We start from the raw sequence: 144,179 nt of genomic DNA, 5'->3' as shown, positions 1-144,179 counted from the left end.
TTAATTCATGACCCCAAGGCTGTCACAATCCAGACTAAGAAGTGCCCTGAGAGCCTGGTGGGATCATCTTGGTGCACAGACCAAGATCCCACACACACAGATCCTGCACAGATCCAGGGGATCTGAGTGGCCAAGGAGCGCCCAGAACTCCTGCCTCCCATAAGTGCAAGGCTGAGCATAGCAAAGTATGAAGAGGGCAGGGTCTTCTAACACTGAAGTACATAGGAGCAGCCTTTTCAGTAAGAAGAAAAGTCCCAGAAATTCAGATTAGATTATACACAAATTATAAAGCGATAAGCTGGCTGAAACAATAATATTCAAATTAGTTCAATTCAGCAAGTACATATGAGTGCTTCTGTGTGCCCATCCTGGGCTAGTCTACTTGAGGGAATGGACACAGGAGAAATGAACAGGGTTTAAAGGGGAGGTATTTCTTCAGGCACAAAGCTCTGCAGATGGCTGCCTCTCCACTGGGGACCCCATGACAATTCACACAAGATCTCTCCCAAGACCTCTCAAAGCAATTCTTTTAAGACCCCAGTCCCTGCCCCCAAGCATCCAGGAGTCTGTTTCACTGGTATCAGATCAAGCAGACCCTTCCTGAAGCTTTTGTAGAGAAATGGAAGTGATTTGGTTAAAACAGGGAATTTCGGCTGGGTGCAGTGGCTCACACCTGTAATCCTAGCACTTTGGGAGACCCAGGCGGGCAGATTGTCTGGGCTCAGGAGTTTGAGACCAGCCTGGGCAACATAGCGAAACTCTGTCTGTACTAAAAATACAACAACAACAACAAAAAATTAGCCAAGCTTGGTAGCATGTGCCTGTAATCCCAGCTACTTGGGTGGCTGAGACATGGGAATCACTTGTACCTGGGAGACGGAAGTTGCAGTGAGCCGAGATCATGTCACTGCACTCCAGCCTGGGCGATGGAGCGAGACTGTCTCCAAAAAACAAAACAAACAAACAAACAAACGAAACAGGGAATTTCAAAGATGAAAGCAAGAGCAAAGATGGAGAATGGGTTGGAAGTGGAAGAAACACAGAAGTAAGAAGTAAAGGCTAGTGAGGAGAGTATGAATACTTTAGGCTCTCTGAGTTGATGGCAGCAAGTAGAGCCAAGGGGCAGGGAGAATGGAGACATAGTCTCTACTGATTGGATGTAGAAGAAATGAAAAAGAAGAGTCTAAGATGACCTTCAGTAGGAGTGGTAGAAGGGTGAATGAGGAAAGTCAGTAGCTCAGAAGAGAAGCATTTGAAGAAGGAAGATAACAAGTTCAGTAATTCAAGACTCTATCTTTTCTTTCCTGAACTCTTCCTATAGTATCCCTCTTGGGTCCCCCTCTCCAGGATTTGTTCTCCAGTCTACCCTTTGCACTGGGTTTCTAAAAGGCAATCTTTACTGGATCATTCTCTGCATCCAGCCTCACAGTGGTTGCCACCACCTTGAGGTGAAAGGCCAAGGTCTAGAGCATGGCATACAAGCTCTTGGAGCTCTGCCTTACCTATATCTTAGCCTTATATCCTGCCATTCTGCTTCTTGGGCTCAACATTCCTGCCATCCTGAAATATTTACATTGAAAAAGAAAGCCAGTTTCATGTGTCAGTGCTTTTGTACTTGTTAACCTCACCCTGAAAATGTTTTCCTACCTTTCCTGGTTGAACTTCTCACCATCCTGTACCAGGTGGCTAAAAACCCTGCAAAGCACTCCCTAATGGTCCTCTCCACTCTCCCAAGGAAGGTTTGTTCCAGAAATGCAAGGTCTGGTTCAATATATGAAAATTATTCAATGTAATCTACCATATTAATGGCTAAAGGAGAAAAATCATGTGGTCTGGTCAACTGATACAGAAAAAGCATTTTAAAAAATCTAACATGTATTCATGTAAAAACTCTTAGAAAAAATGGATTAGAGGGAAACTTCCTCAACTTGATAAAGAGTGTCTACCAAAAGGCTCTAGCTAATATTATTTTTAGTGGTGAAGGACTGAATGCTTTCTCCATAAGATCAAGAACAAGGCAACAATGTCTGCTCTCACCACTCTTATTCAACATAGTACAGGTAGTTCTGGCCAATTTCAAAAGGTACAAAAAGAAAAAAAAGCATGCAGATGAGAAAGGAAAAAATAAAACTGTCCCTATCTGCAGATGAAATGATTGTCTAGGTAGAAAATTCCATGAAATCTGCAAAACAACAACCTCCTAAAACTCATAAGTGAGTTCCTCAAGGTTGCAAGATGTAATACAAACATACAAAAGTCAATTTTATTTTGGCATCCATAACAGATGGAAGTTATAGTACTTGATACAGGAATTTGGAATCTTAGAAAATGGACCTTAGACCACCACAAGAGGGATCTCCTAATTCTCTCTCATCCCATCAGTCTGTCCTGAGAAGTCTAGCTATGCTGGAATACTACCAGCTGGGAAGGTAGTATATGGTGTCCATAACAGACACCAAAATAAAAAATAAATGCCGTTTACAGTTGCTAAAAAAACCAAGTATAAATCTAACAAAACATGTACAGGACTTCAATTGTACATGTTTTGTGGCAGAAAACTACAAAACGTTGATGAAATAAACCAAAGAAGATCTAAATAAATGGAAAAACATAGTGTGTTTGTGGATTAGAAGATTCAATATAATAAAGAAGTCAATTCTTTGCCAATTTACATAGAAGTTTAATGCAATTCCTATCAGAATCCCAGCAAGATTTTTGTAGATATAGACACGATTATTCTAAAATTTATATGAAAATGCAAAGGAACCAGAATAGCTAAAATAACTTTGTAAAGGAATAATAAAGTGGGAGGAATCAATCTACCTGATTTCAAGATTTATTATAGCGCTGTCGTATTTACAGAGTGATAGACACATAGATCAATGAAACAAATAGAGAACCTAGAAACAGACTCACAAAAATATGCCCAACCAAAAGGTACAAAAGCAATTCAGTGGAGGAAGGATAGCCTTTTCAATGAAGCTCAACTTAAATCTCATATATTTAAAGAATTAACTCAAAAATAGATCACAGGCTTAAATGTAAAACCATAAAACTTTTAGAAAACAAAACACAGGAGAAAATCATAGGTATCTAGGGCTAGGCAAAAAGTTCTTAGATTTGCCATCAAAAGTCTGACCCATAAAAGAAAATATTAATGGTTAGATTTCATCAAAATTTAAAACTCTTGCTATGTAAAATGGCCCATTATGAGAGTGAAAAGACAAGCTTCAGAGAGCAAGAAAATATTTACAAACCACATATCTGACAAAGGGCTAGTAGCTAGATACATAAAGATCTCTCAAAACCTAACACTAAAAAATAAAACAAAAGCAATACAATCAGAAAATGTGAAAATGACATGAAGAAAGACTTTACTGAAGAGGATATATGGATGGCAAATACGCATTTGAAAATATGTTCAACATCATTGGTCATTAGGAAATGTGAATTAAAATCACAATGAAATATCACTATGCAACAGAATGGCTAAAATAAGAAATAGTGACAACACCAAATGCCAGTGTCGATGTGGATAAACTGTATCTCTCCTATAACTGTATCTCTTCTGTATCTCTCCTATATTTTTGTTTAAACATGTTTCCATTTCTCTGGATAAATACTCCTAGGTGTTTATCACACAAGTGTTCACGGCTGTTTTTCTGGTAGTAGCCCAAAAACTGTAAACAACCCAGATGTCCTTCAATAGGTGATAGCTAAACACACTATGGTACATCCATGTGGTAAAAAATATCAGCAATAAAAAGAAACGAACTTCTGATGTGTACAGCAAATTGGATGAAGCTTCAGGGAATTATGCAGAGTGAAAAAAGCCAATTCCAAAATGTTACATACTTGATTACAGCATTTATATAACATTCTTGAAATGACAAAATTATAGACATGGAGAATGGAGGAGGGGTTGCCAGGGGCTGAGACGGGTGTTGGAAGGAGGAGATGCAGTCGATAAGGTGGTGTGGCTATAAAAGGGTAATAGCAGGGATATTTGTGGTGATGATATTGTTCTGTATCTTGTCAATATCCTGGTCTGACATCATACTATAGTTTTTCAAGATGTTGCCGTTGGTCGAAAATGGGTAAAGGGTACACTGGATTTCTCTGTATTGTTTCTTACAACTGCATGTGCATCTACAGTGATCTCAAAATTAATAGTTGAATTTAAAAAATAAAGCACAAACCACACTCATGTATTATCTCATAGTCAGAGGCCCAGGCCCAGCATAACTGGGTCCTCTATTCAGGTCCCACCTGTCTGAGACCAAGGTGTCTGCCAGGGCTGTCGTCTCATCTGAGGTTTGGGGTCCTCTTTCGTGCTTAATCAGGCCGTTGGTGGAATTCAGTTCCTTGTGGCTGTAGGACTGGATTCCCCATTTTCTCACTGTCCACCACAGACCATTCTAGAGACCAGCAGCTGCTTCTTGCCATGTGGCTCTTCAATATCCCTTCTCATGCTTTGGGTCTCACTTTCTAGGAGGGCCCAGGCCCATTTATGAAGTTGCCTGATTAGGTAAGTCCCACTGGGATAATCTCCCTTTTGATTAACAAGTCAACAGATTAGTAACCTAACCATGGGCACTGATACTCCACCATATTCACAGGTTCAGGAATTATGTGACGTGTGTATACCAGAGGGTGAGAATTCTTGGGACTGCCTTAGAATTCTGCCTCCCACAGACCATCTTAGCCCCAGCATTCTCTGTGGGATAGGCAGAAGTCTTTGATGGGACTACACCACAGTGCAGTTCTTCTCTCTGCCCATTCATATTGTTACCAAACAATCAATCAGCTCATTTCCCAATGCACATAAAAGCCAATACCATGCACTGGATTTTGAGAAAAGAAAGGCTTTATTTCTAGCTAATTGTCAAGGAGACAGGAGGAAATGCTCCAATCTGTCTTCCTGAACTGGGGACTGGGTCAGACTTTATAGGCATATGGTAATGAGCCATGATCTGATTGAGTCTTCCAATGAAGTGCTGCCAGGGACGCATGATCTGACTAGATCCTGCCATGAGGTGACACCAGGGCTCCATCTGATTGGATTCTGTATCTTGCCATTCAGGGTCTGCTTCTTCATTCAGTCCCTGCTCCCCAGTTTGAGACCTTAGGTTCCACCCATGGTTGAATCCTTGGTTCATCTGGGCATGCTCAGGTTATGTGACCTTCAATCTGGAGGTTCCTGGCAACTGAAAAACAACTCACAACTTTGTTACATAAAACTTGAACCAGATTGGTCTGGTGCAGTTACACCATTTTCTTTGTTCCCTACTGTTGTTGATCCCTAGAGCAATTGCCCATAAACTTTCTGCACATAAATCTTGCCCTGTGAGTCTGTTTCCCAAGGAACTGGGAGTGTTACTGTTGTACCACTGAGCTAGAGGGCATGGAAGACTGACTGGTAACATTTTATTTATTTTTATTTTTATTTATTTATTTATTTTTGAGACAGAGTTTCACTCTTGTTGACCAGGCTGGAGTGCAATGGCACCATTTCGGCTTGCTTCAACCTCTGCCTCCTGGGTTCAAGTGATTCTCCTGCCTCAGCCTCCTGAGTAGCTGGGATTACAGGCATCCACCACCACGCCCTGATAATTTTTTGTATTTTTAGTAGAGATTGGGTTTCACCATGTTGGCCAGGCTGGTCTCAAACTCCTGACCTCAGGTGATCTACCCACCTTGGCCTCCCAAAGTGCTGGGGTTACTGGCATGAGCTACTGCACCTGGCCCCAACCAGTAACATTTAAAAAATCTGGGCACAAGTTATACTTGGGACCCTACTTAAAAAAAGATGTTGATAGAGCTGTGGGGTGGCGGGGGGCGGGGGGGTAATCCCTAGGGCATCAAGTCAGGAGTACTACGTGGATGTTCATTGGCAACCAGGTCACTCAATGATCTTCCTCTAGATTCTATTTTCTGTAAAACTTGAACCTTCTTTATCACCACCATCACTGCCATCATTATCACCATGACATCATAGTTACCTTACATTGAAAGCTCACTGTGTTCCAAAGAGTGTGCGAAACATCTTATCTACCATCTGATGAGTCATTACAGCAGAGTAGTTAAGGGTACCAGGAGTTAGACTACCTTGTGTTGAATACCAGCTTCTCCATTTAATAGCAACATGGCTTCAGTTGGGTAAACTTTCTGAGCCTCATCTTCCTCACCTATAAAATAGGGATGGTATTTGTTTGATAAAATAACCCTTCATGTATAACTCTTAATACAGTGCTTGGTACAGAGCAAGCATTCCATAAATGTTAGCAATTTTGTAGTCTCATTTAATTCTTATGACAGCCCTGCAAGAGGATTTATAGCTGAGTAAGCTGAGGTTCAGAGAGGTTAAGCAACTTCCCAGAATCTAACAAACAACTAAAGAGTGCCAGAGGTAAGATTTCAACCAAGTTCCTTCTGAGCACGAAGTGTTAGCCCTTAACCATTATTCTGTCTTGTTTCACAATTGTGGGGATCCACAGGGGTGACAATGCTGCCTTAAGCAGAACGCAGAAAGAAAAACTGAAAACATACACACAGAGTCAGAAAATCTCTGAAAAGGAAATGCTCGTGAGAGAGATTCCTACTGTTTCACCTGCAGGGTGTCAGGCTTCTGTGCCCAAACCTGTGTGCTGGTTTGTGGCTTCCTAAGTGGGGTAGTGGAAGTCAAAGTCTTTCTTCTTAAAAAAGATAAGCTGGGCAATAGCCCCTCAGGAAAATGTGATTACAGGTCCATGATCCCCCATCCAGAAGTTCTGAAATTCAGACAGCTCTGGAAACCAAAAGTTTTTTCATAATTCATTTGGTGGCAAAACCTGACTTGGCCTGAATTAATGCAAGCTCATCATCGTCTTGTTGCCTTTCTTGGGATGAATTGTCATACATTGCTGCAGAAATGCTCAAGTGATGATTTGCTGGGGGGCTGGCCCAGACTCCACTGAGCTGTCAGCAACTATGTTACCTTTCTAAACTCTGAAAAATTCTGAGTTCTAGAACACATCTGGCCCTCCAGATATTTCAGATGAGGGCTTGAGGATCTTTTTCTATTCTTTTTTTTTTTTTGAGATGGGGTCTCGCTCTGCCATCCAGGCTGGAGTATGAGCCATGCAGTGGCACTATCACAGCTCACTGAAGCCTCGAACTCCTGGTCTCAAGTGATCCTCCCACCTCAGCCTCCTGAGTAGCTGGAACTACAGGCCATCATGTCCAGTTAATTCTTTTATTTTTTTGTGGAGACAAGTCCTTTCTATGTTGCCCAGGCTGGTCTGGAACTTCTTGGCCTCAAGGGCTCCTTCTGCATTTGCTTCCCGAAGTGCTGGGATTACAGGCATGAACCACCACACCTGGCCGTTTATTATTATTTTTGACCATTTTTACTAAGTACCAGAGCCAAGTGTACAAACCCACCAGATTTTATTCAAGAGTGACCTTCATTTAAATAACCTTTATCTGAGAGCTTTTCAGAAGCTCCCTTGTTCACTGAGAAGGAAGAATAGCAAGCCCCAGGCCATCCATACCCATCCAGCTCTAACTGAAGGCAGGCTCAGGGGTTCTTGGTGGCCACTGCCCAATCCTTTTCCTGGAATTGTGGTTTTTTTGACCCTGTGTTTTAGAACATTCCTGCCTTGTGCTCATGCCCCAGAATGCTGAGCCATGTGTCTCTGTGTTATGGTAGCATGTAGGACTAAGAGTGTTGGGATGAGAATAGGAGAGGACGTTGGGGCTGTGGCTAAAAGAGCAGAAGAGAGACAGGAATGAGGCTCTTCCAGTTCCTTTCCTGAAACCTCTGAAAACAGCAATATTTTTTGCTCACAGTATTTTCAACACAATGCAAAAGCATAAACTTTATATATTTTAAATGCATAAATTCCACATTGTCTTCTCTTCCTTCTTCCCTAGTTAAGTGAAATAAAATGCTCAATGAGATACAGACCTGGTCATATTTAAATCTACAAGTTCAGAGTTGCAAAGGAACAGCATCTCTGAATAACTGACCTGTCTCTCAATATTTCTGCAGAGTCTATTCTAACATTGAAAACCCTGTTTAGCCACTTTGATGTGGAGCCGAATAGGTGAGCATCATTTTACCACCGTTTGTTTAGCTGTACCTTGGCAAATGTCAAGTTTGAGTCTGGATATTTGGACTGTGGTGGGCAAAATGAGGTCAGCAGCCTCCCGATGGGCTTTCTGTCTGGCTGACAGCACCTTACCGACCTTCACTCAGCTCATAGAGAAGGTCGATGCATGACTCTTAGAGAAACATCAGATGAATAAGTCTTCTGGCTGCTTTCTTTTCAGGATAAATATCAGAGCTCAGCTGATGCAGAAGATCCTTGTCACAACTCCAGCTCCAGAGCTTACCCTAAGAGCAAACTCAGTGAACACTTGGAGCATTTAAAGTGAAAACAGGCCAGGCATGGTGACACACACTTGTAACCCCAGAGCTTTGGGAGGCCAAGGCAGGTGGATCATTTGAGCCTGGGAGTATGAGTCCAGCCTGGCTAATTACAAAAATTAGCCAGGCATGGTGGTGTGTGCCTGTAGTCCCAGCTACTTGGGAGGCTGAGGCACGGGGATTGCCTGAGCCCAGGAGGCGAGGGTTGCATTGAGCTGAGACTGTGCCACTGCACTCCAGCCTGGGTGACAGAGGGGGACCCTGTCTCAAAAAATAAAATAAAATAAATAAATAAATAAAGTGCAAACAAGTAAAAATATTTCTATATTTGACCCTTTCCAAATTATTCTCATCCATTCCCTCTCATCGATTATAATCTTTGGGCAAGCACACAGTTGGGCGATCCCGCTTCTGATACATTGGTGAGAACCAGGGAGAAAGGAAAACAACATCAGTTTCTTTTGAATTTAATTCAATTTTACAAACAAATTGAGTACCTCTTTGGCTTGGTACTAGGGATACAAGGACTAGGAATTACAGTCAAGTCAAAGGAAGAGACTGCTCACTCTCAAAACTAAGAAGTAGCACAAGATGTTACAAGAGCACATGGGAGAGACACTCAACTTAGCCTTGTTGGAGTGAGGATCAGGGAAGGCTTCCTGGAGGAGACGACAGCCTATACTTAGTCCTGAAGACTGAATAGGAGTTTTTCAGGCAAAGAGGATGAGAAGAGGATGAAGATAGTGTATGCAGAGAACAGCTTATGCAAAAGTTCCGAGGAAAGTGCGTGGTTTGAATGATACAGCACGTAATTTATTTTTAAATACTTCAGCGTCACCTGAGAGATGTGTGTTCATTTTAATCAACACCTTAGGAGTGATTCGCTAACATGTGAAGTACTCTGATCAGGGATACATACTCCGGAGTGTTTCATTAGCTTTGAAAGGCTCTAATTGGAAGTCCACACTCTAGAGGTAGCTTCTGCAAGAGCTTCAGCAATCTTTATTTTCCTTCAGCACCAGAGCGTTTATTCATTTGTATAATGGGTTTAGAAATAGTTTTTCATTAATGAAATGAGTTGTTCACAAGATATATGGATGGCTAAAAATGTGGTAAGGGCCCTCCATGCTTGTGTGCACAGAGTGTAAGAAGTTTTCAAGCTCAACAGCTTACACCCTTCATAATGTCCCACCAAGCCTAAGACTCCATCTGGTCTTTTGCCACAGACACTTAACAGATGATTCTACGCTGTCTGGCTTGAATCTGACTAGTAGCCCACATGAATTCTGCCACTAGAATATTTTCTCATCATGCAAGATGTGTGTCATACAGAGAGCAAAGATCTCATCAAGCTTAGAAAAATACTTATGTGTTATTATAGTGCTTGCTTATTAGTACATGTTTATATATATAACAGAATTTGGTCTGGGTCTTGCTTTCAGTGCAACATACACATACCCCTTGGATGGGTAGCCATAGTAGAGGGGATCTCTAATCCTCATCTTGCTTTAACTAAGGTAGGCCATAGATATCTTTCAAAAAGAACCTAAGCCAAATGAGCAGCCAAATTGGCTGCAGTCTGTTTTCCACAGCAGGTCTCCTTGGTTTTTTTTTTTTTTTTTTTTTTTTTAGCAGTGCTAGCCATCCTTTCCCGCCACTCCAGGGAGGAAGTTATCCAAGGTGGGTCAATTCAACTGGGCAGCAGGAAGGAGCAGAATCCCATGGAAAGGTGCCCAAGTTCTACCAGGAAGACAATACCAGTCCTGACAAATCTGCTGGATAATGCAAGGACAAAAATAAGAAGACTGCTTGGTGACTGGGAGAGCTAAGAGAAGGATGGAAAGGGGTGTGAGACCCTGGTCAGGATGAGTGGGTCAGGACTGAGGCTGTGACTAGCAGGTGACTGCCACAGCACACCTTCGTCATGATGCCAGAACACAGCATGCTGGCTTCAAGGAGCCACTCCCAGCTGGACACCAGCCAGCTACCCACGGCCAAGCTTATTACCTATTGCTCCTCCAGCACCTCCCGAGATCTGCTCTGCCTCCTGTGTTTTCCGTTCAGCTAATGGCATCACCCTCCACGTGGGAATCACCCTGAGAACCTCCAATGTCATCTCCCCAATTTTAATCAATCACCAAGTCTAAAAACTTCTATCAACAAAATATCTCTTGACTCCATTATAACTGGCCCACAACCAACTGCCTTGGTTCCGGCCCTATCATCTTTCCTGTGGGCCATTGCCACAGGCCACACTACAAAAGCCTCCTTGCTGGTCTTCATACCCTCTATCCCATGTCTCAGCTGCCTTTCTGAAGTATAGGTTAAAACCCTGTAGAGACTCCACCATTGTCCCCAGTACATCAAATTCTAGAGCATAGATTGTTAGAACTGTTTTGATTGCAATGGAGTTAGAAACCTAACTAGGACTAGCTTGAGTGAAAAGGGGAAGTTGGTTGGTTCACTTAACTGAATTACAGGAAACACAAGTGTTGTGCCTCAGGGACTGGAATCAAGGACTCAAATATCGCTGGAATACTTCCTCTGTGTGTTGTCAATGTTGTCTTCTCCATGCACCTGGATCATAACCTGTGGCAACTTGGGCCTCACAAATGCTCAGTTGCACTCATCTTTTTAAGTTCCAATATGAAAAATCCCAGGGAGGGCCTCCTATTGGTCTGGTTGGTATAATGGACCTCTGGTCTAAGGAATATGCCTGGGATGGGGTCACCATGAATGACTCTAGATGCCCCTGGACAAGGGCCAGAGCATGATACATCATTAATATTGATGACAATGGGGGTACTTAGATAACCCACGTAAGTTCTCCTGGTCAACTAATCCCTAGCAATATGACACAGGAGTTAAGCCCTTAGGCTCTGGAGTTAGAAGTGTGTGGGTTCAAATCCCAGCTCTCCCAATTATTAGTTGTGTGACCTTGGACAGTGTGCATAGCCCCAATGAGCCTCAGTTTCCTGATCTGTAAAATGGGGAGGGAAGTATAATGATACTGTGTGAAAATTTAAGGAGGCAGGGCATTGAGAGCACTTAGAACACAGCCTGGCTCTCGGTGTGCACTTGTCAGCTCTTCCTGCTCCCAGCAGCCTTGGCATGAGTGGACAGCCTTCAGAAGGCAGCAGGGCCTCAGGCTACTGCCTGCTGCCAGCAGAATGAGATCAGGGTTAATCAGAGGAACAGACTGACCTGATTCCCAGCACTCCAGTGAAGTGACCCATCTGACACCTTGGAGAAGACAGTGCCAGGAAGAGGAGTTGCTTGGCACATGACATTCTCCATAAGGAAAGGCTGAGGGGTCCTTTCAGAGTACCTTTGTCTCCCTGCCAGAGGAGAACAACATCTGGGAGGAAGTATTTCTTCAGCTTCATGGTTATAATGCCGCCAGCCTTGCGGGTCATAGCCTGGAATCATCTCTTTATTAAATAATAATTAAGAGGCGCCTGTAAAGGGAATCTGGGTCTAATTACCTGAGTCATTAAGCTACCCCATTGAAACTGGGAGGCTGTTTTGCTCCTGTGGCCCCACTCTAAAACAATTTTCACATTTCTGGAAGCAGCAAGTGGAGTCTCACTTTTGTGGGGGGCTCAGACTCAAGGTCCTGTGTTTAAGTATACACGTCATTCAAGAAGGCTCCCACCAAGCATCCAACTCAAAGGGTGAGTCCTCCCCTTTCCCATACTGCAAGATCTAAATTGGTCTTGGAACGGAGAACACAAGGAAGGGCCGAGGGACCAGCTGGGCAAGGAATCAGCTCATTAGTAGCCTCTATGGAGGTGTTGAAATTGAGCAAGTTAAAAGCATATTAGTTTAAATGAGACTTTTCACAAATGAGGGGAAGTGTTTAGGTAGGAAGCAGATGTAATCATTTTGTGATGGGGCATAATTTGATAATTAATGGAGAAGTTGTCAGTATAATCTTGAGGGAGCCCCAGGAAATGAAAAAATCTGTCTTTATTAAGGGAAACTCAGGAGAAAAAGTTATTGGAAATGCAAGTGATTCACCAGCAAGGTCCTGGTGGCAAGTCGTTATTAGATGTGCATGTCGGGACCGTCTTTCTGCCACATCTGTGTGTTTTGTCTTGATTCACCAGGCCCACTACCTCTCCTAATGGGAATGCAGAGAATAGAGAACATTGAAGGCGGTTGTGAAGCAAACCCAGGCTTCTTTCTTCCGTGCAGACGGGCTGGCCAGCGTCTGCTATGCTCAGCAGGAAAGCAGGGAGAGACAAGCCTAACTGGCTCCCTGGGGGCCAGCCAGATTTTTGACTCCCTAAAGCCTGTGCAGCCAGGGTTCAGTTTCCCAGGGAGATGCTAGGAGTGTGCTTCCATGGAATGTGTGAGCCCATGGAAGAGCAAGCCCAGGGAAGCACACTCCTAGTATCCCACTGGGAAAAGAGGCTGGGTGGACTCCCACTTGGCCAGAACAGGAGTCCAGGAGAAAAGCCCCACAAGGGTGCCTATGCACAGTGATTAAGGCACGGGCTCTGAAGCCAGAATGCCTAGGCTCAGCTCTCCACTTGGCCACAATTTCTCTTGACATTAAGTGTGCTATTCAAGGTCTCTGTGCTTCAATTTCCTGGTGCCTATCTGATAGGGCCAAGGATGGGAAGAGTAATTCTATGTAAAGGACCCACAGCAGTGCCTGGTGCTGAAGGTCTGCTCAACAAGTATAGTTAGCATTTGCCGTTAACTACTAGCCATGTATGGCATTTGAGCACTGGAAATGCAGCCAGTCTTGGTTGATATGTGCTGTAGGTGTAAAATGGACATAGAATTCAGACTTTGTGCAAGAAAGAGACTATAAAATATCTCATTGATAATTTTTATATTGATTGCATATTGAAATGATAGTATTTTGAATATATTGAGTTAAATAAATACATGTTATGAAAATTAGTATTGCCCGCTCTTCTTAATTTTCTTATTATAGTAAAAAACACTAACATAAAATTTACCCTCTTAACCACTTTTAAGTGTACAGTTCAGTAATGTTAAGTATGTTCACATTGTGGTGAAACAGATCTCCAGAACTTCTTCATCCTGCAACTCTGAAACTCTATACCCATTAAAAAACTCCCCATATGCCTCTCTCTTCAGCTCTGGCAACCAACATTCCACTTCTTGTTTCTATGAATTTAGATATTTTAGCTACCTCATATAAGTGGAATCATACAGTATTTGTCTTTTTGTGACTGACTTCTTTCACTTACCATAATGTCCGCAAGCTTCAGCCATGTCATATCATGTGATAGGATTTACTTTCTTTTTAAGGCTGAGTAATATTCCATCCTTTTTTTTTTAGGGTGACTATTAGAAAATGTAAAATGTATTTGTGGTTCCTATTATATTTCTACTGGATAGTGCTAGTTTAGAACTAGCGGTTCTCAACCTCATCAGTTCCAACCCCTCCTTACCACAATGAATTTGTAACACTCTCTTCACTCTCCTGAAATAAACTGTATAGATAAAATAACTCATATGCACACATAATTTTTAAAAAAGAACAATATAATAACCTAACTGTAAGTATATAGAATAAGTGAAAGGAATCTATAGAGAAAAAATATATTTTAATTTACTGTTAGACATGACCACTTAATACAAAATAATCAGATGCTTCAATGAATATGTAAAATCACCACTAATGAGATAGGTATCAATGCAGAGTAGTAACTCAAATTTTAGGAGTGATGTTGCCAGCAGAAACGTGATTTCCTGAAATGAAACAGCTCAGTAAAATTCCAACAAAACAAAGTACAATTTTCTCTCTATTTATATGGTTACATTCCTACAAAAATGCATGTAAATTTAAATGAAGCAAAATATATAGGTATATATGGAAACTGTAATTAGGTTCTGGGCTAAGAAACTTCAAAATAGATTTTTCACCTAAATGAAAGCCCAATGAGATATTTACAAATCAAGAGGACCCCAGAGAAATTTTTCATTTTGCAGAGCTGCCCTGTGCATTGCAGAACATCTTGTTTCCCTGTGTCACTGTATATCTATCGAAGGCCTATACCATCCTTCAACCACTGGGACAATCAAAAGCATCCCCTCTATTTTCCAGTGCTCTCGCATGGAGGCAGCAGAGCCTCCACTGAGAAGCAGCGATACTGAATTGTGAGAAACACAGTGTGGTGATCCCAAAGGTTCACTGTTCAGGAGCTGCTCGGCTTTTCTGCCTGGTGGTCTCATCCATCCGCAGTTCCCACCATGGCTTTCAGTAACTCAACGTGAGGGGAGTCCTCTGGTCCAGCACTAACCACTCTCCAGCACAGACCAGAAGCCTAGATGCTGAAGTTTCTCCAGAACTTCAAATACAACAGACTCAGCCCTTTTCCCTGTAAACCCATGCCTTTCCTTGACATCTTAGTTTCACTGTCACCAGTGTTTTCTCCAACCCCACCCCTGACCCTTACATAAGGCAGAATCACCAAAGCCTCTTCTCTCTTTGCTCATGACCTCCCATTTCCCCTGCTTCCAGCTTCCCTGACTCTCCCTTGGATCTGCAGGTTTCTCAGTGGCCCCTCATTGCTCTTCCTCACTCTAGTCTGCCACCGCCACTCCACCCTGTTCATCACAGCCCATGAAAACTGGGAAGCATGGGGTCAGCATTCAGTTCTTTGCAGTCAGGCCCAATTTTCCTTTACAGTCCTCCAGAAGTCTCCACCAAGAACTCTTCCCTTTCATCTGAGTGAGAGGCAGCATAGCCTAGTGGACAAACTCAGGCTAGGATCAGCAAGAGCTATCCTGTATTGACCTAGCCCTGCACAGTCATGAGCTGCTGAATGATGGGATATGTTCTGAGAAATGTGTCTTCAGGCGATTTTGCCATTGTGCGAAACATCATAGAGTGAATGTACACAAACTTAGGTGGTATAGCCTACTACACACCCAGGCCATGTGGAATAGCCTATGGCTCCTACGCTAAAAGCCTGTACAGCATGTTATCATACTGAATGCTACAGACAAGTACAACACAATGGTAAGTGTTTGTGTATCTAAGCACACCTACACATAGAAAAGGTGCAGTAAAAATATGGGATAAAAATGTTTTAATGGTACATCTGTATAGGGCAGCTCCATTATAATCTTATGGGACCACCATTGTATATGTGGTCTGTCACGGACTGAAATATGGGTTTCTTTTTTTCTTTTTCTTTTTTTAGAGACAGCGTCTCGCCCTGTCACCCAGGCTGGAGTGGAGTGGTATGATCACAGCTCACTGTAGCCTTGAACTCCTGGGCTCAAGCCATCTTCCCACCACAGCCTCCCCAGGTAGCTGGGACTATTAGGCATGAGCCACCATGCCCGGCTAATTTTTTTTTCTGTAGCGATGAGGTCTTGCTATATTACCCAGGCTGGTCTCAGACTCCTCGGGCCTCAAGTGATCCTCCTGCCTCCGCCTCCCAAAGCTCTGTGGTTACAGGCGTGAGCCAGTGCGCCCGCCCTGAAACATGAGTTCCTATCCAAACTTCACTCCTTATTAGCTGCCTCTGGGTAAATGAGTTAGCCTCTATGCACCTCCTTCTTCCTCTATAAAATAGGCTTCACCATATGTGCTTTGTGGTGCTGTTATAGATAATTAAGAATGTGCTTGTAAGACACCAAGGACTAGGCTGGCTTGTAGGAGAAACAGCCACTGCTGGGTCCCTAGACCATGTTTTCTCTTCTTCAGCATTGTTCCTTCTCTCTACACATTGAGCCAAATATTTGCACAAATTTCCTGTCGTCTCAGTCAGACAGTTATCCCATAACAGACCATAAGGGGAGCTAAGACCTCATTTCACTAGACATGGACTAAGACAAAAAAATATGTATTTACTAGAAAACAAAAACAGCACTTTTGGTGGACTGTAAAGTTCCCGAGGGCCATGAGAAGTAATAACTGATGGGCACTGAGCCGGCAGGTAACTGACTGTACAGCTCTGGTTTTGCGGGTGGGGTGGATGTGTTTGGGAACTGCAGAGGCCATAGAGACTGTCCGCCCTGGCCCCTCAGTCGTGCATGCCCTCTGCACTCAGCCTCAGTCTCTCTAGCAGGTGAAATTCAAGCAAAGATTTTTAACACATCAATTTGAAGGAGTGTCCGATGCATGCCAGCCCTGGGTGCCTAGTGTCTTCTCCTGGATATGGCTGCATCAATGCTCAGGCTGTCATTCACAACTCCAGGGCCCACCTGGTCTGGGAAGCTTTTCCCATTTTGTCACTCCCTGGCCATCCTTCCCTTCTTGGAAGTCCCGAACACTCACCAAGAGCACATCTGATGATCTTCTCAGTTGGGTTTTTTGTATCTCAGTGAAATAAATGATGAACCTCTCAGGGACAAGAACAGCATCTTGCACCTCTTCCCATCCCCTATAGCCCCAGGTCACTGCTATACTAGGAGACAGGCAATGAAATGTGACATGAGTGAAGGATAGAGACAAATGTTCACAAATTCAGCAAGAAATCTCAGAGTGTGGGGGATGAAAGAAGTTAATTATTGGCTCACTTTCTCTGAGCTGGCTTGGGTGTGGTCTTCTTAGAGGACAGGTGAGGTGGCCCAGCCGATGGTTTCATGGCACTTCTCTCATCAGTGGGCTCTGTTCTTTCCAACACACATGCTGGACTCTTAGAAGGATGCATCTCCCTCTGTGCAGATTTTGCCATGAATTACCAGATAGAGATCAATATTAAGTGTGGTCTCTGCTGACTAAAAGTTGAAGACTGTCTCAGAGTGCCTTGAGGAGATGGACTTGATTCCCTAATAGTGCCTACCATCCATTGAAGGGGGAATTCTTTTGGATAAAAAATTCAAGCATCCAAGTGGAGGCCCCTTCCCCTCCCCTACCAAAAAAGAAAAAAACTTGAAAAACAGCTCATTCCCAAAGTTGTTTCTTCAGAATATAGAACCTACTTGAAACAAAGTTTAACCTTTCTGGGGTTCAAGTTCATTTATTCTTTGCATATACAACTTCAGCAGCTTCTTTATTTCTAAGAACAAAGGCTTGTTAAAAGGAAAAAAGTCTCTATAGTGTCCTTGGACGTCAAATAGTTCTTCAGAGGAAACGCTTTGATGAGCTAAGTGTAAATGAGTAAGAAACATACGGATTAGATTTCTCATATAATACACATGGATTTAAGAATTAAAAAGGAAAATCTTTTTGGAAAATGTGGTTTGGATTTGGATTCTGCCTACTCCACAGACGTTGATTAAGTTAAAAATATGGATTTTCCTTGTGTCTCGCTCCCCATCTTCAGCCTCAGGAACTAGCACTCATTCTTTCTCAAGAGTGATGTTGGATAACCAAAGGCCAAGGAGGACTTCTAAATAAGGCACACACAGATTACTAATGTTCAAAAACCACATAGGTTTTTGCAACAGACTCTCTTCCCAGTAGATTGGGTTTTAAAGCACATCTTAGAAATGCCTCTCTGTTGGCTACTGTGGCTCACTAACCATGAGTAAGCCCCAGCCCTGTGTTTTGGTGAGGTAAATACACCACCCTCTGGTAACCAGATTCTGTGGCTGGTAATCCCATTGCAGGAGGCCTCTTGCTACCCTTGGGTAGATGATTTTACCAGCTGTGGCCTTGATATGACATTATGCATGTGCCACAAGTTGAACCCAATTGAGAATGTTTTCTTTGAGTCAGCACATGCTTTCATACAGTGTCGAGCAGAGATTAAATGGGGTTAGAGAGGTGAAAGGAGTTGACACAGTACATGGCACATGGAAGGTGCTCACTGCATGGTGGTTCTGTCTAAAAAACATAGAAAACTGACTTTTGTTACCTCTGAGGGTCAGAACTGCTCCTCTGCACAGTAAAAATCCTGCACAGTTTTACTAACGGGGGTGCTGGCTGCAAGAACCAGGCAGCCCTGCTTCCTGGCACTGACCACGCTGGGTAAACACGTCTCTGTCCAGGAAATTGGAAATCAGGTGAGAGATTCTACTTAATGGCCACTGCAGCTGGCTGGAATGTAGAGTAAGCCACTTTTCTCCTTGGGTAGAGAGAGGGCCAGTAGAGAAAGCCCGGCTCAGACAGGAAGAAGGATGAAGCAGAAGCACAGAGAAAACAGAAACGAGAGGCCGAATCCTCCTCCTCCAAATCAGCACCAGGTCCCCTCAGTGCTGCTCCCACGTGTGGGTCTTCTTCAAAAACCAGCTTTATCAAGACATAATTCATGTACTATGCAATTTACCCATGTAAAGTGCACAATTCCACACCATATGCAAAAATCAACTCACAGTGGATTAAAGACTTAAATGTAAAACCGGAAACCATAAAACTCTTAGAGGAAAACAGGGAAAGAACTTCCAGCCATTGGACTTGGCGATGATTTCTTGGATATGACACAAAAACACAGGTAACAAAAACAAAAAGAGAAAAATGGGATTATATCACACTAAAAAGCTTCTATGTAACAGAGGAAACAACCAACAGAGTGAAAAAGCAAACTACAGAATGGAAGGAAGTATTGGCAAATCATTTATCTGATAAGAAGTTAATATACAAAATATATAAAGAACTCACACAACTCAATAGCCAAAAAAAAAAAAAAGAAACAAATAACCCTATTTAAAAATGGGTAAAGGACTTGAATAGATATTTCATGAGAGAAGACATACAAATGAACAACAGGTATATGAAAAGGTGTTCAACATCACTAATCATCAGGGAAATGCAAATCAAAGTCATGAGCTAGCACCTCACATCTGTTAGAATGGCTACTATCAAAAAACTCCGAAAGATATCAGTCTGAGTGTAAAGGTGAGGGTGTGAAGAAAAGGGAACCTTTGTACACTGTTGGTGGAAATGTAAATTGGTGCAAACACTATGGAAAACAGTATGGAATTTCCTTGAAAAGTTAACAATGGAGTTACTGTATGATCCAGCAATCTCACTTCTGAGTATACATCCAAAGGAGTTGAAGTCAGGATTCTGAAGAGATATCTGTACTCTCATAATCACTGCAACATTACTCACAATAGCCAAGATATGGAATCAACCTAAGTGTCCATTAATGGATGAATGGATTAAAAATGTGGTACATACATACAGTAGGATATTAGTCAGACTTTAAAAAAGAGGGAAGTTCTCTCATTTGCAACAACATAGACCTGGAGGAAGTTATGCTAAATGAAATGAAAGACAAAAAGACAGATACAGAAAGACAAAGGGTGCACAATCCCACTTTTATGACAACTCTATAATAGTCAAACTCATAGAATCAGAGTAGTATAGTGGTTATCAGGGGCTGGGTGGGGGAGAATGGGGGGGTATTGTTCAAAGGGTACAAAGTTTCTGATATGCAAGATGCATAAATCTGGAGATCTACTGTACAACATAGAGCCGACAGTTACAATACTGTATTGTATACTTAAAAATTTCCCGAGAAGGTAGATATTATGTTAAGTACTCTTGACACAAAAGAAAAAAATTTAATTAAAATAAATAAATACATAAAGGAGGCAGAAGGCAACTTTTGGAGGTGATGGATAAGTTTATGGCTTTGATTGTGATGATGGTTTCTTGAGTGTATTCTTATGCCCATTAAATACATACAACTTTTCGTATATCAGTCATACTTCAATACAGTGGTTTAAAAAATAAGGTATATGATTCAGTGGTTTTTAGTATATTCACAGATATGTGTAACCATTACCACAGTCAATTTTAGAACATTTTTATCAGTTTGGAAAGGAACTCTTGTACTTTTTAGCTATCACTCCACTTCCACTGCCCCCTCTCTGTAGTCCTAGGCAACCACTAATCTACTTTTTTTTTTTTTTTTTTTTTTTTGAGATAGGGTCTTGCTCTGTCACCCAGGCAGGAGTGCAGGAGGACAATCATGACTCACTGCAACCTCAATCTCCTAGGCTCAAGCCATTCTCCTGCCTCAGTCTCCCCAGTGGCTGAGACCTCAGGTGCATGCCACTATGCCGGGCTAATATTTTTGGTGTTAATTTTTTTTTTTGTAGAGACGGGGTCTTGCTATGTTGCCCAGGCTGGTAGTGAACTTCTGAGCTCAAGCAATCTTCCTGCCTCAGTCTCCCATTAGTGCTGCCCACCACTAATCCACTTACTGTCTCTACAGGTTTTCCTGTTCTGCAGTTTCATATGAATGTCATCGTATAACATGTGGCCTTTTGTGACTGACTTCTTTCATGTGGCATAGTGTTTTTAAGGTTCATCCACATTGTGGCATGTCAGTACCTTATTCCTTTTTATGGACAAACAATATTTCATTGTATGGATGTACTACAATTTGTTTATATTTGTTTACCTATTCATTAACTGATGGACACTTGGGTTGCTTCCACCTTTTGGCTGTTGTGAATAATACCGCTGAGGTTAATAATAATGAGCCTTGAGGATGTTTCGATGAGAAAAATAAGTTAGTCACACAAAAAAGATAAAGTGTGATTCTACTCATACAAGGTATCTAAAGTGGTTAAATTCATAGAAACAGAAAATAGAATGACAGTTGCTGGGAACGAGGAGGGGTGGCAAGTGGGGAGTTGTTTAATGGGTAAGAGTTTAGTTTCACAATTTTTTTTTTTTTTTTTGGAGATGGAGTCTCACTCTGTTGCCAAGGCTGAGGTGCAATGGCACCGTGTCAGCTCACTGCAACCTCCGTATCCTGAGTTCAAGCAATTCTCCTGCCTCAGCCTCCTGAGTAGCTGGGATTACAGGCGCCCACCACCACCCCTGGCTAGTTTTTAAAAATATTTTTAGTAGAGACGGGGTTTCACCATGTTGGTCAGGCTGGTCTCGAACTCCTGACCTCAGGTGATCCGCCCACCTCGGCCTCCCAAAGTGCTGGGATTACAGGTGTTAGCCACCACACCCAGGCTAGTTTCACAAGTTTTACATGATGAATGAGTTCTGAAGCTCTGTTGTACAACAATATGAATATATTTAACACTACTGAACTGTATACATAAAAATGATTAAGACAGCAAAATTTATGTTATGTGTTTTTTACCATAATTACAAACTTTACAAAGCATCTGTGCTTTATTCTCCCTTACTTTCTTGTCGACTATCTTGCAGTTCAGGCCATGGTCCATGCTGGGCTAGGCCTAACCAAGGTCAGGACCTATCCGGAGGGGCTCACAGGGCCCCTGAGGGAATGCTCATTTGGACAATTCCCCTGATCTGCAGAGCACAACAAGAGGGTGAGGGCAGGGCCAATTCTCCAGTGGCCACAGCTGGAGGCCCCCTCGGTAGCCAGCAGGGGCAGACTGCACAGCAGGTACTCCCCATGAGGATGCCTCAGACCCGCTTGGGCCTTGGCATAGATTTTCCGGCTTGGCTAAAGTCATGCCCACTTCAGTCTCTCCATTTTTGCTCATTTCCAATTGGTTCCTCTTTGTGCCAATCATATATGCTGCTAGGAATGGGAGAATAGACTTAAGAAGGCTTTGGGGTATAACCAAGAACACTGTTTAGGAGAAAATGTTTTGAAACAAGTAGGTGCAGGAAGAACCCATTTGTTCCTAAGCCTCTTACTGTGTAGTCAGAAAACCCCTACATAAATATTAAATAGATTTACATTCACTCCGGTAGCAACAACAAAAATAACTCTATCTGCCATCTACTGTATACTTACTATTTTTCCAAGGACTTAAAACAATCCTATTTCATTTCATCTGATAAAGCTAATATTACTATCTCCATTTCATAGATGAGGACATAGAGGCCCAGAGAGAAACTTGCCCAAGAAGTAGAGCCAAGATTTGAATACATGCCTGTATGAGTCCAAAGGAGTCCTGTATGAGTTCAAATATATGCCTGTATGAGTCATTATGAGTAATGACTCATAGTCATCACTCTACAAAGACCTCTCTTATTAGTCTATTAACATTTATTAAGTGCCTACTTTGGACAAGCTCCTGAACGAGGCTGTAATGTGAACACTAATAGAGGAGAGAGAAAAACCCATACATGGGGAATGGCCAAGGAATAACTTTAAGTAAGTACATATAAGTATCACTGTACTATACATGAATAGGGAGGGTGAATATATGAGTTGACTACATACAGAAGAGAACAATAAATGGTCTGGCTGTATCTCTGAATCACAGGATTTTAGAGTTGAAAGGGATCTGGGGGGTCATCTAATCCCACCTCCCACCCCAAACAGAGAGCTCTTCTACAAGTATCTGTGGAAGTTCCAGTGTCAACTTAAAGGCAGTGAGCCAGTTCTTTTGTTTTCCAGGTTTTTGGTTATTATAAAGTTCCTGCTTTTCATCACCAAATCTGTCTCCCTTTGGGGAATTCTCCTATTGGTCCCAATTTTCCCCACAAATCTATAGCAAATAGTCACCCTTCTCGTTGCCGTGACTGCCATTCTTCACATGGATAGAGGGAAGACATGCATGTGTTGACCACTTACTCTGCTCCAAACACATTCCAATAGTCCCACTCAACAGGGATGATGGTTTCTCATCTAAGGACTCTGAAGAGTCATTACAGACATTAAGAGTCATTAGAGATATTAAGAAATTTGTCTAAGTTACACAGTTGGAAGTACTGGAGCAGAGATTTGAACACAAACTCACCTCTTTTCTACTACACTACACTGCCTCTCAAAGCCGGTTGTCATCACCATGCTCCTCATCTTCTCTTATAGACCATCTAAATATCCCTGGTTTCTACAGACTTTCCTTCTCAGGGTACAAGTTCTCTAGACCTCTCCTGATGTTGGTTATTCTCTGAACAGGCTCCATTTTGTCAATGTCCCTCTTGAAATGCACCAGAAGACCAGAATTCAATACCCAGTGTGGCCAGACCATCCTGCCTAGCTTGCTTGCCCTGCACGCCACTTGCATGCCCAGGATGGCTTCACTGACTTAAGAAGCATAGTAGACCTGTCACACATTTGGCTTGTGCTGATCTTGATGTAGCTGCAACCTGGGTCTTTTTCATATGAGCTGGTTTCAAGTCACATTTCATCCATCCCTTACTTATACCATTGCTTCTAATAAGTCTCAATGGGATCCTGTTGGATTCATTTATTGGTTTTGAGAGAGTATTTCAATTTGTTAAACAGCATATTAGCTGCTTCTCTGGCTTTAGGCTATCTGAACATTTTAAAAGTAAGTCTTCAATGTTGTGATACAAGTCACTGATAAGAACGTTGAACATGCCAGGACCAAGAGCAGAGCCTTGAGACATCCACTGGACACCTCCAACAGGGTGGCAATTCATCGATTAATTAATGCTCTTTCAGTACAGTTGTCTACCCAGCTGTGATTCCAGTGAGTTATTTTTAACTCCACATTTCATTTCTGTACCTCCTCACAGTTTATGTAATAAAAAGCTTTGCAAAACACCTGCTGGAATTTATCCAAAACATCCTTTTTTTTTCCAAGTGTGTTCTGTAGAATGCTTGATCAGTGGGATGGTATTAAATAGGTTTTTTGGTGCAGGACTTCTCAGAACCTTTAATGTGCTAATGTGTCCTGTGAATCTTCAAGAGAAACTATAATAGCACACTGTGTTTCTCAAAGTTGAGGTAGGTCCTTTATTTTATTTTATTTTTGCTTAGGTGGGATTTGTACTCTGCTATTTGCTCATTTGTAGTATTCCCTTGATCTACCAATCTGATAACTACGTGTAAAAGCAATACAACATTAGCTCTGCATGGCTTGTTCTTAGTGAACCTCTGCTAATGCCCAGTGATCAATGCTTGCTTCTATAAAGATGGTCACAGACCACCCTTTAATAATCTGCTCTAGAATTTTACTGTGGATTAAGACCACGCTTGTTGACGTGCAGTTTTCAAAATCTATTTTTTCTCTTCTCTCTCCTGATACAATACATTCTTGTTTCTCAGGGTTTAACCCACCGCAACTATGAACTTCAGCACCATGATATTTACTGCAACAGAAGCATGATATTTACTGCACCTGACACAGTCAGCTGCTACTGTGGGCTTCAGTTCTCTTCTATTGATGTGTGCACTGCCTTTTCTAGTTTGAATGGGATCCTCTTGATGGAGAACATATAAACGAAATCTAAACAACTCAGATTCATGGTCAAGGCAGATTCCTGACTCATGCTCCCTCAGATTTTCATGTTACTCACAAAAGGAGGTAGATGCCATGGGGGTAACGAGCTAGCCTGCATGTCTTGCTACAGAACTGTTCTGATTGAGAATTAAAGGGTGAAGATGAGCTTCCTAGTGGTAGGGTAGGGGAAAGGGTGTGATGAAAAAGACCCTGATGAATATTCAAGCAATGGAAACAGTCCAGAATGGCTGGGGACAGAGATGAGGGGAGAAAGGGACCAGGGACATGAGGGAGGGCCAGAGCATGGCTTATGAGCCCTGATGAAGAGAAAAGAGAAATCACAGAAGGAACTGCAGCAGTGAGAGAGAAACAGTCAGATTGAACTCTATTCCCAAGGAATGAACACCCATTCTTTTGTCTCCTACTCTTGTTCTATATGTGGAGTTTGTAAGCTGTGCCCATTTCCTTTTAAATAATAGTCGTTTGCTTTTTCTAAACACCTCAAATCACCCCACGGTTGGCCACTCCTGATACTCTCCTTTTGCGGGTTTTTTTTGCCACTTTTGATAAGCATCCTTGGCTGGGTGCATTCTGTTTTTGTATATACATGCCCTTTAAAGTTCTGAACTGTTAGTCAGTGACAGAAGGCTTCAGAGAGTGGAGCAGGCTTCTGAAGATGAGAAATGTGGTGTCAGGGAAGAGAAAAAGAAGTTTGGTAGAAAGGACACATTCCCTAAGTGTATGAAGCCCCAAGGCTGCACAAGCAACGTGTGGTTCATATTTAGTGGCTCATGGGTGGACATGGTGTATAGGGGCAAGAAGCCAAGAGTAGGAATCTGAAGGTGGCCTGAACCCTGGCTCTGCTATCACCAGCTCTGTGGCCCTGGCCAAGTCATTGCACTACTCTGGGCCTCAGTGTCTTGACCTTTGCAATGTAAGGGATTCAACCAAGGCTTGACCCTGAGCCCCCTCCTTCAAACTTCTTCGTTGCTCCTTGTCTCCCCTGTCTGCATGTGCATGTGTTTGCATGTGACAGCTATCTCATACAGGGTGTTCTGCCATCCAGGCCACAGCCTCCTTCTTGAACTGTTTGCAAGTCAGAAGCTGCACTGCAGATACAGCATCTGGGAGCAACTCTCCTTGGATCGGAAAGAAGGTGAAAATGTGCTATTCTGTTTTATTTCCCCAGTCATCTTTTAATGCAGCCCAGACTCTGGCTTCCATCAGCAGAAGAGATCAGGAGGCGGATTATGGGATTGTAATCTTACAGAACGACGAGTCCACCTCTCTCTGTGGCCAAGTGAATGATTCACGTTTGGCTCAGTTAACACTAGGGAGAAGTCAGATTAACACAGTTACTTGCTTGGAAATGGAGGTTGTTGCACATGGGGCTGGCTTTCTTGAGAGAACACATTTTCAAAAAACACTAATGTGTTTTGTTCAGGGATAAAATGTTCTCAGTGGTCCATCATTGCCTGTCTGGAAAGCTTGCAGTAAGCGGATGCAGGAGGGATGATCATTTAATAGTTCCCCAACCTAAACTCACCATGACAGGATAGAGTTAGGAGGATGAAAGATAATTAGTTCAGTTTGGGGAGAACCGCCAACGGAAGTGCCTTTTCTTTAGACTCTTTTTTGATCAGAGCAGTAACTAAGCCTCAGAAGACACAGAAGGAAGAACATCTTCCCTAGATGCAGAGCAGATGCAGCCCCCGGCAGCCTAGACCCTGGGGCTCAGCAAAGCTCCGGAAAACCCCCGACAAACATTGCAGTCCCATCTGAAAACCAGAGGGGCGGTGGATTCCATCAGGAAGGAAGCAGCTCTGGTATGGAACTGTCAGATGCATTGAAGTGGATCCAGCCAGCTCCTTATGGGCAAAGAGCCATAAAAGTGGAACTCGGGGACCTGCTGCAGCAGAACTTTTTGTTTTGCTTTTGTGGCCCAGCGAAGCACCCACTTGCAATACTCTCCATTAGCAAGTGTTCCAGGGAAGTGACAAATCTCCAGAGGCCAACGGTTCCACCTCTTTCCTTTTGAGGTAGCCCTTATGGGGATCTCCTGGATGGATTAGGTTGATTCTGGGTGGATACCAAGGCCACAAAGGAAGATTGCTCATGAGTCAAGGGGGTGCCTAGCTGAAAAACTGGGCTCCTCGTGGGGCAAGGGCTGGGTCCGGAGTAGACTGCGTTTGAGGCTTGAACTTCCAACCTCCCTGGCACTGTCTTGTGCTTTGGGAGTGACTTCCAGGCATAGTGCCACCCAGCCACCCAGGCTAAAACACTATCACAGTGGGGTGGAAATGGAAAACAGTATCATGCCAGAGAGGACAACCGTTCACTGCCCTGGGTTGAGCCTGTGGAGCAGAGTGCTTACCTCATAGTGCCCCCAGGTTGGTGGGACCACCCAGTTCTCCAACCCCGGTGGGTGGAATAAATCCCTAGTGTTAAGAGAATTTGGGCCGGGCGTGGTGGCTTGCACCTGTAATCCCAGCACTTTGGGAGGCTGAGGCGGGTGGATCACGAGGTCAGCAGTTCGAGACCAACCTGATCAACATGGTGAAACCCCATCTCTACTAAAAATACCAAAATTAGCCAGACGTGGTGGTGCATGCCTGTAATCCCAGCTACTCAGGAGGCTGAGGCAGGAGAATTGCTTGAACCCGGAAGGCGGAGGTTGCAGTGAGCCGAGATCGCACCATTGCACTCTAGCCTGGGCGACAGAGTGAGACTCTGTCTTGAAAAAAAAAGAGAGAATTTGGGTGTGGTGGAAGGCTTCAGCAGGGATATGCTGCACTTCCGGCTGGTAATGGCATCTCGGGATTTGAGCAGTTAATTGGAAAAATATGAGATGTGGCTTACTTGAACTCCAAGCAGGCAAAGCGAGTTATCCTGGTTATATTAGAGGTGGATTCACTGTGAAGTTAATGAAGCTCTGCTCTTGAGTCCCCTCCCTTCCTTTGCATGTGCATCTTCCAAGACCCCGGGAATTAGTCTAGCAATGGAGCCACATGGCATTCATTTTTGTGAAATTTCAAGAATAAGAGCTTTTGGATATTATTTTTATTAAAGAACCTCTAGAATTGTGAACCCCAAATGGAGAGCCCCACAAAACCTGAAGTTTGAGTTATAACCATGAACTGGTATCCAAGGGAGAAAATCACAGCCTTCTTTGGGATCTGGCAAGATCAAAGCAGGTACTGGTGGAGGAGAGTGGATGCCTTGGCACCTGTCCCAGCTCAAGTACTAATGATCAGAAATTGATCCTCAGTCATTACCCCAAAGAAGGAAGGTTTAAGAAAATTGGAAAGAAGGTATTTTCTGATTAGCATGCCAAAGCAGGGGCTATCAATTTCTACAGTTGGTGGAGGTCTTACAAGAAAAAAGTAAGCAATACCAGGTGTGGGCCCTCGGACACAGCTGAATGTGCCAGCTAAAGAAGTGGAGGTGGCAGGACCCAACCACCACATGCAGGCTGAGGGGCGCATGGGCCAGAGGACACTTACAACATTTCTACATAATCAGAGGGAACCCGAACAACCCACACCGGAAGTGTCACATCCAGGGAGGGTTAGTCTGTGCCCTCTGTCCTGCAATCTCACTCTGAGAGCATTTACTGAACACCTGCTGTGTAGGTGCTGGGGATGAACACCCAAGGAGCCTGGAGTGTAGTTGAGATCTGCAACAGCACCAGTATGAAAGAGGTGAATAACAGGACAGGAGAGCACTTCCAAGTGCATAGGGGATGAGGGGAGTTTCACAGAAATAGAGTGTAGAGTATTTGCACTGAGACTTGAGGGACAAGTGGAACTTGCCAGGCAGAATGCCCGGGGCAGGCATTCCAGGCAGGAGCCTGGGAGTGTGGTGCACTTGGTGGGCTGTGCGGAGGCCCAGTGGTTCCACAGTGCTAAGTATAAGGGAGAAGCGTGGAGATGTAGGGATCAGCAGGAGCTCATGCTGGACACACAGCTGGGTGGGATCCTGGTGCTCCCTTGAGATGCCAAGGAGTATGGGCTTTATCCTGAATCCCTCTCATGGGGCATCAAGCCCCACTGCTTCTCTCTGTAAGGTCTCTCTGGTTTGTTTCTTCCTCTCCATCCAAAGGCTGCCATAGTTCAGGTCCTCACCAGCTCCTGCTTAGTTTATCACAATTGCCTCTTAATGTTTCCCTGCCTCCAAAGAGGCAGTCAGTGTAACCGTGATAACAGCACATATTTATTGAACACTCATGACAGGCTGGACACTGTTATATGTGCTTGTAAAAGATGCATTTGGGATTTCTTCTTAACAACCCTATGAGGTGGGTATTATCATTCCTGGTTCTCAGAGGATGAAACTGAGGCACAGCGATGAAATAAGTTGCCCAAAGTTAAACAGTTTGTTAGTGGTAGGGGCAGGATCTGAACCAGAAAAATTTGGTGTGTGAGCTAGAGTTCTTACACTATCACATCTCAGGTAGAGGATCAAGATCTGCATTCTAGATTACCTGAGTCACTTAACTTCTTCAAACCTCTCGTTTCTCCATCTGTAAAATGGGGCAACATCAGTGAAGATCTTGTGAGGAATAAATCAGAAAATCCATGAAAAGCACAAAGTAAGGTGCATGGCACACAGCCTAAGGAAGCATTAGCTTTGATAGAAATTATTTTGCCAAGGAGAGTAAAAACATCACGTGCCAGTCACATTAGCAACTCAACAGCACAAAGGTGATGTCAACATGTTAAATATTAAACAATTTATTTGGAAAATCTCAATATTCCTTTTCCCTCTCCCAGTCGGAGCAGCTGGACAATAAAGAATTTTTTTAAACAAGATACAACCGTTTGCAATATTTAAAAATCAAGGGCTAAAACAGTACAAATGAGAAAGGTTGACGCAGTGGATCTCACACAAGATGTAGACCCTTGTTTCTGTCCTTGGGCCAACTCTGTCATACCCATTTTGGGTGAGATTTCATGAAGCTGGCCAGCTCTGAAACAGAGCGCCAGAAGTTGTGTTTACACCATTGTTCCAAACCTAAAAGGCAATTCTGCTGCTCGCAGCAATGTCGCCTGAAAAACCCGTGACAATACAAGATAATTTACAGGCCAACAATCACATTTTGGAGCATCCATTACTCCAGAACTCTGATTCTGTCATTTCCCTTTGTAATATTTACTTACAAAACTTACTTCAAATACAAGGCTGATGCCTCCATTTTTTTTATCATTTCCATTTCATAATCTATTAACATAATAGTCAATCACTTGAAAGTGAAAACTGATCACAATACAGTGGAGGCTTCCTGTTGACTGATGTGAGTGCTCATTCAGAAGGTGTTTGGTGATTCTTTCATCTGCCCTGCTCTTTCCACATTCCAGTGTGTCATCGAGTGACCTCCAGCTGATGAGCATTCATTTAACAACACTATTTACACAAGAGGGCACCATCTGGACCAAAGGGAAGCCGCTGTTGCTTTTATTTATTTATTTATTATTTTTGAGATGGAGTCTTGCTGTGTCACCCGGGTTAAAGTGCGGTGGCGTGATCTCTGCTCCTGGGTTCAAGCAATTCTCCTGTCTCAGTCACTCGAGTAGCTGGGATTACGGGCACACGCCACCACACCCAGCTATTTTTTTTTTTTTTTGTACTTTTAGTGGACACGGGGTTTTACCACATTGGTCAGGCTGGTCTCGAACTCCTGACCTCAGGTGATCCACCTGCCTTGACCTCCCAAAGTGCTGGGATTACAGGCATGAGCCACCATGCCTGGCTGCCACTGTTGCTTTTAAGCCAACTTTTTATTATTAATTTTTAAAAAATTTGTGTATTTAGGGGGTACAAGTACAGACTTCATACATGCATGTATGAAGGAGTGGTGAAGCCTGGGCTTTCAGTGCACCCATCACCCAAAGTGACACTGTGCCCAACAGGCAATTTTTCAACCCTCTCCGACAACCTTCTGTCGTCTCCAGCATCTATTATTTCACTCTGTATGTCCATGTATACCCATTGCTTAGTGGGTATTTATTTATTTATTTATTTATTTGAGACGGAGTCACTCTGTCACCCAGGCTGGAGTGCAGTGGTGCGATCTTGGCTCACTGCAACCTCCGCCTCCCAGGTTCAAGCAATTCTCCTGCCTCAGCCTCCCGAGTAGCTGGGGTTACAGGCACCTGCCACCATGCCCGGCTAATGTTTTGCATTTTTAGTAGAGATGGGGTTTCACCATGTTGGCCAGGATGGTCTTGAACTCCTGACCTCAAGTGATTCACCTGCCTCGGCTTCCCAAAGTGCAGGGATTACAGGCGTGAGCCACCGTGCCTGGACAAGGGTACTTATAAGTGAGAACAAGATGTGTACTTTTTTTTTTTTAAATGGATAATGGTGTTGGGCTTATCTCCTTTCTGTTGAAATTTCTTAGATGTACATAAACAAAAACTCTTTGGCAGATACATAATATTGATGAATGGACCTGCAGCTGAGGTGATCTGGGTGGCCAAAGCATACAAACATACGTGGATGTTACCGAGAACCATAACGGCCTCTCCTTCACGCCCTATGTGTGGTCTGGCTAGCCTTGCACTCAAGCTGAGCCTGGCATTTTGTGACTCAAATGCAGTCCAGAGAAAGCGACGGGAAGACACAAAGGGTGAGTATGTGAGTGAATAGGTATCTGTGAGATTATGCGTTTCTGTAGGTGGATACATTTGTGATTGCACTCAAGCTGAGCCTGGGATTTTGTGACTCAAATGTGGTCCAGAGAAAGCGGCAGGAAGACACAAAGGGTGAGTGTTGAGTGAATAGGTGTTTGTGAGATTATGTGTTTCTGTGGGTGGATATGTTTGCGATTTCAGGCATCCTATTCTCATGCACACTCCTCCACCGTCAGCATACTTAACTGACCACACCAAGAAAAACACAGCTCCGTTCACTTTGTCATAGATGCTCCGGCAGGCGTGGGCTGTTGAAACAGGAGTTTGGGAACTTTGGGCCCTGGGTGTTTTTTCAGCTTTCACCCATCATTTTGAACTGGGATGAGCGAGGGTTTAAGGGGAAAAATGCTGAACACCAGCACAGCAATACCACACATTGGCTTCTGTGGTCTGAGAACAGCAGCAGGAATTCACCCCGTGATTGGTGGCTCTTTCCCACCTCAGCAAAGCGCCGGGCTGCTGCTGCCCAGCGTGTGAAATCTAAGCCAGGCGCTGACCCACCGCTGGAATGAAAACTCAAACCTGCACAGCCTCTTGGCTTTGTGGCTGTCTTTCCTGCTCATGGTGGCAATCAGAAGTCTGTTCCCAGTTAGGGAGCAGAACCTTGACTGATAAGAGAGATGGGAAGAGAATTTCAAAAATCTCATAGGAAAACCTCCTCCTAGAAAGTTAAAGTGGGGTGGCGGGAGGTGGCTAAGTGAGAACATTGGGGGTTATTTTGGGGTGGACAGACACCAGATCACCAGGGTGGTGAGTATGGAAATGTCACTGTCACCTACCATCCCATCCCCCTCCATGAACAGTGGCATTTCAAAATATTTGGCCAGTGAGTCATCAGAAAAATGCTATTTTTTCATTTTGGAAAAACACCGTATCACAGCAGGACATTTTGCTGTTATCTGTTCTCCCAAGAAATACAGTGGTGGGGGAGGACCCAACCCCTTCGAAATTAAAGCCATATGCATACCATATTAAAAAAAATAACCCACCCAGGCCATTCCATTATTGCTGACCATAGGAATTCAGTATTTATAATTTACATTCTTTCCCATACTTTGCTGTTTTTCAGACGTGAAAAGTAGAGGTTTATGGCCTCATCAGATTGTAAATCACATTCCTGAGGGCAGAGGGAGCTGCTACAGGGGAGAGAAATTGCCTTCCAACAGTTTGCAGAATGCGTCAAAACATTGGGAAAAGAATCCACGTGGAGTATGGGGACCCTGTTCAAGAGCTGGCATCTCGACTGATTTCGGGCCACAGAAACACAGGGATGTCGAGGCCGGAGTCTGCCTACTCACAGGACACAAAAGACAACGAAGGCCAACACCAGTTATTCTGTCCACAGAGCACGCAACCAGCCAACCACCCCTGGAGCCACCTGAAGAGTGGCTTGGAGGTGTGGCCATCTCTAATCAAGCAAGCACCTGAGATCTGAGTCTCCTTCCAAGGAGGAGGAGGAGGAGGAGCAAAGGTGTGGTGGTCACCAGGGAACCAACTCCTTGCCATCCACTTGCCAGCTCTGAGGCCAGTGAGGATCTATGGGGCTGTGGTCTGCTGATAGGAGTAAGACATGTGCACAAGAATCCAGGGGAGGAGCCTGGCACAGAGTCTCAGGCTGTGTTGCTCCGGCGGCCCCCCGGCACCTCCTGGCCTCGTGCTCTATGTGCAAGCTTGTGTTACTGTGGCTGCTGGGAGGATTCAGGGACGAGAGGGAAGGGGTGCAGAGAGCCCCACACGGGGGTGTTTTGAAGGCTCCAATCCTCTGAATGCCACTGTCTGGAAGTCATGTTAGCAGTGGCCCTAGTGAACTCTTATTCCCCTGCTCCTGGTCTGGATTTCATCCACTCTAAGAGAGGTGGAGGATCCCTAACATTTTGAAAGCTGAAGATCTTTCTTAAGCCTTTCCCACGCTGCACTCATAAAATACCTAATCAGTCCATGACGTATGCAGTTGGAGAGATGAGAATGAGCCCAAACAGCCCTTTGTCGGGCGGCTGGGAACAGTCAGGCTTACAGCCCGGATTTCCAGTATGGATTGTTACATAAACCTTGCCTGCAATTTGACTCTGTAATGAAAGCTATTGTGTGTATACTTCAGACACGAAAATGAAGTATTTTGGTTTTTTTAGTCTCAAATGTTAGAAAACCAATTTTCTTTTAAAGGCAGACAAACTTCATTTCCTGTGGTTTGTAAAACCACAAGAGTCTCCTTTACTCAGCATCCAGAAAGGGGCCACACCCTACACTGGAACACCAGGCTCTGACGCCCCGGGATGACTGCTCCGAGGGGCAGGAGGTCACAGCTCTGAGCAAATCTTCCTGCCACCGCAGGGCACTGTCGGTGCCCACAGTTTGCAGACCCTGGCCAGGGTGATGTCTTGAGCATTCCAGTAACAAAGAAAAACCAGCAATTAACTCCCGGGCACAAGTACAAACGTGAGCCCAGATCACTTAAAGAGGCTGGGTGGTTGGTTGCATCAGCTGTGAAAGCAAAACCCTTGGGTAAATTCTATGTTCTGAATGATGTTACTGTCCTCACTGGGGTTACGAGAGGGGAAGGGATCTGCCAACACCCTTCTCCTCTCTGCTCCAAGAGGACAACAATGCTGGGGCTTAGGAGTCCCTTTTGCTAGAAATGCAGGCAGGAAGCTTGCTGTCACCCACCTCCCAGCCGGGTGTACTGAATATGGAGGTAGAGACCAGGCTTCAACCAGAGTATTATGAGTATCAGAGTATCATGAGGGATAAATTCAGCTTAGCCCTGTGAGGCCTGGGAGGTACTTGGACATGTTGCAAACCCTTGAACACTGTTAGACTGTGACAACAAATATCTCTTTGCAGGACAAGCAACTTCAAAATTCCACCTAACAAGCTGCAAGAAAGGGAATATCGGAGTAGACCAAGTCACAGATGAACTTTCTGAAATGGACTGAAGGCATTTTTTAGTGAACATGGAAGAAAAGGAAGATTTTTACAATGTAGCATTCCTACAAACTAAAAAAATTTCACATCCAACTGTTTTTTTCTCTTCTTTGGTAGACATCAATGAAATAATTCCTTTAAATTCACAGAAGATAGCAAAATTAAAAAGCCATATTTATTTAATGCATCAAATACCAAAGTTCAATTAAGGAAACTATTGCAATCTTCACCTGAGATAGGCCCATCATCAGGTTAGAATAAAGTGTGATAAGGGGAAATGTTGTAAAAACCTGTTACAGCATAGCAACATGACTGCAGCCCACCAGTCTCAGCCATTACTGATACTGACCCTTGCAAAGAATCAAATCTCTAATATAATCCTGAGAATGTGCACACACATGTGAAGGAAAGAGGTGTATTATGTAATGGAACACTGACAGACAGACGTCTTAGCTCTCCTTACAGTTTTTTTTTTTTTTTTTGAGATAGTCTCGCTCTGTCGCCCAGGTTGGAGAGTGCGGTGGCGTGATCTCGGCTCACTGGAACCTCCACCTCCTGGGTTCAAGCATTTCTTCTGTCTCTGTCTCCCGAGTAGCTGGGACTACAGGTGCCTGCCACCATGCCCGGCTAATTTAAGTATTTTCAGCAGAGACAGGGTTTCACCATATTGGTCAGGCTGGCCTCAAACTCCTGACCTCAGGCGATCCACCCACCTCAGCCTCCCAAACTGCTGGGATTACAGGCCTGAGCCCTGCGCCCGGCCAGCTCTCCTTACATCTTGATTTCAATCCTATAAATGGGAAATGGTATGGAGCACTGTCTAGTCTACTGTGGGATTTCTAGTTGTCATAACAATAAGAACCATATAAACAACGCCCACCTGGTAAACATTAGGGTGGGCCCAGGAACTCTGCAGCAGTCACTGAGCACATTCCAAGGAGCGGATGTTAACCCCCCAACCCCGTATTTAAAGGGCTAGCTTCAGTCTGGCTGCCAATGGTTACATTTTTTCTTCCCCACCTTGTGTTTAGCCTCCCCTTCTGTGTCCAACCTCCTCCACTTCTCAATGACCCCAAGGGCCTCTGTAAGTGCAGGATTCTACCCAAAACCCTCCCATTTCCAAAGGGTGGGCCTTGGCATAAAGAGGCATCATTCCAGGGTGCTACATGGTGGCTTCTGAGGGAAGACCAAGAAGGCTGAACCTGTTGTATTTGGTAATGAATTTTGTTTTCTCCTGGGTTGGGTGAGCACCTTAGGAGCTTACTGTGGAAGCAGAGTCCTAGCGAAAATAAGACTGGCATTGATAGGATGTCTTGTATCATCAAAATGCTTAACAGGTCCATGAAACATCCTAGCATTGCTGTGAAAGTGGTTCCAAGGTTTCTATGAATGGTGGAAACAGACACAAACGAAATGTGGGAAGAAGCTTTGGGAAGACCAAGAATGAAAAAAAGGGAAAAGAACCTAACACTCAATGCAATGCTACTTAAGGAGAAAAATACATAAACCGTTCTTCAAGCTTTAGGTCCAAAACAATGTTCTCTCTTAAGAGGGCGGTTTGCAAACAGGGACCATGAGATAATTTACAATCAAATCATTTCAGATATTGAATGATGATTCTGAAACACGCATTCTATTTCCATCAATGTGAGGTCTATTTCCATAGAAACGGTGAAAAAAGTAGGCCAAACCCAGCAGTATGGCTTCTAAAAGGAATGGCAGCTGTGGTTCTGGCCAGCCATGGAAAGCACTGGTTTTGTAACTACTATAGTAAAGAGCTCTGACTGAAGGGAAATAGAAAGTTTCAACTCAAAGAAAGGGCATGGAAAGTATCTGAGGACTTTCCTGGCTGTTTCTTACAAAGCCATGGAGAAAAAATCATCTCCTGTGCACCCTGCTCTTCACAATGCCACAGTAAAGTCGAATTCACCACCTGCGAAACAGCTGCCTCCTGTAGGCTGGCCTCGGAGGAAGCACACATGCTCCATCAGTTGCAACAAGGCCACAGTCAGAAGAGTGTGAAAGTGTCAGGCCCAGCGCTCCCGGAAAATGAACCCGGAAACACTCAGTGAGGCACCACAGGCGTGAGAAAGAAGAGACAGGTGTCTTCTCCAATGGGCACAAGTATGTCATGCTTAGAAAAGCAGAACACAGGATGAAACAAAACATATTTATTTGCAAAGAAAGATCATGTTTAAATTGTACCTGTGTTTAAAAATGGCCTCTTTGATGGGTTATAAAAGTGCAGGCAGGTTTTATAAAACACGCACTTTGCCTCTCTTCCATCCTTTTGTGGGAAGCAGGCAGATGCTGGCTGGAGGACATTTGAGAGCTCGGAGCTGAGGCTCATCACAGCCAAACCCCTCACTCGCCAAGTGAGCGGAGCTGCCAATGACGCTTCTCCACTCCTGCAGAATCTACTATTGAGCGCTGGGCCCCCTGAGGACAGGATGTGACCCTGGCTGGCATGATTCATTCAACCCCTTCATCTTGGAATTCTTTTGGAGAAAAAAAAAAAGTGACACTTCTATGGCTAAAGATTTCCTTAAAGAAGAAGAGACATCGGAACGAACCTTTGTGCTCTGTGAAATGAGGGAACAAAAGATTACTTTCAGTGAGTTGATATCTGTAAGCTAATCAACTGGGTACTGGCCTGTTGTTAGAGGAAAAAAAAGTCCAACTTGGAAACCATTACCACAGGAAAAACCAATGACTACGTTGTTCATTTCCTGTTGGTCACTTGGGTAGTGTAAGAAGTAGGACATATATGTCTGCAAGCCCTTTAAAATACACATCTTTTCTTTTTTCTTCTCACTATGTAAAACGCATATATATTATCCTAAAGTCACTTGAAAAACACAGACTGCTTACAATCAATAGAAGATACCAGTAAGATGCAAGAAAATGAGCATTTTACAGACAGACCTTTGATAGGCTTTAAAGTGAATCGTTTTTATTTAAAACAGGGATCCATCAGAGGTGGTGAACTATCAAGGTCAAGGTTCTAGAGCACGGCACGGATGAAAGATAATACTCACCAGCACCCCACATGGGACTCAGTGACAATGTCAGCAACACACCATGGAAGGAGAACAAACCCGATGTAAAAGGCACCTGGCTGGGGAGAAGCTGTGGTGTTCACTGCCTCTCTAGCAGGTTTGCTTTTGTGCACTGTGGGTAAGTCTGGATGAATAACATTGGGAAGGGAATAGTCGGAAGCGAGGCTCCTATGCAGGTAGCTACCCTCTCCTGATTGGTGTATACTCGCCATGTGGTAGGAGGTCTTACAGGAGACTGAGGTTACCAAACAGGAATGCAACACCTCTCTCCCTTTTCTGCTCTAGAAGGAAGGGGAACCCTTCCCCCAGTGTCAATTTCAGCAGCGGCTTCTAAAGGCTGTTAAAAAGCATCCTAACTTAAAAACAAATACAACAGTAACCAAATAAAAGACAGAAAAGTGGCCTGAACTTAAATCAATCAATGGAAAGGTAGATTCATAAAAATAAAATAAAAACTGGTGACCAGTCCATTAACCATGGGGTTAATGCCTTGTCTGAAGGAAGATGTTTACGCTGCATCCACGATCCAGCAGGCGCGGAGCTGCTCTTGGCAACTGTGAATGAATAGCTACCGTTTCCCTTCAATACACCGCGCTGCCACCGGTGACCGCATGCCAAGTGCTGAAGTTAGAAGAGACCTCACGTTGGCAAAGGCCCCCCAGGCGATGATCTGCCTGACGCGGCCAGGTCTGTGGGAAACAAGACTTACGATCTCAAATAATGACCCCCAAGTGCCCTCGCCTCTTCCTGCTTGCCCTGTGCGCCTCGACCTCCTCACGGGGAGTTCCAAATGAGTTCCATTTCCCTCTCAGTTCTAGGCACTCTGGAACATCTTTGATTAACCAGGGTTTTTCATTTCTTTCCAACGCCATTGGTGACTTTTGACTTGGAATGCCGATTCCTTCTCCTGGAAGAATGGCTTTCGTTGTTGCCTGCATGCTTGGGTGGGCTGTCTTCAGAACCTGGCCAAAGGAATCAGAGCACACCGTCACCCTGGGCTCTGGAGATTGGTGGCTGTCCCTTTCCAGACCGCCCTAGGCTTGCCGGGGAACAGGTTCTTCCCTGATACGTGCACGCCCCCTAGTGGCCTCATTCATAAATGAAGGCGAGGCTCTCAAACACAGAACTAGCACTGAAGGAGCACACGCGGTGGCGCGGGGTTCAACGCAATAGCCCCCCAAAGTCTGGGTGATTCCTGAAGCGTGTGTACATCTGTCGTGTGTATGATGGACATGGTCATGATGGTGAGGACCAGAAGTGAGAGCACAAGTGAAACCGAAGCCCAAACGAGGGGCAATTAAAACACACACCATGCCGTGCCCATCCTGCCCTGCAACCAAGGGTTTCCACCCCTTCACCTGCTCCACACCACCTTCTAAACCCGACATCGGGAAAGACTCTTGACACTATAAAATCAGAGCTATTTCACACCCTCTACCATTTGATCTGGAGAACATCTTTACAATTCAGGCCCCTGCTGCCCACGATGGAGGGCACTGGGCAGCCTCTGCCCTCCGGCTGAGCCTGTGTTCAGCCCCTGCCCGGCCTAGCGGCCAAGCCAAAGGGTTCTCTGCCCCAGGGCTCTGATCCAGCCCCATAGGAAATCTCCACCTGAGGCTGCCAACAAAAAAAAAGTTACCAGAGTTACAGTCTCCACTGTAAGGAGCATTTGACTTAGACTAAGAGATTCTTTCCCCACTCAGAAGACTTCTGTTTTTGTTATTTTTCTTTTTTTATTATTCCATCAAGTAAATACATCTCTACTACTGCTTAATTCTCTTCAGTGGAGAACCTGTAAGTGCCAATGTTGTTTGTAAGGGCATGGTTCTAAATAAGATAGCTGGGGAGCCCCTCTGTCCATCTCTATCAGATTTCACAATGGGCCGCTCACTGATCAATTCCGTGGTTCAGGAGAAACTTTCCCCAAAAGGGCGGCCAGCAGCTCAGCAGAATGTATGTTAGTGTCTCCCCTGGGAGATCTTTAACGAGCCTGATGCCAAAAGAACTTAGGAGAATGACTGCAACAGGGCGCTTTCTTCTCCATTGGCCCACCGTTTCTCTGAGCAATTTTGTGAGCTAAAATTCAGCCTTTAGTATTCGTAATTTTCTTTCCTCAGCCAAGCTTCCCAAGCAGCTTATAAGGACTGACGAGGAATTACTGTCCAATGAAATCACCTCAATGTCATTATTCTACAAGTCTAATTCTTTGAAATAACCAGGTGGCCCCAAATATTCCCAAAGTGATCCTTAGAGGCCAGTGGAGGTTCCCTAACTACACGACCAAAATCTCTTACACTGCCCTGCCTCTTCAATAAATGCCATTAAAATGATCCCCCTCTTTTGGAAGGCTTTTCCTCCTGATACAGTTCTTTTTTTTTTTTTTTTTTTTTTTTTTTAAGAGGCAGGGACTTGTTCTGTCTTCCACATGGGAGTGATCCTGGGCTCAAGTGACCCTCCTATCTCCGACTCCTGACTAGCTGTAACTACAGGCATGTGCCACCACATCTGGCTAATTTTTTAAGCTTTTTTTAGAGACAGGGTCTTGCTCTGTTGCCCATGCTGGTCTCAAATACCTGGCCTCAAATGATCCTGCCATGGCCTCCCAAAGTGCTGGGGTTACAGGCTTGAGCCACTGTGCCTGGCCGGATATACAGTTCTTCCTGTTCACTCATGATGGAAGCCATGAGGAAGAACGTTCCCATCAGGGTGCTTGAAATGGTGTGGGGCCCTCACGAAGGGCAGAGCTACATGGAGCCTCTTCTTACAAACCAAGTTTTTCACTCAGATCCTGTGAGCATTTTGCATGTTTCTTTTTCTTTTCTTTTCTTTTTTTTTTTTTTTTTTTGAGACAGAGTCTCACTCTGCTGCCGAGACTGGAGTGCAGTGGTTTGGAGACAGAGTCTTACTCTGCTGCCCAGGCTGGAGTGCAGTGGTACGATCTTGGCTCATGGCAACCTCCGCCTTCCAGGTTCATGCAATTCTCCTGGCTCAGCGTCCTGAGTAGCTGGGACTACAGGGGCCCGCCACCACACCTGGCTAATTTCTGTATTTTTTGTAGAGATGGGGGTGTCACAATGTTGGCCAAGCTGGTCTCGAACTCCTGATCTCATGTGATCCACCCACCTCAGCCTCCCAAAGTGTTAGGATTATAGGCGTGAGCCACCGTGCCTAGCCATTGCATGTTTCTTAATAAGTGACAGGAGACATTCAATGGGTAGGCCTGAGACCCTTCAAGGCTTATATCATCTCCACTCAAAGAATAGGTAATAATTCCACATCTCAAGGACCCAGTAAAATTTTAAACAACGAACAAGAACAAGATACCTTTTGTCCCTTTCCTGTGATGCCAGGAGATCTCTGGACTGTAGGTGCCATCTTCACACTCTGAGTAGGTCTAGGGAGAGACACAGGCTTAGTGCAGGAATTTTAGGAACTCCCTGGGAGAAGTGGCAGGGCAAAAAGGCAAGCATGCTTCATCCCTGCCTCTCCCAGGCTGGGATCATCACTGGCAAGTGACAGAACCTCCCTGTGCTTATATTTCTCTGCTATAAAAACAAGGTTCTTTCCTCTCGCAGGTGATACAGAATCAATCTTCCACAACGTGCCTTAAGTTCTTTAGACTGAAGATGTAAATAAAGGATGAAAGTGTTATTTTTACTGAAAAAAATATTACCATCTACCAGACTGCCATCGTGTCTTAAAGCCATTCATGTCTATTTTCTATTGTATCCTCATATCTACTAAATGAAGATCAGGGCAAGCGTTTGCCCAGAAGAGCCACAGGCCGGAACACAGGAAGAGGCCTCCACACAGTTCAAGAGCTGGGGAGAAAACCCAGCTTCCAAAAGCCAGTCCACGGCTTTCCTATCACTTTTCTTTTTTTCTCCAAACAAACATAACTTTTTTTATCTAACAAAAGTTAGACAAAAATATTGGTCTACTGAACAGGGCCGTCACAAGCAGGGCCAGCAATGGCTAGGGAATGAGTTGTGACATGCAGTTTCTGCAGTGGCAGGACTGGAGGCCCCGACCTCAGTGTTTACCTCGCCATATCCTTACAGGCACGTGCTCTGAGCTAACCTGCCGAGCCCGGGGTGATTATTTTAAACAATGGCCATGCCTGTCTCTCCTTCCATACCTTTTCTCGGTGACCATAGTGTTCTGCATACCAAATCATGCCGTACAGACAGAGGAAAGTGGTAAAAGCCTGGAAGAGAAAAACAAATGATGCTGCACAAAAAAGTTCAATTTCCCAGAACTTCAGGGTTTCAGTGGGAATCAATGCAGGACCGTTCAATGCATTTCTGCCGTCTGGACGCCGGTTACAAAACGGCTGGACGTGGCAGAGATCAGACCTCAAGGGGAGGGTGCACACCCAAAGCTTCTGACAACAAAGGTTATGATGAGACCACAGTTACTACCTGTGACTCTACTATCAGAAAGCAAAAAAGACAATTTTCAGATGTGGAATATGGTGGGATGCATTTTCCTGATAGCTTTGCGGGTTCTGTTGAAGAAGATATAGAGGACTGTATGTTCTAGTTCTGATTTTCAGGGCCCATTCTCTCCCGGCTTCCCCATCACAGGAGAGCGCTAAGAGGACTCAGTGTGTCAGCTTCTAGGGGGAAGAGGTCACAGCGGCACCTGAGGGCCCAAGGACAAACACTCCCAGGGTAGAGGGTGGGGAGCTCAGCTGGACAAGGCTGCCCTTGCTTTTCCAGGCTTTTGAGTGTCAGTGACCCTACTCTGACCCCAGTTTTTATTGCTTTTGTTTTTCTTGGTTATATGGATAGGAAAACAAAGAGAAAATAAAGATGCTCTGTAAGGCCCTGAGTGGAATGAGGAGGGTGTGGCCTGTGGGTGCCCAGAGGCAGGGACAACCTCTACTCCACACTTGCCCCACCCACTGGGCCTGCCCCCACACCCTAAATTATACCCTAATTTAAGGAAAGAAAAGCACAGACAAGAATCCAAAGTTTCAAAACATGTCAAAAAATCAAAGCTTAGGAAAAGTCTCCAGCTGCCTGGACTGCATACCAAAGGCAGGAGGGAGGGAGGGTGAGCAGTAGAGCAGGGCCATGAATCTCCCCGGCCACACCTTCCCCACTGCAAGCAAAGCAACCAGAACAAAACAAGGCAACTGCCTGCTCCTTCCAAATTCCTCGCTCTAGAAACCCATTCACATCAAGCCATCCTGGCTGTTGAGCCTCCATCTCTCCCCCTGCATTTCCTGTGGACACCTGGGCACCTGTCATTTTCCTGGACCCCTATCATCTTGCACCAACTGTGGGGACAGCTGTGAGAGCATGGAGGGACCTTCTCAAGGAAATAATTTTAGTTCTAAGAATCATAACTTTAGATCCAAAAGGTCACCTCAGAGACCATTAATTTCATTGCCCCTCATTTTCCAGAAGAAGAATGAAAGCTCAGAGAGGTGAACATTGGAGCCGGAACTCAGGTCTCTTGAAACCCCCGGATCTGGGTTTAAGGGATGGCTACTGATACAAATATTGGCTTTATGTCTATATAGCTTTATTTCTCCATCCATGTATCCATCCCTGAGAACGAAAAGCATCATGGGAACGGTGAACAGCAGCAGCTTCTCCTCTGCACAGCCACAGTCTGGTGGTAGGGCGGGAAGGCAGGGGCTGTGAATTCTCATCACGGCAGCTTGCAGTCTAGCTTTGGCCCAGTTCCTTTATCAGCGACATTTCCTGGTAGCTGCTGGATACACAGTGCCATCTTAGTTCCAAAAAAGAAAGGAGAGCAACACTCTGGCTAGCCGTCCTCTTCCGTGCCAGTTACGTGGAAGCAGGGACAGTGGCAGCATGGAGAGAGTGTGAGAAGCACAAGCAGCGCCACTGGTTCATTTCCTACTAAACCCACGTGCAAATTGGCATATACCTACAGGTTAGGGATTTATTAAAAAGCTCATATCCATCAAAAAATTAGGCCACGAATGAATACATTAAAACTACAAAGTGAAAATGACTTCCAACCTTTAACATACTCTAATGTTTGCCCAGATTTCTTAGATATACCAACGTTAAGTGTGCCATTTTCATCGCATGGAAAGAGTGGGAAGGACTAGAAATGATTTGCAGAGTGTAAGCCTGTGTATGCATTAGGCCCCTTACAAAGAGCAAAACAGGACATTCTGGGTTTCACACAGCGGACTGGGGGGTTAAGTTCCACCTCCCCAAACGAGAGGGCTGTGGGGAGGCGGGTCCCTCCACTAGACTGTCATTGCAAACTCTGACCACCAGAGGGCAGGCACGCGGGGCTCTTCCCTTCCCCAGCTCCAGGCCCAATATGACAGGCGCTCCCTCCAGCGGCAAACAGCAGGCACGTGGAGAACGACAGGTGCTTATCATCACAATCGTCACACAAAGGGTCTGTTGTGATTGCCAAATCTACTTCACCTGCGTACAAAGAGGCCCATTTTACACTTGTCCCAGCAAACGGACGCCGGTAATTTACAGGTTTGCAATCACACCTGTGGAAATCTAGGCACGTACCCACTGAAAATGTCAAGGCTCAGATTTAAAATAGCAATTGCACACTTCGTTTAAAGAAAGGGCGGGGGGGGGGCGGTGGCGAGAAGAAATTACGTGGGATGAGAGCCAGGCTGTCCAGGACCACGGGGCTAGCGGCAACGAGGGCCCAGGACCCCAGCTTGGCTTCTACATTATGGTAATGAGCATTCAAATTAATGACGGCCGAGCAGACAACCACGCTCCTGGAAAAGCTTATTAACCAGCACCCGGGATCTTTGCTTCTGCATTAATCTCAAGCTCCGTGTGCGCTCTCTTACCAGGCCAGGGCAGTAATTAGGGGCTTTGCTTCTCTGAGTGGGGCAGAAGGCACGGTGTAACTCTCTTATTGAATAATGTTCGCCTCTACTCCTGAGTCTGAGATCAATCTTGCTCTTTATAATAAAGGTCAGGAATATTTTAAAAAGTGCCAGGACCTTGTTTCTGTTCTTCTTTAAAGGGAGGCAGTGGAGACCCCTAATCATCCTGTCTCAGGGCCTCTTTTCAGGCCACGTCCCTCTCTCATGTCTCATCCTGTAAGTCTAATCAGAGATTCTGCCTGTCTTCAAAATCCTGCTCATCATCCCCGGCCTGACCTCTTATTAAGGAATCCCAGCCTCAGTCAGCTCCTCTCCCAGAGGCATGTTTCCTGAGCTCTTAACCTAATCCCAGGACTCCAACCGCACCCTCCACATGGGCTCCTCCCAAGTATTTTATTTCCACCAACGACCAAATCCTTCCAGTGTTACTGACTGATTAGAGTTTCCCATAAAACAGGACACTTCCACCTGTAAATTCTAAAGGTTCCTCAAACCCAAATCCCCTGAACCAAATTCACCTCCTTCTTTCAATGGGCTTCTCCTATATCCCCCAATCTGTCGCTAGCACTGGTGGCCACCCAGTGGCACCAGTTAGAACCTTTGGAGTGGCACTCAAGTCCCCTCCCAGCTATCACAAGAGGAATGGCATCCTGTTGAGCAGATTCCTTAAACAACTCTCAGATCCAGCCCTTCCTCTGCATCTTCAATGCCTCTGCCGTGGTTCAGCTTCAGTTACTTATCAAGTAGGCCTGGCAGCACCTCTGACTGTACTTCTTCCCCCCAGCCCATCTTCCCTCTAGACTCTCCCAGCCTCCATGGTGTTTCCCCATGAGACACAGATCAGACCACATTGTTTCCCCGCTTGAAAATCGCTGGGGCTCCAACTACAGCCGCACAAAGCCCTTCCTAAGCAGGGGACCCTGTCCTACTCTTCATCCAACTCTTCACTGTCACTCCTCAAACAAGTCACCACCTTCCTGAGCCACTGGGCACTCTCACAGCTTCCTGTCTTTGTATGTTTGCCCCCCAGCCACCTGCATGTCGCAAGTTTTTGTCTCTTGAACTCACTCCTTTATTCTCCACAAAGCTGCCGAGTGCTTCCTATGCACCAGGCACGGTGCTTGAGACAGTGGGGCCAAAAGGATGACTTCAACTTATTCTCTCTGAGCAAGGAGTGCAGTGTGGAGGAGACAGATAGAAAAAAAACAAATTCCACTGCACTGGGGTTAGAACTGAGAGTTACGTACAAAGCACTACTGGTCCCAAGGAGGGAGCTATCTACTTGCCTTGGAGGTCAGAGCATATTTCATGGGGGGCATATGTTTAAGTTGGTTTTGGGGTATCAGTTTCATCATGTAGATAAGGCAGGGAAAGTCTTTCAGATCAGGCAGAGAAAACAGCATGGGAAGGGCAAAAGAAGTCTGGAAAGATGACTTGTTTAGGTAACTACCAGCAGACAAGTGCAGCCTGAGAATAGAGTACACGTGGGCAGATGTGATGGAATGCTCCCACTATGAAGGTCCTGAACACACGAGCAGATTTCATAATTCATCTGGGAGGTTTCATGGTGGGGAGCCTTCTTCCTTCTTGAAGTTTCTTCTTGTGTGGAGGAAGCTTCACTGCTTCCCTCCACCCCTCACTCCTTCCCTAGGGAGAAGTCACACCTTGAATGGTGACTAAGGAAGCCGGCATTTCCTGAAAAAGGTGAATTCTCACTAATGAAGATGCTACTCTGATCCCCATATCTTTCCTCTATCTTGCTTATCTCTTACTTATTTTTTAACTCAGGTGGGGAAAAAGATTGTGTTATTGTGCCCTCTCAAGCCCCCAACCAGAGAGAATGATTCTTAGCAGGGGAAAGAGATTGAGTTCTGAATTTTGGAAGATCATTTTGACAGCAGCATGGAGAATGGATTTGGAGGGCAGAATGGCAAGAAAATGGGTGTCCTGACAGCCGCAGAGGCAGTGGGAATGGAGAGGAGATGGAGTTGAGCTGCATTGACAAATTAACAGATCTTAGTGACTGGCTGATTCGAAGAGTGATGGAGGACAGGAAGCAGCCTCCAGGTTTTTAGCTGGGGCCTGGGGGGCTGGGGGAAAGCCAGCGGTTCACTGCAACCCTTAAAAATCCTGCTCACATATCACCAGGGAGCCTTCACCAACCCCCAGCATGTCTGTTGCTCTAAGTATCCTTTAGCCTTATGCACACAATCTTTTACAGTATTTATCACATATTAACATAATTAGTTTGCATGTCTAATTGCCATCTGAACTCAGAGATCCTTGGAGGGCAGTGATGAAGAACAGTTCCCTAGAGAGAATGTCTGGGTTTGAGTCCTGGTTCTGCCACTTAACTACCTATGTGACCTTGGGCAAGTTAGTGAACTTCTTTGTGCCTTTGTTTCCTTATCTGTAAAAGAGGGATAATAAAATACCTTCCCTCAAAGTGTGAAGATCAAATGTGGAATTCATGACAGTGCTTAGAATGGTCTCTGGCACATAGTAGGCATCAGTAAATCTTATCACCGTCATCTATCTGTGTGGCTAGAGCCCCAGGCACAGCACGGAAGAGCACTCAGCAACTGTCTGTGAATGAAGCCCGGACTAAGAGGTCTGTGCCAAGTGAAGCAGAGGTCAATGGGAGCATAAGAAATGGTGCATGTCCTCAATAAGTTACAATCACACAGATACAAAGGCTAACCCACAAAAGGAGATATATTCTAAGTGTCAAATAAGTAACAGAAAGTCTCTAAAACTTAAAGAGAAATTAGAGGGGTCCCTACAGTCTGAGTGACTGCTATGGTTTGAATGTCCTTGCCAAAACTCTCCTCGAAACTTAACTGCCAACTTAACAGTATTAGGAGGTGGGGCCTTTAAGAGGTGATAGGTCATGAGGGCAAAGCCCTCATGAATGGATTCAGGCTGTTATCTTGGGAGTGGGTTCCTGATAAAAAGGATGAGTTTGGCACTTCCCTCTCTGTCTGGTGCACTTGTTTCTGCCTTCTGCCCTTCCACCATGGGATGACCTCACTGGATGCCAGTGCCATACTTTTGGACTTCCCAACCTCCAAAACTGTGAGCAGAATAAACTTCTTTTCTTTTGAAATTGCCCAGTCTGCAGTATTCTGTTATAGCAACAGAAAATGGACTAAGACAGAAAATCGGTACCAAAAAGTGGGGTGGTTACTATAACAAATACTTGAAAATATGGAAGCAGCTTTTGAACTGGCTAATGGGTAGAGGCTGAAAGAATTTGGAGGAGCAGGCTAGAAAAAGCCTGTATTGCTGTAAAGGGAGCATTAAGGGTGATCCTGGTGAGGGCTCAGAAGAAAAGAGGGAAAGCCTCAGTCTTCTTAGAGATTACTTAAGCATTCCCAACCAGAATGCTGGTAGCAATATGAACAGTCAAGGCCATTCTGATGAGGTCTCAAATGGAAATGAGGAGCAAGGATTGGAAAGTGGAGTAAAGGGCATCCTTGTCACACAGTAGCAAAGACCTTGGCTGAATTGTGTCCAAGCCTGAAGGCTTTCTAGAGTGTGCAGCCTAAGGGCAATGAACTAGGATATCTGGTAGAAGACAGGCAAGCAGCAAAGCATTCGGGCTACTGTGTGGCTACTTCTGACTGCATACAATGAGATTCCAGAGGAAGGAAATGACTTAAAGACAATTTATAATTAAAAGGGAAGCAGAATGGAATAATCTGGAAAATTCAAAGCCTGGCCATGTAAACAGTGAAAAAGCATATTCCAAACACTAACGGTGGGGCCACGTGGCTGTTAAAGAGATTACCATGGAAAGAAAGAAACCAGGTGCTATTCATCAAGAAAATGTGAGGAAGACCCCTGAAAGCAAAAGCATTTCAGAGATCTTCAAGGCTGCCCCTCCCATCACAGACCCAGAGCTCTAAGAGGGCAGAATGGTTTTCGGTTACAGGCCTGGGGAGCCCTCCACGGGCTCACTGACCAGGGCTACCTAGGGACTCTACTCCCACATTCTAGCAGAGTGCTCCTTGGCTGCCTTAGCTGTGGCTCTAGTGGGCCTTGGTGTGGCTTGGGCTACCACTCTGGGAGGGATAAGCTATAACCCATGGTGGTGTCCATGTGGTGTTAATTCTGCAGGTATGCAAAACGCAAGAGCTGTGGAGGCCATGGCTTCCTCCACCTAGATTTCAAAGGATGCGGTGAACTGCCTAGAAGGCCAGGCAAAAGCCTGCCACAGGGGCAGTGCCACTGCAGAGAGCCAATACTAGGGCAATGCCAAGGAGAAATGTGGGGTTGGAGCCACCAGAGAGGAGCAGTGGCAGCAGGGTCATCCCCAACACCACAGAACTGTAGGGTTGCCAGTGTGCAACTCCCGCCTGGAAGAACTGAAGCACTGGCCGAACCCGGCACAGCCACAGGGGTGGAGCTGCCAGGCCTGGGGGCCCAACTCCTGCCCCAGGCCAGGACACAGAACATGAAGTCAAAGGAGATTATTCTCCAGCTTTAAGATGTAATGTTTCCCTGTTGGGTTCTGGACTTACTTGGGACTGCTTATCCCTTTTTCTTGCCCATTTCTCCCTTTCAGATTTGCAATGTCTATCCTATGCCTGTCCCATTATTGTATTGTGGAAGTACATGACCTGTTTGATTTCACAGGCTCACAGCTGGCATAGTTCTTCTTGGCTGTGGCTCAAGTGGACCTTGGTGTGGCTTGAGCTACCACTCTGGAAGGTATAGGCCAGAAACTGCGGTGGTGTCCAAGTGGGGTTAATTCACCTCAGGATGAATTGTGCCTTGACTGTCACTCATATCTGATTTAGATGAGACTCTGAACTTTGGAGTTGATGCTGGGCCAAGTGAAGACTTTTGGGACTACTGGCATGAAATGAATGTATTTTGTATGTGAGAGGCGGGGGTCAGGGGTGGAATGCTAAGGCTTGAATGTCCCTGCCAAAACTCACGTTGAAACTTAGCTGTCAATGTAATGATATTGGGAGGTGGGGCCTTTAAGACATGATTAGGTCATGAGGAGTGCACCCCATAAATGGACTGATGCTATTATTGCAGGAGTGGGATTGTTATCACAGGAGCGTGTTAGTGATCATGGGAGTGGGTTCCTGATAAGAAGGGTAAGTCCGGCCCACCTCCTGCTGTCTTACATGCTCACTTCCCCCTTCCGCCCTTCCATCATGGGGTGACCCTTGCCAGATACTGGTACCACGCTCTTGGACTTCCCAGCTGTCAGAACCATGAGCCAAATAAAGTACTGTGATTTAATTTCTCTGTAAATTACCAAGCCCATGGTATTCTGTTATAGCAACAGAAAATGGACTAAGACAGGGACCAGAGAGGGCTGCCTGGGTAGGTGGCCTGAGAAGACCTTTCTGGCCACTGCTGCCCGGGGGGCAGTGGTGGGGAGGCAGCTGGGAGGCCTGTATTTGCTGTGGTGAGGAGGGCTGTCTGTCTTGTCCTGGGAGTCCTGCCTGTCTCACCCTCCCTGTGGGCGGATGGTTCTCTGGTACCCGGTGAAGAGGGCACCCACCTCTGCCCCCTGCAGTCATGTCCTATTACAATTCAGACTTGAGGTGCACAGGCCAGAGACATATCTGAGAAGAGCATAGTGAAAATCTCTGGGCATGTCTGACACATTTCCCTAACCGATTCCTTACATCTGGTCTCACTGACATGGAAAAATATACTTGGGCATTAATTCTGTAGTTTAAATACAAAGGAGATGATTATTCCCTTTTATTGTTCAAGATGAAACAGGACAGAACAGGCTCACTGTGCCTTGGCACAGTTAGGATTTCTAACAAGTAACCCTAAAAATAGATCCCGTTAAAGGCGATAAAAGACACGTTAAAAATACAAAGGCTAGTCTTGCCAAAAAAGAGAAAAGAAAAGAAAAAACTAGACCCAAATGTGATTAAGCCTCTAGATCCAATTACCGACTTACAGAAAATACGGAGGACAAAGAAATATGTTAAATTACAAGACAGAATAAAATCAGTAAAATCCAGACTGTGGGAAAATCTATAGGACAAAAGTGCTGCTTTCTTCAACCGATAAATTACGAGGGAAAGAGGGTTAGTGATAGAGGAAAACCTATGGATTCAGAGACTTAAAAGGCATGCCAACCAATCACGATGGGTGAATGTGGATTCAAATATATTGTTAAACAAATACAAGCTTTAAGAAAAGGTTAGTAATTTGAACACTGATTAGGTATTTGATGATATTAAGGAATTACTGTTCATTCTTTTTTAGATATGATAATGGTAGGGTGGTTGCATTAAACCAAAAAAGCATCCTGAGCTTCTTTTAGTGAACCATCCTGAAATATTAAAGGTGGATCTGTTTCAAAATAAGTTAGGGTCGGGGCAGTGAGTACAACATAAGAGGAAACACAATTGGCCCTGAGTTGATAACCGATGATGGGTTCATGAGGGGCCATCTATCCTCTCTATTTGCACATGTCTGAAATTTTCTATGATTATTTAAAAAGCCCAATACATTTTCTAGACTACGTGAAAAATCTTAAGCTTAAATATAAAATAAGAACTTTTCTTCAAAATAATAACTTCAAATATTTAAATGAAGAATGGCAGTCACAAAATGTGTAAGTGGGTACTATCTTACTTCATTTGAAAGGTGAGGGAAGAGCCCCAGGGCAAAAGAACCAAGGCTTAGGCCGGTGTCCCTACAGGCTCTTCCCTTCAGAGCGGAAGGTGATATCCAGGCTTGGGTTATAACGTGGACCTGGAGGGCAGAAATTGCAGGATCGAATTATCTTCCAAGACATATTTTATTGCCTATGAATGACCATATGTCCTTTTATATATAAATCCATGTGCAATGATATGTACGTTAAGATGTAAGCAGCATGATGATGAGAAAGCAAAGTGCACTGTGATCTTTCTTGTCCTTTCATGGCGGTCCCTTAATGCATAGCACGTGCAGACAAATTCTCGTGAGTCAAGGAAATGCACGTGGGGTGTACCTGTCGAGGGCATTTGACTGGAATCTGCTGAGGTGACCTATTTCAGATACTGTGTAGTTGTGTCTTACTCTTGAAATTAGGCTGGTGGCCAGTCTCAGACAATTAAAGTAGAACATCTTTTTATGAATTTTTAAGGAACTTTGATACACAAGAGGGTTTCTTTTCCCCCCTCCGTTTAAAGTGATACTATGAGAGTTTAGCTAATGCCTTTGGGTAAAATGCAATGACTTACCACGCAAAGAAGCCAAAGCACAACATAGAGTATTTGGGTCTTAGAGAAGAGATCTTGTCCAAATTTTATGCAAACAATGGCCTCCAGGAAACCAATGACCCTAATTAGACAGAGAACAGAGGTTAAGTATTAATCCATCTTACCAGAGCATACACTTTATCCAAAATATGCATGATTGAATCAAAAAGTTCAACTCATCACGTGATTTCTGCCTCAAACACTGGTAGCAGGTACCCCACAAAATAACACTGTTCAAGCCAACTGCATTTACTTCGGAAATAATAAAGTATTTTTCACCTCTTCCTTCTTCCCAGACCAAAATCGTGACTCATAAATTTTAATAGCTAGGGGCACTGGCATCACCTAACTCAGCACCTCCACTGCCATAAAGGTGGGTGATCACGCCGCCTCTGCTGGAACCCTCTCAGGCACGGGGAACCTACTACCTTTGCAAGGTGGCTTATTTTTCTGGTCAAACGCTTCAGCAGTTAGAAAGTTTTTCCTTGTCACAGGCTGGTATCTGCCTCCTATACCTCCTACCCTGGGTCCTAACATTACCCTAGCATGTCACAGGTGAGAAAGCATCATTTCAGTGGAGGAACCTAGAAGGCTTTTTCACTGTACTTCTGAAGTCTAGACTGTGATTAAGAAGCTAGGTGGCTGCCACACAGGGTGAGTTTGACCCTTCCAAGGGAGTCTTTCAATAATTTGAAGGCATTAATCACATTCCTTCCCAGCCTTCTAAGAATTTCCAGATGAAATAACCCCCGTTTTTGGTGACAATATAAACCCTTTACCTTCTCTTGATCTGTAAAAGACTGTGCTAAATACAAATTTTTTGTTTTTTTTTTAAGAAATGCCACACACTTATTTCCCCTTTAAAACATTAAAAAAAGTCACTCTTGTGTTCTGTATCTTCATTTATGACTATAAAAATCAGGCCTTTCTAAAGGTTCAGGACTTGGAGGTAAGAATGGATGAGGTGAGGTTGACATAGTTGGCCATGAGATCCCAGGCAGCATATGAATACTGATTTTAGACAAGTCCATTTTATGCATTCCTTGCTCAAGATGAGATCTGTACACTCCAGGAATGGTGTACTCACACAGATGTTTTCTAAAAAGGCAAGAAGGGGCAGGGCATGGTGGCTAATGTCTGTAATCTCGGCACTTTGGGAGGCTGAGGCGAGCGGATCACTTGAACTCAGGAGTTGAAGACCAGCCTGACCAAGATGGTAAAACCCCATCTCTGCCAATAATACAAAAATTAGCCAGGCGTGGTGGCACACACCTGTAGTCCCAGCTACTTGGGAGGCTGAGGCAGGAGAATCGCTTGAGCCTGGGAAGTGGAGGTTGTGGTAAGCCAAGATGGCACCACTGCACTCCAGCCTGGGCGACAGAGTGAGGCTCTGCCTCAAAAAAAAAAAAAGGCAAGAAAGGGCCAAGAAGGCCCTTGGTACCCCTGCTTACTGGCAGACACAGTGGTCACTGCCATCATCAAAAGTGTGGATGGCTCTAAACAACTGAAGGCCTGAATGCCTGGAGTTAGAACCACTTCAGCAAAGCAGAAAAATCAACAGAAATTCTCTTCAATTTGTCTTTAGAGAGTCTGGGGCTGTCTTTTCCCCTAGCCCGAACCAAACAAGGTTTAAGAGTGGTTGGCTTGAATCTTTAAAGCGCTGCTCCACAAAGCATGTCACATGTGAGAAAGTATCATTTCAGTGGAGGAACCCAGAAGGTTTTCTCACTGTACTTCTAAAGTCTAGACTGTGATTAAGACGCTAGGTGGCAGTTACATGTTTGGTATTCCAGCCTATGCAGTGAGGAGACATAAAAAGGATGATTTCATCTTTGGCTCAGACTTCGTGAATAACTCCTATGATGGGAGTGTTGAGCCCAGGACATAAGTGTGATTATCTACCCATAAGCCAGACAGAACACCCTGAGTTTATTATGAAAGATTTCTGAATATTCAACTAGACTTGAGGCCCTCTATCTTTTTTTTTTTTTTTTTTTTTAAATAGAGTCTAGCTCTGTCACCCAGGCTGGAGTGCAGTGGTGCAATCGCGGCTCACTGCAACCTCCGCCTCCCGGTTCAAGCAATTCTACTGCCTCAGCCTCCCGAGTAGCTGGGACTACAGGCGCCTGCCACCACACCCGGCTAATTTTTGTATTTTTAGTAGAGACGGGGTTTCACCATGTTGGCCAGGCTGGTCACCAACTCCTCATCTCAGATGATCCACCCACCTCAGCCTCCCAAAGTGCTGGGATTACAGGCGTGAGCCAGCCTGAGGCCCATTTTAAAAGCATGCTGATTGGCCGACTAAAGCTGTGTTTCTCAAACTTTTGTGATCTAAGACCCATTAAGAACCATAGCAAGAAACACAATTTTCACTGTGATCCAGTATACACATGCGTGTACACACACACACACACACACACACACACACACTGAAACAAAAGCTTCATAAGACAATTTGCATCTTTATTCTGATATTTTTCTATTCTGTTTCATTTTAAGAAAATACTGGCCAGAACCCAAGCACTGGTTTCATAATGACCTAAAGTTTTTTTTGTTTTTTTGTTTTAATTTTTTGAGACCGGCCCTGACTCCATTGCCCAGGCTGGAATGCAGTGGCACAATCTTGGCTCATGGCAACCTCCACTTCCCAGGCTCAAGCAATTCTTCTACCTCAGCCTGCCGAGTAGCCGGGACTACAGGCTCATGGCACTACGCCCAGCTAATTTTTGTATTTTTTGTAGAGACAGGGTTTTGCTGTGTTACCCTGATTGGTCTCGAACTCCTGAGCTCAAGTGATCCACCCACCTCAGCTTCCCAAAGTGCTAGGATTACAGGTATGAGCCACTGCACCTGGTCAACCTGAAGTTTTTCTGAAGACCAGTGCTTTTGAGTTAGTAACTTAAGGATATGATTTGTTCCAATGTGCTGAGGAGTCCTAGCTAAGCCATTGTCCGTGTGTGTGGGCACATCTCATGAGAAGGTGGCTAGGAGGAGGTGAGGGGGCCGGCTATGGGATTATATAAGTGTGGAGAGTCCCAGACTGAGGCCTGGGCGTGGGAAAGGCACAAGGAAGGGCCAGGAATCAGGGGAAAGGGCTGAATTGAGATCAGGGTAACATGGACCTGGAAGGCCACCCGTAGGCTTGGCTTTTAGTCTGAGGGGATCCTAGAGGGTCTAGAGCAGAGGGTTTAATACAGTCTTCTCTCTGTCTCTCTCTTTCCATATATATATATATATATTTTTTTTTTTTTTTTTTAGACGGAGTCTCACTCTGTCACCCAGGCTAGAGTGCAGTGGTGCAATCTCAGCTCACTGCAACCTCTACCTCCTGGGTTCAAGTGATTCTCCTGCCTCAGCCTACTGAGTAGCTGGAACTACAGGCGTGTGCCACCACACCTGGCTAATTTTTGTATTTTTAGTAGAGATGGAGTTTCACCATGTTGGCCAGGATGGTCTCGACCTCCTGACCTTGTGATCCGCCCACCTTGGCCTCCCAAAGTGCTTGGGATTACAGGAGTGAGCCACTTCGCCTGGCCAGTTTGCTTAATACTTTTTAAAAATTTTTTCAGCTTTTATTTTACATACAGGGGGTACATGTGCAGGAATGCTACATGGGTATATTGGACCCAGGTAGTGAGCGTAGCACCCAGCAGGTAGTTTTCCCACCCATGTCCCGCTTCCTCCCTCCCTAGTAGTCAGCAGTGTCTATTACTCTGATGTTTATGTCCATGTGTACTCAATGTTTAGCTCCCACTTTTAAATGAGCGTATGCGGTTTTTGGTTTTCTTTTCCTGCTTAGGATTATGGCCTCCAGCTGCACCCATGTTGCTACAAAGGACATGATCCCGTTCTTTTTTATGGCTGTCTATTATTCCATGGTATCTATGTACCACATTTGCTTTATCCAGTCCACCACTGATGGGCACCTAGGTGGATTCCATGTCTTTGCTATTGTGAACAGCGTGGTGATGAACATTCGAGAACCTTCTGCTGGCTGAACAGAACTGTGTGAGAAGACAAGAGCAGAAGCAGGGAGGCTACTGTACTCATCCAGACATGGGTACCTGGGTCAGGGCTGTGGAGATGGTGAGAAGTGGTGGGAACCCAACGATCACATGGGCTCCTTTAACCACCAGCCATTGCCCCCACCATTACCTCTGGCCCACTAGAGGGAGTCCTAATCAACAGCACCCTTCCAGAAGGCTGACATTACTTTTCTACCAAGACTCAAAGAGTGGCTAGTTTAGGGCTGAGGCTGGAGGCTTCAGCACAGTGGGAGACTGTATTAAGCCTGCCAGTGTGAGAACACATACCTCCTCCTACCTCCTCACCCCCAGGGGTGCTGGGGTTTCCTCCGCACAGCTCAGCAATAGGTCCCTTTACTCAGTTCAATTTAAATCTCTCTGATCTTTCCCAGGCTAAGCTAGGTGGACAAATTGTGGCTTAATGGAATTCAGTCAGGGCCTCCACTCCCTTTGATGCCATCCACCATCCTGTATCTTGGTTTAGCAGTGTTAAAAGGCAAATAAACATTTGGGCAGCCTGAGGTGCTTCTGCTGGGAGCAGGCACTAGAGATTCCTGACCTAGGGCTGGTTACTGGTGCACATACTCCCAGCACCCCCGACTTGTGGAGCCAGTTCCACAATGTGGGAAAAAAGATGATGTTAATGTAGAGCCCAGAGTCAGGAGCTCTTCGGTGAGTTGAGTGGAACAGGCATGGTGGCAGGGTTGTTGTAGGAATCTGGGGCATGAAAGCTCTAGGCTCGTGTGTGTGAGCTGGGTGTATGAGCCAAACTTGAGAAGCAGAAGAAGAGATTTTGGCTTGCCAACAAGCCTGCACGTGGATTCTGAGGATGCCACAGCAATGCCATGGACATGGAGGCCGGGTACCTGGCTGCTGCATCCCACACACACTGCTCCATGGCTGCACAAGCAATCCCTGGATGGCTCAGAGTGTGGGAGACCCCTCTCCTGGCAGCCAGGGCCCAGCCTCCAATAGTGGAAATGAGATGTGTATCCATGTTAACTCAATGACCACACAATCACACAGGATGCCAGGAAGGGTCCTCCAAGTTCAGGAGTGAGCTTCTAGTTCTGATTAGGGTGGGCAAAGACACCTTTTTGGAGGAAGCAAGAGCTAAGTGTGGCATAAACAATAGATACAATTCCTATTGTGCTCCTGTCAACTTTCTAACTTCCAAAGAATCCCCGGCACAAAGAGGGAAGGGGAGAAGCAGGTCTTGGGTGGCAAACCCAGAACTGTTCTGCTTAGTCGTTTAGATACTTAGTAGGATTTGGGGCAAGATGCCATTTGAAGAAAGCGGATTGGCTGCTTAAAAAAAGCTTTGTAGGCCAGGCGTGGTGGCTCATGCCTGTAATCCCAGCACTTTGGGAGGCTGAGGTGGGCGGATCACGAGGTCAGGAGATCGAGACCATCCTGGCTAACATGGTGAAACCCCGTCTCTACTAAAAAGACAAAAAATTAGCCAGGCGAGGTGACGGGCACCTGTAGTCCCAGCTACTCAGGACGCTGAGGCAGGAGAATGGCATGAACCCGGGAGGCGGAGCTTGCAGTGAGCCGAGATGGCACCACTGCACTCCAGCCTGGGTGACAGAGTGAGACTCCATCTCAAATGTAACTACTGTCAGAGCTTCTGAGATGTCAGTGGAGGTGCACTTGAGTGCAGGGGGTGGGGTGTGGCAAGATAAAGGGAGGATGAACAGACACAGTCATGAGGAGAAGGGGAACTGGCTATAAAGCTATACCAGCAGGACAGCGGTGACTCCCTTGTGCTGAGAAGGGACCCCCCCTCCCAACATCTGTTCCCCTGTGTTTGCACCCTCTCCCTAGAAGGAAGCTCATGCTCATAGTTGCATCTACCCTTAAGACAGACAGTCTAGGCTGTGTGCCGTGGCCAATGCCTGTAATCCCATCACTTTGAGAGCTCAAGGTGGGAGGACTGCTTGAGTGCAGGAGTTCAAGACCAGCCTGGGCAACATGGTGAAACCCTGTCTCTACAAAAACTAAAATATAATTAGCTGGACATTGTGGTGTGTGCCTATAGTCCCAGCTACTTACGAGGCTGACGCGGGAGGATTGCTTGAGTCTGGGAGGTCAAGGCTGCAGTGAGCTGTGATCACTGCCACTCAACTCCAGCCTGGGCAACACAGCAAGACCCTGTCTCAAAAGAAATAAAATTTAAAAAGAAAGAAAGCCTGAACTATGGGCCTGGAAGAACAATAGAACAAAAGCACAATTATGAGAAATTGTAAGGAGGAGAGAGGGGTAGAATGGGAAGCCAGCAAAGGGAACTGAAAACAGAAAAGTGAGAGGAAATACAGGATAGATATTGCAGAGGAAAGAGGACAGTTTCAAGAAGGCAGATACTGTGCAGAAGATCCAAGAAGAGGATGAGGAAAGGACTGGCTGGTTTGGAGCTGACCTTGGAGAGCAGCAGAGGTGGGAACTTATTGTGATGGACACATTAGCAGAGGTGGGATCACAGGCAGCGAGGAAACTGGTCGGGTGAGGAGCAGCTCTGGCTGCCTCTGGGAGGCAGGATGTAGCCCTGGGCCCTCAGGCAGGGTAGGCTCACTCTCCCATGAGGGCCCACCCCATGCACTCCCAGGAAGAGGAAAAGCATCTGTGCACTGCTGTTCAGCTGACGCTTGGCCACCTTCCTCCCAGGACCAGGCGATAAAACACTGCTTCTATTTAAACTGGGCCAATACTCTCTTTTTGAGGCAGAGAAGCTCAATTCTAATCAGGGTGGAATGGGGAAAAGACAAAGATGACATAAACCCCACACCTGGAGAATTTGTTCACATCAGTCTGGCCCCAAAACTCCCACCGAGCTGAAGGAACATCATGTGACATCTAAATAGAGAAACAGCCGACCTTTCCACACGGCTGCTTTCTCTCTGTTAGGGATCCCATTCCCTTGCTGGATGGCGCCCTCTCTCTGCTGAGTGCAACACCTTTCGTATAAAAGGTTTAAAAGCTCAGTCTATGGCACAACCGTTAGGGATGACATGTATTTAGCTACAATAGCAAGTAATTCATAAAAACATTTTGAGGATACCATCTTTATAGAAGAGAAAGTACCCTCTTCAGGAGAAAAAGGGTGGAGTGCTGGGAAAGAACCCCAGGCGGGTGATCCTATTTGACCTTTGCCTTCCCCCTTCTACCTCCCAAAAGGCAACACTCAGAAAGTCACTATTTAGTGCACTGCTGCCTCTCATTTCTCCACCTTACCAAAGTCTGAGATCATTCCAAAATTAGTGAAAAGAAAGCTATAAAGCAGCTACTAGTGATTAAAGGAAACCACACACTTCAGTGTTTTCTGTTTTGATAGGAGAGGAAATAATGACAAAATGGCGGGGAGGTAGAGCTGGGGCAGAGGAAGGAAGTGGGTGGCCTCCAGGGTCAGGAGAGCAGGAGGCTGTGGCTCCTGTTTCACCTTCCCTGGCTGGCAGTGGACTGTGCAGGGGGCAGCTCTCCCGGCTGTTCACGCACACAGGAGGATGCACTGGGTGTGATTTATGAGGAGGGCTTTATTATTTTTCAGAATAGCTCACTGGTTCTCACAAGAGTCTTCAATCTCGGTATCACACTGTTTCGGGAGTTCTCAATTCTCAGTAAAGCACACGAAGCCCAGTGATCTCTCCTTTGCATTTCACTATATTTTAATCACTTTCAAACAAGGCACAACTTTGTGGGGCAGTGTTTACCACTCTTTGGCATTGTTTACTTTTTTCCTTTATTTAAAAAAAAAAAAAAAAAAGAGAGAGACAGGGTCTTGCTCTGTCATCCGGGTGGGAGTGCAGAGGCACAATCACAGCTCAATGCAGGTTTGACCTCCTTGACATCCTGGGTTCAAGTGATCCTCCTGCCTCAGCCTCCACAGTAGCAGACTACAGGCGTGTGCCATCATGCCTGGCTAACTTAAAAAACTTTTTGTGGAGACAACGTCTCGCTATGTTACCCAGGCTAGTCTCAAACTCCTGGCCTCAAGCGATCCTCCCACCTCAGCCTCCTGGATTGCTGAGATTACAGGCATGAGCTGCCATAGTGGAGTTTACCTTTGCCGTTTCTCCCACCGTGGGGATGGTGTTTCATGGCTGTCCAATTAGAAAGAAACTTTGTCATGATGCGACCTCTCTCTCTGACCCACTTATTTTCCTCAACACGTAAATCGATACAATTCTGTGGGGAAAAAATCCACTCCACAGCAGAATACTAGGACCTTGCTAAGGACTTTTAAATATGAAAGCAAAATGCACATGGAAAGAATGTGTGAGTGGGAGAGAAGAGCTCAAATGCAGGAAAAGGAAAGACCATTTCCTCCTTGGACAATCCTTTAGAAGGAGGGGCCCACATCCCTTCTTCCAGTACACAGGGCCCTCACACATGAAGCGGGAGCGCCACCTCTGCTCTGTCAGAAATCTGGGAGATGTGTGAATTCTCCCTCCTGCTATATCATGAACAAAGGAAACCAAATCCATCTTATCACATTTTACGACAAACCACTTTGGGTAAGAAGATCAGCTTACACCATAGAACCTATGAGAAACAAATAACAGTGGCCCTTAGTCTTCTAAGGTTCGGGAGGAACCTGCCTAAATCTAACCTGAGTATCAACATTTTTAGCCTTTAAAACTATGTCACCCTTCAGAATCTAGATGACAGCTGGAAACACACACACACATACACAGAAAAATGGAAAGGAATGACATTAAAATATGAACAACAATTATCTCTAAATGGTTGACTTCTTTGGGTGATCTTTAGTTCCTTCTAGATCCTCTTCTGAATTTTTATCATTGTGCATGTATTACTTTTTAATTGGAAGAATGTCCTGTTTAAAAATCTGTGAAAAGTAATTTCTTCTTTATAATGGGTTTTCCTCAATTTTTCTTTATACTCTCATACTCCATTTAGAACCTCGATTAGGTCTTGAAGCTAAGCCACCTTGGGGATTGAACTTCATGTATAGACTTGCTGGATGTCTCTGGAATTTCAGTCACTAAATGGGATACTAAATTGTTGCTGATGTTAAGTAGAAAAACAACTTACTTGAGATATTCAAGAGGGTCTCACATTTAACAGCAAGAGGTTAAACTAGATAACCTAAGGTCTCTTTCTCATCAGTTAAATAATAAATTAAAATATAACATTTGAGGCCAGGCGCAGTGGCTCAAGCCTGTAATCCCAGCACTTTGGGAGGCAGAAGGTGGGTGGATCACGAGGTTCAAGAAATCGAGACCATCCTGGCCAACATGGTGAAACCCCATCTCTACTAAAAATACAAAAATTAGCTGAGTGTGGTGGCACGCGCCTGTAGTCCCAGCTACTTGGGGGGCTGAGGCAGGAGAATCGCTTGAACCTGGGAGGCGGAGGTTGCAGTGAGCCGAGATCACGCCACTGTACTCCAGCCTGGTGACAGAGCACTCCATCTCAAAAAGAAAAAAAAAAGATATAACATTTGAATCTATAACAAGACCATTGTGACCATGCTGCTGTATGTTAGTTCTCTTTGGAACAATAAAATTATACTTCAGTATATAGCAAGCAGCTGTTCCAAGGGGCCCTTTTGATGTGACAATAATATGGGGTGTGGGTCAGCCCATGACAGGATGGCATTCCAAACTCAAGATACATCCAGAAGGAATGCAACCAATCCATTTTCTCTCTAATGTATTTCATAAAACAAAGTCTCAGAGTTGTTTGTGGGAAATACCATCTGATTTCCTAATTTGTTTAAAAAAAAAAAAGAGAGAGCCAAGGCTGGGTGTGGTGGCTCATGCCTGTAATCCCAGCACTTTGGGAGACCAAGGGGGTCAGATCATGAGGTCAGAGTTAGAAACCAGCCTGACCAACATGGTGAAACCCCATCTCTACTGAAAATACAAAAATTAGTAGGGTGTGGTGGTGCGCACCTGTAATCCCAGCTACTTGGGAGGCTGAGACAGGAGAATCACTTGAGCCCAGAAGGCAGAGGTTGCAGTGAGCCGAGATCATGCCACTGCCCTCCAGCCTGGGACAGAGTGAGACTCCATCTCAAAAAAAATAAAGAGAAAGATCCATTTCTTTTTGTCTGTTTGTTTTTTAACATGGAGTCTCACTCTATCGCCCAGGCTGGAGTGCAGTGCAGTGGCGCAACCTTGGCTCACTGAAACCTCAGCCTCCCGGGTTCAAGTGATTCTCCTGCCTCAGCCTCAACCAGCTAATTTTTGTGCTTTTAGTAGAGACAGGGTTTCGCCATGTTGACCAGGTTAGTCTCAAATTCCTGGGCTCAAGTGATCCGCCCACCTCGGGCTCCCAAAGTGATAGGATTACAGGCGTGAGCCACTGCACCCGGCCAAAATAAGAGAGCCATTTCTATACTCTTGTTTTATAATTTGCCAAGTAACTATTCTTAACTTAAATCAGAAAAGGGAATATTAAAGATGAAAAGATATATCTATGTATATATATATATATGGATATAGATATATAAAATCTTGTCCACCTGCCTTCATAGAAAAATTATACTGAAAGGCTCTTAACACAGGGTCAAGAAATACCCAAAGAAATTTAGGGCTTAAGTGGTTTTTAAATCTCCACAATAACAGATTACTCACCCAAACACCCAGCACTGTGTTCCTACGCGCTTGCACTGTGTGTCGGTGAGGTAAGCGTAGTACTGTCTGAAAGAACAAAGTTGGAATTCATTGAGAGCTGCTGGAAGACCAGCGAGTCAGCACATAATTAAATCACTTTGACAAAGTAAAGAACGTCCCTCCTTGTCCCATGTCAGGCTGCCTGGTCTAGTTCTGTTCAAGAGAAGAGAAAGCCAGTGCCTGTTAAAACATTCCTGTAAGAGATTCAGCGTTTGGGTTAGGCTGGAGGGAGGGGAGCATCATTTAAAGAGCCAGATTCTTGTCTGGTCTGAGTGCCGGGGTGTTTACAACTAACTGATCACAACCATTTACAGATTTCTTTGTTCCTTTTCCACTCCCACTGCTTCACTTGACTAGCCTTAAAAAAAAAAAAAAAACCCACTAAAAAGAGCCAGATTATTGGCAAAGGCAGTCTGGATTCAGTGGTAAGACTTCCACAGTGCTGCAAAGGAACCCCAGGTGGGTGTTTCCATGTCTAGCTCCATGGAGGTGACTCCAGAGAGTGAGCAACACTGTCCATTGGTTGTCTCCTCTGGTTCTCTCCAGGACAAAGGTTGCTGATTGTAACCAGGCAAAAAATATACAGATTTTCGGCTTTCAGAAACTGGAATGGGACCCCAGCTATATCTCACTGCCATTGAATGCCAATGACTTGGAATGTTACTGACAAGTTCAGAAAAAAAACAGGCAATGACATGGTGTTGAAAGGCTCAGAACAGCACCATCCGGTAGAAATATAATGCAAGCCATAAATGCAATTTTAAATTCTCCAGTAGACATGTTAAAAAAGTAAAAAGGAACATATAAAATCCATTTTATTAATATGTTAAACTAATATTTAAACAAATATATTAAAACATTATAATGAGGTATTTTATATTCTGTTTTGGCCCCAACTCTTCAAAGTCTGGTGTGCAGTTTCCATGCACGGCACATTTCACTGTGGAGTGACCACATCCCTAGTGCTCAATAGCCACACGTGGTGAGTGGCCTCTGTGTGGGACAGCATGGCTTGGAGTCTTGTAAGTACCCCTGAAACTCAATCTACCCCTTCAGCAGTAGCACCTGAACCAGGAACTCATCATCTTTTTGGGGTCACTGACTCTTTGAGGATTTGATGAAAGAAAAGCATAACACTTTGCATTAAAGTTCAGAGGATTCACGAATACCTGAAGCTCATCCATAAACTACTGTCTTCTTACCCCAAAGACCAGAGTGAAGAATTCTAATTATAAAGAATGTAGCTTTTCCTCTAACTTCATATTGTCATGACCTAACATGTCTTGATCATTTTAGCTACTTTACACTCTAACTGGACCCATTTCCTCATATTGTACTTTATAGTATCAGATTAAAAGCATGTTCACTCAAATATCTTCTCAAAGCAGATTCGTGTGAAAGTCGAATAAAAAAGGAAGAAGCTGGAGATGTTATGATTTACACTGAAGCCTCTAAACTCTCTCTCCTCTCGGGACCTAACATTTGCTAAATGGGGTGGCTGTGTTAAAATCCATTAGCAGCACATCCATCTTTCCGAGTAACTTGTCAAAGAAACTCCTTACATGGGAACTGCCTCAAACAGTGTAAGGGCACAGGAAGTGTCTGATTTTTTAAACAAAGAGAGTTGTGGAGAAATCCATAGGGCATTGTAAAATTTTGAGGATCTCTCAAAAGTTCAAAACGTTGGATTTTTAGTGTCTAGTTTTTATTTTGGAATGTTTAGTACTGAAATTTCATGATAAATCATATACGATTTGCTATTTTGTTCTAAGAAGAAAATTCTTTCCATTCTTACTGACTTTATTGATTGCTCTTAATTTTATGAAAGAGCTGCGGTGAATCTCACCTGAAAAAAATTGTAAAGTCTCAAATTAAATTACATTTTAAATGGGGACTCTAAACCATTAAGAAAAAACAGGATTTATGAGATAATGACTGCAATAGACCACTAATCTATGAAGTTTCAAAGGGCTGCTGGCTTACTCTTCTTTTCCATTTTGGTCATAACAAAAAGAACAGATGGGAATGTTAGGCTTAACTCCTCAGGACTTGGACATGTCTTACTTGATTTGTTGAATCCAGGATCTGGAGGTTTTTTTTTTTTTTTTTTTTTTGGTAATAATGAATGATGACAAGAAGAGGTGCTGGCTGGAAGGTCTGTTTGACCAAGGTATAGATCTACTGTCCTTGGCAAGTGAGGCCCGCTGCTTATGGGGTTTGCAAGCACATTAAAAATAATGAAATAAACAATCTTACAGCTTCTGAAAAGCTAACTCTTTTAACTGCTTAAATTATATTTGTACCTTTGGCAGATCTTTGGTGTTGCTACTCATTAATGCCAGTATTCCGTATTAGTTATAAAACTCAAATGCCATTTCTAAACAGGAAAAATGAAACAAATGAAAATGCTTGCTTTAAACTGCACTGGGCCCAGTCTACTTGAGGGATGGTGTCTGAATAAGCCTCACCTCTAGGGCCCCACATTAATCCAGGGGAATAATGGCGGGAACACCCAAGCTTATCTCAGTTGTACTGGAGGACTACAGGAAGGGCCTTTTTAAAAGGAAATTAAATTAATTGGGTCTGAAAAAGCTAAAAGTCTCATTCAAAAAATAATGTCATTTATGACTTCAGTTCTACCATAAAAACGTTTGCATTTTTCCAGTAATCTCATTTTTAAAAAACTCAGCATCACTATGCTGTTATTTTTTTCTAATATGATGTTATAGGAGAAAAAAAGATCGGCAGTCCAAGACTGTAAAGGAATCTGATAATAATGGATAGTACTATTGGTGTGGTGTTGATCAAGTGCTTCTCTTTTTAAATGTCTGGTTAATGTTACTGACATCTGAGAACAAAACATTTTCGTCATATTCTGGATGTACAATTCTTTACGATGGTATTTTCATGGAAAATCTGCTAGTTTATGTGACTTTCCTTATGCTAAACAGGACAATCTAAAGCAAGTTAATGTTCTCATATGACAGTCAGGCTTGTGCAGAATTACCTCACTGTGGGAGCCGTGATGCCACCAATAAAGAGAATTCTACCCCAACTTAATGGATGACTGGCTTGGAACACAAAGATATGCTTCAAGAAGAAGGTATTCAACTCAGTCAGCTGAAAAAGACGGAGAAATTAGTCAACCTGGTACCTCATGCTAATTCAAAATCCTCTATTCCTTAAATAGACATTCTACAATTAGAAATAATTGGTATGTTCAAAGCATTTTCAGAGAATAGATGTGGTCTTCCAAGGATTGCTATTCAAACTAGTTAACAGCCAGTACATTATGGGCAGGGAGCAACTGGAGGCCCAGGGAGAGGTGGCAGGGGTGGTGGATGGGCACATAGGGGAACAGGATTATCAGCTATTTGTCATGTTTCCTGGTTTGTATGATTGTTACTCAGCTCACACATGTGATCCACTGGGATAGTCGGGAGAGAAATGCTTTGAGCATACAGAAGTCATGAAAGCAAACCTGTGCCACAGAACACCTATGCTGCCTTACAGAAATCAGGCCAGGTCTAACAGAATTCCAAATGTAGATAAGTAAGCTCTTTAACAATCAAAAGAGGCTTGAGGCCATGCACGGTGGCTCATGCCTGTAACCCCAGCACTCTGGGAGCCCGAGGCGGGCAGATAGCCTGAGGTAAGTTGTTTGAGACCAGCCTGGCCAACATGGTGAAATCTCATCTCTACTAAAAATACAAACAGGCATGGTGGTGGGCGCCTGTAATCCCAGCTACTCAGGAGGCTGAGACAGAAGAATTGCTTGAACCTGGAAGGCAGAGGTTGCAGGTTGCAGTGGGCCGAGATCACGCCATTGCACTCCAACTTGGGTGACAAGAGTAAAACTCTGTCTCAAAAAAAAAGCAAAAAAAGAAGCTGGAGACACATCTGAGAGATGATGATGGACTCGTGCAGCACACGCCTGGGACAGAGCAGATCCTCTACCAAAGGCAGTCCTTAAAAGTAGGTATGAAGGGTTGGTCCAAGTTTCAGCTGGGAGCAGTAGTACTTTTCCCTGAGGTTAGCATCCTCATGCAGTTCATCATGATGAGTAGCACAAAATATCTTGTGACTGGGACGTGGCTGCTCTCTGCCTAGAGCCCAGCTCTAGGTAGCAAGCAAGGGGTGGAGATTATGGAACGGTCACCGTGCTAGGAGAACACAGTACATAGACTGGCAGATTCATTACAATTCCACAAAATGCATGTTGTTTTCCCATAGCACTGACTTCAAGGACACAAAATAAAAAATAGTCTAATTAATATCACATATGGAAAGCTGATCCCAGCGCAGTGCTCACACTCATGGGAACAGTGTGCTCCATCGCATACCACCAGGTGGTTCCATCCTAACGGCACTATACTACTCTCCTTGACACATCCAATCATTCCTCCTTGTAATAAAAGAAAGCTTCTGCTTTCCGTGACATTGGGCCTGATAAGGCAAAGCTTAATCCCTATCCATCTACAGTCCTGTTTTTAAAGATACTGACCTCTCCAAACCACAGTGATTACTTACTTAACTATTCACGTACACTTCTGTATGCATAAACTTCATTTATTGCGATGGGCATTGTCTCTGTGTGAACAAGGAAGATCGTCTGTCCTAAAAGTGACATCTGCTAATTTTTTCCTTATGTTGGGAGTATTTTGTGTTTATGTGTCCAAAACATAATTTCTGATGACTCTGAAAGATCCTCTTCAGGCAAAAGCTGGTTTCCCTTGGCTACTTTCCAAAAGTTGTGAAACAACCTGGGGCCAGGAGCATCAGAAAAAATTGCTGTCTCTCAGAAACACAGATGCTTGATAATCTTTTGCCAAGACCCTGGGCTGTCAGAATCACTTCCGTCGTGAAGTGGGCCACTTGGAAATACAGCTTCTCTCCACGGAGGACAACACTCTGGAGGACTCAGCAAAAGGCTCCAATTCCCCAGCACTCATTTAGCACCCTACAGATTACCCAAAGTGGTAACAGCTGAGGAACAATTTTAACCAATAAACACTGAATTAGGAATGTAAGAAAAGCCTTCTCATTTGTTCCTTTGGTCTTGAAAATGATCATTCTAAAAAGCAATCCAATGCCTAACTCATTGGATGATGGATGCTAGACACAAATTATTTCACGGAATCTAATCTGTTTCTAATTTGTAATTCAAAGATCCATATTTTAAAACTGTCTTCAAAATGAGGCAAGACCTTAGGCATAACAATATCACTTTGCTTAATTATTCTACATGCCAGCTGCAGAATATTATATCTTGTAAAGTATGGAGCTGAAAATCAATGTAAACTAATGTTAACTCTAAATTCCTAAAAAGTTTTTATTTTAGTTTTTGTTTGCCTCCCAACTTCTGGGCATCTGAAAAAATACCTGCCAGATGATCATGAAAAGGTACACTCCAGCTACTCTCTGAAAAGAAGATTTGGGGTCAAACCATCGAACATAGGTCCAGCTAGCAGGAGTGAACTGCAGAACAGCTCTCTTGATCTTCCCGGTGGTGGTATGAATGTCCCTGTAAGAAGAGAATGGCTCCAGTGAAAATCCAGAGATAAGGCAGGGGGAAAACAAAGCACAAGAAAAAAATCCTGTGCGCTGATGATTTTTATAATAAATGCTCAGGACAAAGAGACTGCTTTTTATTTGAATTGTGTCTCAAAGATCTCTCTATACAGGTAAAGCAGGTGACAGAAGCACACTCAATGGGGAATCTCATTGATGACAGGCACAGGGCAGCAAGGAGACTGTTCTCCCACTGCTTGTCTCCCATGTAAAACTACACACACTCCATATTCTTGCATCACCCACAACACTTCTTTACCCTATTTCTTCCCCAGAGCAGTAAACATTTTGGGTTGATGAACAGTGATATTTAACCTTTCTTCATTTGCATCCTCGAAATCACTCAATTAAAAGTTTCACACACCCATGAAATAACTAAACAGTCCTAGAGTTTACAAATGCAGACATTAAGGCCCAGAGACAGCAAGTGGCTGGCACACTCAGCATGACGAGTGGGTGCAGATTCCAGCCCTTCCTGTACTAGTCCAGGAGAGCCAAAACCCAAGGTATAATAAATACTATTTATTAACTGGTAAAGAGTCTTTAATTCCACAAATATTTATATCATGAACTTTTACGTCTCCAACATTGTGCTAAGTGCTTGGATGCACAAGCACCAACCAATCAGGCCTTCTGTTCTAGTGGGTGGGAGCAGGGAGAGTGACAGGAAACCAGGGCTGTTCCTTCATCCACCCACCTATCCACCAACAAACTCGTATTGAGAAAACATCACAGCAAGAAGATCTGCGGCACACTGGCAGCAAAAAATAGAGACTATCCAAAAATAAACAAGAACTACAAAAGACTTGTACTGTAAAAATAGCAAAGTGCATAGAAAGACTGAGAAGAAAATGGGAATAAAGAGAGATGCAGCATGATCAAGAATCAGAATATTTAATACAGCAAAGAGGTTAATTCAACTTAATCTGTATTCATTTATACATTTAATATTACTTTAAAAAAACCACCAATAGGATTTTTTGTTGTTGTTTATTAGTTGGGTTTATGTCGTGGGAACTTGACAAAATGATTTTGAAGTCAAATTTCAAGAATAAACATAAGAAAACAAGGAAGTATACTGTAGCAGTGTTCAAGAAAGCAGACATCCTGAGGCCAGGCATGGTGGCTCACGCCTCTAATCCCAGCACTTTGGGAGGCTGAGGTCGGCAGATCACTTGAGGTCAGGAGTTTGAGACCAGCCTGGCCAACATGGTGAAACCCTGTCTCTACTAAAAATACAAAAATTAGCCAGGTGTGGTGGCGGGTGCCTGCAGTCCCAGCTATTTGGGAGGCTAAGGCAGGAGAATCACTTGAACCTGGGAGACAGAGGTTGCAGTGAGCCGAGATTGTGCCACTGCACTCCAGCCTAGGCGACAGAGTGAGACTCTGCCTCAAAAACAACAACAACAACAACAAGGAAAGCAGACATCCTGGTGCAAATTCAGACTCAGCTGCTTGCTAGCTGTGTGTCCTTAGGCAAATTACTAAACCTAAGCCTCAGTATCACATCATTCCTAAAATGAAGAGAATAACAGTGTCTACCCTCAGGACTGATTCAAGGCTCAAATGAGATACTGCTTGTGAAGCTTGCTTGGAGCAATACTTGAAGCATGGCTACTATTTTTATTAGGTTAAATGCTGCGTTAAATATATTAAAAAGTGGCTGGGCATGGTGGCTCATACCTGTAATCCCAGCACTTTGGGAGGCCGAGTAAGGCAGATCACCTGAGGTTGGGAGTTCGAGACTAGCCTGGCCAACATGGAGAAACCCTGTCTCTACTAACAATACAAAAATTAGCTGGGTGTGGTGGTGCATGCTTGTAATCCCACCTGGGGATTACAGGCACTGGGGAGGCTGATGCAGGAGAACTGCTTAAACCCGGGAAGTGGAGACTGCAGTGAGTTGAGATTGCACCACTGCACTCCAGCCTGGGTGACAGAGCAAGACTCTGTCTCAAAAAAACAAACACATAAAAATTAGAATTAAAATTAAATATATTAAAAAGTGTCCTTGCAAGTCAGTGACCAAAGAAAGGTTTAGTAATAAAAGGGATGGAGAAAACTGGTTAACCAATGGCAAAAACATTGTGAAATCTCCTCACATCATATACCAAAATAAATTTGAGACAGATTAAATACTTAAAACAAGTAAAACCACTAAAGAACTAGAAGAAAGGCTGGGCACAGTGCTCACGCCTGTAATCCCAGAACTTTGGGAGGCTGATGCGGGCAGATCACCTGAGGTCAGAAGTTCGAGACCAGCCTGACCAACACAGAGAAACCCCGTTTCTCCTAAAATACAAAAAAAAAAAGTTAGCAGGGCGTGGTGGCTAATCCCAGCTACTCGGGAGGCTGAGGCAGGAAAATCGCTTGAACCTGGGAGGCGGAGGTTGCAGTGAGCCGAGATCGTGCCATTGCATTCCAGCCTGGGCAACAAGAGTGAAACTCCATCTCAAAAAAAACAAAAACAAACAAACAAAAGAACTAGAAGAAAATACTGGTTAATATTTACCTAAACAAAAAGATTAACAGTATTTTTGATGTTTAAATAAAAAATCCACCACAAACTAGTTTAAAAGGGGATGACAGGCTGGGCACAGTGGCTCACGCCTATAATCCCAACACTTTGAGATGCTGAGGCGGGTGATCACCTGACGTCAGGAGTTCGAGACCAGCCTGGCCAACATGGTGAAACCCCATCTCTACTAAAAACAAAAACTAGCCAGGCGTCGTGGCATGCACCTGAAGTCCCAGCTACTTGAGAGGCTGAGGCAGGAGAATTGCTTGAACCCGAGAGGCGGAGGCTGCAGTGAGCCGAGATTGTACCACTGCACTGCAGCCTGGGTGACAGAGCAAGACTCCATATCAATAAAACAAACAAAAAAAAGGGGGTGACAAAATGGAAAATAAAGTCACCTTTATGGCAAAGTGTTAATTAGCTTAATCTGTAGAAAGCACAAATAAAAGAGGGTAAATCCAATAGAAATTGATAGAAATCCAGTATCACACAATTTTATGTGTGATAAATTTGACAAAGGTTTAAAAATGCAGTTCAAGGAAATAGTGAAATGGATATACATATATATTATAGGTGAGATTACAAATTGGTACACTCTATTTCTAAGAATTTATTTACCAAAAAAAAGGCGATGCACACTAAGATATATGTCCAAGAATGATCACTCCAGTCTTCTTTATGAAAGCAAAAACTTTGAAACAACTAAAGGACCATAAAATGGAACTGGTTAAATACTACATGGTTTATCCATATGTTGAAGTACAAAGAAGCCCTTTAAAATCATGTTTTAGAGGAATATTTAATGATGTGGGAAAATGCTATTTTGTTACATAGAGTAAACAAAGTTTTAAACACAATTGAAGCAACCACAACTTTCATTATCAGTACCATTATTCTTCGTTATCAATGGCATGATTCGTGCTGCAAAATGAGAAGCAAGTTTAACAAAGCAGGATAAAGCAATGCCGGCGGTATGACTGTCCTCTACTGGAAGCATAGTGGGGCATGCAACTTAAAACTATTCAGAGAACTTCCTGGGTGGCAAGTGAGCTGAGTCACAATGAAAAGGATGATCAGGCTGGCCTATGGGTACACAGGCCAAATCTCAGGTGAAGAGAGGGGAGCGTGTGCACAAACAGACTCTCAGTTGCCTGGGAGGGTGTAGAGAAAGGATCTCCCTACTGGGGCAATGGATGTATTGACCATGACCAAAGACCATGAGAAGCCATCACAGGGGAATGACATGATGAATCTGATGTTCTTAAAAAGATCACTCAAGCAATGGTGTGGGAAGGACTGGAGGACTTCACCTGGAAACAGAGATGAATTGATCCAGGGATGGGAGTCTGAATGAAGGCTGAGGCAGTCGGGATAAAAAAGAGCGGGAGTGGATTTGAGAAATCTTTTAAATTAGGAGGATGGTGTTAGGACCCCCTGAATACATAGGGTGAGAAAGAGAAAATCATAAATGATTGAGCATTTTCTGGACAAATGCTTGAAATCAGGTTTATAATCATTTATGAGTTTCAGTTATTAACATGGAATTTATTCCTTATCATCAAAGATCATACTAAAATGGATTCCTACCAAAACAATTAAATATATATCATGAAAAACTGTGACTAATATCCAAAAAGAAGGCAACTCACTTGAAGCTTGCCCAGTGGTAAGTCCTCATCTCTAAAAACCGGCAAACGACCATGCCCAGCCAAATGCCACCGCCATTGCACAACAGGATGTCCAGAATGACTTGATCCCACCAGCACTCGGCAAAATTGGGGAGAAGATGCATGAAGAAGAGCTGAGAAACACAAGAGCCCATGGTTGGAAAAATAAACAAAACTGGGGTACCATGTAGATAGATAGATTTCCTTTTTAACAATACATTATTGTAGAAGAAGTTGTTGACATTTCATTTTTTCCTAATGTATAGAAAATAACCAACAGTAACAGGTTCTGCAATCTGTTTCTTGTTTTTTATATTGCAGATGGTTTGCAAACAAACAGCACATATCCAAACAGCTCTTCTCTTTTTGACACAGGGCTTTTAAAGAAAGAATGATCTCTCTTGAAAAATACTACCAATTAATTACCTTGGCTAATGACAACATGACAAGGATCTGGGAGGGGAAAAGGAGAAAAGTTTCCAACCCTGACAACAAAGCATTGTCATAATTCTCAAAATTAGCAGCTTGAGAATTCCAGTTGTGCATTTCAAAAATATCCCCTAGATATTTAGGTAAAACAGTAAGTTGTAAAAGAACAGTTAGCTCTTGATGACACGATGTAGGAAGCATGACAGCTTAATAAGAAATCTCCACCAACTGATTCACAATAATGACAATCTTTTATTAAGTGCCCATGATGTGCAAAGTGGTGAGAGAAAAGGAAGTCAAGGGTCTTGATTTCAAGGAGAGGTGTCAGATGTTGTATTTTTTTTTCTTTTTTCTGAGACAGAGTCTTGCTCTGTTGCCCAGGCTGGAGTGCAGTGGTGCGATCTCGGCTCACTGCAACCTCTGCCTCCCGGGTTCAAGCAATTCTCCTGCCTCAGCCTTCCAAGTAGCTGGGATTATAGGCACATACCACCATGCCTGGCTAATTTTTGTATTTTCAGTTGAGCCAGAGTTTCACCATGTTGGCCAGGCTGGTCTCGAACTCCTGACCTCATGATCTGCCTGCCTCAGCCTCCCAAAGTGCTGGGATCAGATGTTTATCCAGATAACCAGAACCACAAAATATGGTAGACTGAGGAAAGTGTTACAATGGTGACATAAATGGAGTATGGTGGAAAAAAACATTCATTCTGACTGAGGCTGAAGGTTCCTTTGGCCTCTGGAACTTTCCTGGAGAGGGCTTCTGCAAGAAAGACATATTGGAGGGGGAACATTAAGGACAAGAATGACTGATTTCATGAGATGTAGATGAAGATGCGGGCATTCCAGGAAGGGGAAACAGTAACATCAAGGGTGGAACAGAAGTTCTCTGGAAATCAATTTGTTTTGTCCAAAACAAAGGGCATATCCGCTGTGTTCGGAACAGCACGCCCTGCTGTGTGAAGGCCCAATGTAAAAAGGTGAAATTACTAAGACAATGCCTGGGAGTTCTCTGGAAAGAGACAAGCCTGTAATTACAAACCTTTGAAGTAATATAATAAATACTGCAAAGATAAAACAGTATTCATGAAAGCATTTTGTAAGCTATAAACAAATTATAAATATGAGGAATTTTTTGTTCTTAATGAACCTGCTGTCAAGAAGCTACAGAGTAGCTGCTGCATGTGATGGCTTGTGGCTGCATTCTTAACCCCGGGGGCCTGGTACTACCCTTGAAGTGTATTCCCAGGTTCCAAGCCATGAGATGGAGCCTTAACTCTTGCCCTTAGAGAGGGAAGGGAGAAACTTCAGCAGAAGTCAATGACACATATTTGCTGAAAGAAAACTATGCAAGAGAAAGTGGGATGTGGAGGACATCCTCCAGCCTAAGGAACTTTCCTGGAAGGTACCAGGTTCTGGGGGTGAGATGGGCCCCCGATAGACCCAAGCCCAAGGAGGAGGGGGCTGCATTCTTTCATTCACTACAGATTTGTGGAGCATCTGCCATGTATAAGGCAAAGTCCTTGGGTCTGGGAATACACAGGCATGGGCCCTGCCCTCTTGAGGCACAAGGATTAGCAGAAGAGACACTTATCGAGTGTCTAACACGTGAGGAGCATTTCAAAGGAGAGTGGCGAGGTGTTCTATTTCCAGCTGTATGAACATGGAGCACAGTTACTGGAGGGGCAGGGAAAGCCTTCCAGAGCTGAGCTCTGGAGACAGCTTGTTAGCAGGTGAAGGGTGAGAAGAGAGGGAGGAGCAGCAGGGAGGACTCTGTGGTGGGGAAGACAGCAGAGGCGGCTGCAGCACTGAGGGCAAAAATGAGGCATGATGAGGCTGAGGCTGCAGGCAGGGGCCGGTGAACCTGGAGCCTCGTAGGCAGGGTTGGAAGTTTGGATTCTATTTTAAGAGTAATGGAGGCCTGGTACGGTGGTTCACACCTGTAATCTCAGCACTTTGGGAGGCTGAGGCAGGTGGATCACCTGAGGTCAGGAGTTAGAGACCAGCCTGGCCAACATGGCGAAACCCCATCTCTACTAAAAATAAAAAGTTAGCTGGGTGTGGTGGCACACGCTTGTAATCTCAGCTACTTGGGAGGCTGAGGCAAGAGAATCGCTTGAGCCCAGGAGGTGGAGGTTGCAGTGAGCCAAGATCGCACCACTGCATTCCAGCCTGGGCGACAAAGCAAGACTCTGTCTCAAAAAAAAAAAAAACAGAGTAATGGACAAACACTAAAGAGCTCTAAGTAGGAAAGAGCCTTGGTCTGGTGGGGTCTAAAGAGGATCATTTGGCAATAAATAGTGAAGAGACAAGCAATTCTGACAGAGATGACCATGGATTAGAGACAGGTGGGAACAGAGGTCTGAAGAGACGTCAATGGACGACTGGGTGCTTAGAAGACTCTACAGAACTCTATAGGGCCTGGTGACCACAGGCACTGGGAAGCAGGGAAAGAAGGTACAGCAGATGCCCAGTCTGCAGTGCAAGGGGGAAGCAAGCGAGGCCGACAAGGGCCAGGTGCCTGACACAAGCCTATGCAGCGGCCGGGTTCCAAAGACACTTGGAATTCAGAGGTGGAATGTGGTATAAGGGCAGGAATGTGGGCTTCGCATCTGGAATCCAGTCCTAACTCACCTAAGGAAGCAAGGCTGTGCACTCCGGATCCCCCATCTGTACAGTGAGAACCTATATGCACCGCCTTTCCCGGTTTGTTGTGAGGACTTAGAAGGCATATGTAAAGTGTTGGGCACTATTATGGATCGGTTGAATTGTGTCCTCTCAAAACTCCTATGTTGAAGCCCTAACCTCCAATACCTCAGAATTTGAGCTTATTTGGAGATAGTCATTGGAGAGGTACTTTGTTAAGATGAGATCATAGGCAGTACAGTGAGCTGCTAATCCAATATGACTTGTGTCCTTATAAAAGGGAATGCTCTTGTGTCCTTATGAAAAAGAACACATGGGGCTGGGCACAGTGGCTCACGCCTGTAATTCCAGCACTTTGGGAGGCTGAGGTGGGCAGATCACAAGGACAGGAGATTGAGACCATCCTGGCTAACATGGTGAGACTCCGTCTCTACTAAAAATACCAAAAATTAGCTGGGCGTGGTGGCACACGCCTGTAGTTCCAGCTACTCGGGAGGCTGAGGTAGGAGAATGGCGTGAACCCAGGAGGCGGAGCTTGCAGTGAGCCGAGATCGCGCCACTGCACTCCAGCCTGGGCGAGAGCGAGACTCTGTCGCAAAAAAAAAAAAAAAAAAGAACAACATGAAGGCTCAGACACGCACAGGGAGAATGCCACGTGACCAGGAAGGGGTCATGCATCAACAAGCCCAGGGACCACGACTGCCAGCAAACCACAAAGATAGAGAAGGAACCTGAAAAAAATGCTCCAAAAGGCCCCAGGGGGAACCAGTCCTGCCGACGCTTTGATCTTGGACTTCTGGCCTCCAGAACAGTGAGAGGCACATTAACAGAAGCCACATCTAGTTGGCACACGTCTCTAAGTTAGGGTCAGGACAATGATGAGCATGGAGAAGTATACTGCGCATGTGGCCGAATTCTGTTCACTGGGAATGATTCATAATAATAGAACAATAATGAGTTAGTTCCCAAAATTTCATTTTGCTAATAGTTTTTCAAGACTATAACTCTTTTATTAAGTAAATGCAACAAACTTTTGATTACTGACATATTAGAGCTAACATTTGGAATCCATTTTGCAGCTACCAAATACCCTGGATGCTCTTATATTACTTGAACACACAATTCTATTATCTCAAACTGGAAGCTAGTTAGTAGGTCAACTGATCTATTGAATTCTAAGCAGATCTCCTCATTCCCATTTATTTGTCTTACTTGGAATTTTAACTTCATTCTTTAGCTTTATTTCATTTGTTTCTCTTTAAGACTTGCAGGACAGAGGTACACTTTATTAAGTTAACAAGGAGGTATTTTTAATATTTGCTTGTTTTTTAAACAGAAGTATTAAATATTCTTATGGGATGGTTTAAATACTGTTTTGTACCACAGGGGCTGGAGAACGGATTAACTGACTGTTAACTGACATACTTTTTCCTATATATAAACTACACACATGGCACAGTCTGGGGAACCCCCAATGCCCTCCTTCTTACCTCAGTCAGCTCCCAGGTAATACTGATTGTCCAGCAGAGACCGTAACTACGGATCAGCAAGGCCTTCATGGCCCAGCCCCAGAAATGTCCAAATGCAAAAATATCAAAGTGGCTGATAATCCTCTCCCAGGTGATCACATGGCAGTTCACAGCATACTCCTATTTAAAATAAAAAAGAGAATAATTAGTGAAACTCTAGAAATCAACTTGCTTCCAGGATTCTGCCGGTAAATGAAAAGAATAGATATGAACTTGACAACTAATAAGTCCTGCTCAGTAACAAATGAGAAAGTTTTAATAACTTAAGGGTCTTGAGGGAAAATAGACAAGTATTTGAGTTTATAAATCAAAACTGCTTTGCTCTGAATTGCAAAAGCTGCATTAAAATGAGAAGCAAAATAATTTTACAAAGGCTCAACATATCCTAAAGAAGTGGTATCACATAGATCATGTCATTGGGCCACAGGGCAACAATATTAAAGCCAGTAACTAAAGCACAAATAAAAGATTCCCAATAGATTTGGAAATTTAAACACACATTTCTAAATATCATGGATTAAAGAAGAAATCATAATAGGAATTTTTTTTAACGTGTCATAATGATAATGAAAATACACCGTGTAAAAATTGAACTTTAGAGGAAAATGTAAAGCCTTAAATAGTTATGCTAGAAAAAAGAAGAAAAGCACCCAACTTCAGTAATTAAAAGAGAACTCCCCTCCCCAAAAAATATCGGATACTACATAATTTAAATATTAAAAATTACAAAGCTTTTCAGAATGTTGGTTCCATTTCTAATATCTTTGTTTTTGATTATACGTATTTCTAAGTAATTTAATATCTTATCATATGACTGCATGACAATATGATAATATAACATTTACTGGGAATCTCTACATTTCACATCCTTTCTTCCCAAAATTAATTTGACAGGCAGTAATAAGAGTTGGCAAATATTCACCCCCTATTATCAGCCAGCTGAAAAAAATTCCTATAAACTATAATAGTTTTAAATTCCAGAAATGATACTTTCTGAGAGCAAAAGAGCTTCCCTGTCTCTTCTGAAACCCACCACACATCAGATTTCCTTCTCAGATAAAATGCATTTCAACTTGCAAAGCTGAACAAACATTTTTAAGAATTCTATTTTTTGAGAAGCAGTATGATGTGAGATTATGCTGTGTAAATGGGAAATCTGGAGAAAAGAGGATAAAATTCAATAGGGTAAGTCAAGATAAGGCTTTAAAAAAAACAAACTGCCCTGCAATAAGATGAAAAGTCTCTTCCCGGACTCTGGAACAGCACGTTCTTGTCACAGAGAATCGCAGGCTGACAGAGGGAAATGCCCTTAGGCTGAAGCAGGTTGTATATTAGGTTAAGGAGCAGGGCCACGTCCAGTCAACCTCAAATGTCTCAACCACCCCACCCTCTTCTTTACTCTGGAATACACTGTGTAGGGTTAGATAAGGAAGGGGTAAGATCTGTTTTTAGAAGGCTGCTCTTAAAGTAATCACAGCTTGCAGATAACTCTGGAGGACTTTACACTCTATTAAGTAGCTCTATGCTTTGACATGTGGGAAGGCATTTTAAAAATCATAAAGACCAATCTGTCTATTTGCAGTATAGTTAGTAACGAACAGATATGCCAATTATCCCCTTCATAAGACCTGAGGTCCTTGTCCTGGAAGGGCCACAGGGCATTGCAGTTTAAAGCAGCCAGAGAGCTGCATGCAGGCAGAACCCTGGGAACCAGGAGGAATAGGCTTTAACTGAAGACAGCATAGAGCTGAAGCCTGGAAAGGGGGTCAAGTGGACAGGTGCATGCCTGTGAGCAAAAGATTGGGTAAAGACAGATTCTGCTGACTTCCCAACTGGTCCTAGGCTGATCTTGGCAGCCTTACCCTCTGCCTTGCTTGCTGGATACCTAACCAAATACCAAGTCCTATTCACTTTACCTCCCCAGGTTGTTCTTTTATGCATCTCGCTGCCACTATTATTTCTTGCTTAGACTTGCGTAATAATAGCTTTTGAAAACTGTGGAATGTGTCAGGCATATAACAAAGTATAGATGATGCTATAATAAGCACCTAGGTATTCACATCCAGCTTAAGACTACAGAGATCTTGAAAATCATAATCAGATCACGGAATGTGCATGCATGTGTGTAAGGGTGTCTGGGGCAGGAGGGTGGGAAGAAAGGGGTTGGGTAGCATGCCCGTCCCAATGTAGAAGGATCTCCACTACCACACACGCCAGATCTCCAGCCCAACTATCTCTTCACTCCTCTCTGGGGCAGTTGCTGACTTTGGAAGAAGAAAGAGATCCAACCTCTTTTGGGTCCTCTTTGGAAATTATTTGCCTACAGACAGCACAGGTTCTCATCAGCTCCCCCAGCCATGCAGCAATTTTTGTGGGTCAGGCCTTGCTTTGCAGAAGCAGCTTGTGGTTGTCTAATGGGCTAGGGGAAGACAGGCTTGCTTAATTCAGCCCAGGTCTAAAGCAATCTGTTCCACTGAGCTTTTACAGGAAGAAATCAGCTGAGATTTTGAACTCCTGTTTCTGTTTCCAAACTCAACTGGAAATGGAGGTATTTATTGATTGACCTCCTAAAACATCAACACAGGTCATGTAGCTCCTCTGCTTATAAACCTTCCATGGCCTTTTCATACACTTAGAATAACACCCAAACTCCTCATCCCAGCTGGCTCAGCCCTGGCAGCCTCCTAGCCTCAGGCAGGGCCCTCTGCCTCATGATCCCTACACTCCTTCTGCACCAGACTGGTCCCAGCTCCCCACACCCCCAATCAGGACCTCTACACAGACTGTACCCTTTGTAACGATCGTGCTTCCTTGAATCTATGACATGCCTTTTTCACACTGTATTGTTTTGAGAATTAGGGTGACTATTTCAATGTATTACAATGTATAGCACTTTAAATATAAGGTTTCTTTTCTTTTTTTTGAGACAGTGTTGCCTAGGCTGGAGCGCAGTGGCACCATCTCGGCTCACTGCAACCTCCGCCTCCCGGGTTCAAATGATTCTCCTGTCTCAGCCTCCCGAATAGCTGGGATTACAGGTGCGCGCCACCATGCCCAGCTAATTTTCGTATTTTTAGTAGAGACAGGGTTTCACCATGTTGGTCTCAAACATGGTCTCAAACACCAGGCTGGTCTCAAACTCCTGACCTTACGATCCACCCACCATGGCCTCCCAAAATGCTGTGATTACAGGCATGAGCCACCATGCTCAGCCCAAGGTTTCTTTTTTTCTCCTCCAAAAAGTCATACCTATAATTGATGGTGCATCTTAAAATTGATGTTGACCTCACAAAGCCATGACCAATCTTAACATTATAAAAAGCGAGACCACCAGACACTGTGTGCCTCCTAGTGTGATACGCAGCACCAGCTATGAAGCAGTCCCACTATAAAAACTGATCTGGAATCTAGAATCTCATCCAGCCCCTACACCTGAGTTCTACTTTATAGAAGATATAGGGGGACAAAAAGAACATGTTAAATGATGATACTGCAAATGCAGCTGCAAAATCCAGATGTGAAAAACCCTATAGAATAAGCAATGTGGTTTCTTTGACAAATACATTTTCAGGACATGATGAGGGGAATTACAGATGAAAAGAGATTTAAAAGACACATCATATGCAATGTGTAAACCTTGTCTGCATCCTATTTTGAATAAATCAACTGTACAGAACATTTACGAAGTGACTGCAGAAATGTCAACACTCACTGCGTACTGTTCACTGTTCAGTGGTTATGCTAAAAAAAAAAAAAAGAAAAGCCCATCTATTTTAGGTTTAATTCCTGAGAACTGTTTCAAAATATTCCAGGATGTGGGATGAAAAGGTGAAACAAGTTTGGGCCTGTGTCAATAATACTGACACTGGGTGATGGGTACATGAAGTTATAGATTCTCTCTACTCTTGCATAGGTTTAAAATTTTTCATAATAAAATTCTAAAAAGCTGTTGAAATTGTCTTAGGGTTCAATAGCCAACAATTATTTGTTTAATTTGCTTTCTGGTAGACTCTAAGCTCCAAGAGGACAGGGAGCATACCCACCCTCTCCCCCACTCCCACCAGCATGGGATGGTGTCTTATGCAGAAGAAAAGCTGGGTCAGCATTAATTAGCCAAAGACTGCTGCTTCAAGACAACCCAGTATACAAACTTGTCTGAAGCTTAAAGACATATTTTTGAATAGAATCAGTATTTTGAAATGCAGCAACTTTTCAATTACACAAAAAACTGCCTCTAACAGGATTTCAGTGATCCAATTTATAATATTTATGTTATAATATTAATTCTAAGGGATTTATAATATTTTATAAATGTTTATAATATTTATAATATTTTATAAATGTTAATATTTATAATATTTTATAAATGTTAATATTTATAATATTTTATAAATGTTAATATTTATAATATATTATGAATATTTATATAATATTTTATAATATTAATTTATAATATTAATTCTAAGGGAAAATGAAGTCTGAATCTCAATGTATGATACCAGGCATGGACCATGGTCTATCAAGATTAGGAATGGGTAGCAACATGAAGGAGTGGAGAGAGTAGGGACTCTGGGAAGCCAGGAATTATAGACCTGTCTTGCATAAACGAACCACTAATGAATAGGTCCTTAGAATTGCAAAAGACAACTTTGAAGAAGTATAAAGGGATGGGATTAGAGATGGAGAAGATGAGGCTGTTTTAGCACCAGTTAGAACTCTCCAGGCTGAACACAGCCTCGTGCTTTACTTTGGCAAGAAAGATTTAGCCAATACTTGAAAACTAGAGTTTAAAAGCCAGGTTCAGCTACTTGGGGGCTGTAACTTTGACATCTGGATATCCCTGTGATGTCAAATTCTTAAGAAAGCCAGGTGTGTCAAGAGCATTATCATTCGATTCAATCTCCTCCTACTGGCTGTGAGAACTGGATCAGCAGAGGCACACAAGCACATCCACCTGCAAGTCAGTTTACTTTGCAATATGACCACTTTTGCTCAAAAATGCAAGAAAGATGCTTGAGAAAATATTACACTTGGGGTATCTTTCTCCCAATTTCTATTTCCTAAGGCTCCTGTGAGCATCAAAGCACTTATTTTTATAACTATATACTGAAAGCACACTCCAAATGAAAAGCACAGGTTTTGACGCCAGAGAGATCCATCGGCTTGTGTTTTCAGTGAGATACTGCATTTTAAGCTTCCATCTCCTCCTCTGTAAAATGGTGATATGAACATCTAGCATGCATGCACAAGGCTTATGTAGAATATAAAGAGCCCTGCACAGTGTCTGACATAGACAATTCATAATAAATAACTGCCATTATCCTCATAACCGTCATCTGCATTATCATCATCATCATAGGCTAAGAAGTCAACCTCCGTCATTCTCTCCCTTAGAGTAAAAAAATTCCAAAACAGACTTTCTCCCCCGAGACTGATAAATAATTTCTGGCATTCTTATTTTTGCTTTAAGCATATCCCTTAAAAAATTTATAGATAACAATCTTTAAATACCACTCTAAGAAGGATTTGACCAATGTCACTATGGGGGAATGATTATTTCTTGGACCTTTTATGAAGTCCCTTTGTGTTACTTCTTGTTTGTCAAAGCAAACCCATCTATGGCCCAAATTCCCATTCTCCTTTTTAGAAAAAAATTAACCTGTACCAAATGCTGGGATTAAAAAACATTGGAAAAGAACACATTATAGTATAAAATAGTGTGATATTGTGATTCATAATAAATACATAATTTGGTCCTTGTCCCCAGTTCCTGGCCCAGAGCTCCTGAAACCCTTGCAATTTCCTGACCAATAGGGGTGCCAGGTGCATCTTTTGTTCTAATATCTGTTCTTTGACCCCAGTTACTGACACAGAGCTCCTAATTCCTTGGAGTTTCCTGGGTGATAGGAGCATCTTTTGTTCTAATGAGGTGATTTGGTAAGTTCCTGGGTTGGGGCTGATCATCAGAAAGACCAAACCATGATTAGAAGCCTAGAACTTTCAGTCCCACCTTCCATCCTCCAGGAAGGAGAGCAAGACTGGAGATTGAGTTAAAAATCACGGGGGTCTGGGTGCAGTGGCTCACACCTGTAATCCCAGCACTATGGGAGGGCAAATCACCTGAGGTCAGGAGTTTGAGACTAGCCTGGCCAACATGGTGAAACCCTGTCTCTACTAAAAATACAAAAATTAGCCAGGCGTAGTGGCAGGCGCCTGTAGTCCCAGCTATTTGGGAGGCTGAGGCAGGAGAATTGCTTGAACCAGGGAGGTGGAGGTTACAGTGAGCCAAGATTGTGCCACTACATTCCAGCCTGGGTGACAGAGCAAGACTCCATCTTGGAAAAAAAAAAAATTGATCATGGGCCAGTTGTGGTGGCTCACACCTGTAATTCCAGCACTTTGGAAGGCTGAGATGGGTGGATCAGTCGAGGTCAGGAGTTTGAGACCAGCCTGGCCAACACGTTAAAACCCTGTCTCTACTAAAAATACAAAATTAGCCGAGTGTGGTGGTGCATGCCTGTAATCCCAGTTCCTCAGGAGGCTGAGGCAGGAGAATCACTTGATCCCGGGAGGCCAAGGTTGCAGTGAGCTGAGATCATGCCACTGTGCTCCAGCCTGGGCGACAGAGTGAGGCACCATCTCAGAAAAAAAAAAAAAAAAAGGCCAAGCGTGGTGGCTCATGCCTGTAATCCCAGCACTCTGGGAGGCCGAGGCAGGCAGATCATTTGAGATCAGGAGTTCACGACCAGCCTGGCCAACATGGTGAGACCACCGTCTCTACTAAAAATACAAAAGTTAGCCGGGTGTAGTGGCAGGCGCCTGTAATCCTAGCTATTCGGGAGGCTGAAGCAGGATAATCGCTTGAACCTGGGAGACAGAGGCTGCAGTGAGCCGAGATTGTGCCACTGCACTCCAGCCTAGGCAACAGAGTGAGACTCTGTCTCAAAAAAAAAGATCATGCCTATGCGATAGTCTCCATAAAAATCTCTGAACTCTGGGGTTCAGAGTTTCCAGGTTAGTGAACACATCCACATGCTGGGAGGGTGGTGTACCCCAACACCACAGAGACAGAAGCTTCTGCCCTCAGGACTCTGCTGGACCTCACCCTAGGTACCTCTCCATCTGGCCGTTCACCTGTATCCTTTATCATGTCCTTTACAATAAGCCAGCAAACTTAAATATTTCCCTGAGTTCTGTGAGCCATCATAGCAAATGATCGTGCACAAGGAGGATATTGTGGGAACCCCTGATTTGTAGCTGATTGGTCAGAAGCATAGGTGACAGCCTGGACTTGCGAGTGGCATCTGAAATGTGGGCAGTCTTATGGAACTGGGCCCTTAACTAGTGGGATCTGACGCTAACCCCAGGTGTCAGGAAAGTTAGAGAATTGGCTGGTGTGGGAAAAACCTACACATCTGGTCACAAAAGTGTTCACCGTCAGTGAAGAGAAAAACAGTTGGTTTTTCCCACATAATTAGTCTCTTCAGTAAAAGCCAAAATAAAGTCGTTTTAGCCAAGAATAAAATTTTTTTGTATGGTTTAATAAAAATAATAGTAACAAATGAAATAAACTAATTCATTACAACTGGCCTCTCTGTGGCAAGCAGTGGAGCAGGATCAAGGCATCAGGGCCAGAGAGTGCAGGTGCTGAGAGTGACACTGACGGGTGCAGGGGCAGCCGCCGTGACCCAGGGCATGGCCTAACAACATGGGGTGTTGGGGGCACCATGGCCCACCTCGCAGTAGGCCTCACAGATAATGCTACTTTGTTCACTTCACAATAACCCCCAAGTAAGTATTACTATGTCAACTTACAAAAAAATGGAATAATCTAACAAGTACTTTGCCCAAAGTCCCACAACTACCAAGTAACAGAGGCAGAATTCACACCCAAGGCTGTCTGATGATAAAGTGTGCGTTCTTCCTCACAGACCCCTTTGCGTAATGAGAGGATTTTCATTCCCTGGACTCTATCACCTGTGGACAACCATGCAACTCAACAACCCTCCCAGAGACCTGGTTTTTAGGTAACTACACAGGAAATACAGAGAAGGAACAATTTAAAATGTCAAGTCTATTACCTCTTACACCCAAGAAAGAGTCTACCAGTTTCTCCAAGAGGCCACTGACAAGTACATACCATGACATCTGCTTCCCTTGTGGCGTATCGAAGATTTGGATCTAGCCAATACATTAGAGATTTAACCTGCTCGAAATTCAGGAAGAGTAGGAATACCAGGAACAGGAAGTAGAGCACACTGAGTCCTGAGAGAAACAAAAACATGCTGAAGTTTAGAAGAGATCCAATAGTCAGACACACACAATACACATTAGACTCGAATGGCATTGCCAAAACCAGACACTAAGATTGCAGCACAGCCTGTCAAGACTCCTCTTATAATCTGGGATTTCCCTTGATGAGGCAGTCTGATACACAGTCCTAATTCAGATTGAGAGTGGTCAAGAAAACCATCTCTGAGAAACTGATGCTAACTTAGACTGAGACTTGAAGGATCGTGAGGCAAAGGGTGTGCGGGGTGGGTGTTAGGATTGCACGCAACATTCAGCTAGAGAACAGCATGCAGGTCGGTTTCCGAAAAGAGAAATATCTAGGATCCCGTATGTGGCTAGAGCACTGGCAGAGAGGGGAACAGAGCAAGGCGGCCCTGAAGCGACCGTCAGGGCTTAAAGGCCATGGCCAACATTTCAGATATGATTGTAAGTTAAGTGGGGAAATAAGATGATCTAGGTAACATTTTAAAAAGCCAACTAAGTGGACTGGAGGAGGGCAAGGCTGGGTGTGGACAGTATTACCGGTGTAAGGTTCAAGAGGTGGCCCAGGGCCACTTTTTTGAGACTTACACTCCACATTACCCCATGTAGGCATAATTTTATTGTTCTATCATCTCATAATTGCTATCCTAATAATCACTGTGTCATTTTAAAAAGAAATGTTAACAATGCACTTTTAGAAAGCAAAAGCCTGTCCAATACATTTTAGAGAGATTTCAGAAACGATCACGAGGGGTTTTGTGGTTTCTCTTTCCCTTGAACTCATTGGAATTAGAATGTTTATGCGGGACATTTAGAGGCCGTGATACAAATGACCTTGGATCACAGCATCCATCCAAACTTGGCTCAGCACTAATCTCCAGTGAGCCACTCCAGAGGAGAGCACGTCTGTGGAATGAAATCCACTGCAAGCGCTATAGTGCCAGGCCTTCTAACAGGCACCCCTCTCCTGGCCTCAGGGAGTTCAAGGGAGGCCCGGGTGGTATGTGGCCAGCCCATAATTGTGCATCCTAGGGCCCAGGGAATGCACATTTTTTAGGCAAGTTGATATGAGAATTGCCTTCAGTTTGCACTTATGCACCACCCATTTTTTACCAATTTTCACCACAAACGCCCCCCACTACACTTTTTAATAATTATGATCCTCTTGAATAATTACATTAGGACAGAAAGAATCTGTGGTGCAGGGATTCTCAATCTGGAGTTCTTGGTTGGGCTTCGAGGTCTGTGAAGCCCTGGACACTATATGCAGAGCTGTGCATGGTGAATGTCTATGGTTGCACACATAGGGAATGGGTCTAACTATAGGTCTCATCGGATTATCAAAGGGCTCCATGCTCCCAAAAGGCTCTCAAGAAGGAAATAAAACTGCCTACTACCTACCATAGATCATTTGAAATAGGAAGAATTCAGATGTGTCCAAATAGCTGAAAATAACTTATAACTTCAAACAGCACTATTAAATCAATGGGAGGTATGCACGTTATAGCCAGGACTATCTTTTTGAAAATGTAAATGGAATCAGGTCACTCTAGGAAAAACCCTCCCGTGATTTCCCCCTGCCCTTCATGCCCTGCTCTTTACCCTGGCCCACAGTCCCCATGATTACGTCTGTGCCCGATGACTCTCTGACTTCTCTCCTACTCTTCTCCCAGGGCTCACTATACTAGGGCCACACTGGCCTGGAAGTGGTTTCTAGCTGTGGGCCATTTTAGCAGCTTTTCCCCTTGCCTGGGATGCTCCCCTCCCCCAGAATCTTTGCAGGCTTGGATCCTTCTTTGTATGACAGTTTCAGACTTGGCATCACTCCCTCAGGCCTCCCATCACTCCTCAAGCTAAACCAGACACCAGCTCCTGTCACCTCCCCTGGTCTTAACTAGCTTCCTACTAACTTCAGATAGCTGATTTTTTTTGATTACTGATTTGTGTAATAGTTTGTTTACTAGCTGTCCTCCGTCTCCAAGTGGAAGGGCAGCTCCTTGAGGGCAGGCTCCTGTCTGTCTGGCCTTCCCTGGTGGCCTCAGAGCGCAGAGCAGCACCTGTCACACAGCTCACTCAGTGAATGGCTGCTGAGTGAAAAGTTCACCAATCAATTCAAAGAGACTAAGAGTTACCCAGAAGCTCTGAAGGCTGAAAGAAAAATAGGCAGCCTTTAGCAAAATAGCAATTTCTTAGAGTTCTTGTACATTTTTACATAAGATTACATTTTCCAAACCTAAAATAATTTGGTGACTTATTTAGGTCAGATGAAGCCAATATCCAAAGTTTTGAAGATTCATTTTAAATCCTTTAGGTGATTTCACTATTTAGACTACAAAATCAAGTAAAAATAAGACATCCGATATTTATATGCTTATTTCTAACCCTTAGTTCAAATTAGGGTTCTTTGTCAGAAGTCTTTCTCTTTCCAAGTTCTTTCTTATTCATAAAACTGAAGAAATTGAATTGCTTTGTTTTCATTCCCTTCCAGATGCTCACAAGACAAATGTGCTCATCGTAAGTTCTTGGGCTTGCACTAGTAAAAGCAATACGAAAACACATAAAGGAAAACAAGAGATATTTGCTTAAGTCAAATCCTGTGTACATTAAGAGACAACAACATAAGGAGGCATGTGGAGTTGAAACAGTTCATGTGTAAGAGAATTTAAGTCATCATCAACACTTTATTTTGTGTCAAATAATTTTAAGAAAACATGTATATTAGGAACATCAAAAAGCAAAAAGCTAGAATAAAGTTTTAACTATTGAGAGTAGCAAGTAAAAGTCTTAAAGTGATAAACAGAAAAAAGATTAAAAAAATAGAACATCCTTTTACATTGCTAATGTAAACTCACCAAAAACCATTCGCCATAAGGCTGGATGAGGTCGAGTGAACGGACCTGCAGATAAATAACATTATAAAGTTAGAAGGAACTGGTTTCAGAGAAGGCTAAAACTTAAGGTGCTGCTGATCTCCATACAGATAACAAGAAGAAAAAGCTCTCTACTGTTAAAAGTTTTTTTTTTTTCCTACATAAACACTTTGAGGTCAAAGTTTGGTTGAAATGTTTTCTCCACATTATAACGACTGTCACCACAATCATCACAGGCACCACTCTTCACAACAGAGATTTTTTTTAAAGCTTTGTCTTGAGAAGTCAGAACATAATTTCCCATGGAAACAATGTTGTAATAGTGAGTGGGTCATCAGGCTAGGCTTAAGTGTGTGTGATACATATTGTACTTTAACAAGTAAAATGTCCCAGCTGCCCAGGAGCTCCAGGGAAAGAGGTTCTGGACAGCACAGTCATCATTATGTGTGTGCGTTTGCATGTGGGTGCATATGTGTGTGTGTACGCGTGTGCGTGTGTGTGGGTGTGTGTGTGTGTGTGAGACAGAGAGAGAGAGAGAGAGACTGAAAAATAACAGAGGAAACAGAAACACCGTGTGGCTTTTCATTATGACCTGTGCTGACAAAACACCTCTGACATGGCAATCCAGTTCAGACACATGCAGATTCCACACAACTGAAACAAAAGTCTCATAGGACAAAACTTTCCCTTACGACAAGTGATAGGCCAATACTTTCTCTTTTTTCATTAAAAAAGCAGAAGAGGGAGAAGAAAGCAAGCTGAGCCTTGACCTTACACCTCACAGCTATGGAAAAGCACCATTCTGGTGAGTACCTGTTCTATGCGGGTCTGCCCACGCCTTTCGAACAGCCTTCCTACACTTGCGGAATTTCCAACTTTATGAATCCCATGTCCCCAGGAGAGACACCAGAGCTTGTTTCCCAGCCTTCTTTACAGGTAGGGCTCATTCTGCAGTGACACTCGTGCCAGGCTTGGCCTCAGGAACTAGTGACAGTAAAGGGAGTAGGTACAGCTCTCCTCTCTCTCTGTTTCTCTAGCCCTGGCCAGTAGGGGCAGTAGGCAGGTGGTGGCCATCCAAAGTGGCACTCCCTTAGATTCCATTGCAGAAGTGACACTGGGGCAGACCATAGCCCATGCTCGCTGGGGTTCCCTCCTTAGAACAGCTCTGGGGGTGGTGCCTGTTTCTGGAAGCTCAGACTATGGTTGGTTTCCAAGCAAGCCTATGACACTGTGAGCCACTCCTAGTCTTTAACAGGCTCTTTAATAAGCACAGTCAGCTTCTGTTGCTTGCAATCTTGAATCCTATCTGAGGCAAACATTCTGCTGCAATTTTTATTCCTGAATTCATTCTAAAATCATCTATATATTCTTAAAAAGACCACATTGAAATATATTTTAACTGCTTTCTTTTGATGAGTCAAGTTCTTATTATGAAAATCAGTTACAAGTACCCCCCACCATTCAAATCTATCAGTTCCTAGGTGGCAGTTCGGATGGTGAGTTTGGTTCATGAGAGACTCTGCTTTATCCAAATGCATTTGCGTTTGGTTCCTGTGTTTTGGATGGCAGGTAGTGAGAACTCAGATGGTTAGGGGTTTATTGAAAATTCATCTAAATCTGTTTGATTTCTGAGTTCTAATAGTGAGGGTTCAGACAATGAGGAATACCTATATTCCTTTTCAAAATCAGCTGCTTCTTTCTCAGAAAGTCACAGTGAAGGTTATAAACCAGGATCCCCCGCCAGGTAATGTGACACCATCACCTTTTGTCAAGTCATTGGGAAACTCATGGCTAAAATTATCATCTTTTAAGTTATTTTCACTTCCAAATGCTCCTCTTTACTCATGGCAGGCCATAGCTCTTGACTTGTCACCATAAGTGACTTCTGTATTTTGGTGGCTGCCTGGCTTGAAAATATTACTTCATCTATAACACTAAATTAACCTTTTAGATATAAAATGGGACGTCAGTTTTCTGTACAGTTTCCTCTTATAAGGTTCACCTCTAAAACTGTATGACCTATTATTTGGCTTGTGACAAAATCAGCACTTAAAAATTCTATAATGTTATTCTCAAGAGCAATCATAATGACAGGAGTCAGCACTACCTTCCTAAGCGCTTACTATGCACCAGGCTGTGGAATGAGACACCCCCACACAGTGTCATAAGGACTCAGTGACAAAGGTGTCATCATTACTCCCACTTTACAGATAAGGGTACTGAGGCAGAGGAACCTGCCCGGGGTCATGCAGCTCATGGAGTCCACCTTAGTTCCATCAGAGCCTCCTGTGTCACCAGGCTGAGTCGTGAGGAGCACCTGGGGACTTTCCTATGAACTTTCACAGAACTGGGTCGGCTCAGGAAGAGGAAAGGGTTAGAGAGGGTATCTGAGGGTTGAGCCCGGACTGGTTTCAGAACCAGGAGAGTGCGGGGAAAGAAACAAGCTAGGAGTGTTTAGAGCCGATGCAACAGGGAGAAAGGCATGGCGCAGGCTTTACCATAATGTGGAACTGATAAGCAGGCTCAGGAAAATCAAGACCAGGGAAAGGGCAGGGAACTGATAGCTCTAGAGATAAAAGCCAGGGACCACCCTAATCCAGGGAGATGGGAACCACTGGTAACTTTTGCCTACAAAAGGTGAGATAAGGCCCTGGAATGTAAGGTGACCCTTTCAGTAACTAACTTCAAAACCCAGTCTAGGTTTGATTTCAACCATCAAATCTGCCGCCCTGCGAGTGTGAGCCTTGTCATAACTGCCCATTGCCTCCTGAGAAGAAACTCTGAATTTTTTAAAGTGGTATTTTAAAAAGTACATTTTAGTAGCATTATATACTAACAGTGCAATCTTTACTGTCAGACAGCAGTATTGCTAAAAGTATCATTTTACTTTTTAAAAAAAAATCGAGGATGAGGCTGGTGTGTTCTAGATTATAAATCCTGATACTTATGCTCACTAGGTTACTTGCACCTGTCTACTCCAGTCAAGTCACCTTTGCAGAGCCTAAGGGTGTATGTGCCAGGGGTGGGGATGCAACTGAAGAGGAGCCCCGCCTTCCACAGCATCACCTGCCCGGCATGAGCCCCACCTGTAGCATCCTGTGAACATTCATGTCATCTCAATGCCTTCCCCACAGATCTTATTTCCCAACAGACTATTGACTACTTTCTCAGTGGTCTTGTAAAGGCAGGCTTCCTTTTCTTCTCTGACCATTGTTATGGTTCTGAGGTTATTAGAAGGGCTCAGCCTCATGGTTGCTTTCCACAGGAGTTCCTACTCCTTATCTGTGCTTTATATCAGATTTGATAAAAGCTGCCTGGGAGAATTTGGGTCTGTGGTTTGGTTACTTACTCTCTTGCTTATGTTGGAGAATTGGGGAAGACTTCTTAGGGCAGTGGTGCAGCAACAAACGCTGGGTTTTGGTTTTCTTATGAGGGACATTTAAAAACTATGTGTTTTATTTACCGTTCCTTCCACCTAGAATACATCATTTTCTTTTTCTTTTTTGTTTTTTTGAGACGAGTCTCACCCTGTCACCTAGGCTGGAGTGCACTGGCGCGATCTCAGCTCACTGCAGGCTTCAATCTCAGCTCACTGCAGGCTTTGTATCCCAGATTCAAGTGATTCTCCTGCCTCAGCCACCCTAGTAGCTGGGATTACAGGCATGTGCCACCACGCCCAGCTAATTTTTGTATTTTTAGTAGAGACAAGGTTTCACCATGTTGGTGAGGCTGGTCTCAAACTCCTGACCTTGAGTGATCCGCCCACCTCAGCCTCCCAAAGTGCTGAGATTACAGGTGTCAGCCACCGCGCCTGGCCTAGAATACATCATTTTCAATCTTATACTAAGAGCAAGGTTAATTTCAAAAGAACTAGAAACCAAATGTCTTCATGAGAAGAGCTAGCATTTTAAAATCTACGTCAGAAATTAGAAAATAAGATCATTGCCTGACTCACCAGAAACTGTTATACCTAGAAAAAATTAAGTTCACAGGACTTCACCTTAGGGAAATATAATTATTTTAATAAAAATCAGACATTGCCTGTCCAACAGCTAACATTTGTATCCTCAGGCCAGAGGCCCCCTGGCAGACCCTCTTAGTCAGCTTCTCTTTTTGATTATTATTAGTTAGAGTTCTTCTAGGAAAATTTGAGACGGTGAAAAAAATGATCTCTAGGTAACGTTCAAACCTAAGGAAAAGAAAATTTATTTATTTATTTATTTATTTGAGATGGAGTATTGCTCTGTTGCCTAAGCTGTAGTGCAGTGGCGCAATCTTGGCTCACTACACCCTCCGCCTCCCAGGTTCATGCAATTCTCCTGCCTCAGCCTCCTGAGTAGCTGGGATTACAGGCATGCGCCACCCCACCTGGCTAATTTTTGTATTTTCAGTAGAGACAAGGTTTCACCATGTTAGCCAAGCTGGTCTTGAACTCCTGACCTCAAGTGATCCACCTGCCTTGGCCTCCCAAAGTGCTGGGATTACAGGCATGAGCCACTACGCTGGGCTGGAAAATTTTTTTTTTTACAAAATGTAGTGAAGCAGGGGACACAGGATGGAAGGAGAAAGGAACTTTTTTTTTTTTTTTAATTTAGAAGATGGTGACTTTTTGGACCACTTCTAAACATCAAGGAGACATGATTATCATTATCTTAGCAAAGAGAAGTCAAATGACACAGAAGAAGAAACAATGATAAACTCAGGAAAAATAAGAAATACTAGTTTTTCACTCTCCTCAAAGACCGTAAAAAAGTGCTGAGTGCAGCCAGGTGTGCTGGCTCATGCCTGTAATCCCAACACTTTGGGAGGCCGAGGCAGGTGGATCACCTGAGGTCAGGAGTTCCAGACCAGCCTGGCCAACATAGTGAAATCCTGTCTCTACTAAAAATACAAAAAAAAAAAAAATTAGCTGGGCATGGTGGCATGCACCTGTAATCCCAGCTACTCAGCAGGCTGAGGCACAAGAATCGCTTGAGCCCGGGAGGTGGAGGGTGCAGTGAGCCAAGATTGTGCCATTGCACTCCAGCCTGGGCAACAGAGTGAGACTCTGTCTCAAAAAAAAAAAAAAAAAAAAAAAGGGCTGAATGGTGTTTCTCTTGCAGACAACAAAAGGGAAAAAAGAGGTCTTGTTCTGTGAACTTTTTTCCAGGTGGATTTATTATTTAATTCAGCATATATTCATGAGAAGTTAATATGGGCCAGGCACTTGAAGTACAGATAAGGCTGGGCTGGTTTTGGGGGCGTGGTAAGGTGGAAAGGGGATGAACAACAGTTAAAGGGAGTTCTCAGAAGCAGGAAATGTACACCAGAAGGTCGCCCGTTGAAAGAAATCTCCAGCCAACTGGAGACTCAAATAGGTTTCTAAATTTCACTCCAGTGATAGGGTGGTATAGTTAAAATTACACATACACTTGAGTGTCAGTTGCTATAATGGGATGAAGGTAGCAATTAAAACATTTTTGTAAGGAAGCCAAAAGAGAATGAAGAGAACTGAAGAGGCGAAGAGGGCAGGAGAGAAGTGTAAAAGCAGACATCAGACCCTCTCCTTCCCCTGCTCTCACTGCCAGCCCTCTCCCTCCACATCTGCTTATGGGACTGAATGAAAGAACTCTGGGACCTAATCCTGCCACTCACCCTGTTGATTGTCACACAAAATTTTGTTTGAGTGTCCACTCCTCTGCCATATAGCTCAGGGGTGGATTCTAAACCAGCGGAGGTAATCCTAGTCCCCTGTCATTCTTCTAGCCAACAAATATCTGTTGAACACCTACTCCTCTAAACACTATAAATTTCTGTCCTTGGAACTGGTTGAGAAGAGACATGTGGCCCAATCCTAGTCAAAGACATGTAAGTGTGCTGGAGGATTGCTAGAAAAGGGGTCTCTACTCAAGTAAAGACACACTAGAAGAGATGATCTCTTCATCTGCTGGCCATTGCCTGCCACTACATGGCTGGCACTGCAGGAGCTGTCTCAAGGCCAGCAGGGCAGACTGCAGCCTAGAAGATGGCAGAACAGAAAGGGGTAAAGAAGCTGGGTCTTCACAGGTCACTGAGCCGCTGAATAAGCCAGTCTGCCAACCACCCTATCTCAGAACGTCTTGTTACATAAGAAAATAACGAATTTCCTTAGTGTTTAAGCCATTTTGAAATGCGTTTTCTATCACTTGCAGCCAAAAGCATCCTGACTATTATAAAATCCTATGGAGAAAGTCAAAGGTCTTTTTTGTTATTTAGACTCTACAAAAAGAATCACAAGGCTCCCTTCCTGTAGAAGTTGACCAAGTCTACCACATAGATAACATACATGAACTCACGCATACGTGATGAGACAAATGGACACAATCCACTTTTGGCCTATACACAGCCGTGCAGGGCAGCATTTACCAGGTCAAGGATAAATGCATTTCAAGTTGCCAAAAAATTGTTCCGGACATGCTATCCACTGCAGGCACTTCCCCAAAACTGTCTGTGAAGGAGAGGGCAAGTTTGGGCTCCATTTTTCCTATTCATTTTCATTACTTGATTTGAGAATATGTGCCAAGGGTGGGGAGAATGGAAAATAAGGGGACAAGACTGAGTGTGAAGGGGCATGTACACTCCACTCACAGAGACAGCCGTTCAGCATGGGCTCCTGGGGAGGCCTGTGGCCTGAGAGAGGGCTCTAATAGGGGAAGCCACGCACCTCAGGGGCACCCTGCCCAGGGCCCTCCCAACTCCCCACCATCTCCACTAGCACCTTCCAAAGCCATCCCTAATTTGAAAATATTCAATAACATTCTTTCATGTGGAAAAGTTAGTTTTACTACTCTTAGGTAAGGTATGAATAAACAGATCTTTAGAAAACAAACGACGTAAACACAGTATGTTTGCTATATACACATGGCTTCAAGAGAATCCAAGTCCTCCCTTTGCTGACTAATGTCCCAATCCCTCCTGCACAGGACACTGAACTGCCATCCTCCTTGTTTATACCTTCTATACCTATCTGAAACCTTATTTTTGGCATGGTCTGCCTTTTGGTGAATGGTGTGTGTGTGTGTGTGTGTGTGTGTGTGTGTGTGTGTGTGCGTGCGTGTATGTGCCCGGGAGGAGAAGAAAGGATGGTAGGGCAGAAATAGAGTGGAAACAGGAGACAGTAGGAAGGCTCAGATCAATGTGTCAGCTCCTGCCAGTCACAGACAACACATGAGCAACGGAGGAGCATCAACTCAGCCACCACCCACCTCCTTTGTGGGATGCAAAGCACGCTAGGTCCAGGCCAACTAAGATCCCACCATGGGGGAAAAGACAAGCCAGAGACTGACAGAAAAAAAAGAGAAACAGCAGGAGACAGAAAACATATTATGAAGAAAGCCAGAGATAAAGCACCTTGCAATGGACCTAATATGAGATATGACCAGAGCAGCACCGCGGAAGGGAAATGCACAGCTGTGGCCCTGCCAACAGGCTGACATCAAAGGCTGGGGGACATGGTGGCACGTTTCAGCCTTCTCACTGGTAAACCGAGCTGGCTGAACTAGATGAGCTCTGTGGCTCCTCCTCCCTTTGTGTGTATCACAAAGTCCATGCAGCCAGGATAAGGAAACCGAGCTTCAGTTTTATCTTTCCAGAATCAAAACAAAAGCACAGTCCCACAATGAGAGATTGAGCAGCTGAAGTCAACTTTGAAGATTAGAGGACTTCATTGGGGAACAGAGGCAAAGCCAGAAAAAATCACACAAAGTGTTACATCAAATAGATTTAATCCCCTAACCTTCAGTGCCTTTGGTACCTCAAGAAAAACATCTGCTAATGAAGCCCCAATACTCAGCTCCCACTAAAGACTTAGAGAAGGGACAGCGGTACAAATCACAGCTATTGAGAGACTAATCTTTCAGAATCCTCACATTTCTAAAACAGCTCTGGGCTCAGAAACAGCAAATTTTTCATAAGGAGCCAAAAAGAAACTTTCAAAGCCATGAAAAAGTAACCCTTGAGAACTAAGCAACAAATAACACAGGTCAAGGAAAGCTGAAGACTTAAAGAACAGACCTGATACCTGTGCACTGATCAGTTTCCTGAGGACATATGCACATATCATGCTCTGATTGACTGATAAGGGAACAAAAAGGACAGAGGACATAAGAGAAATAAGAGAAAAGTAGGAATAGAGGGCACAGACCAATAATGGTCATGGCATTGAGTGATGACAAAGAAGAAGGCAGCAGATCACGGGATACAGAAGGTAGAATGGCTGAGGGGAATGGGGAATAAACTGTCACTACCATCTGAATAGTCACCTAGTCATGTTTTAGAGGCTCCAAATGTCTGCTTTGGTGGTGGTCAGCCTTGTGTTGGTATGTAACCTGAGATAGAGTTTGCCATTTCCTTGCTTTGAGATGTATTCTTAGGCCACCTTTGTACAGAAAGAGCTCAGGGAACCCACCCTTGGCTGGCCACTTATGCCATATACAATACGGCACTCTTGAAGGAGAGGAGGGTCTACATAAGACCCAAGCACTCCTCTAACCTAAAATTCAATGAGAGGGAAGGGAAAGTTGGCAAATAGCCAAAAAGCTGTTTGACGTCAGGGATTTTTTTCAGTAAATTTGATAGCAGGAATCCCAGCTGCTCAGGCAGCTGAGGATGGAGGATTGCCTGATGCCAAGAGTTTAAGACCAGTCTGGGCAACATAGTGAGACCCCATCTCTATCTACAAAAAATATAAAAAATTAGCTGGGTGTGGTGGTGTATCCCTGCAGTCCCAGCTGCTCAGGAGGCTGAGGCAGAAGGATTGCTTGAGCCCAGGAGTTTGAGGATGTAGTGCCCTATAACCACACTTGTGAATAGCTATTGCACTCCAGCCTGGGTAACACAGCAAGACTCCATCTCTAAAAATTTTTTTTTTAATTAAAAATTCAATAGCAGGGTCAACACCCCTTTATTCCATGACTTACCCATATTATGCACAACTTGTCTTCATACCGTGATAATTGTGCATTACCAGAACCATCAATCCTTATGGAAAAGCCAAACTACATTTGACGTATCTGCATAAGGTATGCAGATTTTCATTAAAAAATTCTTTTTCACCTAAAAGCTTGAGTGGTTGGAGAGCTAAACTCAGCTCCCAAATAACTTGGCTATGTAGAACAATTCATTCTCTGAGAGATTCAGAGTCATGGTTTTATCAGCATGATTATTATGCTAGTCTGCTACATACTAAAACCACTACGTTCTTGTAAACGCAGTGCTACGTATGAGTCTGCCTCCAGAGTGATGCTCCTAACTACGATGGAAAACTCGGATCATTATTATTATTATTATTATTATTTTGAGATGGAGTTTCACTCTTATTCCCAGGCTGGAGTACAATGGCGTGATCTTGGCTCACTGCAACCTCCGCCTCCCAGGTTCAAACGATTCTCCTGCCTCAGCTTCGCGAGTAGCTGGGATTACAGGCACGCACCACCACGCCTGGCTAATTTTGTATTTTTAGTAGAGACAGGGTTTCTCCATGTTGGTCAGGCTGTTCTCGAACTCCTGACCTCAGGTGATCCGCCCACCTCGGCTTCCCAAAGTGCTGGGATTACAGGCACGAGCCCCCGCACCTGGCTGTTTTTTCTACTCTATCTTCTAGATGACTCGTATCTCAAAAAATAGGACAAAATTCCACTGCCACCATCTTAGGAAGCCTGAAGGCCTTGACATGGAACATTTCCAGGTAGCATCTGATAACATTCATAATGAGCTTCTTATATTACACATGATAGCCTGCTGAATAGCATGAGCGGTTACAAAAGAAATGCATCTTAAAGCATGATATTTAAAACCCGAGTACGGCCGGCCCATGGAGAATAACCCCTAAGAACGACTGGAACAATTTCCAAATGTCACAGGTGTTAAAAAAAAAAAATAGAAGACAAGAGTGAGCGTTTAGAAGTGGCTACGGCTACGGTGAACAAGTAGAGAATATTCTAGTGGAAAGGTACTGAAAGGGAATAAGAAAAAAGAAAACAACTTTTAAGGAAGAATTTGGAGGAAAGGGATGAATTATGAGCATGGCAGAACACCAAACTTGCTTTTTAAACAAAAGCTTTGCCTCACTCACTCCATAATCATGATGGGGGTAAAATTCACAGAAATCATTGTCTTTTTTTCCTGCTGATGAAAATTCATATCCTAAATGCATAATCAGCAAAGTTTATGGTGATAAAAGATCACTTGGGACAACTTATTTAAGTAATACTCATTACAGCATTGACCCTGTCCTTAGCAAAAAGGAAGAACTCAGCAGTAATGGAGTATTTTATGACTCAACTGATAATAACAAAAACAGCAACAAAAAGAACCACATTTATTGAGAGCTTATAATTTGTCAGTCATGTTCATAGTGTTTAACGTGCACCCATTTAGTTAACCCTCACAACTGTACCTGTCTGCTGTCTCCATTTTATAGAAGGAAACTGAAGTATTCTCAGCACTCTTAGGAGGCTTCTCTGGGGCTAGGAAGTGGCAGAATGGGCAGTCTGCCTCCAGAGCCTGTGCCCCTAACCACTACACAAAACTCAGATTATTTCTTTACTTCATCTTCTAGACGACTCACATCTCAAAAAAACCAGAAAGGCACAGTATAGGAGAAATGTGGTAATGCATGACATTACTTACCATTGGGGAAAGCTAACACACTGATGATAAGAAAGAAGAAAATAACAGAGAGGATGCCTCTCCAGATGTTGTCTTCTGGAACAGAGTCATCCCTGAAAATAGAAAAACAACATTGAGCATTTACTTTCAGATCCAAATAGAAAACCTAGAGGAAGGAAGACTTCCATGTTCTAAAAACTGGGGGACTGCTAGATGTATGACAGGACTGAACATAGGTTCTGAAATAAGAGATTTATACAGATCATACAATAATTCTTAGATCATTATGTGTCCAAACGGCACTAACAAACTAATACTGACTGTTAATTTCACAGACCTGATTATAAAACCAGACTACATAATCAGACACACTTTACCTTCCAGTGAAGTGCACTTTTAATAGACACCTAACAACTGAATATCTGCCCAGAGGTTATAAATGTGGCCCTCAAAATGCCAGCCTGATCTTTACTAGGGTACCTGTGATGCCTTCTGGCTTAGGTAGGGAGGCTCAACATCCAATTTCCAGGAACACCAGTTTTTACTTAAGAATGGCTGCACACTGAGGGCACACAATGTCCTCATTCAGACTGACATCACATAATTGACATCGGGAATGATGATGACAACATTAATAGCTCCCATTTATCTATCTACTGTGTGCCAGGCACTGACCAGGCAGCTTATAAACATTATCCCTAATGATCACAAGTTTGCAAAATGGAAGTATTATCAACCACATTTTACAAAATGAGGTTGCAAAAGTTCAGAAAGATTAAGTAACTTGTCTGAGGTTGTGTAGGTAAGACATTGCTAAGTTGGCATTCAAAACCAGGTCTGCTAGACACTGAAGACAATGATTGTTCCCCCAAGCCAAGCTATCTCATGAAAAAATGATCTGTCATCCTAAATCAGCCTGACTTATGTTAGAGGCACAGGGTTGGTATAAAAGACATTGACAGGACACACAATATGTAGGTTACAAATTAAAAGCAAAGCTGAAATTAACAACTGTTGCATGGGAAAAGAAGGTTGATTCTGTGACTCATATTTCATAATAAATATATTCTGGAAGATTCAAAAAATTAAAATTAAAGATTCAAAAAATTTTAAAAATACTGGAAGAAATTGGAGAATTAAAAAAAATAAACGAACCTCAAAACAAAACAAAACAATCAACAATCATGAAGTGGTAAATTCACATGGCAAAGAAATCAGTAACAAAATCGAAGGAAAAGAGGTAAACTTGGGGGAAAAAAATTTATAACTCATATCAAGACAAAAGACTAATTTCCTTAATATGCAAAGCATTTTCCCCAAAATCAACTAACAGGAAGAACAACAAATGAACACAGAAAAACAAATAGAAAAATGGGCAAAAGATATGAAGTTTGTTCACAAAGTAAAAAAATCTAAATAGAAAAATGGGCAAAGCATATGAAGAGTTTGTTCAGAGAGTAAAAAATCTAAGGCTCTCAGAAGTGAAAAGATGGTCAACCTCACTCATGGTAAGTTAAAAATAGTGACCGTTTTAAAAGTCTACCTTATTGAAAAACTGGCAAAGGATATGAAGGGTTTGTTCACAGAGTAAAAAATCTAAGGCTCTCAGAAGTGAAAAGATGGTCAGCCTCACTCACGGTAAGTTAAAATAGAAACTGTTTTTAAAATCTACCTTATTGATAAAGGTAAAACTTTAATGACTGAGCTGGGGAGGATATGAAGAAACAGGAAAATAGGCATGCTCATACATTGCTGGTAGCAGTATAAATAAATCACCTTTATGGAGGGCAATTTGGCATTATTTTAAGTCTACAAATGCATATGCTCTGTGACTCAGCAATTTTACTTTTGGGTATTTATCCTTTAGATAAACTCTCATTCATGCAAAAATGACATATATCCCAGATTGTTCACTATGGCATTACATGTATTCTTAAAAAGTTGGAAGCAATCTAAATGTCCACCAAAAAGAGACCGAGTAAAGAAATTATGGTCCAGTCTTGCAATGGAAAGCTGGGCAGCCATTTAAAAAAACAAGGACGCTTTTTAAGAATCAACTGATTCATAATAATTTAAAAGATATCATTAAGTAAATAAAGCAAATTGCAGAATAGTAGGTATAATAAGCAACTATTTGTGCAAAACAAGGTGGGGAATGTGTATGGGTATGTAGCTTATAATTTATGCTTATGCTTGCATAGGATGTCACTGGAAATCCACCCAAAAAAATGGTGACACTGGTTTTCTCCAAAGAGGAAAAATGAGGGGCTGGGGAGAAGTATGGAGAGAGGTATTCACCACATACCCTTTGATGTATCTTGGACTTCAAGCGACGTGAATACATCATTCTCTTTAAAAACATTAACTAAAATTTTAATTAATGGGTTATTAACCACAAATAAATGGCCATGGCAAATCAGTAAATTAGCCTCTATTTAAAATTATCTACCAATCAAAATGCTTGAAAAGGTACATCAGCACTAAATTTATAACTAAATGGGTAATATATTAGGTTGTAAAACCAATGAAATGGCAGTTTTGTAAATTTTGAGCAATTTTATTAGAAAAAGAGGATCAAATGGATGGCCTAGTTTCAGAGGGGGGAAAATGTTGATTAAATGGAATAAAATAGCAGGTGGTTCTGAAAAGTTGGCAGTTTTATATTTGTCTAATTAGGAAAAAATGTATTAATGAAAGACAGTGAGGTCTTTGGATAAACTGAAAATATGCAGTACGGGAAGATCAAACTTCTGCAATCAAAGATTAGAGGATAGGAGAGTGAGTTTACGAAGCCATGTGAGTCCTATCAGACTAAAGGCCCCAATGTCACACTCTACTGTGAGTTTCGAGAGCAGAGAGGGTGTCCCCACCTCATTTAGAACAGCCCCTTACCAGTCTGTGGTGGTGGTGCACAAAAAGAACAGAATGCCTGACAGGTGAGGATGCCAAACTCCCCTCTGGCCACAGGGCAACCTGAGCACACAGGGCCACTCTATAAGGTCTGGTGTGAGTCCCTCCTCTCTGAACCCCAAATAATCCAGAGATTTAACCACATGCTGAAGTTTCCATAGTTAATCATGAAACAGAACTTGGCTGCAGAGTCCACATGAGTGGACCCCAAATGAGGGACAAGATCTAGTATCCATGGACAGCCACTATATTCTAGTGGCTTTGCATGTTAGCTCTCTGAATCTTTGTAACACTCTAAAGCAGGAAATGATCATAATCTGCATTTTACTGATAGGGTCTGGCCCCAAAGTACAAGCTATTTCCTCTACAGGAGGCCATACAGTGCAGTGACTGGTACAGGCTGGGCCAGACCACCAGCCTGTGTGACCTTGGGCAGATTACTTAACCTCTCAGTGCCCCAGTTTCCTCCTCAGTAAACAGAGGATGGTAATAGTTCTACCTCATAGGGTTGTGTGAGGATTAAATAACTTAAAACATGTAAAGCACTTAAAACAGTGCCTGGCACAGAGAAAGTGTCCATTACTATCATGAGTTCACAACGTTTGAATGCCCTTCATTTATGTCCACTCATTCCTTCTTCTAGTTAATGCCTATCATTGGGTAGGGACTCTTTGAGGTCTGAGATAAAGAGACATGGCCTTTATTCTTGAGTGGATCAAGACAAAAAAGGACAATGAGACATTATCTTAGTATAGCCTTGCCCTGAAGGAAATGTTTTTCATATGTAGGAACTGTCTCTGACAAACCTCAAAAAAGCCTGGGTATTCACCTGTGATTGGCCCCTTGGTGGGATTGTAATTGTCTCCTATGGCTTTGTGAGGCTGCAGTGTGGTTCCTGCTTCTCAGGAAAGATCATGACTTGTGGTCTGGGCTGCCCAATCCTCATCTTGACTCTTCCTGGCCTAAGGGTACTTGCTCAACTAAGACATGTTGCTTGTTCACAGCAACAACAAATATGAAGACTTAAAGCTTTCCATTGTGATGCTGTGACACCGCCTTGACTTCGTTCCTGGGTCTACTGCAGCTACTAACAACAAAATGCCCCAGTCTGCAGTGCCCTGAACACTCCAAAGAACTTTCACAGCTGGTGTTTTATTTAACAGTTCCACAGTTCTGTGGGGGAAGGCAGAGCCAATATTATCTTTGTTTGAAGGATGAGGAAAATTAAGCTCTTGGTTTATCTTGCCCACAGTCACACACAAATAGAGGCAGAGTGGAAGTAGGTATGAGGGCTGGAATGCTGGCTGTAGGTCAAGATTGCTATTATACATTCTCCAATAAGGACACAAACAGACAAGCTTAGGGAGGCAAAGTCTTCCTCGCTCTCTGCTAAACTTAGGAGGTGCTCCAGCATAGCACTGACCACATATTGTGAAAATACCAAATGTACACATTAAAATAAGAAAGCTCCCCAGGGCACAAGTCCCGCCTCATTTCCCCAAGGTAGCTCTAGTGCCTGGCACAATGCCCTGACACACAGCAGGCATCCACCTGCCATAGTAGGTGGCAAGAATGAGCAAGATGATATGACAGAGTAGGCCAGTGACTCAGGTAACATGAGGGGGGAGTCTCAGCCTGACCCACAGGGTCCACTGGCAGCAACTTCCCTCTCCCCTTGCAGAGTGTTGGCTACAGAGGGCTATTGAGACCATCAGCAAATATCTAAAATCCCAATCAAGTTTTCAAACACCTTGGCTTCTTCTGCAGAGCATTGTTTCAGCTAGGATAGGGAACTACCCAAAGAGACAAAGTCTTAACAGCAGGAAGTATCAGGAAAGCCCTGAGTTAAAAAAAAAAAAAAAGTTTGCACTCCAAAGAATTTCTGGACTCTGACTCCGATTCTGTCTCAATTTAATATTTGAGTACAGGAATTTGACCAGAGGGGTGGTAACTTCAGGAAACCAAAGCAAACTCCATTCACTTGCCTACAATCTTTTAGACAAGTCTTTCTCCCTGGGGTCAGGCAGCCAGGAATATCTAACCTTTATTATGATTCCTAAGGCTTCTAGGTTAATTGTCCCTCTCCCCCTCCCATCTTCTCCCTCATTACTTTTAATATGAGTCCTTAAATAAAGACCTATAGGTTCATGTTTAGATGAGTCACTGTTTAAGGATCATCTCTCCCAATAAAAAGTTTAATCCCAGGTTACATGGTAGACCAATGTTAAGTAGCTTAGGTATTATCTTTAATACCACATTCATCTATTTTATAGAAAGTTATGATCCTTGTCAAGAATTATGGGTGAGACATCAACTAAAGGAAAAGAATGGTGATAAATTTTAAGTTCTTATTGAATAAATGATTTCATGCATTCAATTCATTCAGCATTTACTGGATGTCTATCCTGGGATGATTCAGATAACTGGCCTCAAGAAGCTGATACAGAAACTAATATTATGACATGTTAGATACAATAATAACAAGTATTTGGAAGGATATAAACATTTCTTCCTCTGTGCTTCTTGGAACAATTGAGAAAGGTATCTTGGAGGGGAACCATCCAAATGGATTGTGAAGGATGCCAAGGGTGGTGTCATGTGTGGGCAGGAGGTGGCGGGAGGTGCCTTCCAGTCTGAGAGATGGCAGCCCTGCCTAGGTATGGGACATGTGAGCTGTCGGGGCCTGCTGGGTGTTGGGTGTTGGGTGTGCTGTGTATGGAGGGAGGGATAGAGGTGGGAAAGTAGACTTACTCCATTACAAAGGACGCTGGAGTCCAGCTAGTACTTTCCTATAGGTGACAGGCATCTACTGAAATACTGATGTCAACCAGCTTTGGTGTTATCTTTCATACCATACTAATTTCGTTTTATGGAAAGTCACAATCCTTGTGAAGAATTACAGCTAAGTTATCAACTAAAGCAGGAGAAAGGTGATATGTTTTAAAGTATTTATTCGATAAACGAGAATTTTAAACAGGGAAAGATGGGACCATGATTTTGTCTAAAAAGATCACAGGGGCAGCACTGGAGGGAGGGGAAGCCAGGGCCTGAGAGTCAGCTATCCCAAAGGGTTGGGAGTTTGCTGAGCAAAGGCTTGGGAATGGAAAGAGAACAGTCCCGAAAGCTATAAAGGCCCAATCAGACCTGCTGAAGATAAATGAGATGGTGAACTCCAGGTTGGGAGAAACCTGGGCTAGAGGCAATGAGGACTATGAACTGTTGAATTATATTAATTGAATTAAATGGGATGCCAGGGCTGAGGAAGCAGTGCAGGCTGACTGGACTAGTCCTGGTTCTGGGATTAGTTAAGACTGAAAAACTGTAACTTCTCTACAGAAATCTGGGGCAATAGGAATTATGTCACAAGATAAATTGTGTTACATCTGGTAATAGAACTACATCTAAAATGCTAAACACAGTTTATTCAGAACAGATGAACTTGAATTAAGGTTGCTTACTAAAGAGGAGTCTGAAAGGCAGCAGTTCCTAGGTATATAATCTCTGTGGGCTGAGGCATCATCTAAGCCAAATAAATATTTAAGTCATCCAAGTGGCCATTCACTGCAGAAGACCCCAGAGAAATATATGGCACATTTCCCCCTTTAACAAATTAGAAATCGTATTATGGACATAAAACTCTGGAAATCAGTATAAGAAAAAATGTAAAACATTAAGTTCAATAAAAAATTTGATTCAAATGGTAACCGGGGAAAAGAAATATTAACAATCATTGATAACTGGACCTCAGGTGCAACCTAACACAATGTTCACCTTCAGGGCTGGTTTAATCCTAGCCCATAATCACTATAGATGAGCATTTAACATTGCTAGTGTCAGCCAACAAGGGCATGCAGGGCTTTTGCTGCTGGGAGAGAAGGAACATGATGTATATAAAGGAAACAGGATAAAGACAACTGAATCAGCAGTATCAGGGGACATTTTCTAATGGGAATTTATGTGGTCAAGAGGGAAAGAACAGGGAAGGCTAGCAAGTATCCATAAGCAATACAATACAGGTGGCCAGAAGTATGCCCCAAAGATATGATGGTGAACTGGAGTTCCAAAGCCAATAAGGGAAAATAAGTAAAAACCATTATTAACAAATCAATCAGTCAATCAATCAGTCTGTCCATTTCCCTGTCCTTGCCTGTCTCCTTAGTTCTAAATCGAGGAGAAATGAAGCATAGACAAATTGATGATCACTTAAGTACACAAATCTGCAGAAAGGCAATGTCTTCTAGGTAAGTAACAATTTTTGTTGGACAAGTGCTAACAAAGGCTGATTCTACTGTTTAATGGCAGGTGCCTCTTAAGGAGAGGTGGGCTTCTTTGAATGTGAATTAATAGATTCTGGTGTTTTCTAAATCTAAAGCTTGAGTTTTTTAAACTAAAGGCATTCAATATTTCCAAGTTTACCAACCCCTGAATGCAGAGTAAATATGAGGGTATCTTATAGGTAATTATTATACTCTGAGCTTGAGACAAAAGTTTTCCTTGCCCTACTTTGCTAACAAACTTCTAAGACATATGCATAAGCATTTATTTATAAAAATACTATTTATTTTTTAATAGAGATGGGGTCTTGCTATGTTAGCCAGGTTGGTCTTGGACTCTTGGCCTCAAGCAATCCTCCCACCTTGGCTTCCCAAAGTGCTAGGATTACAGGCGTAAGCCATTGCACCCAGCCTACTTATTCTAAAATGTGGGAAAATAAGTTTTTGGTTTTCTTTTGAGACAGGGTCTCATTCTGTTGAGTGAGTAGGGTGGAGGCTGGAGTATGGTGGCATGATTTCAGCTCACTGCAACCTCTGCCTCCTAGGCTCAGGTGATCCTCTTACTTCAGCCTCCAGGTGCATGCCACCACGCCCAGCTAATTTTTGTTTTGTTTTGTTTTGTTTTGTTTTGTTTTGTTTTGTTTGTTTGTAGAGATAGGGTTACACCATGTTGTCCAGGCTGGAAATGAGCTTTTTCAAATAGGAAAATGATTAGGTAGTATCTAACTTTATTTTTAATGATGGTGATAAAGACAGGAGATTTAAATACTATGGTTTAACAGGGAATTGACCTAAGGGCCATCTAACAAAAGAACTACTTGACAAATCCAAACTTGTCTCAGACTTCAGTGCAAGGTATCTAATCCTCTGTAATTTTAAATTCTTGCTGGATCTCTGAAGCATGTGACAGTACCCAAGTACTGTTTCTCACATACTGGTTATAAGACATCCCAAAAGAATCCTATCTCCTTGTTCTCTTAGACAACTAGTCTTTGCAAAACAAACTTTAAGACACATCTTTTAAGTTTTACTGAAAGAATTGCACTGAACAATTGTCCAACTAAAATCTTATAAAATAAATATAAGGCACTGGAGTTAATCATTACAAAAGAACATAGGATAAATTTTCATTTAAGAAGTCGTTACTTTCCGTCTTTATGGAGGAATATAGAGCTATCATTGTAATGCCCCACTTAAGTCACAAATCATTACAAAAAATGAGTAAGATTTAGTAAGTACTAATTCTATTAATGGTGCTTATGATTTTATATAAAGTGAAACTTGTTATTAATTAGTTCTTCATTATGTGATTTCTGTCTCTTTATGAAATTAGTGGAAGAAATAAAATTGTTAACATTTTTGGACGAGGCTACAGTCTGAAGTTCAGATTATGGTTCTTCTATTATTTTGGACAAGCTGTTAAAATTCATATTCATTTCTTATACTTTCACTGCTGCAATTTATCGACTGCCTTGACAGAATATGATGTAAAAGGAAATTTCAGAAGATTGTGACTTTTTGTATCAGAAAAGAGGAAGAGAAACCTATTTTGAAAGGACCTAGAATAATATTAAAAATGAAAGGCTGAAACAAATGGCTCATTCTTGCTTCTCATTATTTAAAACAAAAATACCATAATTATTTTTCTAATTTCCAGAGAAACTCCCTCACTAATTTCATTATTTCAAGCCCACACCTAAGATGAAGTTAAACTGAAGTTAACATCAAACAGGTATGTACGTTATCTAATGTCCATTTTTCCAATGCTTTTATCCTTCTCAATTACAGAGCATACTCCATCCTCATTCAATAAATATAACTTAGAAGACAGTAGCATTCAATGAAATCACCATCGTAATAACCACTAATGTTTATTAAGCACTTAATACTTGCCATGCACTGAGCTAAACAGATTATCTAAAAAGATGAATTTAATCCTCATGACAGATAATCCCGACAGATTAATGTATTGATATTTTCATTTTACATACAGATAAGAAAACTGAGGCCTAGCAAAATTATGTGGCCACACAGCTATTAAGTGATAAAATCAGGCAACATAATGAAGTATTTGAAAGTAACCATAGTTAGGGACATGACTCATTTCTCTCCAAAGCTAGAAATATGTCTGGTCAGGTACTGTGGAAAGGTCTGGTCTTCACCTGCTGCACAGCTTTAGCAGATTTTATAGTAATAGTGGCAAGATCCCTCAATCATTTAAGAGTAAGCAATTGTTACTTAAGCTTTATACTTTTAGGTAGATTCTTTCAAATGGATAAACACTTACATAACAAGAACCAAGAGTCAAATGAATCCCAGAGGTAAGGAACAAGTGTGATGTGGGAGGATATTAGTTTTATGAGGATTTGAAAAACTGCAGTTATTCCTAAGGGAGGCACCACCGGCACTTGTGTGTGTGTATGCAAACGACTGTGTAGAAGACAATTCACTTTATGTTGTACAGCGCTGTCACATATGTCACAATACATTTAGTATCCGTTAACTGCTCCCCCTCCCAAATACTAGAAGTTCTCTCAATCCTTGTGACTACCCAATATATATATCCCTACACATGTTCTGCTGACCCTGACAGAGAACCTTGATTGTTGGATAAAAATACTGGGAGAGAAGTAACTGACATGAATTGTACATTGTGCTCCAGGGACTCTGCTAAATGCATTCACACACATTCATTTAATTTTCATAACCCTATATAAGTAGATATTTCATCCCCATTTTACAAGTGTGGCCCCTGAGGCTCAGAGCAAGGTTATGCAACTTAATTAAGGACACACAGCCAGTTTTGAAACCAAAAGTGTGGCTCAAAAACTACTCTACTCTAAGTTGGCCTTTTAAGCCATAATGGTGAGAGAGGTGTGACTTTCCTTTCTTTAAAGAGGTTCATTCAGAAAGTATAAATCATTCTAAGTAGGAACCACGGTGTGTACCTCCTTATGAACCAAGGATGAATTAGTTCCCTAGGTTAGGAATGAGGAGCCACAGGCGCAGTGCCAGAGTTACATGAGGTGTGTTCAAGATTTGGGCTGGGCAGCTCCTATGAACCGGCATATATTAGAATGTGTGTGTATGTTTTCCAGGGAATAAGAGAGTTGTGTTATGCTGTGTGAGGTTTATGTGTTTCATTTAACACACAGCAGTTACTATACCCCAGGCACCATTAAAATTGCTGGACAAGATCACATTTCAGCACGTATGTTAGGTAATGAGTGAGCAGGGTATGCACTGCGTGATGTGTGGCGGGCTGGTGTCTGTGCAGCCATGTACACAGATGATGGGTATTGGGCTGTGCTGGAAAGGAAAGGTCCGCTGTGAGGTGTGTGTTTAGAGTGGCAGTTTGTGCCATGGTACAGATGGTAGTGTTTGAGGCTGGGGGAAGTGTTATGCTGGATGACTTGTGTGCAATGCATACGGGAAGTGCTGCACAGGAAAGACCGTGTATGTAGCACACATGTGCATTTTTTGTGCGTTACGGATAGTGCCGAATACCGGAGTTCCACAGGAAGGAATCTAGGTTGTGTCCTGGGCCTGTGTATGGTGCCTGCAGGCGCTGTGGATTGGGGTGCTTTGTATGTGTAGCGGTGTGTGCTGAAAGTGGTGCATACGAGATGATTCATGCGGTGTGCTGGGTAGGGACGAAGGCTGGAGCAGTGCAGAGGAGGGGCCCGCATCGTGATGTTGTGTGGAGCGATGCTGAGTGCGGTGGGTGGGGGGGCGATCGTGCTAGGTGACTCGCGTGCGTTCCCCGTGTAACCGGAGGCGCTGTATGGAGAAGGGGCACTGAGGGGTGGGGGAGCAGGCTAGCGTACTGTGAGACACCGGGCGGGCGGAGGGGCCGCGTGGGCGGCGGGCTGCCAGTGCGTGTGCGTGGAGCAGTCAGCCCACTTCCTCACCCAGAGCCATGCCGGGCCCCCTTCCCCGCCACCCTCCCTCCCGCCTCTTCTCTAGCCCTTGGACGCGCCCCCCGCTCGGCTGGGCCGCCCCACCTGGTAAAGGCGAAGTACATGAGGCTGACGATGGTGAAGCTGAGCAGGGTGATGGTATGCGGCCGGTAGAAGAAGTCAATGGTGATGTCCTCCACTTGCTGCTCGTTGATCATCCGGAAATGCATTTTGTAGTTCACATCATCCTTGCTTAGGGTCCGGCTCCCCACGCAGGACGCCATGGCCCGCCTCCCCGTCCTGCCGCGGTGGCGGCGGCCCCAGCCCGAGAAGGCCGGGACCCCGGGGGTGACTAGCCACAGTAGGCTAATAGCCGGACGGCGAAGCCGGGTCTGGCGCCCAGCAAAGGCTGGGAGCAGAGGGAAGGACAGGCGCGAGAAGGCGGGGTCGCGGCGCCGCCACCGCGGCCTGGGGCAGGGGACGCCGCCGGCCGTTCCCACGCTGTTATCCTGGCTGAGGCATTTCTACGCACTCGAGAAATTTTCAGCCTCGAAGTCCACAGGACTTCAGGGGAATGGCAGCCGGAGAAGGGTAGCCGCGGCCTCTGGCTGGCTCTTTTCAGCGCACGTAGCCCGCTGTCTCCCCGCGCAACCCGGCACATGGTCTCGCCCACTCCGGGCGCAGCCCACGTGGGCCCGGGAGCGCGGCTGCGCTGTGTAGGGCGGGCTGAGGAGCCGGCGTGCGGCGCGGCGGGACGGGACGTGCGGCCCAGCGAGTCGGTCGGTCCCGGGGTCACCCGCTACGGGAAGCAGGCCTCGCCACAGGTAAAGCAGGAGCTGCCCCAGCGGGAGGATCGCGCTCCTGGCGGGGGTTCAGGTTCCCGCGCACCCGCGTCCAGACCGCGCCCCAGGGCCTCAGGGCCTTTAGGTTTTCGCGGCCCAGTAGAGGGTGATTGGTTTTGTTTTGTGTTTTTCCCTGGCTGATGTAGTGAAAACTCAACCATGCTGGCTAATTAGCGCAGTGTGAGAAGCCTCAGGAGGGGGCTCTGCCTTCCTGCGCAAGTTTGGGGAACTGAAGTGAGCTAAAATGGCCTGGGAAGTATTGAGAGACCCTTTATTAGGAAGCTACCCCCATAACCTCCCTTTCTCTCCTGATTTCATTTATAGTAAGTATTTCGTAGGTAGACATCTTGAACTCTATTTCAGTGCCTTTTTTCTAGCGAAGCACTAGGCACTCATTGAGAACAGTATATATGAATTGTTAAGAGACTTCAGTTTCTTTAAGGGTTTTCTGTAATTTTCCTGATGAAAGGGCCTTGTTAGAAGACTTCTGGTTACCACCTTTCAGGGCTTTTATACACATCTGCACATCCCCTACCCGCTTTTGCATACTGTGTAAGCAAGTGAGTTAACTGTACTTGCCATTGATTTATTTCCATTCCGCAAACATTAGAGCAGTACAAGCCTCTGGGAAAATGGAGAAGAGTCCCCGGAAGGGTGGATCCAGGGATGAGACCCAGCTCTGCTCTCGTGCATGAACAGTTAATCAATTGTTGATTGTGTAGGCAGCAATGAAAGGATGTGGAGAAGATAGTGCACTTGTAAATAAAAATGCAAGGATAAACATTAGTTGTATGCACAAAGATCTTTTAATGACGGGGTGAAATTTGAAAGTGAGTCTTCCTGATGTTTAAGTGGTATTGAGTGTGGAAAGGCTTCAGGATGAATTTGGGATTTCAGGAGTTTGAAGTAGGATGAAGTGCTTAGACGTCAAAAAATGTTAGAGCTGATAGGGGCCTTAAGAATCATCTTATTGTACCCCTAGCCTTTTAAAAAAGCATTATTTGAAGAATGGTTATTGACCCCACCCCCACCCCCCACATCATGGGCTAGACTGCTGCTTTTGTTAGACTGCTGCCAGAAACAGCCTTGTCAAGGTAGCACAACCGAGGTCTTCTGACTTTCAATTTAGTGCCCTTATGACTACCGTGCAGAGAATGAATGTTGTAGGTTTGAGGGAAAACTTGGCACATTTGGAGTCCCATTTCCCACCAAAATCTAACAGAAACCACCTATCCCAGCAGGGTATTGTGAATACTTACTTCTTTTCTAAAATCATCGCAGAATGGGCCGAGCGCAGTGGCTCACGCCTGTAATCCCAGCACTTTGGGAAGCTGGGTGGATCACCTGAGGTAAGGAGTTCGAGGCCAGCCTGGCCAACATGGTGAAACCCCGTCTCTACTAAAAACACAAAAAATTAGCCGCGCATAGTAGCGGGCGTGGGTAATCCCAGCTACTCGGAAGGCTGAGGCAGGAGAATCACTTGAACCTGGGAGGCAGAGGTTGCAGTGAGCCAAGATGGTGCCGTTGCACTCCAGCCTGGGCAACAAGGGCGAAACTCCATCTCAAAAAAAAAAAAATAATAATAATAATAATAATAAATAATTGCAGAATGAAAGGAAACTTTCACTTTTGTAAAATCTCTTTCAGCAAACTTCCCAAAACTACAGATCTCCGAGAAAAGATTAGACCCTCAAGTATTTGGTCTAATTTAGAGCATAAAACAAGCTGAATTCCAGTATGCAGAAAAACAAAGTATAAAGTTGTAGGCAGCAATTAATTCAGCAGAATTTTTGTATTTGGTTGTGTAACCAATAATAATGGCTAACATTTATTGAGCATTTCTTATATCCTGACTCCATCCTGTGTTTTATATGGATAATGTTATTTAACGTAAGATTATATGCATCAAATTTACCTTTCTAATTAGCTGGCTAAATATAAAATCCCTTCATATTCCTGGAGTTTAACATAGCACTAGCCTTTCCTGATAAAAATATTTTTGAAAACTACTTTTTCAGTCAAAATATACAGGTATTAATTGCTGGTTGCTTATTTATTTCTGTCACTTGGTTTTGTTTACTAGTTTTGACCTTTTCTTTTTGAAGGCTTTTTTCTCCTTTCCTACAGTGAAACAAAACTTGACAAAACTGGTTTTGTTCAATTCCCTTTGGAAGAACAACTTTATCTGTGAAGTAATCAACAGTGTTCAGCCCTGAGAATGAAGCAAGAAACTGCTTTCACTGTTTTATATATCAATGATAATATTTTGATGATTTGTTTAGGACACAGTAGATTTCTGTTTTTTCATTTTGGGACAAATTTATATACATAAAATGCATTTGAATAATTCAGTGTTACTTTGATCAGCAATCTGCTGCGGAAACACCCTTCACACCAAATTTCAAGAACACTTATTTGCATCAGCTTATTCTCTTTAAATGATTAAATTAACAGATTAGTGAGGTCTGCTGTCACTTGAACATTTGCAGATTTTTGTTTTAAGCATTTTTCTCACAGCAGTGTCATTGCTTTTTGTTTTTAAATTGTAAAGTATATCTTTATTTTTCCACTCAGAAGTTCCTGTCTGTTGGTTTGTAACTGAGATTGCCTTGTTGTTGGCTTTTCCTGTACATAAGAAACATCTCACTATTTTAGACTAAATATATATTTAAACACCTTTCAATTAGAAAAAAATAATTTCCAGTTTATCTTTTTGTTGTTTGAATACTGTTTTAAACATTTAAGTAAATTAAATTTCTCTTCTTTTGACGGTTATATCTTTCCTTTGTAGACTAAGAAAAATGGCTTTGTCAGCCCAACAGATACCCAGATGGTTTAACTCAGTTAAGTTGAGGAGCCTCATTAATGCTGCACAACTCACAAAACGTTTTACTAGACCAGCAAGAACATTGTTACATGGCTTTTCTGCTCAGCCTCAGATATCCTCTGACAGTTGCTTTCTCCAGTGGGGATTTAAGACTTACAGGACTTCCTCCTTATGGAATAGTTCCCAGTCTACTAGCTCAAGTAGTCAGGAGAATAATTCTGCCCAAAGCAGTCTGCTTCCTTCCATGAATGAACAGTCACAGAAGACACAAAATATATCCAGCTTTGATTCTGAGCTGTTTCTAGAAGGTAATTCTGAACTTTCAGAAAAGTCTCCCTTTCCCTACTTTGGCCATTTGAACAAGCTACCTGTTTACCTTCTGCTAGCCCATTTCAGGTAATATTTTGTGCCAAGAAAGAAAAAGAATAATACCAGTTCTATTGATGAACTTCTATCATGCCTTTATTTTACTAGTAAGAAAAAAAGTTCGTGGGCTAACGTGTAAGATTATTTTATAGCTACACATATAAAACATTTGCTTTTTAAATATTTTATTGTTTAGATTCTTAAAACAAAATTCTTTTTGTGGTAATTAGTTTTATTAGGGTATAATTATATCAAGTAAAATTCATCTTGTGGGATATATAGTTCTATGAATTTTGACATATGCATTTAGTGTGTAAGAACTACTGCAATCAACAAATAAAACAGTTATATTAACTCCACAAAGTTCCCTCATGGTCGCTTTTTAGTCAATCCTCTCCTTCCTATGGGTCCTATTCTAGGAATATTTCGCTGGTAATGAAATAATATAAGGTTAAGTAGAATATGAAGGAAAGAGAGCTGGGGAGAGGGCAGGGAGGAGATGCTGGCTATAAATGATGAGAAAGGATAGTTAATGATGAGAGGCACAAAACAGAACAAAAGATCACAGACCTGATTCCTTAGCTTAAGGTAATGTGTAGTTCTAAGTGTCTTCCATGCTGCGTTTGATTTTAAAAAAACAAAAACAACTTCAGACTCAGAGCTGTACTAGAGAGTCACATCTGTAGAGAGGACTGCAGGTTGTAGAAACAATCATAGAAGCCCTTTTAAAGATGTATTTGAGGGTAACTTGGAAGGGAGGGCATTGGGTCAAAACAAAGACTTTCAGGATATGATTACTTTAATCCATGCAATTCAGACTGTTGGCATATGTGTACTTTTAGCCAAGTTAACAGGCTATGGTAAACTCAATCTCTGTTTCAAAATTCACTTGAAAGTTAGGTGATTTTTAGCATTCTCACCTACTAATTAAGTGAAGGAAAGGCATTGTGTGCTTTGAAATTTACCAACAAATTTCTAATCTCGGAGGAACAGTAGTTAGTCTGTCTAAATAGTTGTAACCTTACCTCTTAAAAGGTGAAAAATTGGGGACTTGGATGTTTAATTCTAACATGATCCCAAGATTTAACCACTGAAAGAAGCAAACAAGGGAAGAGCTGGTCTTTGTAGAAATAGTCTTAAGTGTGCATATTAGAGCACTAATTTGTTTCTCTCTTTCAAAGAACTGGATGAATTGCCTCCATTGTCTCCAATGCAGCCAATTTCAGAGGAAGAGGCTATTCAGATTATTGCAGACCCTCCATTGCCACCAGCTTCATTCACACTTCGAGACTATGTGGATCATTCTGAGACTCTGCAGAAGTTGGTTCTTCTAGGTAAGTTTGACTAAACTACAAGTACTTTTTGCATGTACTCTTCATTACTTTTTTTACTTTTTTAAATTAACAATTTAATCTATACTAAGTAGTATACAAACATAAGCAAAAGTCTAATAGCATAAAGGCTTCTAGTGAGAAACCGTATTCCCTGCCTCATCCTTGCTGATCTTGCATCCTGTTCCCCAGATGCATCTACTTAACTTGTATCATTCTTTCTGTTTGTGTTCAACCTCCTCATTTTAAAATAGTTGTTTGTAGTGCTGTTGTTTGGTTCATCAGTTTTAGACATCATTTGATCTCTTGTATGTACACATGTACTTTTCCTGTATTCTTTTCAATTCTCCTAATATAAATTACAATTTTAGATAAATCATTAGTCAGTAGTTAAATTATGACTATAAATATTGCTATCTGCCCTAACAAGAAGTATGCTATCATTATTTACCTTCCTGTACAACTTTTCATTTTTCCGGCAGTAATAGTTGCCTTGTTCTTCATTTGATGAATTGTTTTGTTTGTTTGTTTGTTTCTGGGGTTAAACTTTTCCATGCCTTCCAGTAGCCTCTCAGGACAGTTTTTCCCAGGTAACCCTATCAGATGATGTATTTCATTTATCCAGAGTGGATTGTTCCCTGCTTGTCACTCTACCCCGACCTCCTTCCTGAAGCCACTGTCCTCCTGATTTGAATGGTTTCTAGGCCTACTCTATAGCTGCCTTCACTTGTTGACCATTAGGTTGCACTTGGATCTGGATAGCTTAAGGGAGCCAGGGGATCTCCCTCCAAACTTTCATTTAGTCATCTTATTTTTAGTCTGGCATTTTATTACAAACTTTTGCTTTCCTCATTTCTCTGGGTTTGGTACTTCTCATACTTGATTTCCCAGATAATGAATCTCCTTTCTCCTAGTGCATTGAGAGGAACTGGATTTGGGGGAGGTCGGGTTTCTCCATACCCAATACCCCAGTTTTTAGTCTGTACCTCACCTCTAATCTCTCAGATTTCTAGGGTCTCCAATTTTGGAGACTTTTGAGTTTTTTGTGGTACTGATCACTTACCACTTGCCAGATTCTCATTTGCAGGCATTTCAGTGTCATCTTTCTCCTCTCCGATAAGGCTGTTGCCATGCTTTCATCTGTTTTCAGATGTTTTCAGATATGTGGGGATATAATCTCGTTTCCTCAAAGAAGGATCTCATTTTTTGTTTGTCATTCCCCACATTTTTGGGAGGTGATTTTTAACAGGAGAGGAAAAAGAGAAAAATCTGTGCTCTGTTAGAAACTTTGGGGGTCATCCTTGATTTTTTTTTTTTTTTTCTTCAGACTGAGTCTCACTCTGTCTCCCAGGCTGGAGTGCAGTGGTACCATCTCAGCTCACTGCAACCTGCCTCCCAGGTTCAAGCGATTCTCCCGCCTCAGCCTCCCTGGTAGCTGAGATTACAAGCATGTGCCACCATGCCTGGCTATTTTTTGTATTTTTAGTAGAGACGAGGTTTCACCCTGTTGGCCAGGCTGATCTTGAACTCTTGGCCTCAAGGGATCTGTCCACCTCGGCCTCCCAAAGTGCTGAGGTTATAGGCATGAGCCACCGCACTCGGCCTATCCTTGATTCTTGTTGCTTTTGTCCCCTCCCTCTTTACATCTAATTTAACACCTTATCCTATGGATTCTACCCTCTCTATTTCTTTCAAATCCATCCACTTCTCTCATCCTACAGTCACTACCTTGTTTAGGTCCTCATTTGTCACTGAGTGGCTGCAGGAGCCTCCTATCTTGATAGTCTTCTCCTCAGCAGTATTGGCTCTGATATCTTTCCAGTGTTAGTGCTCTTTCTGAAATGCAGATCTAAGTCAGTGACCTATTTAAAATCCTTCAAAACCTTCCCATGGCATCAAAGCTTTTCCTGATTTGGCTTCTGCTTACCTGTTCAGCTTCATGGCTTGCCACTTCCCTCCTTTGTTTAGCCAACTCCAACAACTGGAGAACATCACTGAAGTCCAAGTAACTTCTAAAGTGTCTTCTTGACCCTGCAGACAGAGTGACCCTCTTCAGGCTCTCATTTCACTCCCTGCTTACTTGGATCCTAGCATTAATGACACTCTATTATAATTGTATACTCATCTCTCTGTGCCCAGTTACCCATATGTTACCCATATGTTTAGAATGGCCTTTGTTCTCAAGAAGCTTCAAGTCCTCAGAAACATCTAAATATATAAGAATAACTGGAATGCAAAGATGAAGAGCAAAGTGATAAGTCCCACATGAGAGGCAAATAAAGTGTTCTGTGAATCAGCCTAAGTGTCCATCAGTGGATGAATGGCTAAAGAAAATGTGGTATATTTATACACTGGAGTACTAGTCAGCCTTGAAAAAGGAGATCCTGTTATTTGCAACAACACGGATGAACCTGGAGGATGCTATGCTAAGTGAAATAAGCACAGAATGACTAATGCTACGTGATCTCACTTATATATGAAAGCTAAAAAAGTTGAACTCATAGGAGCAGAGGGAGCTGGGTGGGGAGGAATGGGGAGTTGTTGGGCAAAGGGTACAAAGTTTCAATTAGACAGGTGGCATAAGTTTTGGAGATCTATTGTCCAGCATGATGATGGTAGTTAATAATAATGTATACTTGAAAATTGTTAAGAGAGTAGATTTTAAGTGTTCTCACCACAAAAAAAAAGTCATGAATATGTAAGGTAATGAATATGTTAATTAGCTTGATTTAATCATTCCACTATGTATACAAATGTCAAAACAGCATGTTGTATCCCATAAACATATAATTTAAAAAGTGTACATTCAGAGGCAGGAAAAAGATGACGTCTGCTATGAGGAGACAGTCACCTTTCTTTTCGAAACAGCTTTCCCTGTATTATGGCAGGTGCTATGGATGATACAAAATAAAACCTAAGACACAGTCCCTGTCTTATCTTTTTTTTGACACAGGGTCTTGCTCTGTCACCCAGGCTGGAGTGCAGTGACACAGTCTTGTCTCATTGCAGCCTTGACCTCCTGGGCTCAAGTGATCCTCCCACCTTAGCCCTGCAAGTAGCTGGGACTATAGGCACATGCCATCTGGGCTAATTTTTTTTTTTTTTTTTTTTTTTTTAATAGAGGGAGGTCTCACTGTGTTGCCCAGGCTGGTCTCAAACTCTTGGGCTCAAGCTTTCCTCCCACCTCGGCTTTCCAAAGTGCTGGGATAACAGGCATGAGCCACCGTGCCTGGCCTAGTCCTTATCTTTAAATAATTTACAGTATACTTACAGGTTTGGAATATGTTTCAGCCATTCCTTTACCTGTATGCTGATACTTCAACAGCATGTCTTAGAAGTAACTTAAATAATAGTAACTTAGGGGAGCCTTATTTGCTCTGTCAGACAGTATTTTTGAGTACCCAAGTCCTAGTTTTTTCTCTGTTTGCTTCTGAGACCTGTTTTCTGCCTGATCTGTATCCCAGGAGGCCAACCCCTATGCACCAGGGCTCCTATGCCAGCTGGCTTCTTGGCAGCTTCAGCCAGTGGGAGGCACCTACAGGACAGACGGTAGAAGGGCCAGGTGGGGATATTTTTCCCGTTCCTTCCCTTCTTTGGGTCCTGTCTGCCTCACTCCATGACAACAGCACTCTTGAGCAGCCCTTCCTTAATAGCCTCTAGTCCCTCTGCGCCGTGGTAACATTTTGCCTCCTTGTCTCTTTAGTGTTGGGAAGGCTCTTGTTTGTTCTCTTAAGGCTGCTCACACCGCTGTATAGAGTCCCTTCATTAAAGTCCTTGTCATTTGTACTTTCCAGGACGCGTTGTAAAGCCTGCTAGACCCTGATTGATGTACTAAATACGTGTAACCATAACTGAATAAAATGGTAATATTCGTAATTACTGAACTGATGAGGTAAAGCCCAACTAGACTGGTCACCTAGAGGTTAGAATCATGTATTATTCTTTTTTTATAACCCCAATACCTAAAAAAGTGCCTGGTCCATAGTGGGCATTCAGGGAATATTTTTTCAAGTTAATGAAATGAAGTGAGCCCAAGTTATTTGCATTGAGAGCAGTGTGCATTCCTGATGAGATTCTGCTCTCCTACTGCTGTTATAAAGCAGCTTTTCAGGATTTCTGTTTGAGCACAGTCAGGGTGTGACAGCTCATGCTGAGCAAAGCACTTCAGTTCATGTCAGCTGTAATATTTAGTTAAATGTGAAGTCTGAACCCTTTATGTTATTTTTAAAGCATCCGCTCCCCCATTTATCACAGATTTTTGGAACTGGTTTTCATCTTATTTATTTGTCCATCTAATAATTGGATTTATTTTTCTACTAATATTATTTTTAAATTACAAAAGAATTACATCCGGTTGTCAAAAGTGCAGATATTATAAGAGAAGGACCTCTTACCCTCTCTTCGTCCCCAGTTCCACTTCTCAAAGGTAACAACTATTAACCAAATTGTGGAATAGCTTTCCAGACCTTTTTCTACACTAGGTTTTATACTATTCTGTAGTTAAACGTAATTTTTTTTGTTTTTCTAGTAGAGTTAATATATGTTTAGATTCTTTATCTAGAATTAATTTCTGTATAAGATATAAAGATAATTTTTTTCAGAAGTATAGCTAATGGTCCCATATATTTTAACAAATAGTCTATCTATTTGATTTGAAATGCATTATTGTTTGTATAATAACATTTTTTAGTTTATTCTGGATCTGTTTCTCATCTTCATTGAATGTGCTTATTATTCTGTTTTCACACTGCTGATAAAGACATACCCGAGACTGGGCAATTTACAAAAGGAAGAGGTTTAATGGACTTACAGTTCCATGTGGCTGGGGAGGCCTCACAATTATGGCAGAAGGTGAAAGGCACGTCTCACGTGGCAGCAGCCAAGAGAAGGGAGCTTGTGCCTGGAAACCCCCCTTTTTAAAACCATCAGATCTCGTGAGACTTATTCAGTATCACACAACAGCACAGCAAAGACTTCTCCCCATGATTCAGTTACCTCCCACCTGGTCCCTCCCACGACACATGGGAATTCAAGATGAGATTTGGGTGGGGACACAGCCTAACCATATCATTGTGTCTGTGTATTTAATCTATTTTACTGTTCATGGGCATCTTAATACCTGTTTAATATCAAGAAATTTGGATTTATAATTATATTTGGTTCTAATAATATTTGGAGTTATAATGAATATGACGATTTTTTTTTTGACTGTGTGATGCCATTAAGAAGTTTTAAATGTGGAGGTTTAAGGTTGTATACTTTCTGCTTTGTTGTATTCTTGAAGGGCTATGTGTTCACTTGTTCTCACTCAGACATTTCTTGAGTTTCTTCAGGGGACTTGTCTCCATGCTAAAGACCTAGAGATTACAACGATGAGTAAGGCACAGGGTCATTTTTATTCCCCCTATGATGGGAATCATAAACATATTTTTTAAATAATGCTTATAACTAAGGAAAAATAAAATCTTCAAAGAAGGTAACATTTTATTCATATTGTTTGTTACCCTGCAGAATTACCAGTTACTATGGGGTTCATTTGGGACTGACAGACATTCTGAAACAATATTCGAGAAACCTTAGACAAAGATGATGACCCTACACCAATATGACTTAGTGAATTTGTTTTGGGGGGAAATGTAGCACTAAATGCTCTATTTTCCTCTGTACTTGATTTTTAAAATAAATACTATGTTGTTTCTGCAACCAACTTAGTTTAAAAATATTTAGAAGTTTCTATTGATCTATCTCAGTGCTCCTTTGGATAGGTATTGATCTCCATCAGTAATTTCTTGTGCTTATGTGTATGAGTTTAATGGGTGAACTAAGAAGTCATCTTCAAACAGTATTTATAATTTATTATAGGCGTGGATTTGTCCAAGATAGAAAAACATCCAGAAGCAGCAAACCTCCTTCTGAGACTGGATTTTGAAAAAGACATTAAGCAAATGCTTCTGTTTCTTAAAGATGTGGGTATAGAGGATAACCAGCTGGGAGCATTCCTGACAAAAAATCATGCAATTTTCTCTGAAGACCTTGAAAATCTGAAGACCAGGTAGGACTTTTAAAAGGATTCTCATATAACCTAAGAAATGGTTATGAAGGAAATATATGTGGAAGTTATTCTTTAAGTCTCTGCTGCACAAGGGTCTACTGAGATAACATAAATTTTTTTTTGTTATAGACCTTCTTTGATCTAAATTAAGTATTTACAACAGTTCTTTTATTCAAGTATCCATTATTATTATTATTATTATTATTATTATTATTATTCGAGATGGAGTCTCGCCCTGTTGCCCAGGCTGGAGTTGAGTGGCAAAATTGCGGCTCACTGTAACCTCCGCCTGCCAGGTTCAAGTGATCTCCTGCCTCAGCCTCCCAAGTAGCTGGGTGACTACAGGTGGCCACCATGCCTGGCTAATTTTTGTATTTTTAGTAGAGATGGGGTTTCGCCACATTAGCCAGGCTGGTATCGAACTCCTGACCTCAAGTGATCTGCCCATCTTGGCCTCCAAAGTGCTGGGATTTTACAGGCATGAGCCACCCTGCCTGGCCCCATTATTATTTTTATGTTTTCAACTTATTACTGAGTCAGTAATTAACTCTTTCTCTTTAGAAATTGGAATAAGTTTTTTTCTTAAAAAAAAAAATCAACAAATAGCTAACTTATCTGAGAGTGCACTTAAAGATATGATCTTTTGTGGTTTTTGTAGTTTTTGTCTGGCCAATTTTTGTTGTTAGACATTTGAGATTGTCTTGGCAAATTACTGTATAATTTGCTTAATCATTTCCATAAGTTGGCTATTTTGGTTGCTCCTTGTTTTCTTCTTAAGGAGCACTTTTATAAACATCTCTGTACTTCATTCAACATTCAAAGAATTATTGAATTTGTGAAAATAAATACAGTGAGATATTGATCTGTGAGGTAAGAATCCTGCTAGGCATTGGGAATACCACAGAGAACAAGGCAAAACCCCTGTCCCTAAGTTAACATTTTGAATTCATCATCGCCCCCACCTGTCACTCAACCCAGTCTGTATTCCCAGATTCACTGAATACCCTTTTGCCCAACTCAGAAATATTGGTATTAACTTGCTTTCTCTTCTTTTATCATCTACATCTAATAAATCATGAAAGCCCATCAGTTCTTCTCTTCTTATAGCTCAAATCAGTCATGACATTTCTCTGAATCTTTGCTTTGACTATTTTGCCTCAGTTCCCCATAATATCACACCAAGATTACTGCAATGGTCTCCTAATTGGTCTGCCTCTAGTCATGACCCTCCAGACTGTTCTCCACACTGATGTTGATTCTTACTACATTTCAGAGAGCTTTGCGATTCTTTAAACCATCAGTCTAATGTCTTTTCTCGGAATTAGGAAAAAAACTAAACAAAAACCGCATTTATTAAATTGAACATTTGAGCCCTTCTGTATGTGAGACACTGGCCTAAACTTTAGACATCAAAAACAGTCTTTCCCTTCATGAGAGTGATAGTCTATCACAATACAGAAGGGAGAGAGAATGATTCTAAGAAACTCATCTGACATATCCAGCTCTAGTCTTCCTGGCTGTCAGGAACACTAATTCTCTCTGCAGTCAAAAACCAGCTTGCCCTTTTTGCTCAAGATTTATTCCAAGAAAGCATGAATACCAGGAGGGTAGGGATCATTTCACACGCTGCACCATTATTGTTAATAGCACCTTTGTACATGGGAGTCGCAGAGAGGTTAAATAATTTGCCCAAGATTACACACCATTAGTATAAGTAGCAGAGTAAGTGGTTTCAACCCCAGTTAATCAAACTCCAGGGTTCTGACTACTACACACTGTCTCTACATTTAATTCTTTGAAGGAAACTTAAGCTTAATAGCTTAAGTTACTTGCTCAAGCCATATATGCTCCTAACAACTGAGGAATATTCTCACGTTGGTAGCATAGTCCATTGATTCCTAAACCTGGCTGGCTATCAAATTAAGCTGTAGAACATTTTTAAAAATTACTTAGAATTTTTTAATAGGTAATGCAGCCACATGTATTCAAAAGAGTATACAGTAAAAAATACTGAATAGGCACAGGTATGAGAACCTTTATTTAAATGAACTTTGTTTCTGGTTCTGATATATGCAGCAGTCTTATTTCTATAACAGCACTGATTTCATGTACTTATTTTTTAAATAAAAAGTTATATTTAAAAAAATCCTTGTAGAATTTTCAAATGAATAATCGCATTTTAATTATTTAAATACTCTTTTTTTGGTTGGGTGGGCCTTATATCTTGATTTTTTATTGGAAAAATCATTACAATATAGATAATAGTTTTGATAATTTTTTTAATCAAATGCTGAACCTTGCTGCCAAAAAAACAAGTAATACCTCCTTTTCTCCTACTTTGTCCCTTGGCCTTTCAAGACCCACCTATCGACACAGCTACTGTTATCAGGATTTTTTGTTCAACCTTCTAGGAAGCATATATCTGTGTATACACACATGAATACAAATACATAACAATTGGTAGCATTTATACATACTATTCTGTATCCCACTATCTTACCTTCACTCTTGGAGTTTATTTTTTCTTGGTGCTGCCTATTCTTTTTGACTCTAGTACAGCCCATGCTGCGGATCTCGCTAGTACCTATTGATAAGCATGGAGTATGTTTCCAGTCCACTGTTAGGACAAGGCTGTAGTGACTTACCTTGTAGATACTTCTGAAAAATCACACATATTGGTGTCTCTCTGTAGGACGTATTTCTAGAAGTGGAAATGCTAGGTCAAAGGGTGTGTTCATCTGTAACTTCAATAGATATTGCCAAATTATCCTTCATAGGGGTTGTTTTCCAGTTTATACTCTCCCCAACAGTGTACAGAAGTGCCAGCTTCCCTGTTATCCTTACAGATACAGTGCTATCACACTTTGCTTTCAGTTGATTGTATAGATAAAAAGAATACTTTATTTGTTGGTTGGAGCATCAGATGTTGAAACATGGAATGTTGTTTGGAGCATCTTTTCATATGTTGAATTTCTGTTTACATTTCCTTTTCTGTAATATATCCTTTGCTATTTTTTAATCAGGCTTTTTTCTTTTTTGGTAAACGTTCTTTTATATATGAAGAAAATTAGTTCTGTCTCTGACACATGTTGCAGATATTTTTCCTAGATTGTCACTTGTCTTTTGACTTCATTTATAGTGGGGTGTTTTTGTTTTGTTTTGTTTTGCCATGCATTTAAAATTTTTATATACTTAAACTTATAAATATTTTAACTATTTTTAAAGGAGTAATAGTCATGTGATTATAAAGTAATATAAGTTTTGGTATATAGTATAAAAATACCATAGGCTTTAGATGTAGGCATGCCTGAGTTCACATCTTAGTTTTGTCAGTAATTAGGTGATGATCTCAGACAAGTTATTTAACTTCCCTGAATCCATGTTTCCTCATGGAAAATTCACTTGGCTCACAAGTTCTTTTGTTTTTCTGGTTAGAATTAAACAAAATAATATCCTGATATATTTTACACATTTAGTAAAACCATCTTTTACTGTGTTTTAGATTTTTTAAAAATGTTATTTTATAGCCAAACTTTCTATATTTTACTAACTCACATAGTTTGATCTTCAAAAACTTAGCAGGAAAATCTCTCAGTTAACAAAATACATATTGAAAGACTGTAGTAAAAATCATTTATAAAAATACATACTCAGGCCAGGCATGGTCACTCAAGTGTAATCCCAGCACTTTGGGAGGCCGAGGTGGGCGGATCACTTGAAGTCAGGAGTTCGAGACTAGCCTGGTCAACATGGTGAAACCCCGTCTCTACTAAAAATACAAAAATTAGCTGGGTCTAGTGGTGCGTGCCTGTAATCCCAGCTACTTGGGAGGCTGAGGCAGGAGAGTCACTTGAACCTGGGAGGCGGAGGTTGCATTGAGCCCAGATCATGCCACTGCACTCCAGCCTGGGCAACAGAGCGGAACTCTTCCTGAAAAGAAAAGAATAGAAAAGGGGAGGGGAGGGGTTCAGTAAATATACTAACCTAAAAAATGCCTCTGTCAGTTATAACCATTATTTCCTTAATTTTCTTAATTTTCTTAATTTGTGTTATTTTCTTAATTTGTGTTTTTCTGTTCTTATCAAAAAAAAAAAAATCTTAAGCAGAAGCTATTTCATTCTTTCTTACCAAGTAATAAACCAGATTAATTGAAAAGAGAATCTAAAGGTTGGTGCAAAAGTAATCATGTTTTTGCTATTGAAAGTAATGGCAAAAACCGCAACTAATACCTATTAGGGGATTTCAGAATTATTTTCTGTTTTTAAGTATAAGTGGAAACCATCTAGAGTTGGGTGAATGCTTGTTTTGTTTTAAACATGTTTTTGCCATTGTTACAGAATGCTTTTATTTAGTTAGTAATTTAGGGTGTGGGAGCCTTTTTAAAAATAGCTGTTACTTTGGGAAGTAGCATGAGACTCTGTCTCAAAAAAAAAGAATGTAAATGTTTATCACATGCGTATGTATTTATGTTTCTCTAGGGTGGCTTATCTGCATTCAAAAAATTTCAGTAAAGCAGATGTTGCACAGATGGTCAGAAAAGCACCATTTTTGCTGAACTTTTCAGTGGAAAGACTGGATAACAGATTGGGATTTTTTCAGAAAGAACTTGAACTTAGTGTGAAGAAGGTAAAGAAAAGAGAGAGAATTTGTTTATTTCCATGTCAGGTACATTTTAATAGCTGATAGATCTCATGTTCCCAACAGATGCCTGGCCCATGTGAATCATATAAATTCCTGGTATTTTTTGTACAAAAATGAATTATCCTGCTAGTTTAAACATAGAGCTCCATCATTTTATAATACTTAATCAAACTGGTTCCTTCAGTTTTTGTTTTCTTTTTTTCCAAACAGTACTAATCTTATATATTCCTGGGGTTCCTATCATTTTTCTGATTGGGTCATATTTTAAGTTTTAACTTTGTATCTTAATAATGCCTTAATTTTCCAAACTAGTTAAAGACGCACATATAGTAATACTAGATTGTTTTGTTTGCAACCACAGACTAGAGATCTGGTAGTTCGTCTCCCAAGGCTGCTAACTGGAAGTCTGGAACCCGTGAAAGAAAATATGAAGGTAGGACAACTTTAGGCTTTTTGAGAAATCAGTTTCTTTAAGTGTTAAAATCCTCTGAAGAGAACAGATTTTGCTATTGTCATGTAAAAGAAAACTAGACTTTAAAATAAGTTATTTCTAAAAAGAGAAATAGGAAATTATCTTTAACAAATGTCTAGCAAGCAGTTTGTTTCAGTTAATATTTTCACGTTGAGCAGGTATTAACATGAGTAAATCACCTTGCAGACATTGATACCCACAATCCTAAAGCATTAGATAGGGATATAAGTGGTACCCTGAAACTGCTTCTGTTGCCCAGTGTGGGCGTCTGACGTCTTTGTTACCTGGGCAGTGTTACCAGTCTACGAAAGTACTCCTGTTGGCCAGCATGACAGTCTGTGTATGTCTCAGGGAGTTTTGGAGGCTGGATCCAAAAGACTTCTGTGAAAAGAGTAGCAGCCAGCACATTGTTCTCCTTTGCACCTGTCCCAATTGCCAACTCTCATTCTATCACAGAATGTACCAGACACTCTTTACTGTCCTTCCTCCAAGAGAATAAGATAAAGCCAAGAGCAGCTGACTAGTTAGTATATAAAGCTGTAGTAGTATTTGAAATATTATATGAGGGCTGTTTTCTGAGGTGAACAGTTCAGTCATTGAAGAAATCTTTATTGAGCTCCTGCCCAAGCGCCATGCTGAGGAGACAGCTTCTCCTCCCAAGGAGCTTACAGTCTAGTGGGGGATCAAATCCAGAGTGATGGGGGCAGTTACTTGGTGGGGGCACACAGGACACTATGAAAGCAAGTAGAGGACCTGGCCTGTGTTTGGTTGTTTAGTTCCTCATCTCTGCTTGGAATGTTGACATGTCGTTTTTCAGACAACACATATGTGGGTGTACTTGGGAGCAAAAGCTCAAAAAGCATTTTGAAGATGCTGCTGCTGAAGGATCTGTTTGGTGTTGGGCCCATGCCTCTGACCTGCAGCCCTCCCATGTCACTCATTCTCTCTTGTAATTATGGTTGCCCCTTTGGTGATCTTCATGACCATCATGGTGTAGCTCTTTCTCAGCAGAGGGGTTTGAAATTCTGGTGACCCCAGGAGCCGGAAGCTGTAATTCCTTGAAGGCACTGGCATAGCTGTCTCCAAATTTTAAAATGTTATTTTAAGTTTAAAAGAATCATGGTCAGGCGTGGTGGCTCACGCCTGTAATCCTGGCATGGGAGGCCGAGGTGGGCAGATCACTTGAGGTCAGGAGTTTGAGACCAGCCTGGCCAACATGGTGAAACCTCATCTCTACTAAAAATACAAAAATTAGCCAGGCGTGGTGGTGGGCACCTGTAATCCCAGCTACTTAGAAGGCTGAGGCAGGAGAATCACTTGAATCCAAGAAACGGAGGTTGCAGTAAGCTGAGATCGTGCCACCGCACTCCAGCCTGGATGACAAAGCGAGACTCCGTCTCAAAAAAAAAAATCATGGCCAGGCGCGGTGGCTCACACCTGTAAGCACTTCGGGAGGCCAAGGTGGGTGGATCACTTGAGGTCAGGAGTTCAAGATCAGCCTGGCCAACATGGTGAAACCCTGGCTGTACTAAAAATACAAGAATTAGCCAGGTGTGGTGGCATTCCTCTGTAGTTCCAGTTACTTGGGAGACTGAGGCAGGAGATCATGCCACTGCACTCCATCCTGGGCAACATAGCGAGCTCCATCTCAAAAAAAAAAAAATTAGTGCAGCCTTGCCATGGTACCAAAATAACTATTTCTACTTACGATTCATAGCAAATTTACTTTCTTTTAGGTTTATCGTCTTGAACTTGGTTTTAAACATAACGAAATTCAACATATGATCACCAGAATCCCAAAGATGTTAACTGCAAATAAAATGAAACTTACCGAGACATTTGATTTTGTGCACAATGTGATGAGCATTCCCCACCACATCATTGTCAAGTTCCCACAGGTAATGCCACTCACAGCTCTCTCTGTAAGCGCTGCCATTGCGCTTCATTTGGAGCTGCTCTCCAGCTGCATAGTTCTGTACGCTGGGAAGAGTTTACAATTTGCAGGGCGCAAATGTCCATCTCCTGAGGAGAAATCAGTGATGAGTCTCTTTCCCTGGAGTTTCTACCTAGTCCTAGTTCTGATTGTTGGAATCAGGCCAACAAATCTAATGTAGTCTCTCTTCTCTCTCATGTTTTTCTGTACTTTACTTTGGAATAGATCACTTCCCTTAAAGGTCCTTTCACTGCTACATGTACTTTTTAGTCACAGTTTATTTAAATTCATGAATCAATAAGCCATATTGTAATGATCCCCATCCCAATATAAAAGTGATCCAGTTTGCCATCATGCCAAAGCTGTAATTATATTTTCTAAGCTAATCAAGCTTCCATATTCTTTACCTAGTGAGTGATATTATCTGCTGTTCACAAGAATATTAATCTTGAATATTGACTCTTTAAAAGCAGAAACTTTGTCTGATTTATACACTGCCAAATCCTCAGTGCCTAGAACTACACCTGGCACTAAGTAGGCACACAATTAATATTTGTTGAATGAATGAATGATTGGATTTTATCAAAGTAATCCTTTTTTCCTATTTCCTATGCAAATAGCCACTCAGTATTTATTGGATAAATGATAAACTGAATTTTTATTTAAGTGATCCCTCTACTCCATTTGCTAGAACACATGTTCCTGTTTTTGAAAAAAGATGGGTAAAAGAAATATGACCTTAATACAACTCTCAGAACTAGACTGCATTAGGTTCAGTTCCTTCACATACAGCTATATTTATTTGCCTATTAATACTTCACTAGGAATGGGCCTCTAATATAGGATTTTCCTATTTTACCAAATGTAAATATACCCATTATAGAAGTGTTAGAAGCCTACAGTTTTGTGAATTTGGCTCATGGAATAATTGTGAAGTAATCTTCAACGAAAAAGAAATGACAATTTGTTTTTCCCTGGGTTGGTGGGTAATTCATTTTTCCAGTATATCACTGAGCATCCATCAGTGCTACACATTGGGCACTGAGGATACAAAAGTCAAGCAGACATGATCTCTGTTCTTGTGGAACTTATAATCGAGTGTGGAAGACAGGTTTAAAAATAGAATTGCTTTATATGATGGTAAAGAGTCCTAACCAGAGCTCCTACAGTGATTTAGAAGCGGCAGGAGAATTATAGAAGTAATAACAGCAACTGAGTACTTACTGTGTGCCAGCTCTATCTTTATTGCTTTATTTGTATTAACACAGTTAATTCTCACAACAACCATATGAGGTAGATGCTATTATTACCCCTATTTTACACATAAAGAACTTAAAGCTTAAAGAGATTTAAGTAACCTGTCCAAGGTTACCCAAGTAACAAGGTTGGGGCAGAACCACGATTAGAACTCCAACAGTCCAGTTTAAAAACCCAAGCCCTTTACTAGGATCTGCTAGAAGTACATTTGAATTGTCTGTAGAAGAGTGAGTGGTGTTTAAAAGATGGAGAGGAGCTTTCCAAATAGAAGAAATTATAAGCTGACCAGATGCATCAAAATCACTTAAAAACACAGATTTTAGGCACCCCAAACCCTTGCCTCAGAGAAGCTCTGTTGTAGAATTGTGGCTTCCAAATTGGGATTCTCAGATTCCTAGAGTCTAGGTGGAATTATTGGGGAAAAAAAACAGAAAAATAAAAAGCTTATTAATGAAAAAATACATTAACGGACAGTAAGGCTGTGAACGGGCTGATATAGACTTTAAATTTTTGGCTGGTGTTTAAATCTCAGTGGCGTGGAACTAATTTTCTCATGCAGATAATATTCCTGGTTGGCAGATCTGACTTACGATTAATTAAAAATGGGGAAAGAAGTATAACTTAATAACTATGATCAATTTAGTCATTTCGAAGAAGAGATCTTGGAAGGTAAAGGATAACAAAAGCAGTTTTAGGGTAATGAATGTGAAGAAATCACTAGGCTAAGTAAAGAGGTTATATTCAGGATCCCCCAAAACCTTCACTCTCCCCTTCCTCTGTGACTTTCTGTGAAGGCAAAGTTGAAGTCCACCTTAGGATTAGAGGGGACCAATAATTCTCAGGCTAGGGGCACTTTTTTTAACTCTGAATAATTTAATATGTCATTAATAGGATGAAATTTTTGTGCCAATGGCAAAGTAGCCCCTGGTGGCCAACAACCCTCCCCCAACACCACCACACCCATAAAAAAAGAAGGGAGAAACACCGCAATCTGAGCAGTAGCTTTTGGACTTGAAAGAGTACACAACTCTCTAATGATGGAGTAACTTTGGTCCACTGGAGAAGTAAACACATAATATCTGCTCATAAGCTAAATAAATGCTTTGAAGTGTTATTATATTTAGGAAATTAGTAATCGTTTAGGAGCACCAGAACCATTTGTGGTTTTGTCTGTTGTTGGGTGATTGTTTTTTTTTGTTTTTTGTTTTTTTTGTTTTTTTGGAGACGGAGTCTGGCTCTGTCGCCAGGCTGGAGTGCAGTGGCGTGATCTTGGCTCAGTGCAACCTCCGCCTCCCGGGTTCAAGTGATTCTCCTGACTCAGCCTCCCGAGTAGCTGGGACTACAGGCGCCTGCCACCATGCCCAGCTAATTTTTGTGTTTTTAGTAGAGACGAGGTTTCACCATGTTGGCCAGGATGGTCTCAAACTCTTGACTTTGTGATCCTCCCACCTTGGCCTCCCAAAGTGCTGGGATTACAGGTGTGAGCCACCGCGCCTGGCCGGGTGATAGTTTTTTAAGCCAAGAATCACTGCATAGGAGTCATACTTCTAAAAAAAATCTATCTAAAACCTCTTACATCTTCGTTATCTATAATATTGTGATCATGGGAATTTAGTTATCAGAACAAGGGCAGAATAGCAGAGACTGAAAAGGGAGATGTTCTGTTCCAAAAGCAAGCCAAACCCATGTTGAGGTAGCACCCTGTGCTTTTTTTAGTCACTCTTCTCATAGTACTTTGGTTTTCAACAATTGCTTTTCATAGTGTCCTTTCCAACTGATCTGTTACTGTTTCCACTTGAATATAGGGAAAGAGGCCTAGGGGTTATGTGTCACATCCCGCGTTCACATTGTATCTGTAACAGCCAAGAGGAGAGCTTGAGGCAGGCATAATATTGAAAGGGCTTCCTCTGAGCCTCACCAGGGAACCTCACAGGTCTCTCAGGCTTCAGGGCTGTAGCTCAAGTCTGGCCGGATCTCCCATTTGTCTCTTCTTTCTGTAGCTGGCTGTAGAGCCTTGCCTGCTTCTGACTCCTTTCTAAAGTTGCTGCTGCTCACTCTAGTTTTTAGGAGTTTTACTTTGAGGCAGGTAAGACATACTTTCCCTAGTTGCTCTCCCAGAGGTCAGATTCATTTCATTTTGATTCTAGTTAAGGGGAGGAGTGCAAATTTTAAAAAAGGGAGAGAGAGAGGTGTTACAGATTATGAAATCTTATACTTTTTTTATAATAACATCTTAATCTCTAACATTGGTTCTCAAACTTGGTGGATATCAGAATCATCTAGAGGGCTTGTTAAGACAGATTTCTGGGTTCTGCTCTCAAAGTTGCTGATTAAGTAGTTTTGGGGTGAGGCTTGAGGATTTGCCTTTTTTTTTTTTGAGATGGAGTCTTACTCTGTTGCCTAGGCTAGAGTGCAGTGGCGCGATCTCGGCTCACTGCAACCTCTGTCTCCTGGGTTCAACCAATTCTCCTGCCTCAGCCTCCCGAGTAGCTGGGATTACAGGCACGCGCCACCACGCCCAGCTAATTTTTGTATGTTTAGTAGAGACAGGGTTTTGCCATGTTGGCCAGGCTTGTGTTGAACTCCTGACCTCAAATGATCCGCCTGCCTCAGCCTCACTACAGGCGTGAGCCACCACGCCCGGCCGAAGATTTGCTTTTTTAACACATTCTCCTCTGTCTCTGGAGCACTCAATCTTCTTTGCCCACAGTATAGCCCTTAATTATTTTATTATTGTTTTGTATGTTGATTTTGAATCCCTTTTTCTAGTTTCTTCACAGAAAATACAGGATTTAAATCCTCTGGCATTTATCCTACTTACTGAACACATGGTCAGTAGTTGGTATTGGTTAACCTATTAAAATTTTTGCCAAGTAAACTTTTTAATATTTCATCCTCCAGTGTGCAGTGTTTTTTAAAAACTTTTTTTTCTTTTCTAGGTATTTAATACAAGGCTGTTTAAGGTCAGAGAAAGACACTTGTTTCTTACCTATTTAGGAAGAGCACAGTATGATCCAGCAAAACCTAACTACATCTCTTTGGACAAACTAGTATCTATTCCTGATGAAATATTTTGTGAAGAGATTGCCAAAGCATCAGTACAGGACTTTGAAAAATTCTTAAAAACGCTTTAGATTTTTATGTATGTTAAAATGCAGTATTGTAAAGTGAATATATATATGAATAAATGAATGTATTTTTAAATGCCTCGGGTCTCAACTGATATTGGAAACCATTTGATACTGTAAATTTGGGTACATATACTGTGGTAGAACTTTCATCAAGTTCCTAGTGACTTAATTCTTGTTTGACCTTTTCCTTCCTTCTTAGGAAATACAGCAAGCCCAGAGAAGGGGAAAGAGTTGGTTTACTTTAAGTTGGTGCTTTGTCATTCTCGTGAAGATAAAAACAGTGGAGGATTTTTAAAGTGGTTTCATTATAAAATGGCTTTATTTCCTTTGAACTGTTACGAGTTTCCAGAGCATACTACATTAGTCATCTAATATCTACTGCTCAGATAATGCTACAAAACACACTTCATTTTGGATTATCTACATTGTTAACTTCTTGAACACAGATATTCACAGTTGGCTAAGAATAAGGAAAAGGAAAGTGGAGTGTAAAGATTAGGGGCAATGAGATATAGTGAAAGGCTTAACTAGCCTTTGACTTATTACCAGTAAACAAAGATTTGTTTTCCATTTGCAACATGTGTTATCCTGGGCAAGTGATTTCATTTCTGAGCTTTTGCTTTTTTATTTGTAAAACAAAGCATCATGACTTCAGTTGTCTGCCTTATGATCACCAGATTGGGTAGACTGTTAACACTGGGGGCCCCCATGAACCACACCTGGTATTTGCACTCTTGTGTAGTTAGTCCTCTCCCACACTGACTCTGGGCCAATGTGATTTGGCCCAGAGGACATTTGTCAAGCAGAGGCTTAAGAATTTGCACATCAGGGCTTGCCCTCTTGGAACATTTGCTCTTGGCACTCCAAGCTACTGTGTAGAGAGGTCTGGTTACTCTGCTGGAGAAACTAGGTGGACAGAAAGATGTCTGGCCAAACCCAGCTTTTTCAGACATGCCAGCTGAGCACCAGACATGCATGAAGAAATTATCTGGGATGTCCCAGACTTAGTAGATACTACACTAAGCAGAACGACTCAGCGGAATTCAGAATTGGGAGAAAGTGTTTTAAGCCGCTAACTTTGGGGGTAGTTTGTTGTGCACAGGGTTCTGTGGTGTGCTGATGCCCTTTAAAAAACCTCATGAAAAACTAAATTTGTAATTGGTCAGGGCCAGGTATAGTGGCCTTCCTGTTACATATTTTATTCATGCAACCGACATTTGAGTTCTAGAATACAGTGGTGAGTGTGGCATAGATATGTGCTTTCATGGAGTTCTCCAATGGATGAGATCAATAAACAGGAAACAATAAAAAATAAGCTGGGGACACCATGGAACCATCCTGTCCTCTCTTTCTGTGGCTCACAACCTCATTTTGCCTTTATGAATAACCCACTGAACAACCTTAGCTGTCAGAATAGGCAAGTTGTGTTGATACAATGAACAATCCTAAAACCTCAAATGATTGAAAAACCACAAAAGTTTTTATCTTATACATGTTTCTTAGGACCACAAAGGCTCTGCTCCACATCGTCTTCAGTGATACAGGTTGATGTATCCTGTCTCCATCATTTCTGGAGTGTTGCCAGTCTATGGAAAAGGAAAGGAATGTGAAGAATTGCTCTTAAAAAGTTATCACATTTTTCTTGGCCAAAGTATCACATGGCCATGCCTAACTTTAATAGGGCAGAGAGGCAATCCCTAATCCTGTGCTGGGAGGAAAGAAAACCAAAAATAGTTTTTGAATCAACAATCACTACCAGCAAACATTCAGTCTCTCTAGCTTTATTCCTTAGGAGCTGGATTTTGTGACAATTTTGGGTTTCAGATCTTTTGATATGTCTTTTCTTGCCACCTTCACCTGTAACCAGCAAGCTAAAACTTAAAGGGTGGAAGGGAGGAGAGTTTATTGAGTACCTACTCTCTGCAGGGCAATGTGCCAATGTACAAATGTATTGCATTTCTTCACATCTTTCAGACTTCACTTTGGCTAGTGTAAGATAGAAGAGATCATTCATCAGCTTTAGTGCTGTATACAGGACTGACTAATGAAGAAATTGTGACAGCACGGAGATAGAAGAAAAAGGAAAATCAATAGAATTTTAGAACTGGAATGTGACTAAGATCGTTAAATCTAGCCTTTTGAACTTAGGATGAGACAAGGTTCTACTCTATATTGTCCCAGCTCTGAGCTTAAAACTGAGGGGAAAAAAAAGATATCACTGAGTAATGGTAGAAGTTCACCAGTAACTATCAGTCATGCTAGCTCCCCCTAATTGTTTTCTGTCTCTAGATGTTTATGCCTAAGACTTCGCATGTTGGGGCTGAGACCTTAAAAGTGAGAAAATCTATATACTTCTCTTTTGTCTTAAAATTGTGTGCAAATTCTGCAATACATCTTAGATTTAATCTTTAAAAACCTTTTCTGCTGGGCATGATGGCTCACGCCTGTAATCCAGCATTTCGGGAGGCTGACATGGGTGGATCACTTGAGGTCAAGAGTTTGATACCAGCCTGGCCAACACGGTGAAACCCCGTCTCTACTAAAAATACAAAAATTAGCGGGCATGGTGGTGTGTACACCTGTAGTCCCAGCTACTCGGGAGGCTGAGGCACGAGTCATTTGAATCCAGGAGGCAGAGCTTGCAGTGAGCCGAGATTGTGCCATTCAGCCTGGGTGACAGAGGCTGAACAACAAAAAAAAGGGTGAAAAAAAAAAACCCAAAACCTTTTCTGACCTAACCTTCCTCTAAAATAGCTAGATATAGATCTTCAGCTGGAGAAACCCAAGGCCTGAAAGGCTTGGTGTCTTTCCTGGATTAGTAGTGTAGCAGTATAGCATATGACCCTAGAATTAAGGAGCCCCAAATTTGCATCTGGATTTTCAGATTCTGGAAGAAGAACCTGGACTCTTCTAGTCATGTGCTCTTGGACAAGTTATTCAACCTTTCTGAGCCTCAGCTTTCTCCTCTCTACAATGAGATAATTACAGTACTTTTAGAATTAAAAGATAGTGTAGGGGAGTGAGAGATCACATCCAACCCTCCCTCCCCTTTGCTCTTATGTGGGCTCTTTGGTTAGATGTAGGAACCAAATTGACACATGGCAGATTAACAAGAGAAAAGCATACTAATTTTACTAGTTTTACATGTACATGGGGATCCGCACAAAAGAGTGAAGTGGCCAATGTAAGATGCCTTTATACTTTTTACACGAACTACAAATCAGAAGAAAGGGGATCTTGCTAGGGGCAGTAAATTTCTTGTGGAGTCATTAGGAGAAAAGTGTGTGTGTTGGGGTGTAAACTTAGTGGAAGATAACGGTTACTTCGGAAAGCATATTCAGGTCCAAAGCAGCCCCCAGTTTCGTCTCTGGTGATAGGTGCTATTTTCTCCCTCTGGTAAGGGACGGGTACTCCAGAGGAATCCTGGAGGAAGCTTTATGGCTTGCTGCATGCAGGAAGAGATAGGTCATCAAACCTTTTCTGAAACTACAATTTCTCCAATGTTTTCAACTCGAAATAATCAATGTACCAATTCCATATATTTTTGGGATGGCACATCCATCAGTCCTTCAATAGAAAGTAAGACGATGCCCTTAAAACATTTAGCTTCCTGCCTGGCACAAAGAGCTGAATTAATACTGTCCACGCTCTCATAGCTATTAACAGCAAATAACAGAACCCAGCTTCAAGCCTCGGTCTCCTAATTCCTGACCTGTGTTCTTCCCATCACATCACAACCAATACTTCTTAGAATGTAGCACGCAAAATGCCCCGCCTACTCCATTGGCCTCACCCTGGCCGAGAGGTGCTTACGCAGGTCCTGAACGGCAGTCGTCAGAACTGCGCCTGCGCAAGCGGCCTTTCTCTGTTCGCGATGTGACGTAACGCGCCTGCGGACTGGGCCCAGCTTGTCCTCTATGACTTACCCAGAAGGCAACGCTTCTCTTTCTGGTCAAAATGGCTGGCAAGCAGGCCGGTAAGTAACTGGGGGTCTTCTTGGCCGGCATCGTCGCGCTTCACCGTTTATTTTTGCTGCAGCTTGCTACGTTTTCTCTCTTCTTTGTAAGTGGCCAAGTTTGTCGCGGAAGGGAAATTGGCTGCTTCAGTCCAGCGAAAAGGATGTGCTTCCCCACTCGTTTGCTTTCCCCAGGGCGGGCTTGCCTGTATAGGGTCGGGATGTTAACCCGCTGTTTGTGAAGGTGCCCGCGGTGGCTCTGACAGCCCTGGAGTTCCAGCTGCCCGTGCTCGGAAGTCCTTCCCCTTGGCCTTAGAAAAGTTAAAGGGCACAAGAGGATAACTAGTGGATGACTTTCAACCCGAATGAGCTCAGTGCTTTCTATGACCCAAGTGCTCTATCGTGTGCATTGGCCCTATAAATTTTCTTGCCATTGCGACGAGGGAGATATTAATTTCCCTTTTACGCTGATAAGATAACTGAGGCAAAGTGACACAAGGAAGTAGAATTGGAAATATCATTGCACCCCTCGCGCTTCTCAAACTGCGAATCAGAGACAGTTGAGCAAGGGATACGAGCGACGCTTCAGGTTGACCTTGGATTATCTAGAGCGTCATCTTGATCAGTAGGTTTGGAGAAATTTGAATTTATTGTAGGTTCTTTTCTTCTTTTTTCTTTCTTTTTTTTTCTTTTTTGCTAATCTCTGCCCTCTGGCGGTACAAGTTGGAGTAGCCGTTTTGTTTGTTTGTTTGTTTGTTTGTTTGTTTGTTTTGTCTTTGAGACGGAGTCTTGCTTTGTCGCCCACGCTGGAGTGCAATGGCACAATCTCGTCTCACTGCAATGCAACCAAGTTGGAGTAGCTTTTAAAAAATGTTGATCCTTTTCTCCCCGCCCCCAGCAATTGTGAAGCTGTTAGGAAACATCAGGTTGCCAGAAACATCCGTTAACCTAATTGACATTGAGCTTTTTGGGGGTGGGGGAGACTTTTTAAATAATTATTTTATTAATTCGGTAGATATTGAAGGAGTCTTACTAAATTCAAGACACTGCTTCTGTGCGTGTTTGGGAACTACATAGACCAGATCTCAATTCCCATTAGCTAACTCTGACCTTGGGTGGGATCACTTCTGTAAGCCAGCTTCCCCTTCTGTAGTAATAGACATGTAAATAAATCAGCTAATGTTGGTAAAGCATATAGGAAAGTGTTTGGTGCGCAATAAGTGCTTAGTGAATATTATTATAGTCACTGATAGGTGGTTGAAATGGTTGAAAATAATCTGTCTTCCACAAGTATGTTTGTAGATTGTTGACTGATACTTGTTTTTCTAGCAGCAGTTTTATACATGACTCTTAATTTTCAAGGAGATTTGCTAAAGCCACGTAATCTGTAGTGCACTGAGTTTGCAAGCAAGGAGAGTTGAGTGAAAGGAGAGTTTGCTTTCCTTCCTTGGTAAGGGCTAACCCTAGACAAAATTTTAAAAGAGAATACAAACTTGTTCTACCTCTCCTTTTGTAAAATGTCTCTCCTAAAATGTCAGATACGGTCCTGCTGTACTTGGACCCTGCTGGGTTACTTCATCAGGCTCAGCCCTGTTCCCCAAACAGTTTTAAAATTACCTATTTCTCATCCGTTTTCAATATCCATTCCCTTGGGGGGAACTTAGTTGCTTAGGGGGAGGTAAATGGACTTCTTTTACGAATCCATATTAATGTTTAAATGACTAATGGTATCAAAATCCTCCCCAAAATACATACATTTTTAAAGAATGTGGCCAAATGAAATAACTGTAATATCGAGTAAAAATTTTAGAGGATGAGGGTCATTTAGACCTGCCAGTCTATGCTGAAATCTCACTGTCTTTTCCCTACAACTCCAGCTCTCTTGAAATGAAAAGTTTACAATTATTTCCTGTGATCTATTTATGAAACTACAAATGATAGAAATTTCCAAGTCCTTCTCCTATCTCCCACCCCTTCATTTCTGAAGGTAACAGGGCAGGCATAAGGGCACACGATGTACCTATGGATCTTTTGTACATTCAGTGTTTGAGTTTACCCTTTTCTGTCATGACTTGCCACCATTTTCCTGCAACCACTTTTGCTCATAAATAAAATAAGCACTTTTTATCAACATTTTATAGAGTATAAACTTTTTTCTTTTAAATCTAATTCTTTTTTGATTAAATTCTTGCTGTATATACTATATACTTTTAAAAGGAAATTTATTTCTATGTTTGCATTCATCAGCAAGATAACTGAGTACTGGTTGCTTGCCTATCAATGTGTTCATATAGTATAATTAAATTGTAGCAATTAACAGTGTGACAATTATCAGTTTCAGCATCAGGCAAGTGGCTGGATGGTATTCGAAAATGGTATTATAATGCTGCAGGATTCAATAAACTGGGTAAGCAGCTGTGCTGTTTAATGTTTGTTGTTGTTGTTGTTGTTGTTTCTTTGTTTTATTTTTCTGAGAGTATTGCCTTTGCAAGTGTTACTGTGGTTCCAAAAACCATTTCAATTCTTGTATACATCAGAAGATTTTAAAATTAAATCACATTATGTTAAATCCAGTTCCTTTTTAAAGTTTTTTTTGAGAGAAGAGGGATGAAAGCCTCTAAAATGTTCGACTTGGTAATGACATTAAGTAGTAAGACATTTTCCTTCTACACCCCCTTTCCCAACTCTTCCACTTAAAATTTTATTTATTTATTTATTTATTTGAGACGGAGTCTTGCTCTGTCACCAGGCTGGAGTACAGTGGCGCAATCACAGTTCACTGCAACCTCCGCCTCCCGAGTTCAAGTGATTCTCCTGCCTCAGCCTCCTGAGTAGCTGGGATTACAGGCGTGTGCCACCACGCCCGGCTAATTTTTTTTGTATGTAGTAGAGACGGGGTTTCACCATATTAGGCTGGTCGCAAACTCCTGACCTCAGGTGATCCACCTGCCTCGGCCTTCCAAAGTGCTGGGATTATAGGTGTGCACTACTGCGCCCGGCCTTCCACTTAAAATTTTAATTTAAATTATATAAACATTGAAAGTAGAGAGTTTTCGAATATTAAAATTTTATCACGTCCATGCAATCATATGATTCCTAAGCTTTTTTAGAACTTTGTAATTTACCATGAACTTCATCTTTTGCTATTGAAGCTTGAAGAAAGTGTAAGCAAAAGTCACTGTTCCTTAGTATACTATCATTTTAAGATTCTTTAATACCTTGATCTCAGATTTAAACTATGAGAAAGAAGAGATGTGGTTTTTTAATGTGTGTTTAAAAACAAAGTAAACATTTAAAATACTTTGTAAATGGTTTAGATAAAATATGAATTTTGTGGCATTGGATTTTAAGAGGCTCATATATTGTTTCCGTAGTCTAGTTCAAGAAGTAACCCATTATATCAAGTAATAACTCATTACTTTTAATGGCAAAACTGCAATTACTTTTGCACCAACCTAATAATGTACGAAATGCATTGAATTTCCATTGAACCTAGTGATTTGAATTCGATAGTTCACCAAAAGTTGTAAGTTATAAGTTATAAGTCATAAAGATATTTTACTAATTTAAAAAAAACCGCGATTTTTGAGATGCATGTGCAGTCTAACTTTGTCGTCTATCATAGGGTTAATGCGAGATGATACAATATACGAGGATGAAGATGTAAAAGAAGCCATAAGAAGGCTTCCTGAGAACCTTTATAATGACAGGATGTTTCGCATTAAGAGGGCACTGGACCTGAACTTGAAGCATCAGATCTTGCCTAAAGAGCAGTGGACCAAATATGAAGAGGTAGCACAGCTTTATCTACCTGACAGTGTTGCTCATTAAGGATGGAGTTTTAGAAACAAGAGAAACATGTTCATTTGCGTAGTGTTAGAGTTCTCTGAGTCATGTCAAATAAATATGTGAGGTTAATAAAGCAAATGTTATTTCCGTTTTAGAAGAAAACCACATTGAGTCTTATGTGTGAAATGATGCTTCTGAAATTACTAAGCAAGTCTCTAATATAGAGAGCCAGGACTAAAAATCCAGGTCTGTTGCCTCCCAGGTCTTTGCTCTTCCACCTCTGCACTCTGCTTCCTACTTAGATGAAAAGATCAGCCCATTGAGTGTCCCTCCAGATCCCAAGAAGAGCTTCTGTGAAGCAAACTCTCACCCCTTGAACTGCATTGAAACTAGGCAAAGGCCTGTGGACATTCATTTCTTTTTCTTCCCGAAAAGACTTCCCCCTCATAACCTATCAAAGCAACTTATCACACCATCACCACAGATTTGACATTTTAAAAAGCAGATAGTTCTTAGGTTGAGAATATGTTTTCTAAAATTGGAAATTCAAAAGTAATTGCTTTTTTCTTGTTATTGAAGACCTGTTGAGTGTTTGGGATATATCAGTACGTGATGGTAACATATAATATTTCATTCATTCTTTAGGAAAATTTCTACCTTGAACCGTATCTGAAAGAGGTTATTCGGGAAAGAAAAGAAAGAGAAGAATGGGCAAAGAAGTAATCATGTAGTTGAAGTCTGTGGATGTAGCTGTTATGAAGATGGTTAAACTTGAAACAAACAATTTTAAGAATTATTTGGTCTGCAGATGTTTTACTTTAAATAAATGTCTATTGTAATGGCTGGAGTTTTTGAATTCCAAACCTTATACTGAATAACTACTGAATCCCTTTACTGTTAAATTTTTTTCCAAACTTTCAAGATATATTTAGTTGTGTTTAACTGCTACTTGGAGCTCAGAAGCCACTTTATCAGTTTTCCTCACTGGTTGGATAGCCTATCAGTTTATGGAAGGATATAACTTCCGTAAGTTACATCCTTATGGAAGCTACTGAATAAAAGAAGGGGGTATGCACCCCCTAGTTTGCCAAGATTGAGAAATAGCCTCTTCACTGCTATGCAAACAGATTTGATTTTGCATCCTATCATTTAAAAAGAAATTATGTATGCACCCCAACATAGGCATACTTAAGTAATATATATACTCCTATGCTAACATGTATACTAGAAAACAAAAAGACGTTAGAAAAATAAAAGTATAAAGACAAATCATACTGTCCCCATATCTCAGTGACTTTTCCACTTTGGAAATGATTGTTATGAAGTTTAAGGGATGGATACTAGTCAGTTAAAAGTTTTAAGATTATAGGGTAATTTTTAAAAATATAAATTAGAATCATTGGCGAGGCATGGTGGCTCATGCCTGTAATCCCAGCACTTTGGGAGGCCGAGGCGGGCGGGTCACCTGAAGTCAGGAATTTGAGACCAGCCTGGCCAACATGGTGAAACCCTGTCTCTACTAAAAATACAAAAAATTAGCTAGGCGTGATGGTGGGCACCTGTAATCCCAGCTACTCGGGAGGCTGAGGCAGGAGAATTGCTTGACCCCAGGAGGCGGAGGTTGCAGTGAGCCTAGATCACACCACTGCACTTCAGCCTGAGCGACAGTGACTGTCTCAAAAAAAAAAATTAGGATTATTCAATGTTGTCATCATTTCCACTCCTAAATTCTCAAATGCTTTCTTTGGTAGAGGTGAGAGTGTGGAGCCACAGCTAGTAGAGAAGGAACAGTAGAACCTGCAGCCTCCCTGGTTTTCCAGGACAAGTCATTGCTGTGTGTGGCAGGAATGCCTTACCTGAAATAACAAAACTGTGAAAAACGAATTTGTGTTACATTTAAAATTTGTAAAGCAATGAGAAATGTGTGTATCATAAAGAGCATCTTTAAATTTTTGCTAAAATATTAGCCTCTTAAATTCTCTAGGAACCCCCTCCCCCACTTGTTTTTTTTCCTTTCGCTGGTCGTTATTTTTCTAAACCTATCCTGAAATCATGTCAATTTTCTTTTGTATGGTTGAAGACAACTAGATCACTTGATAATGGTTTTGCTCAGGTCACATTGTGACAAGGTTTTAATGTAGTCCTACTTTGCAGAAGGAGGCCAAGAAGATGGGCTGTCTAGAACCCCCTTTAAAACCATTTGTCTATTCAGAAAATTTTCCTGAGTAGATCTCTGCAAAGGCTCTTTTAATAGTGATTTCAAGATCACGTTTGCAGGACTCTGGTCTATTCGTTCAGACGTCTACTGTGCACAATTACAAGGAGACTACAACTGAGGCATCTCAAAGAGTACTGTCAAGGTGTGTAGGGAGCCCGGTGGGTGGAGGGAGGCTGGGCTCTGACCCTAGAAACCATGCTTATGAATGCTGTTAATGTTTAAAGCAAGCCTAAGGGCACTGCTGAAGGACAGGGGAACAAATAGAACTGACCAAGACTGAGGTATAACAGGAACCCCCAGGCTATCCACCTGCTCAAGGTAAAGTGTGGTATTACATAGGGCAACCTCTGATTTTGTAAGAGTTCTTCCTAAAGCCAAAGTGTATACCTATTCTATGTTTCCAGATTACTTCATTCTTCTAAATGAGAACAAGTGTGCAAAAGTTCTTTGAACACTAGATCAATGTTTTGTGTTCATTATAAATTATGGTTATCGTCCTGCTTGTTATGAAGACTAAGAAAGTAGATCTAGTATTTGGCTCACACAGGTGAATGGGTGAGAATTTGTTAATCCATCAGTGAAGTCCTTTCATTTGAAAGAGAGGGCCTTTCTATTATCAAAAGCTGTCCTGTGTGAAAAATCACCATGAGAGTGCCTGAAACACAGGCACTCTGCATTGTCCTGTAGACCGAATCTACATTGTCCTGTAGACTGGTCTACATTGTCCTGTAGACCGAATGGTAGAGTGATTCAGAGCTAATTCTGGGTTAGACTGCACAGGTCTGAATCTATTTGCTCACTGTGTAGTGCTTTAGGAATACAATTTAACCTCTCCGTGCTTCAGTTTGTTTGTCCCTAAGATAGAGCTAATGATAGAAACCTACTTTACCCAGTTGTGAAAATTAACTGACTGCATGTCAAGCACTAACAGTTTCTGGCACATAGTATGCATAATGTAAATTATGTGCCGAGAAGCGAGAAAAAATAACTTGGGAAAACGCTGAATATCATCAATGTCGAATAGCTAACCAGTAGCTGAGGTCCAAGGTCTCCTCTCTTCCTTCTATGTGGCACTCTTGTTTCTGGTTCATCTACTCCCTTTGGGTGTCACCTCCTTGAGTGAAGTACCTGCTGGAGATGAGAAGAGTGGAACTGGATCTGCATGACAGCTTTCATTAGGATGGAGCTAAGACTTGGCTATCTCCCTGTTTTGTGTTTTGGATGGGTGACATTTTAAAACTGCCAACATTCAAATCCTGCTAATTTGCTTTGTACAGTTTAAAATGTTTGATATCTTTTGTTGTTTAAAGTTTGAGATTGGTTTTGAATATACGGTTTTCCTACATCTTGAAGAAGGTTATGTTTGTTTACTCTGAAGTGGTCTATGTTCTGTTTGTTCGTTTTACTATACTTTGCAAAAAAACAGATGGCTGGCTTATGTTCACTGTTGTAGTGCACTACCTAGTATCACTTGGCCTTCCTGTTGTCAAGATATAGGAAGCAGCGTAAGGGATGTTGGGCCTTCAGACCCCCAATTGCCAGCTGTGGTCCTAGTTCCAGATTGCATGGAAATATTTGATAACATTCCTGCACTGAGTTATCATGGTCTGAATATTTATGTGACGCTCTACGAGTGGTACCAAAATGTTACTGATGGAATTTTCACTAATGGCACCTTTTCCTGTTTTTAAATTCTAGAATCTTAATAAATCCAAAGTGTACATTTTGGTAGTGATTTCATTTAGTTATTTACTTTAAGGACTCCCTTTTCAAGCATTAACTCTGCACTAATTTTGACTTATGAAAAGATTCAGCAGTAAGAATAAAAACTGGGCCAAAGCCCAAAGCAATAATCCTTCACAAGTAGGATGGAGTTTTAAAAATATGGGCATCCTGTGTGTAGCTTTGAAAATAACCAAAGTACTTGGAATTAAAGTTAGGTGAACATGAAGATTGTCATAACCAAATCCTTGACAGCTTGATGGATGAAGAGCAGATGGGTGTACGGTGTATGGGAGGAAGCATGGATTTTAGGAGGGACAGTATCAGAGAGGGATGGTTAGAAAGTGAGTAAGACAGGTTGCTCTTTGGAAAACAAGGAAAATCCCTGTATTAGAACAAGGCATGAAATTCTGCCACTAGGTGGCAATGCCCTATAACTTTACAACTTAGGGTACATCACATGAGCACTATGGAAGATTTCTCCATTCTGCACCCCACCAACTCCCTCCCCTCCTTCATTTTTCAGGATGACAACACCTTAGAGGTTTATGGCCATCAGGAGAATTTACTACT

General features: G+C 42.6%; 3 protein-coding genes across 6 annotated transcripts; 2 read left to right on the top strand and 1 right to left on the bottom strand.

Annotated features, from left to right (window-relative positions):
- Nucleotides 1-36,981: 36,981 nt before the first annotated feature.
- On the bottom strand, nucleotides 36,982-109,955 carry PTDSS1 (phosphatidylserine synthase 1). The gene is made up of 13 exons (XM_019032308.4): nucleotides 109,176-109,955; nucleotides 98,009-98,100; nucleotides 87,344-87,388; nucleotides 84,358-84,482; nucleotides 76,179-76,337; nucleotides 71,599-71,750; nucleotides 67,243-67,384; nucleotides 64,868-64,980; nucleotides 61,822-61,887; nucleotides 51,177-51,276; nucleotides 41,248-41,316; nucleotides 40,434-40,503; nucleotides 36,982-38,071 (listed from the first exon to the last, which is right to left on the bottom strand). The coding sequence occupies exons 1-13, from the start codon at nucleotides 109,352-109,354 to the stop codon at nucleotides 37,962-37,964; spliced, it is 1,422 nt and encodes a 473-aa protein (XP_018887853.1). The 5' UTR covers nucleotides 109,355-109,955; the 3' UTR covers nucleotides 36,982-37,961.
- On the top strand, nucleotides 109,758-131,995 carry MTERF3 (mitochondrial transcription termination factor 3). Of its 4 annotated transcripts, none has more exons than XM_004047331.4 (8): nucleotides 109,758-109,894; nucleotides 112,704-113,047; nucleotides 114,287-114,439; nucleotides 120,299-120,488; nucleotides 124,967-125,114; nucleotides 125,491-125,562; nucleotides 127,338-127,499; nucleotides 131,731-131,995. In XM_004047331.4, exons 2-8 carry the CDS (start codon nucleotides 112,714-112,716, stop codon nucleotides 131,923-131,925), a joined length of 1,254 nt encoding a protein of 417 aa, XP_004047379.1. In that variant the 5' UTR covers nucleotides 109,758-109,894; nucleotides 112,704-112,713; the 3' UTR covers nucleotides 131,926-131,995. The 4 variants fall into 4 exon arrangements, with proteins under 4 accessions (XP_004047379.1, XP_055205392.1, XP_018887852.1 ...); XM_063709387.1 differs by lacking the exon at nucleotides 109,758-109,894 and adding an exon at nucleotides 109,922-111,261; XM_055349417.2 differs by lacking the exon at nucleotides 127,338-127,499 and having other exon boundaries at nucleotides 109,763-109,894.
- Nucleotides 131,996-135,742: 3,747 nt separating this feature from the next.
- Nucleotides 135,743-140,513, top strand: UQCRB (ubiquinol-cytochrome c reductase binding protein). The gene is made up of 4 exons (XM_004047329.5): nucleotides 135,743-135,898; nucleotides 138,213-138,284; nucleotides 139,503-139,669; nucleotides 140,312-140,513. The coding sequence occupies exons 1-4, from the start codon at nucleotides 135,880-135,882 to the stop codon at nucleotides 140,387-140,389; spliced, it is 336 nt and encodes a 111-aa protein (XP_004047377.1). The 5' UTR covers nucleotides 135,743-135,879; the 3' UTR covers nucleotides 140,390-140,513.
- The last annotated feature ends 3,666 nt before the right edge of the window (nucleotides 140,514-144,179 follow it).

Source organism: Gorilla gorilla, chromosome 7 (assembly GCF_029281585.2).
Source record: "Gorilla gorilla gorilla isolate KB3781 chromosome 7, NHGRI_mGorGor1-v2.1_pri, whole genome shotgun sequence".
Taxonomy (NCBI): domain Eukaryota; kingdom Metazoa; phylum Chordata; class Mammalia; order Primates; family Hominidae; genus Gorilla; species Gorilla gorilla.
Note: the sequence above shows the minus strand (reverse complement) of the source record. Positions and strands in the feature narration are given on the sequence as shown.

Excerpts from the sequence above, each read along its gene's own strand:
- PTDSS1 (XM_019032308.4), bottom strand. The coding sequence starts at position 109,354 with ATGGCGTCCTGCGTGGGGAGCCGGACCCTAAGCAAGGATGATGTGAAC. Across the intron at positions 67,385-71,598 it reads TACCACTGGGCAAGCTTCAA|GGACATTCATACCACCACCG; the intron begins GTGAGTTGCCTT and ends CTCTTCTTACAG. Across the intron at positions 41,317-51,176 it reads TGCTTTGGCTTCTTTGCGTG|GCTTTTACCACTTTCCTCTG; the intron begins GTAAGTCATTGC and ends TTTCTCTTCCAG.
- MTERF3 (XM_004047331.4), top strand. The coding sequence starts at position 112,714 with ATGGCTTTGTCAGCCCAACAGATACCCAGATGGTTTAACTCAGTTAAG. Across the intron at positions 125,563-127,337 it reads CCGTGAAAGAAAATATGAAG|GTTTATCGTCTTGAACTTGG; the intron begins GTAGGACAACTT and ends ACTTTCTTTTAG. Across the intron at positions 127,500-131,730 it reads TCATTGTCAAGTTCCCACAG|GTATTTAATACAAGGCTGTT; the intron begins GTAATGCCACTC and ends TTTCTTTTCTAG.
- UQCRB (XM_004047329.5), top strand. Across the intron at positions 138,285-139,502 it reads TGCAGGATTCAATAAACTGG|GGTTAATGCGAGATGATACA; the intron begins GTAAGCAGCTGT and ends CGTCTATCATAG. Across the intron at positions 139,670-140,311 it reads AGTGGACCAAATATGAAGAG|GAAAATTTCTACCTTGAACC; the intron begins GTAGCACAGCTT and ends TTCATTCTTTAG.